This window comes from Peromyscus eremicus, chromosome 5 (genome assembly GCF_949786415.1).
Source record: "Peromyscus eremicus chromosome 5, PerEre_H2_v1, whole genome shotgun sequence".
Classification (NCBI taxonomy): domain Eukaryota; kingdom Metazoa; phylum Chordata; class Mammalia; order Rodentia; family Cricetidae; genus Peromyscus; species Peromyscus eremicus.
In genome coordinates, this window is record NC_081420.1 from 47,906,707 (window position 1) to 48,026,616 (window position 119,910).

At 44.9% G+C, this 119,910-nt stretch overlaps 2 protein-coding genes and 1 long non-coding RNA gene across 5 annotated transcripts; 1 reads left to right on the forward strand and 2 right to left on the reverse strand.

The window, feature by feature from the left end:
* Positions 1-42,230: 42,230 nt before the first annotated feature.
* Positions 42,231-46,113, reverse strand: LOC131911407 (uncharacterized). Its single transcript, XR_009379362.1, has 3 exons — positions 45,967-46,113; positions 43,808-43,877; positions 42,231-42,266 (listed from the first exon to the last, which is right to left on the reverse strand). It is a non-coding gene; the product is annotated as an uncharacterized LOC131911407 (long non-coding RNA).
* A 56-nt stretch (positions 46,114-46,169) lies between these two features.
* On the forward strand, positions 46,170-68,298 carry Lgals8 (galectin 8). Of its 3 annotated transcripts, none has more exons than XM_059263408.1 (10): positions 46,170-46,242; positions 53,057-53,203; positions 56,039-56,127; positions 57,483-57,693; positions 59,401-59,520; positions 60,089-60,145; positions 61,476-61,502; positions 62,332-62,420; positions 63,942-64,107; positions 68,103-68,298. In XM_059263408.1, the coding sequence occupies exons 2-10, from the start codon at positions 53,162-53,164 to the stop codon at positions 68,250-68,252; spliced, it is 951 nt and encodes a 316-aa protein (XP_059119391.1). In that variant the 5' UTR covers positions 46,170-46,242; positions 53,057-53,161; the 3' UTR covers positions 68,253-68,298. The 3 variants fall into 3 exon arrangements, with proteins under 3 accessions (XP_059119391.1, XP_059119393.1, XP_059119392.1); XM_059263410.1 differs by lacking the exon at positions 46,170-46,242 and adding an exon at positions 46,258-46,638; XM_059263409.1 differs by lacking the exon at positions 46,170-46,242 and adding an exon at positions 49,614-49,716.
* Positions 68,299-70,284: 1,986 nt separating this feature from the next.
* Heatr1 (HEAT repeat containing 1) lies at positions 70,285-118,373 on the reverse strand. The gene is made up of 45 exons (XM_059263411.1): positions 118,262-118,373; positions 117,818-117,991; positions 117,103-117,319; positions 114,027-114,168; positions 112,168-112,269; positions 111,684-111,824; positions 110,187-110,398; positions 109,929-110,062; positions 108,407-108,509; positions 107,439-107,549; positions 106,977-107,094; positions 105,811-105,918; positions 104,645-104,740; positions 104,131-104,219; positions 102,888-103,099; positions 102,492-102,613; positions 101,388-101,579; positions 100,012-100,195; positions 99,736-99,872; positions 98,846-99,038; positions 94,630-94,799; positions 94,079-94,237; positions 92,701-92,943; positions 92,235-92,366; positions 88,420-88,523; positions 88,127-88,270; positions 87,392-87,510; positions 87,176-87,297; positions 86,315-86,443; positions 84,801-85,031; positions 84,028-84,154; positions 83,339-83,499; positions 79,945-79,991; positions 79,523-79,646; positions 78,736-78,876; positions 77,758-78,050; positions 76,947-77,097; positions 75,912-76,070; positions 75,626-75,760; positions 75,383-75,487; positions 75,130-75,298; positions 74,446-74,600; positions 73,587-73,745; positions 71,390-71,498; positions 70,285-70,587 (listed from the first exon to the last, which is right to left on the reverse strand). Exons 2-45 carry the CDS (start codon positions 117,957-117,959, stop codon positions 70,499-70,501), a joined length of 6,432 nt encoding a protein of 2,143 aa, XP_059119394.1. The 5' UTR covers positions 117,960-117,991; positions 118,262-118,373; the 3' UTR covers positions 70,285-70,498.
* Positions 118,374-119,910: the final 1,537 nt, after the last annotated feature.

The window sequence follows — 119,910 nt, forward strand, 5'->3', positions numbered from 1 at the left end:
TCTCTTCCCTGATCAGTTTGATTCTTGTCACTGGGTCAGTAGGGAAGGCTGTTCTCCAAGGACCTCACAGGAACACCCTTGTCTGACACAGGCCCCTTCTCTAGCTAGTTCAGCACCGTGACAGGAGAGAAAGGAGCCGTCAATGCCAACGGCAGCCTTTCTGCGGCTTTGAGTGTCTGTGATCCTGAATTTTTACAAGCAGGAACGAAAACAGCTGTGGGTGAGAGAAAGTTAGGGGTGGGGGAGGAATAAAAAGAAAGAAAGAAAAGAAGAAGAAAAAAAACTCTGAAATCCCAAGTTCAAAGAGTCCAGAACACACAAAGGGCCCCGCTCTTGCCTGGGGAACTGGGAGCCAAACACGATTCCCCTCTTTATTTTCTCTGAACAGACATCTTCGGGCATATTTAAACTTTCTGGGGCAAACTGCTGCTTAGGACCAGGATGTACTAGGTAAAGGGAGATGTCACTTTGTTCATGGTTGAGACACTGCAGCTGGTCCCTCCTGCAGGGGCTCTGGGGTTCTCCCCCTTCAAGCTGACTCTGGAGGTGAGGTTAGACCTCCCCCTTCAAGCTGACTCTGGAGGTGAGGTTAGACCTCCCCCTTCAAGCTGACTCTGGAGGTGAGAAGGTTAGACCTCCCCTTTCAAGCTGACTCTGGAGGTGAGAAGGTTAGACCTCCCCCTTCAAGCTGACTCTGGAGGTGAGAAGATTAGATCTTGGGGTTGAGGCTGAATAGATGAGGTTTTGTATTTAGATTCAATGTTATCATGATTAAGGCTTGGGGGAGAGTGAGTATTCTGCTAATGGGAAGGATAGGAATGGGGAATGGACGTGGATGGACTGTGTCCCTAAGTTCTAACCCCTAACACCTCAGAAAAAGTTATGTTGAAGTCTTACCACCCAGTATTTCAGAATGCGACCTTTTTTGAAAACAGGGTTTTTAGTAAGATAATCTAGATAAATTGAGGTCATAAGAGCAGGTTGCTAACCCATATGAGGTGTCTTTATATAAAGAGGAAACAGGGCCATTGACAGGGCTCAGGGGGTGAAGGCGCTTGCTGCCCAAGCCTGACAACCCGAGTTTGATCCCCAAACCTACATAAAAATGGAAGGACAGCTCCTCAAAGTTGTCCTCTGACCTTCACATGTACACGAGCACACACACACACACACACACACACACACACACACACACACACACACACACAATCATATACTAAATAAACGAAATTTTAAAAATGAAAAGCATTATTGAAAGTAAACAAATAGGACAAGCCTGGACATGATGACATCCACAGTTGAGACTGTCTGGTGAACTAGGCCTGAGCCACTTCTAAAAGCCTCTGATGCTAGAAGACCAGCCAAGCTTGAGGTCTCGGACTCAAAGCCGGCTTTTCCTGTGTGTCCATGAGCTTGAGCACACACTGTGGAGGTGGGGGGTGGTCCTCATAGCTTTCTCAGGATGGCTACAAGGCTTCCTTGAGGTTCTGTCACACGAGTCACTTACGTGACCAAGAGAGGTCCCTTCCTCGGCAAGCGGGTCTGCTGTGGGCACCAGCCGGGGTTCTTCTCATCCAGCTTCATTCTGATACTACAAGGAGGTGGTGGAAGACCTCACAGGTTGAGGGCTTGTCCCCAAGACTGCCACCTCCCCTAAGACTGCACGTCTGTGTTGGAGAGCCTGTGCTTCTGACAATTTCCATGAAGCTTGGCGAATCGGCTTAGAAAAAATGTTTACTAACCTTTCCTAGTTTTTCTGTTTGTTTCTGTGGTGCTGGGGATGGACCCCAGTGCTCTGTCACAGGGTTCTCCATCCCCTTTGGCCCTCGAAGGATTCTACAGAGGACACAGGTACAGAAACAGACACTCAGAGAGAGGCATGGGGAAACTTGAAGGTGCATGGAGCTATGAAGCTTCCTAGCCTCTTGGGATGCCACCACCTAGGTGTTCATGTGCTCGGCTGACCAGAAGCTCCTTGAACATAGTCCTTTTTTTTTTTTTTTTCTTTTAAATTGAGATAGTATCTGAAGTAGCCCAGGTTGTCCTCGAGCTAGCTACATAGAATGACCTTGAACTCCTAATCTTCCTGCTTCCACCTCCTGAGTGTTGTGATTATAGTCATGCACCACTACACAGGATTTATGTAATGCTAGAAATCGAACCCAGGGTTTTCTGAATGCTAGGAAAGTGCTCTACCAGCTAAGCCATCTCCCCCAACCCTTTAAGTTTATATGGAGGCTACATTGCGGGGGCTGGATTAAAGCCTGAACAACCCCGTGTGTAGAAACTAGGACCTGACAAAGAGGCTGTTCTAATGCTGATAACCTGAGAGGGTCCCCAGTGAGGCTCCACCTCATGTCTTCCTGGACCTTCCCCATCCCCTCTCCAATATGGGACCCTTCTCAAACACGAGCTCAGATGGGGTAGCTCCGAGAGTTTTTGATGCACAGCTACCAGATTTCAGATGGCCTGCCTTGGGAAGGGACTTTCAAGCAGGATCTGAGGAGAGAAAGCAACACGTGTGTCAGGATATCACAGAGACCATACGTGTGGTGCAGTGCAGAGTGGGCATGAGGGAAGGAGAGATTCTAGCTGTTACTTCAGGTGTCAGGGCTGGGGACTTTCAGCTTGAAGATGCCGTTCACTGGGGCGCCCATAGTCACTGTCACAGACTGATATGGGAAGGGGACATACGTGTTCTTTTGTTGTCACTGTTTGTTGAGATAGAGGCTTTTTCGATAGCCCAGGGTGGGCTGTAGCTCACTATGTAGTCCAAGTTGGCCTTGAACTCATGAACCTCTGCCTCCATTTCCAGAATGCTGGAAATGTGTGCAATCACACCTGGCTCCTGATAACTCCTAACATTACAGGTTAATGGGGTCCAGAGGTTCTGAATGACGGTCTAGCCTGCTCATTCTGACCTGAATCCGGTGCTGAGAGCCTACTGGTACCCCGTCAGGGACCCCCATGGGTTTACCTGTGAGGGAGGAACCCCAGTTACCACATCAGGCAGCTGCCAGCTGGTGTGGGGTGATCTGAACTTGTTTGGGGTGGTTGAGGGAGCTCTGGGGAGGGAAACTTGGCCAGACAATGGGTAACAGCTGGGGGCAGGGGAATGTCCCCATCACCCCAGAGAAGACTGCTAGCTCTGCCCTCTTTGGGGCTCACATACTCCACCCCCGTCCGTTTCTGTTTCAGACCCCTTGGTGCCCCACATCCCATCTGGCACTGGAGCTTTGCCCGTGGGCTCAACCTGCTGATACCTGGGGCTTGTAAAAACAAACATTTTCAAGCTTTAGATAAATGATTTGATTTTATACTTAATCGTATTGTAAACATTCAACTTCAAGGCCTCCAGGTAAGGCTTTTAGAAAACTTTAGACTTCTAGATCTGTCTCAAAGAAGCAGGAACAGCCCTCCCCCCTACAACCTCCTTGGCACACACACCTCTGAACCTGTGAGAACAAAAGCAGCGGGGCCTGACCTACACCAGCTGCCAGCAGAAGGCACTGGATCAGAGGTGGCATGTGGGGCACCACCATGGACCCGGGTCTATGAACTCATTTGACAGCCAGACAAATAAGAGCTTAATCTAAAGCCCGGTCTACAGCAAAGGCCAGGGCAGTCAAGCGTGTCTGGTGAATGAAAATAAGAAAAGACATGTGGAGTCTGAGGGTGTAGCTCAGCCGGGAGAGTGTGTGCCGGACACACACGAGGCCCCGAGTGTCATCCTCAGCGCCTCAAAAACCAGGAGTAATGACAAACACATGTCATCCCAGCACCGGGGAGGCTGGGGCCACAGGATCAGAAGGTCAAGGGCATTCTCCCTTACACTGAAAGTTCAAGGCCAGCTTGGACTCTATGGGGGCCTGTCTCAAAAACAAAACAAAAAATTTAATAACAACAAAAGACTTGAGCATGTCTCTTGTACCCAGTTCTCAACATGCCTTTCCTGAGTTTTCTGGGACTTTGTTGTGCTTCAGAAAGCAAACCAGCAAAGGCCCTGCTGGCCTTCTGATGTCACAGATGGCAGCGAGGTTCTGAGGAGCAGGTCAGCTGCCCAGGTGACCTCCATGTCTAGCCTAACCAGTGATCATCCGCCATGTGGCGTCCAGAGGCCAGAGGACCTGAATTTGATCTCATGTCCCAGAGGACGTTCCAAGGCACAGGCAGCTTAAAGCCCATCTGATGGCAACATCTCACCTCAGGACTCATCTGAGGGCAGTAGAGGCTCCCCCAAGTTCATACCTCAAGGTTTTCCCAAGTTCAATGTTTACCCAAGGTTACATGAGGCCCCAGCCTCTGCCACAACTGACTGCTGTTCTCTTCTTCTGACATTCCTGTTTGCTCCTCACTGACGCTGTGGGAGACATTGCGCCTTTCCCAGCCGTCACGGCCATTCCCCCCTCATACGTCTTTTTTCTCATACTTTTTTTTTTTTCACTATGTAGCTCAGACTGGGTTCAAACTCATATCCTCCTTTCTCAGTTCCCAAGTGTTGGAATCGTAGGCACATACCACCAATCCCAGAAGTTGTTTCTTTTCCCTCATACAATTTTATTTATTTATTTATTTTTTTAATGATTGGAGAATCCTTTTGCAGGTGTGAATGCATGCTTCTTCTAGACCATTTCTGTCTGTCTCGGGAGCAAGCTATTTTCCCCCATGTGTATGTGGTATGTTTGTGTGGATACATGTTTTTTTCATGTGTGGGCACAGGTACATGTGCACATGTATGCATGTGGAGACTCAAGGCTGATGTTGAGAACCATCCTCCACTGTTCTTCAACCGTATTCACTGAGGGAGGGTCTCCCCCATGTTCACTGGGGGAGGGTCTCCCCCATATTCACTGGGGAGGGTCTCCCCCATGTTCACTGGGGGAGGGTCTCCCCATATTCACTGGGGGAGGGTCTCTCCCATATTCACTGGGGAGGGTCTCCCCCATGTTCACTGGGGGAGGGTCTCCCCCATGTCCACTGGGGGAGGGTCTTCCCTTTATTCACTGGGGGAGGGTCTCCCCATATTCACTGGGGGAGGGTCTCCCCATGTTCACTGAGGGAGGGTCTCCTCATATTCACTGGGGGAGGGTCTCCCCATATTCACTGGGGAGGGTCTCCCCCATGTTCACTGAGGGAGGGTCTTCCCTTTATTCACTGGGGGAGGGTCTTCCCTTTATTCACTGGGGGAGGGTCTTCCCTTTATTCACTGGGGGAGGGGCTCCCTATATTCACTGGGGGAGAGTCTTCCCTTTATTCACTGGGGGAGGGTCTCCCCATATTCACTGGGGGGAGCCCTTCCCTTTATTCACTGGGGAATAGTCTCTTGCTGAGCCTGCGACTTGCCAGTTCCAGTTAGTCTAGTCAGCCAGCTCGCCCAGTCTCTGCCTCTCCGGGGCTGGGATTGCAGACAGCAGCTATACCTGATTGGCTCATTGGGTTATGGGGATTCAAACTCTGCTCCTCATGCTTGCATGGCAAATGACTTATCTCCTGGGCCACCTCCCCAGCCCAAGAATCTTAATAGTTTAAAGTGATTTTTTTTTAATTTTTAGATTTTTTTTTTTAAATTTTATGTGTATGAGTGTTTTTAAGGCATGTGTGTATGTTCACCCTTTGCGTGCCTGGTGCCTGCAGAAGTCAGAAGAGGGTGTCAGGAGTTACAAATGGTTATGAACCTCCAAGTGGGTGCTGGGAACCAAACTGCAAGAGCCTCAAGTGCTCCTAAGTACTGAGCCATCTCTCCAGCCTCCTAAAATTATATATGTGTGTGTGTGTATATATATATATATATATACAAGTTATATGTATATGTATATTTATGCAAGTTACAGAGACTAGGAGACTAGGAACATACTCACAAATAACCTGTAGTGTTTGTTGGTTGGTTGGTTGGTTGTTTTGAGTCCTGAGCATCATGGTTTTGTTTTTCTGTTTCTCTTCCTTGCTGTCTTCCTTGAAGTAACATGTACAGGTCTCTTCAGCTTGCAGGAATAGGTGACAGCGCATTTATATTGCTGGGAAAGGATAGCTCATTCAGATGTGAAAATGACAGGGAAGGCCTCATTTGTGCTTTGGTCTCAAAGACAATCCTGTCCCTTTGTCTCTCCCCAGATCACATAAAGGAGCCAGTGGAGGACACAGACCCCAGCACTTTATCCTTTGCTATGGTAGGTGGCAACTTTGACTTTCCATGCCTCGTTACATCACACTACAGTCACCAAGTATTTCCAGGAAATCTCAAAAACCCCAAAGTCATGTTTTCCAAAGATACACTTCTTTCTCATGGTATCCTCTGTAGCATCATCATCTCCAGGCTAAAAACAGAGTTAGACCCTGTGCTCAGGATGTGGCTCAGTGGGTAGAGTGCCTGCCCAGCACACATGAAGCCCTGGGTTTGATCCCCAGTACTCCATCAACTGACTAAGGTGGTGCACACTTGTAATCATAGCACTCTGTAGGTGAGGGAGGAGAATCAGGAATTTAAAGTCATCTTCAGCTACACAGCAAGCTTGAAGCCAGCCTGGGCTACATGAGACCTTTTCTGAAACACAGGAATTTAAAGTCATCTTCAGGTACACAGCAAGCTTGAAACCAGCCTGGGCTACATGCGACCTTCTCTGAAACAGCAACAAAGTAGTGTTAGAGCCTCTTCTTGCTTCATGTATACTAGCAGTGAACTTCTTAGATGTTCCTAGGTCTTTGCTGGTCTCAACCTTTAACACTATCTATTTTTAGTTAACCTTCTTTCAACATTCAAAATATCTAACAAGGAGTCCTGTCCCAGGATTCAAACCCAGGACAGAGTCCTACAGCAGTGAATATTGCCCAGAACACATATGTGTTGACCCCAACGGCTGTCACAGAAATGGAGAGAAGAAACATGCCCTCCCAGAATGCACAAAGACAAAAATCTGAGCACGAGGCTGCAGGAAGTTGAAAGGAAGAGGAGCCCAGCCCAGAAGGGAGGAAGTGTGGTTTAGCGGTCAGAGCCCAGGAAGTTAAGAGGGGGGTTACTCTGTTTCATGTTCCGACATGAACCTGTCGACTCTGACTTCATTCCTATCAGTTCAGAAGAGAAACAGCGAGTCAGGCCTGCCGATAAGCCTGAGGCTAAAGACCTGGAGGGTTTCATTTGCTTCCTATTGCAATGCTGGGGATGGAACCTGGGGCCTTCTGCATGCCAGGCAAGCACTCTGCTGATGAGCTAGCTACACCCCAGCCTTCTTCCGAGGTTTCAAACTGAAACCCAACACAAAGCTCTCTTTTCACTTTGATCTCAGAACTGACATTTAAAAATAACTCTCCGCTTTTGTCCGTTTCTGCAGTCAGACAAGTATCCCATTCAAGACACCGGCCTCCCTAAAGGTAAGAACAGTTAACGTAAGGACTTCAGCCTGTGAGTAATTGAGTATCTGGAACAAAGCACTACTCAAAATACAGTTTGCCTCATTGAAGGTGGTAAAACAGAAACAGACCAGCAACTTAGCTCGAAACTGCCACAATTGTCCTCAGAAATGAATTTTCTTATTAAAATGTGTCAATCATTTGATACCAGATTATAAATTGCATTTCACCAGGGATGAAAGAAAGCCAGCTAGGTTCTGTGTTCAAGGAACAGAACTGACTCAAATTTGTTTAAGAAGGAGGGGAAGAGCTGGGTGTGGTGGCTCATGCTTATAATCCTAGCGTTTGGAAGGCCGAGACAGGAAGATTGCTGGGAGTTTAAGGCTAGCCTGGGCTACACAGTAAGTTCTAGGCCAGCCTGAGCTATAGAGCGAGACTCTGTTTCAAAAAACCAAAAGACAGAGAGAGAGAAGACAAGAAGGAAGGAAAAGACTGTTAGCTCGGGGTCTCAAGGGGCTTCGCATCCACACATTTAAGGGTGCTCTTGCCTCAGCTCAGAACCTTGTGGCTCTGCTGTCCTCTGTGCTGCTCTTGCTCTTGGGTGACACTTCCTGTTGAGGAAGGAAAGAGGGGCTGAGAACCACCAGCACCCCACCATGCTGTTCAAGATGGTGACAGGCAGGGAGCCTACCCAGAGCCATGATGCATACAGTATGGGTCACATGCCCATCCCTGAGCCAATGGTTATCATCAAGAAGAAGGGGGAATGTGAGTGAGCCCTGAGCTCTGGCTGGGGAAGGCTTGGAGTAGATTTCATTGACACCCAGCAGTGTTTTTCCGGCCAGACAAACAGCAAGGGATTCTTGTCAGGCCCCAGAGTTATCTTTTATGACCCACAGCCTCAAGTTCAAACAAGGTAAGGATCGAAAATAGTCAGATCCTAGCTGTCCATGGCCCTGTGGGGTGTCTGCAAAGCCATCATGCTACTTGTTATATCACAACATTGACCTTGTACCCTGTGGACAACCCAGAGATGAGGAGAAGGGACAATCAGATCATCCCAGCTCTAGAGATGGCAGGGCACCTGGCTGTCTGGTCCCTGTGGCCTGTAGAGCCCCTGCCCAGATGGGTTTCCTGATATGTCCCCTGATATGTGGTGGGAATGGGGGAGAGAGTCCCACCAAGGCCATCAGTGGATAAATCCAGGTTTCAGCCAAGGCACTGCTCTGTCCCCTCCCTGGCCCCAGACACCCCTGTCCCTTAGAGTGACGTCATTAATGTGTCAGTCTTCTTCTATACTGTGCGTGTTCCTGGAGTGACCGTGGGATCCGGGAACCCTGGCTTGAGTGTAAACCATGGCTGTGCTTGGGAGATTTCCAGCAAGCTCCCTTCCCCTGCACCTTCTCCACAGTTAAACGGACCCTCATCTAGAGCTCCTCTTTTCTAGCTTACTTGATTCAATTTTAAACTTAGCCTACAGAGTGAGGAGGTTCATCATGGCGTTGCCTTACATATGTGTCATTATATTTTAATTTCCCCTCCCTTGCAGTCACACCTCCTGCTCCCTCGGGCTGAGTCACTTTCTTCCCCCACATATTCCCTCCCAATTTCATGTCACAGTATTCCATTAACCTTTTTTCCCTTACACACACACACACACACACACACACACACACACACACACCTCCCCCGTGAACACTCATTCATATACTCTCTTTCTGTCTGTCTCCCCCTCCCTCTCTGTCTCTCTGTCTCTGTCTCTGTCTGTCTCTGTCTCTTTCTCTCTCTCTCTCACACACACACACACATACACACACACACACACACACACACACACGAGAATTCAACAAAGGAGATCCAAGTTTTAGACCATGTTTTAATGAGCATGAGCACTCAGAGGGATGGAGGGAAGGCTGGTCCAAACTCCACAGAAATCAGTTTGGGGACTGTCAAAAGCTTCTAAGTAGGCTGGCCAAGGGGGAACACTTGGATACATGTCATAACGATCTTTTCTTTTTTGCCCCTGAATGTGATTTCCTGTTTTGAAAGGAAAAGGTCACGGCTTAGCAATCTGATCCTGCACTAGAAATATGGTCAGGTTCTCCGAGAATCTGATTTCTACAACTTTGGTTCAAGTCCTCGTACCTTTACAAGAGGCATGACTTTGAATCCGTGCAGCAGACCTTTGTCCTATGTCACAGGGAATAATATAAATGCATACTTTTTAAATCTCCAAATAAATGTACCATTTTGTACGTAAATGAATCTTGGTTAGAAGTTTTTAAATTTGAATTCAATAATAAGGCGATTTAATGTCTGTAGTGTTTTCCTTTGTCTTCCCGAATGAGGACAAATCCACCATTAGACGTTTCCGATAGTTTTCTCATGGGATTTGTTCTTTAAGAGAGGGGAGAGGAGGAGGGCAGCCCAAGGGGGATAACAGCACAGTATAATGATGCTATGTATGAAAATGTGCCACAGTGAAGTCTGCTCCTTTATATGTGACTAAGAGTTAATGAAGGGCTTGCAGAGATGGTTCAGCCCACAAAGTGCCTGCTGCCCAAGTGTGAGGACCAGAGTTCAGATCCCCAGCTCTGCATAGAAGACAGGCACTGGGATTTGAGTCTGCAAATCTCGCACTAGGGGGCGGAGCGAGGTGGAGCCCTGGAGCTCCATGGTCAGCCAGCCTCGTTGAAACGTTGAGCTCTAGGTTTAGTGAGAGACCCCGTCTCAAAAGCAATGAGGTGGAAAGAAGATACCTCACATTGACCTTGGGTCTCCATAGACATATAAATAAGTACATAAATAAATAAATTTTTAGAAAGTTATTTTTAGGAATATAAAATTCATATAAAATAATTTAAGAGACTAATTCGTGGACCTAAAAATAAACTGCAGTCTAATTAAGTATCAGCTAGAATTCCAGCATCCCAGTGAATTGGGGGTGTCTAGTTTACTTAATATAGTAGTCATGGGTAATTAGCTCTAACAATTTCCCTATGGTGGAAACGGCCTCCAGACTCATTTTCTTAAATAGGTTAGGCAAGCTTCCGAGCATCTGTTCTTCTGTCACTAGAGTCCTACATTATTGGTGCGCAGCTTAGAGCTGTTCTTTAATGCGGGCCAAGCTCGAGTGCTTTTGAATGATGTGGTTTTGCTGCAAGTCATGTGGAAATCTAGGGTAATTTCAGTGATCAGCCTATGATTTATCACACCTACTTTCTCATCATGGGCAAAGGCCTAGCTTCTTCCAAGTCAGTCCCTGTCCCTAGGTGCGGGGGTTTCTGGGGACATTCTGCTGGGATTCTTCTCCAGAACTCCTCTATGATCCATGGATTAGTTACTTTCCTTGTTACTGAGACCAAATCCTTGACACCCCCCCCCCAAAAAAAAAAAACAGCTTAAGGAAGGACATATTTTGTTTAAAGTTTCAGGATCCAATCCTCCACAGGGACATGAGGCAGATGGTCACATTACATCTGCAGTCAGGAAGCAGAGAGAGAGAAATTCTGGCACTGAACCTGCTCCCTTTCTCCTTTCTTTTTGGTCCAGGACCCCAGCGCATGGGGTGGTGCTGCCCACATTCAGGGCTGTTCTTCCCTCCTCAGACTTTTCTAGACAAATTCTCATCAACACACTTAGAGGTGTGTTTCCATGGTGATTATAATTCAGTCAAGTTGATGATGAAGCTGTTCAGCTTCATTACAGGGACTTACTACATTTCCATCACACATCTCCTGACTTCTCCCAGAAACTGCTAACTTGAACATCCTGAAGAGGATGTGTATTCCTGTGACATTTGCAAACGTGTTTGGGAAAAAACAGTCCCGGTTTTTCAGTGAGTATTCACAGCAGAAGACAACCGTACACAGACAAGCCCTCATGTATATCAAGGAAACGATTCATCTTTGGCTGGCCTGGTGGTACAGGCCTGTTACTGGGAGGAAGGCTGAGGCAGGAGGATGGGGAGTTCAGGGCCTGCCTGGGCTACAGAATGAGGCTATCCTAGGCAACTTGTAAGACCCTGTCACCAAACAGAGTAAAAACGGAGCCCAGAGACAAGCTCAATGGTAGAATATCTGCTAAGTATGTGTGAGGACCTTAGTTCAACCCGCAGTCCTGAAAAATCCAATATACAAAAACCTTACCATTTTCTTTGGAGTGCCTCTCTTCTACTGTTCAAAAATGTCAGAGTAAATTGAAGATGCTCAGTGCTTAGGAATACTTACTGCTCTTCCAGAGGACCTGAGTTTGGCTCCTGGGACCCACATACTACCTGTAACTCCTGGGAATCCAACGCCCTCTTCTGGCCTGTGAGGGCAACCACACATACACACAGAGGCACATACACATAAATCTAAATGAAGTAAAATAGTTTAAAAAATTTAAAATGCAAAGAAAAGTGATATAGATTGATTTTGTTGATTTTTTTTTATGAATCTGAGCATTCATGTATGCTAGGGAAGTGCTTTAATGTTGAGATACATCCCCAGCCCAGGAAATTTGAACTTAGCTGTTATTTTAAGCACCCAGAATATACACGTCATTTGATTATTTTTTTTATTGTGGTGCTGGAGATCAAACCCAGACCCTTGTGCATGCTAGGCAAACACTCTGCTGCTGAGCCACTTCCTCCCAGCCTCTGGAATGTTCATTTTACAACTTCAGCATCACGCACGTAGCCTGCTGTCAGGAATGCTCAAATTAAACAAGTCCTTGACGGTCTTTCCTCCAGACTAGTCATGGATCTCTTGGGGGTCTGGACTCCATCCAGTTGAGTGCTCTTGTTTGCAGCCTGGGTGGGGCCATCCAACTCCCTGATGGCAAGATTTGCTCTTTGGGTATGGGAAGCAGCCATGACGAGCAAAGTCAGGTTCACTGGCTGGGAGAGCAGTAGTGCCCAGTGCTTGCCTCCTCTCTGTTCTGAACAGCACCGGGGCATCAGCCTGCCCTGCCTGCCACTTCAATGCCCTTAGAGGTCAAGGGAAAGATAGACAGTGGTAAGGGGAACAGCAGTGGAGGGGCAGGCAGGTCACTACCCTGAATCACATCAACCAAGGTGCCAAACAGGATTCTCCCTGGGTGGAGAGTCCCTTCTCTTCTGTAAGCCCCATAAAAACCACACTTCATCTGTGCTGCTGCCATACATTCACAGATCATGTTTAGAACAGACCCAAGCACAGGTGGCCCATGTAGTCACCATGCACACGAAGCACCAAAGGATCCACTTGGCCGGTGGAACCCAAGGGGCACTCAGCCAGGGTACAATGCTCTCACTGCTAGGACAAGTGGGTGTCCAGAGACTAACCTGCCAGCCACCCTCCTCTCTAGCCACCTAACAATAGTTTTCATTCTGGGACAAGAGATGGCCTCATTGAGCCACACAGGATAAGTTCAAGTCCACCCCAGGCAGCCATCACCAATGAAGGTCATTAACCAAGGACATATAATTTATTCTCACCAAATGTCATTGACCATGGCCTGGCCACTCTATTGATCAGGAAGTAGTTTTGTTCACCTTCTCTATATCCTGTTGATGCTCCCCTAAAGGTGATTGGGCTGGCCAAACACATGGTGCCTGGCCCTGGCCAGATGAAATGGGGTGCAGCTATGGAGTCACAATATCTATAGCCTGGGAAACAAGGACACCTCACAGTGTACAGAGCCACACCAGGTTGCACTTAGGAACATGGGACAACTGAGGGAGTACATACAGGCTGTGAGGGGCAAGTTCTGTGGGATCTACAGGGTCGGGTGTCTGGTTCCCCTGGAAAGACTATTGCCTTGTTTGAATAATTCTATTTGTTGGCAGTGAAAGGAATCCTGCTTCTTCAAAAATCAGCAAAGTCATGCTTAATCCCCTCCCCCTAAGAAGAACATTGTGTAGCTGGAGAGAAGAGTTGGAACCTGAACTTGTCCTCTTGCAGATCCATCCCAATTTTTACCAGATGTCAAGGCAGCATTTAATTCTGAGTTTTAATTTTAGGTCTTAGACTGGAGTGTGTGCTTTCTTTATCAAGCTGTATATTGTTCTTTTTGCCCCCCAGCCAAGGAGTGTGATACAGTCAGTTCCAGCTGCCCACCAAATTCTGATGATCAACATCAGGTAAGAATAATATTAACTGTTTGTTAAACTGCAAATACCCAGATCTTTTATAAGAATGATCTGAAAGAGCTTTAAAAATAAAAATGAGGGTGTGTGTAGCAGCGCATGCCTGTAAGCCCTCCATTTAGAAGGCAGAGACGCAAGGATCATGGCTTCGAGACCAGACTGTGCTATGTGAGACCCTTCTCTAAAGACAAAACTTGATCTGGGAAGATGCCAGCTGTGCAAGCACAAGGACCTGAGTTCAGATCCCAGCACCCATATAAACGCAGGCCAGGCGGGTGTGGCGGCCTGCCTATAATCCCAGCTGGAGGGAGGCAGGAACAGGAGGTCCCAGGAGTAAGCTGGCTAGATGGACTAGTGGAAGCCCTGAGCGCACATGAGGTCTTTGTTATATATGGTGGAGGGTGACGGTGGGGAGACACTGAATTTCAGGCTCTGACCTCCACACACACTCAGTAAAGCTCCGCGAGGGTGAGTGTGTAAAAATGAAGAGTGGAATTGTAGCAGTTCTCAGCCATTTCTTTGTTCTCCTTGTTTGGTTCATACGATCTAAGCTTTGAAATCTTAAACCTTTTATCAACAAAAAACAGGGGCTGGGGAGATGACTTGGTCAGGAAAGTGCTTGTCAGGCATGAGGACCTGAGTTCAGATCCCAGCACCCATGTAGAAAGCCAAGCACAGAAGTGTGTGCCCACAGTCCGGGTTCTGGGGGGCAGAAGCAATGTGGATCGGGAAGCTCCAGGTTCAGTGAGAGACCCTGTCTCAAAAAATAAGCTGGGGAGTGCCTGGCCCTATCAGATTCACATCTGCTCATTTCTCAATGCTCACCGGCAATGTTGCTTACAGTTCAATCTGCTAAGCTACAGTGAGAGCATTAAGTGTCTCAGAAAGCATACCTTTAAGACAGGCTGATTCATGCCGTGCCGTCACACACCAAATTGAGTCCTAGCAAGTTTTGTTTAGCAATGCTTTAAAAGCAAAACCACGTTTGGAGGAAGAGATGAGATGGAAAAGGACCTGTCAGGTGAGGGACTAAAGGTTGAGTTAAGGTGGGCTGAAGATGTGTGTTAGAGTTTGGGCGCCAGCGGGGCCACCGTTCATAGGGAAGTGGCAGTGGGACAAGGGAGTGTTACAGGAACTGATGACTTTGAGACCTCCTACACTCTGAGAACAGAGGGTCTAATTGGTGGATTAGCTAACTGACATTTTTTCCATTCCCTAGGGAAAAAAAAAACATGATCAATTCTTTTTCTAGAATTGAATCATTTATTTACCAGAGTGATTTTAGGTCCACAGGAGAATCGGGGTGGAGCTATGGAGATTTCCCACCTAGCACCTCCCCCCCCCCAGCCTCCCACGTTGCCAACATCCTCTACCACGGTGGCACAGTTGTTTCTGCCGGTGTGCCCACATTGAGACACTCTCCACCGCAGGCCAGTGTGTTTGTTAAGTCTCATTGTGGGTGGTGTGCATTCTGTGGCTTTGGCCAAACAGTTAATGCCGTGCACCTGCTATGACGGAATCACCCAGGGTCGTTTCACTGCGCTAAAAATCCTCTGTGCTCAGCTGCTCACCCCTTCCTCTCTCCCCCAGCCCCTGACAATTTCTGATCTTTTCACCATTTCTATAGTTTTGCTGTTTCCAGAATGTCACAGAGTTGGGATCACACCATAGGGCTTCTTGCATTTAATAATAGGCATTTAAACTTCTGTGTCTCTTAATGGTTGGTATCTCATTGCTTTTCTGTGCTGTGCAATATTTCAATTCACTATCTGGATATACCACTGATTCTCTTTTTACCTACTGAGGGATACCATGGTTGTAAGAAATAAATCATTTTGATCCGTTTTCAATATGGGCTGTGTTTGGAGCTCATTAAACAATCACAGATAAGTAGGAAGCATTGGGCCCTTGTTTCCCCCTAGCTGGCCACTGGTGCCAGCTTGTCCAGATGTTGGCAGTTTATCCTGGGTTGAAAAGTTACAGGGAGCCTGCTATATAATAAAAAATAATAAAAAAGGGAGGAATTTTAAACCTCTGTATATACATTAAAGCTTTGCCTCCTGAACCACAAGGGTGGAAAATTTAGTGAGGAGTATGCTAAATGAGCAGGGAGATTGTAGCTCCCTAGTGTACCAGACCAGGGGACAAAAGAGGAGGGATGCTTTGGCGGTCAGGGACTTTAAACACCATTGCGTGCCCTGAGTCAGTGGTGCTAACCATTTTTGCCTTTCCTCTAGGCCAATGTCAGTTTCTACAGAACTGGAAAATAAAAACGGCTTCATGGTCTCCAGTGTCTTGAATTTGTCATTGCAGAGTGAGGGTCTTATGATGTCTCACGATGGTTGCCTCAACGTTCTGGCACTTAGCTAAAAAAAACAGCTCTAAGCAGCCGTGTGCAGGTTTGGGCATGCCTAAGTGTCCAGGAGCATGCCTGAGGCTCGCACAGTGAGAAAGTTCAGTTTTGTCAGAAGCCAGTGCCACAGTGTGGCTTCATGAGTGACGGCTCCATTCTGAGTTCTCACCAGAAGCCGATAAAGTCCGGTTGTACCACATTCTCTCCAGCATTCAGTGCTCTCTGTGGTTTGATTGTTTTGGCTATTCTAATAGGTGTATAGTGGCTGTTTCAATTTGCATTTCTGTGATGGCAGGTGATGTGGATGGCGTGTCTTTTAATATGCTAATTTTCTATCTGTATATTTTATTTATAAGGAGTGCTTGGGGATTTTGTTTCTAGTTTAAAGATGTATTGACATATTTTTATTTCATGTGTGTGCTGCCTACGTGTATGTAAGGGTACCACAAACATACCTGGTCCCTACAGAGGCCAGAAGACAGCGGAGGATTCCCTGGGTCTGGAGTTACAGTTCTGAACTGCTCCACGTGGTTCACTGCCAGAGCAGCTGGGGCTTTTAACCAGTGAGCCGTTTGTCTAGCCTGGTTTTGCCTGGTTTTAAATTGGTCCTTTGTGTCCCTTTGGTTGGTTTTAAGGGTTCTCTGCATATTTTAGGTAGTTCATTATTCAAAGTATCTTTTGCAAATAATTCTCCCCTAGTGTGTGGGTTATCTTCTCCCCCTTTTCGACAGGGCCTTTAGCAGAACAGACATTATGTTTAATGAAGTCTGCAGGGACCACTGAATAGGAAAATGTTCTTACAGTGTGACAGAGAACATGGCCAGGGAGACCACTGTGCTAACCTACATGTTGAGGTAGACATTATGATCTTACTTAAAAACCTCTAGAACATACAGCTTTCCTAGAGGGCATCTACCTGTCTAGGTGTTTGGCAGGCCATTTGGATTAATACTTTGTTTCCTTTCTTAGTTAATATTCAAAATGATAGGATTAGGAAGGCATTTTAAGACATGATTTGTTTTTCTTGATATTCCTTCCTTCTCCCCAACACCCTGCACCTCCGCACCCCCAATCTTCCCTTACTTCCTTCACAACACGTGTGTCCTGTTACCTGCCTCTCTTCCTTAAGGAAGAGGACAGTGGCACCTCTTTGCTCTTTACCTGAAATCCTCCAAGACAATAATCTTGGCCTGGGGATGGGATTCCATTGGTAAAGCACTTGCCTGCCATGAAGAAATCCCTGGGTGCTGTCCCCAGAACCACATGAAAACCAGCACAGTGGCAGATAGCTGCAATCCCAGCACTTGGGAGATGGAGGCAGGAGGACCAGGAAGCTCAAGATTGCTCTCAGCTGCAAAGTGAGTTTGAGGACAACCTGAACTACATGAGATCTTGTCTCCTTCAGGAGGTCAGGGCACAGCTCCTATAATTCTCTTGACATTTTAGAACATCAAGTCTTTACTCAGGTCCAGAGTTAGTATTCAAATCCTATTCTTCTGGCTAATAATCTGAGTCCTGCAGTTTCCTGGTACAAGTTACTGACTACAACTTTGAAACCTGGCGATATCTGACTAGATTCCTAGCCATACCACACTGTCTTGATAACTGTAGCTTTATAGTGTGTTTTAAAGTTAGGCAATTAGAGCCCACTGCTTTCCTCCAACTGACTATTCTAGATTGGAGGGAATCTACTTTCTGTATCAATTTTAGAATCTATTTGTCAATATTCAAAAATAGTTTGCTGGGACTTTGCCTGGGATCGAGTTGACTCTGTAGGTCAGCTTGGGGAGAGCTGGCAGCCTGTATCAGTCATTATTATTCCTCAGTTTTTCACAGATGGCAGGCACCATGCACTGAGGCATCCCTTTAGGCATCCCCTCTACACCCTGTGAGTGGCCTGATTTCTTAAAGACCTGGCTATATAGCCCAGTATGTTTTGCAAATTCTACATGATGACCTATGTTTGAAGGCCCTATGGATTTATCAGATCTTTACCAGCTTTTCTACTAATCATGAAAATACAGTTAACAGAATAGAAAAATAGACTATCCAGCAAATCATTCCACTGATATCTATGTAGTAAATAATTTCTAATAAATGAGAATTTAATTTTGTTTAGATTGTTTAGATTGTACATTATTTTTAGACACATATACATATATAAGAAAGCATCACCTGTTTTTTTGTAGATTTGTAGATTTGACCAAAAAAGTTAGCAATGCCCTGTGATTGACCTGAGCTCTTTAGAGAGATGGCCGTCCTGCTTGTCTTGGCCATTCCCATGCTTCCCCCAGAGGGACTGTTGGGAGCAGTTGGTGTACCAGTCCAATAAACCTAGAGAGACTGTAGGCTTTTCCTCCGGGTCTGAAGGGCACTGGGCTGAAAGAACGGCCTGGGTAGATGCTACCAGAACTCACCTGGTAAATGCAGGGTGTATGAGTTTCCTTTCTTGTTGTGACTAAAAACCCAACAGAAACATCTTAAGAGAGGAAGAATTTGTTTGGACTCACAGTTTCAGAGATACAGTCCCTCATGGTGGGGAGGGCACGGGGGGACATCCTTGTGGTGGGAGCATATGGTGGCTGCTCCGCACACCGTGGTGGATCAGAAAGCAGAGAGCTAGCAGCAGAGGTGGGTGTACAAAGGCCCGCCCTGAGTGACCTAAGTCCTCCAAGTGAGGCCTCACATCCCAGAGATTTCATGACCTCCCCAAACAGTACCAGCTTCTGGGGACCAAGTGTTCAAATACGTGAGCGTGGAGGCGACATTTCAGACCGGAACCCTCCCTCAGGGGCTGCTCCTTTCTTTGCACTGGACTGGGAGGCCCTGGGTAGAATTCTAACCAGCAGCCTAGCTGTCTTGGCAGGCAATGGGCTCACCAGGAGCTATGCAGATCCGAAGCCATTAAGTGCATGGTAATAACAGGGCATGGCGGGGACCAGCAAGGCTGCAGATGCTATCTGTCGTTCGTCAGCCCGGCAGGCCCCTGCCTGCAGTTCTGGACACGCAACAATCCTTTCAAGCTCCAACAAGATCTGTTTCATAGATTGGCGGATCCTTGAGCTTTTTTCTCTGAGGGAAAAATCAGATCGCTCTGGTTTACTTGGCAATTTCTTACTTTACCCCTGGTGTGAAGTTTATAGGACAAGGAACCAGCGCTACCAGCTAAGACTGCAGATTTCCTTAGAATACATACGTGGTATTTTTAAACTCTAAAAGAGAAACTTCTGCTGTAGCCTGCCACTCCAAATAGACCACCCGTTTCCTTAAGCCAGGCCAAAAAGGTCTCTTGACACACAGTTGTCTGGGCATCTTGGAAGAGAGAATGAATTTCAGGGGGGTGGGAATCACCTGCTTGGTGTTCTGTACGTGTCTCGCCATCCCCCTGCCTCAGTTGTTTATGGCCGACAAACAGTTCATGTCAGATTGAAGATGCTACCTTTGAATAGACATCTGATGTTAAAAATACTTGAGCTGGGATGGCAGGATGGCTCAGTAGGTCAGACATTTGCTGCCAAGCCTGATGACCTGAGATCAATCCCTGGGACCCACATGGTAGAAGGAGAGGACCCAGACATTGTCCTCTGACCTCCACACTCATACAATGACATGTATGTACATACAAACACACACAGGTACACATAGACACATACACAAATAGATATATTATTAAAACTTTTAAAAAACAAATAAATAAAACTACTCAAGCCTGATGTAATGGTTTACATCTGAAATCCTAGCACTTGGGAGGTAAAGGCAGGATATTCAGTTCAAGGTCATCCTCAGCTACATAGTCACTTCAAGGCTAGCCTAAGCTACATGAGACCTTGTCTTTAAAAAAACAAGAAAAGATATAGAGGCTAAAGAGATGGCCCAGTGGTTAAGAGCACTGGCTGCTCTTCCAGAGGACCTGAGTTCAGTTCTCAGCACTTACATGGCAGTTCACAACTGTCTGTAACTCCAATTACAGGGGATCCTATGATCTCTTCTGGTTTCTGTGGGCATACACATGAGACATACATTCACAGACACACATGCACATACATGTAAATAAAAAAAATGAAAATAAATCTTTGTTTAAAAAAATCAACTAAAAGTGAATAACAGGCCAGGAGGTAGTGGGGCACACCTTTAAATCCCAGCACTTGGGAGGCAGAGGCAGGCAGGTCTCTGTGAGTTTCAGGCCAGCCTAGTTTACAAAGTGAGTTCCAGGACAGCCAGGGCTACACAGAGAAACCCTGTCTCAGAAAAAAAAAAAAAAAAAAAAAAAGAATAATAGAATTTCTCTTTCCATCTTTTGATAAGCAGAGACAATCCTGTCCCAAACCGATAGCCATCTGATTCTATCTCCCTCTGGCATTTAACTCCCTCAGAACACCAGCTTACTTTTTCTAGACCACAGTTGTGTGTCCCAGATCCTGCCCTTGCAATGATTTCCCGTCTCTGTGAACTGGTCCTGGATCATGGCCTTACTGGGAACAAACCCTGCAGCCCATACTCTGAGGTTTTCCTCTGCCCCAGCTCCGCCCCTCTCTACCCCAGCTCCGCCCCTCTCTGCCCCAGCTTCGCCCCTCTGGGCAGGCTCTGTTGCCTTTTGGCACTCCCCACACCTCCCCTGTTCACCCTTCTGGACTTGCTCACCACTGTTAGAAAGATGCTCTTGTCATTCCTGGCCCTCACAGCCCTCCAATAGCCGGACGCTGATCCAGATTAATGCCCTGGTCAAGCATTTTGGTGATAATCTCACTGGCATTTCTGTGGGATCTACCTTGTCATTCTGAGGCTTACTGCCCCTGTTTTTGATGACTGGGAATAATGGAATGTCAACCTTGGTTCACATTGGTGCCACAGCAAACCCAGGCTCCCCAATGTCACTCTGTGATGAAGCTCCCCAGAAATAAACATCTAAAAGAAAATTGTAGTATTTTGCAAGAGTTTCCGTTCCCAGCACCTATGCTGGGCAGGTCATAACCACCCATAATTCCAACTCCAGGGATCCAATGCCCTCTTCTGGCCTCCTCAGGTACCTACACACACACACACACACACACACACACACACACACACACACACACACACCAAAAATAGAGCTGGAAAGATGGCTCAGTGGTTAAAGTGTATATTCTCTTGAGTTCAATTTCCAACACCCATTTTGAGTGGCTCACAATTGCCTATAACTCAAGCTCTGGGGGATCTGATGCCTTTGGCCTCCAAGAGCACTACACTCAAGTGCGTATACACACATACACACACACACACACACACACACACACACACACACACACATACGTATGAATGAAAATAAAAATAAATCCAAAAATATTTTTGGGATTTTTTTTTTGAGACAGAGTTTCTCTTTGTAGCTTTGGTGCCTATCCTGAATCTCACTCTGTAGACCAGGCTGGCCTCGAATTCACAGAGATCAGCCTGGCTCTGCCTCCTGAGTGCTGGGATTAAAGGTGTGTGCACCACCACCACCCGGCCCAAAAATATTTTTAAAATTATAATAAAAAATTTTAAAATATAAGAAGTGTTCTAAATATTAAATAAAATATTTAAAATGCATTGAAATAATCACCCAAATGTAAACTTTTTTCCACATGTGAAATGAAATGGTCTTTCTTGGGCTCACACACTATTACACAGCTCAGGAAAATCACAGACCAACCAGTGTATGATGCTCCTCCCTTCACTACATGGCTGTTCCCAACATCACTGGTACTACAAGCCTGGGTTTTGTGAATGAAAGGGATCTAAGGAGAAGCTCCCACCACCCTGGAACTTCCATGTCCTGTGGTCTACCTGTGTTTGCAGGAACCAACCATAATCGCCTGTAAAGCATTTTGTGATATTTCTGAACATTAACTAGCTCTATTCCATATACAAAGGGAAAACCCAAGATCTTTTAATCTCTGTACCTGTAGCGTGAGTTTGGAATTACACTCGGAAATACACTCAGCACCCTGGCCTCCCTCTAGCAACAGCTAAGGGTTTTGACCCACACTTCAACTCCAGCTGTGGAAGGCCTATGTCATCGCAGAGAAAAACCACTGAGGAGAAGAAAGAGCTAAGTGTACACAAATCTTTAGTTGGTTCTCATCTTTCAAATTTGTGTTCTTCTGTATTTAGTTTTTCATCCACAGTGAAGAGATCCCTGCGCCTGGCCTCAGTTTAATCCCTGCCCACCTTTGTGCCATCTTTGATCTGTCTGGGATTTGAACACATAGCTCCTGAGATGTTGGTCTTTACATATACAGACAACATTATAGTAAATGGAGACAAACTAAGAGCATTTCCTTTAAAACCAGGACCAAGACGTCCACTCTCCCAACTCTTATTTAATATAGTACTCAACATCTTAGCTATAGCAACTACACAAGAGAGAGGTATAAAGAGAATAAAAATGGGAAATGAAGAAGTCAAACTATCCCTACCTACAGGTGGCATGACATCACTTCAATGACCCTATAAAATCTACTAGAGCCAGTAAAGTTGCAAGATACAAAATCAATATAAAAAGTAAAAGCAATATCCTTCATATATAGCAACAATATGCCACAAAGAAAGAAATTAGGAAAAAAAAATCCCACTCAGATTAGCAAAAAAAAAAAAAAAAGTACCCAGGAATACACCCAACTAAAGAAAAAGACCTCTACAATGAAAGTGTCAAGACACTGAAAGAAGAAATCAACGAAGATACTAGATGGTGGGAAGGTAGACTTTCCATGCTCATGGATTGTCAGAATTAATATTGTGAAAATGACTATCCTACTAAAATTAGCCTACAGATTTAATTCAATACCTATCAAATTTCTGATGTGACATTTGACAGATCTAGGAAAAACAACACAAGAATTCGTGTGGAACCACAGAAGACTACAGATACCCAAAGCAATCCCAAGGAGTGAGAATACAGCAGGAGGAATCACAATACCTGACTTCAAATTATACGGTAGAGCCAGAGTGACAAATCAGCCTGGGATTGGCCCAAGAAGAGACAGACAAATGGAACGGAATAGAGAGCCCAGAAATAAACCAGCAAAGCTATGCCCACCTAATTCTTGACAGGCAAAAATACACAGTGGTGAGGGAGATAGCCTATTTAATAAACAGTATTGGTAAAACAGAACCTCCACCAGCAGAAGAATGAAATTAGATACATATTGTTACTTAATTTTTAAATATGTCTATTTAATTCTTTTCTTGAACGCATCATTTTGTCTTTCTAGTTGTCTGAACCCAGCTAGGCTCCTTTCTTGGGTGCCCACTCTCCTCTTTCGTGCTTTATTTGGTGACATTTCCCTCTAGGCCTTTCCACTCTGCTGAGGACCTCTTCCACGTATGTGCCTCTTACCTTCCAATGCCTCTGCTCTTAGTTAGCTGACTTTTTTTTATTTTTGTTTTATTTTATTTTGAGACATATTCTGTCTTGCCTGGGATTCACTGTGTAACCTGGGCTAGCCTCAAACTTTTGACTCTCCTCCTTCCACTTTCTGAGTGCTGGGCTTTCAGACATGTGTTATTAATTTTATTTATATTTTATTCGGGGATGGGGATCAAACCCTGGGCCTTGTGCGTGCTAGGCAAGCACTCTACCACCTGAATTACAGCCTCAGCACGTAGTTAAACCTACTTTGAACACAGCCTTTGTGCTCAGCACTAGTGATCTAGCGATATAAAGATGAGTGAGACATAGTTGTCGCCCTTCATGGTAGAGCTGTAACAGAAGTGTGCACAAAATTCATAACCCAAGAAGCAAGGGAAGTTTTTGGAGACAATGACACCATCTCTCTAGAGGTTGACGTGAAGAAGACAATGACTTAAGGCAATGTCTTAAGACTCCTGAGGGTGGGAGGAATCCACCAACTCAGGCTGCACCTTATAAAGCAGGGGGAGAGAAGGGGACAGGGACCCAGTGGTGAGTGGAGGGTCTGCATCAGGACCCAATACAACTCAGGATAGTTGGCAGGTGTATTAGTTAGGGTTCTCTGGAGGAACAGAACTGGCAGAGTGAATACATAGCAAAGGGGGGCGGGGTTTAGTAGATTGGTTTACAGGAAGTGGTCCAGGTAGTTCAGCAATAGCTAGAGGCCTCAGCAGTCCCAGTCTGGACCTGAAGGCCTGAAGGGTTCCTGGAGAGGCCCAGGGCTTCATGCAGAAAAGGTGGCAGCAGAGGCAGCATGCACAGTTGCAGCAAGAACACAGTAGATGAACTTGCCAATGAGATGTGAAGCCAGCAGGCAAAAAGCAAAAGTAGTTCCCTTAATTCTCCTTCCATCTGGACCACAGGTGGAGGGTCCTGCCCACCGTAGGGAGAACCCAATCAAGAAAATCCCTTATAGATGTGCCCAGAGGCGTGCCTTATGAGTGGTCTAGATCCTATCAAGCCCACAGCATTAACCATCATGTTATGTTAATGTGGACCTGCGGATGAGCAGGGAACAGTGAGGTCAGATAACATGAATGTGTGAGGTTTGTAGCTTTCTTTTCTCCAGCAAAGCATAGCAGGTTAGAGCAAGATGGATTTAGAGGGTAGGAGACTCCAGGGATTGGCCAGGGGCCCACAGTTATCAGACAAACCGGCACACAACCAGGAGTGATGGGGTGGTGTGAACTTGTCCTGGGGAGACATGGACGCACATCTGCTCACCCCAGAGAGGGCTCCTGCAACTGACCAAAGCTATGACTCTGTCTGAGAGGCGTTTGGTAAAGTGAGGTGATTGGATCTACCTATGGGAGCATGGATGAGGGGTTGCTTGCAGGAGTGTGGGTGACCCCAAAGCTTCTGATCACCAAAAAGTCTCACCCCATCATAAATGACAGCATCCTCATAGCTACACAGACGGAGCCCCCCTCTGTTAGGCTCCCACACTCTAGATGATCCAGCATGTCCTGGGGCAGAAGTACATACAGCTGTTCGGGCCATGCAGGGTGGAGCAGCTGGATCTCAGGTGAGAGGCTAATGACTCTCCCATTACCTCCAGCTATGGGGAAGATCAATAGGCCTGGTCTCGAGGGTCACAAGAGAAAGTGTCACAAGAGAAAGCACAGCACTCAGGTGCTCAGCAATGACTAAGTGGATAGGAATGGAGGTGAGACCCAAGGGGGCTTACGGGGTCGAGGCCCCAGAGCAGGCAGGAATGGAGGAGAAGTAAGGAGACTCCTGTTGAAAGGCAACCTGTGGAATGGTCTTGAAGACATGGGCTGCATTCTGTGTCCACGGTTACCTCCCTCCACAGACACTTGATGCCCCAGTGATCCCCTGCTCTATAACACACACAGTGTCCTTGCCATGCAGCCTGGGGTGTAGTGCTGAAGACAGACTCCAAACCCAATGCCCCAGGCACTGTGGGTGAGACTACAGGATACTGTGGGAGGACCCAGGTCACAGAACCCACATGGGGCATTTGGAGAAGGCCCCCAAGAGGAAGTGACGTGTCAGCTGAGGCCTGATGGGGTCAGGGTGGGAATCTTTCAGAGCTAGGTATATTGGAACATTCCAGAGAGACCCAGCCATGATTTCTAGCCACATCTGTGGCAGCACTACCCACCCAGGAGATATTTTCACTTCCGCTGCTTAGGGCGGGGGATTCCTGCAACCCATGAGGGTCCCCTCCCTTCTCTCTGGCCCAGACTCTGCCATCACAGTGTAGGATTTGGGTACTGCAGGAGGCTGAGACCTCCCAGCTTGCTCTCCACTTCTCATCTCTCCTTCCAGAATCTGCTCAGCATCTCTAGTTCCAACACTTGCTTTGGTCTCTTCCAGGAACCAGTCTTTCCTGTTGCTCTCGGCTTCTAGGGGCTATTGCACGTGAACCTGACCTCTTCTTGCCCGTAACCTCTTCAGAGCCTGCTCTACCTTCTGCTCACCTCCTTTGCTCATCTCCTAGTGACTTCTTCACCTCTAGTTTTCTTCCCTCCCTCCCAGACGCAGAGTCTGTATCCCAGCCTCAGCCCCTGCCTTCCGTGTGTCCTGTACCTGCAGCTAGTCAGGTGTTTCCCCTGCTAATTTTACACTGTATTGGACATGTCCTGCTTCCAGTGAGAGCCCGCAGTGAGCCCTACTGTCTATAGATAAAGTCCAGCACTTACGAGGGCGGCAGCCATTCCCGTCTTCCCGATATCTTGCTCCTCTTCTCGCCTCTGTCAAAGACCCAGTGACGCTGAGCGATTTCCTGCTTTTCTGTGTTCTTGTCAACTGCTGTAGGCTCTAGGCAAATGCCCTGTTCTGCAACTGTCCACTTTCCAGACCCTCAGCGGGACCAGTCTCAACCATCTTTGTGTTTGGGAAATGACCTCTGATGTATTTTATCTTATTCATAGTTTTTTGTGGTATTATTACTTGTGTTTTTGTTGTTTGGTTTGTCTTTCAGAGACAGGTTGGCCTTGAACTTCTGCTCCTCCAGCGTTCACTTCTCAGGTGCCGTGATTACAAGCATGTGCCCATGCTCCTGGGTTTATGTGTGCTGGGGATGGAACCCAGAGCTTCACACATGCTAGACAAGCACTCTGCCAACTAGGCTACATTCCCCCACCCTCCACTTCCTTGCCTTGCTCCCTCTAGAACCCTCTCAAACAAGGTCTCCTGTAGCCTAGGCTGGCTTTGCGCTCCTGACCCTCCTGCCTCCAGCTCCCAAGTGCTGGGGTTCTAGAGGTATGCACCACCTCACCCAGTTTGTGTTTGTGTGTGTTAAGTTTTCACTGTAGACTAGACAGATGTCTACAATCAGCAAATCTTCCTGCCTCTGCTCCCCAAGTACTGGGATTACAGCTGTGAACCACCAATGCCAGTTTTGGGTTTTGTTTAACTTTTTTGTGATGCTGGGGATTGAACCCAGGGCCTGAACATACTAGGCAAGCATTCCCTCACTGAGCTGTATCCCCAGTCCCCTCTGGTATTTTCAGTCTATGGAGACCTCTTCCTGGGGGACTCCATCGGTATCTCCCTGAGTGCTCGAAATCTTTGGGCTGGCCTTTTGGTCACGCCTGTGATTCTTCTCCTTCTGCACCTTACTCAGGTCAAGGGCCCAGGTCCTTGGACCTGTGGATATGAGTTCCTTCATGCAGCTCCTCCACATTAACAGCTCAGTAAACAACTGTGGAATACAGGCAGGAGCATTGTTTCAACAAGACCAAAATAAACAGATAAGGTACAAATCAAGTCTTTTCTGATTTCACTGTTGGGAATTTCACGTTAAAGTGGCACAGTTATCAGGACTGGAAACAAAGGTCCTGGCTTACCTTTTGTTTCATTTTATTCTTTGAGGCAAAGTCTTGCTGTGTAGCCGGTGCTAGCCTGGAACTCTCTTAGAAGTCCTCACAGTGGTGGGACTGTGGGCATGGGCCACTCACTATACCCGGCCACCCTGGCCACTCTGTTTTCAACCATTTCACAGTGATTCTGAGTCGTGCACCCTGCCCACATCCTGAGGGTGACTCTGACCAGCTGATATTGGCCTGTTATTCTCTAGATGATGATAAATCAAACAGAATGAGCCAGGCAACACAGTTTTGACTTCTGGGAAACACTGTGTTTTATCAGAGACCTCTATACCACAAAATCTACAAACTTTAATATTCCTGTCTGTCTCTGCGACTCGGAGTTTCTGTTCTGTCCTTGTGGCCCACGCTTCCGATTCAGTGAGCAGAGTTGACAGTGTTGGTGTAAGAGTGAGCAGGCCTGCCCAGGCCTGTGGAAACTCTGCAGATAGGAAAGGGCAGGTCTCCACCAGGCCTTCAAGGCAGAGAGTGTAGTCTTGTGGGGGTGGGGCTATCGGGGCTCCACCTTGTGACTGTGGGAGGCTGTGCTGAGACATTCAGGCCCCTTCAGGGGCTTCCTATAGTACACACACACACACACACACACACACACACACACACACACACACACAAAGAGAAGGGAGAAGAAAGCATTGCAGAAATCCCACGGCTTCCAAGCACGCTGGCTTTGTTGCTGTCCTGGAGAGTCAGGGAAGGCAGGAAAGCAGAAAAACCAAAGCAAGAATTGTCTCAATTCCTGGGGGAAAGTCTGGCTGGTAAGGATAGGAATGCTCCTGTGGTGGGTGGAAAGCTAGTCTCGGGATTAGTGGACATATATACACTGCAGAGAACTGGGGTTGGCGAGTTCAGGGCAAGGAGAAAGGCTTTTTAGAGGATTAAGAGAAAAGTAGCAAATGCTTAAAGTGTACTAAACACAATGACAGCAGGGGTTAGCGCGTTTTGTTGTTCCTAAGACAGTGTGTTGTTGTAAGGGCCACTTTGGCCTTGAACTTGTAATCCTTCTGCCTCTGCCTCCTGAGTGCTAGGATTATGGGTGTGTGCTACCGTGCCTGGCCAAGTTAGTGCTTCTTTACAAACAAAGTTCAGACACCTGGTAATTAAAAGCCCCGTGGAGCTGTGTGAATCCAACAGAACCTTCATGTACATCGGAGGCCAGTGTAGGTAATGTCTGTCTGGAGCGACAAAGTCAGAACTTCAGATCCCACTCCCATGATGGATGGAGGGGCAACTGTGGATGATGGGAGAGGCTGCAGGTGTACAAAGACGCAGCTCCCAAAGGCAAAGTGGGCTGGGACTGGTCCTCCCTGGCAGCCTTGTGGACAGCACATGGTCCTCCCTCCAAGAAGACCATAGAGAAGACCACTGTCATCCTAAAACAGCATGACCCTGGAGGTAGAGACAGAAGCCCAGTCAGACAGGCAGGGCCTGTCTGCTCATCCAGGGCTTGCCATTGCTCTTTCACAGTTGGTTTTAGCTGCTCTGCAATAAAACTTGAAAGAAATCCATAGAGAGGCTTCAGAGATGAGAGGCTCAGGGGTTGAGTACTGGCTGCACTTGCAGAAAACTTGGGTTTAATTCCCTGTACCTACATGGTGGCTCATAACTATCTGTCACCCCATTTCTGTGGGATTCGATGCCCTCTTCCGGCTTTGCAGGCACCAGGCGCCCATGTGGTGCACAGTCATACATGCACACAAAATACACATAAAAATGAATTTAAAAAAATACACAGGTAAGGTAAAGAATTGTGGCCTGGAGTGGGTGCTGGGGAAACGGATCCTTGATTAGGTCAAATGCCCGCTGAGCAAACACTGAACCTGAGTTCAGATCCCTACACCCACGTGAAAGCTGGATGTGGTTGATACAACTGTAACCTTGACACTGACTGGGGACAGAGTAGAGAGACAGGCAGACTCTGAAGTTCACTGACCAGCCAGTCTAGCTAGAGGTAAGAGACACTGTTCAAAAGATAAGAAAGATGTAGAGGGGTGGTGGGAGACACTAACATCAACCCCTGGTGTCCACATGCGTGTGCAAACACATCACACACACACACACACACACACACACACACACACACACACACACACAAAGAATTTTAGCCTAGACTGGCAGGTCTAATCCAAGGCAGAATGAAAACAAAACAAAGAGTTTGTGATAAGGATAAAATGAAACAATGTTTGCATGCTCCCATGGTTACATGCATGCTCCCATGGTTACATGCATGCTCCCATGGTTGCATGCATGCTCCCATGGTTACGTACATGCTCCCATGGTTACATGCCTTCAGATGTTTGAAATGGGACCCTGGTCTGCTTCACCTCTGTCCAGTGTCTCCTGGAGCAGCTGCGTCCTGGGCTTGTTCCACATTCTAGGTCAGTTCTCAAAGCTCACCACCCCTGAGGAACTACCCATGAGCTTCAGTCAGGCCCTCCCACTTAGCTGGTAGAAATTTAACTAAGGTGGAAAACTTGACATTTACCTGTGGCCATGACTTTGATGAGGGTCGATTTTTGTTTTATAGGGAGAAGAAAACGACTTTGTAGACAGCACTGGAGATCCCCTTTCAGGTAAAGGATTGACTAAGGTACCGGCATCGGCGAGCACTGGGCAGACGCGTGAAAGTTAGTCAGCGAATGTGTGCATCATTAACGTGTGTTATGCATGTGGCTTTATAGCTATTTGACGATCAGCAGTTAATTTTCATCCTGTTGATTATAATTGTGTGTTATGCATATGGCTTTATAACTATTTGACGATCAGCAGTTAATTTTCATCCTGTTGATTATAATTATGTGTGTGTGCATGTGTGTGTATGTGTGTGTGCACCTCAGTTTTTGAGACAAACTCTCACCAGGACCTGGAGGTCTCTAATAAGGCTAAGCTTGCTGGCCAGGGATCTCCTCCCTCTGCCTTCCCAGCACTGGGACCACAGATGCATGTTACCACACCTGGCTTTTTTTTTTTTTTCTTTTGGTTTTTTGAGACAGGGTTTCTCTGTGTAGCTTTGTGCCTTTCCTGGAACTCACTCTGTAGACCAGGGTGACCTTCAACTCACAGACAGCCGCCTGGCTCTGCCTCCTGAGTGCTCGGATTAAAGGCGTGTGCCACCAGCACCTGGCACACGTGGCTTTCTTTTGTAGGTGCTGAGGCCCACATTTGGAGGCCTGGGCTTGCAGAGTGAGTGCTTTACTGATTGAGCTATCTCTCCAGCCCCAACTGTACTTCATTTTCAAACAATAGCCTATGCTTGGGGAACCAAAGCATAGAGCTTGCCCAGTGACTCTTCATCCTTGTTATATTTTCTGGGCACAGCAGAGGATATTCCTTATTCCTGTGACCCAAACACCTCTGTGGAGCCTGGTGTCAGTACATACATTTGGGACACCATCTTTCATGAGCATGTCCCAGTCTCTTTGAGTGCCTGAGGGGTTCACCTATTGCATGAGTTTTGATGGTGAATTCTCGGTTGCTTCCATTCTCCTTATGATCCCTTCTGAAAGGCCCAAGTTACACAGAAGAGGGCAAGGGATTGTGGGAGGGGAAAACCTATCAGAACTGTTTACAGCCTTCATGTAGATAAAGTGAATTTCCATCCTAACTTGGCACAACCAACTACATAGCAAGGTGTGTTTTCATCCAAGTCTCCACCCACCCACCCAAATGCAGTACTAGGGATGGGACCCAGGGCCTTCTCATGTTACACGAGTGCTCTGTCACTGGGCTACATCCCTAGTCCTCCTGAAAATGTTTAGAGAGGTTTTCTCTGATCTGGCCCTCCTTTGTCTGTGAAGGGTAGATTGGCAAGTTTAGTGTTTGGGCCACCATCAGGACCCTACCCAGTTCTTGTGCTGACAGCCACTGACCTGAGGCTACTCCTTGAGACCATGGTTTCCACCACAGCTGTGCATCTGAAGTCTCCGAGAGAGCTGTGAAAACTCCCATGTCCTGCTACCACTCCACACTAACTACAGTCAGACTTGGGTGGCTGGCCCAGATGTGAGGAGGATTTCCCTCAGGGGTTCGAGGGGATCAGTGGGCTCCACCCCAAATGAAGTTGAGGAACAGTTGCTTCTCGAGAGCCATTGTCCCACACCCACAGCTGTCCCCTGGGCCACGCTAACTGTGTGTTAGAAGGAGGCTTTAATGGATGATGTCTTTAATCCTCGAAGCCACTTTTGAGACCAATGTCCTTCATTACCTGTGTTCGCAGAGGGAGACGAGAGCTTAGCACACATCTGTGCAACAGACAATCTGCCTGGCCACAGGGGGCCTTCTCCCTAGCAATGCTAGCTCCCTTTTTTTTTTCTTTCTGGGTCTCCGTGGTGCGAGCCGGTCTGGAGCAAGCTGTGTGGCTGAGAATACCATACCCATCTCCGGTCCACCTATCTCTACCTCCTGAGTGCTGGGGTTGACAGGCGTGCACCAGTTTATGCGATGCCAGGAACTGAATCCAGGCCTTCAAGCCTGATGCACAAGCTCAGTACCACGGGCTCTACCCTCTGAGCTACACCTCCATCCCCTTGTTTAGAAGTGACAAATAGGATAAGAGTTATTAAAGCATCTAAGTGAATTTTTAGGGAGGACTGAATATTTTTTCAATCATCTCCTCTCTTTCCAAATCTAGAATTGACCCACAATTTTTTTTTAGTTGGAGACCAAGTCTGTACTGTTTTCTCACAACATGTTCTTCCTGGCTTCCTCCTTCCTCCCTGAATCCTCCCTGCTGCGTCTGAAATGCAGCTGAAAGTGACACATGCTTGGACCTCCTTCCCGGGGAAACAGAATCCTCATTTCTGCACCTATTTGGCAAATACATACTTAATTTCTTTTTTAAAATATTATTTATTTTTTATCTTTAATTATGTGTATGTGTGTGGCATGTGAATGCAAGCGCCCACGGAGACAGAAAAGGGCATGAGCGCCCCAGGAGCTAGAGTTCCAGGAGGCTGTGAATACTCGTAACTGCTGAGCCATGTTGCCAGCCTCTAGTTTTTTAATTTCCAGAGAGAACGTGTCATTGGAGGAAGGGCTAGTTCCTTGTCATTACAATAACTGTCATTCATCCAGTGCCTACTGTGTACCCAGGGCTTATCTGTCACTTGATAGGTATCAGGTCATGATCAATGATCTAGTCCTCCCCCATGCCTGATGATTTCTTGGTTCTCAAGTTTCTCTCTTTCTTCCTCAAGACATTTCAAAGTTTGTCCTTCCAGGTAGAATATCACATGAGATGTGAGAAGTAGTTAAGGTATTGGGGGGCGGGGGCTAAATATGTTTCATAGAAAATAACCCTGGTACCTAAAGTTTATCATTTTCTTTTCAATTTCTTAGACAGGGTCTTTCTATGTAGTCCTGGCAGTCCTGGAATTCACTCTGTAGACCAAGATGGCCTGGAACTCACAGAGATCCACCTGCCTCTGCCTCCTGGGTGCTGGGATTAAAGATGTGTGCCACCATGCCTGCCATAGCTTGTGATTTTAACAGGCAGTTTGAAATCTTCTCATATATCAATGCATACGGATTCCAGTGTTGCGTTCCCACCTTATTCACTGAGCTGGGTGATCTGTCCAGGAAGCTTGCTCTGTGAATCCTGTCTCTACCTTCTGCGGCTGGAATAGCAGTTGGGCTATCACATTCACACAGCATTTACAGAGGGTTTGGATGGAGAGTCTGAACTTAAGTCCTCACACTTGTTTGGCAAATGCTTTAGCCACAGAGCCATCCCCCTGGGCCTCTATTTTATTTATATTTAAGCAGAGTCATGCTATGTAGCCCTGGCTGACCTGGTACGTAGGCTAACATGGCGAGTACTTTATCAGCTGAGACATCTCCCCACCCCGCCTCTGTTCAAATTTCTTACTTTCCTACAGTCACTGCTCAGTGACATCATGTGTAGTAATGTGTCATCTTACAGCAAAGGTCACATCCCCACAACTTTCCAAGCCTATGATCTTTAAACCCAAATTCAGACTCTGGAGATGGTGTTGTGTAGTTGACGCTGCCCAGTGGCCGTGTCCACAGAGTGGCACCACCAAGGGCTTTAGTGAGTGACTTCCTGAGACCTCTCTCCTACTCACTTCACCTCCCACTCATGTTTTTACCTCCTGGTAATAAAGGATGCTGAGAGGACTGAAGCGGGGAAGGCCATCCTTCTGGGGTGGGAACCAGTTTTTTGGGTGAGGCCCAGGCTAGAACCTGATGTGCTCCTCGGCCTGCCTCCAGCTCCCTGCACACCCCCAGGCTGCTGGCCACACTTCAGACAGAGCCTCTGTGAGTGAAGAAAACAGATAAAGCAGAGGAATGATAAGGAGGCTATAAATTCCGAAAGTAAGCTTTCTGTCACTAGCCATGACAGATATACTTTTTGTTTTCAGATGTGCTCATGGAGCAGGCAGACCAGTTTTCTTTCTTTTCAAGAACTTTCGAGGGGTTGCGCAATCACCATAACATCTTCACATGCTAGGTTTGATGTTAGAAGCTGTCAGGGAAGCCAGTGAAATGGCTTAGTAGGGAAAGGTGCTTGCTGTCAAGCCTAGCAACCCGAGTTCAATCCCGGGGCCCCACATGATGGAAGAGAAAACTAAGTCCTGCAATTTATTCTCTAACCTTCACAGGAAGTGGCACACAAGCACCTGTGCACACACAGGACAATAACAATAATTTTTTTTAAAAAAACTGTCAGGAGCAGAGGGGTGTGCTCAAGCATGAGTTGGTCCTGGAACCCTCAACCTGGTCAATGGCCCTCCAAATGCATGCTGGAACAGGGAAAAGCATGCATGGAAAGGGAGGTTGGCTTTATCAACTCTTGCTACTGCTACCAGCTGACCAGCCTTTCTTCTCCTGTAAAGAGTAACACTGTAGGGGCTTCCAAGATGTTCCAGTCAGTAAAGCGCTTGCTTGCCTTGCAGAATGAGGACCTGAGCTCCGTTGCCAGCAGCCATGTGGTCATGGTGCATATGTCTGTGACTCCGGTGCTAAGGAGGAAGAGATGCCTGGGGGTTTGCTGGCCAGCCTACCCTACTTAAGCTCCAGGCCAGAGACAGATACTGTCTTTAAAGAAAAATAGGCTCAGTGGTGTATAAAGTTCTTGCTGTGTACCTATCTAAAAGTAAAAGCCAGGTGCCTCAGAGGCAGTGCCCATCAGTAACCTGAACAGTGGGTCCAGATCCAGGTAGATCCCTGAGGCTTCCTGACCAGCCAGTCTAGCCTAATCTGTCGGTTCCAGGCCAGTGAGAGATCCTGCACTAAAGAGGGCAGGGGTGGCCCAAGGATTGACACCCAAGGTTGTCCTCTGGTCTCCACACACATACTGTACATCTGTGCACACTTGCACACACACATAAGAATAACATTATGTGAGCAATAAGAAGTGACTGTTCTGGACTATTCGAAGGAAGGCTGTGTGTGAGAGAGACACCTAGATGATGTCACCAATATGGTAGGAAAATAAAGAGGACATTGCTTGTGTAAGTCAGGCCCCTGGCTAACCTGTGGCCTCTCTGTCATCCCGCAGGTGTCAGTAAAAACCAGCCATGTAAGGAAGGCTGCTCTTGCTCCTCCTGTTCACCCCGGGTCCCCACCATCAGCGACTTGCTCAATGATCAGGACTTGCTAGATGTGATCAGGATAAAGCTGGATCCGTGTCACCCGACCGTGAAGAACTGGAGGAATTTTGCCAGCAAATGGGGCATGCCCTATGACGAACTGTGCTTCCTGGAACAGAGGCCTCAGAGCCCCACACTGGCGTTCTTATTCCGAAACAGCCAGAGGACTGTGGTCCAACTGATGGAGCTCTGCCGACTTTACCACAGGGTTGATGTGGAGAAGATCCTGCGCAGGTGGGTGGATGAGGAGTGGCCTCACCGGGGACACTCGGACAGTTCCATGCACTTCTAGAATCCCCTTCTGGCATTGGCCTTTCTGCTTGCTGGACCAGCACTCGTCACGGGGGATATGTACCTGCTCTCGAGATTTTCAGATGAGGATGTGGAGTGGGCAGTGGCTCTCCCTGAAGCTGGTGGCTTGTGGAAGGATGGGTTCTGTTTCGGTGGCAGGTATTTGTTTCTTTTTGCACATCTGTTTTAATTTAATATTTGAACCTGGAATTGGGGAAGAATATTTTGTAGGTCGCATAGAGCCAACGCCTATGGTTGGGACAGAACCGTGCCAGCATGAAAAGAAAATGACCCTCTCCTTAGGTACTGCTAAAGATTACAGCGGGATCCCAAACTGTTGATGTCTCTGGACATGTCCATGTCATCCTATGCAGAACCCTTGCATTCCCAGCCTCGCAGAAGATGGCATGGAGAAGTCACCCTGGCCTGTTCACTGTTACTGTTTCTGTCACAAAAGGTTTAGAAGATCAAGAGGATACTGTATGATGTGGCCCGGATACAAGGGCCATCTTTTTTATTCAAACACTTTTGTAATCTATGGGCTATTAGTACTGTCACTGGGTTTAGTATTTTTAAAAGAAATACAAAATTTCTGGTTTGTAGAGCAGCAGAATGGTTTGGTGTCATGGGAATGGCACTGACAAAGAATAGTACTTAATATTCCCTCTTGGGGGTTGGGGAGATGCTCAGTGGTTAAAGTTCTCACTGCACAAGCATGAGGACCAGGGTTCAGGCCCCCAGAACCTATAGGAATGAGGGGATGTTGTGGCACCTGGGATTTCAGTGCTCAGAAGGGAGAGACAGGGATCCTCAGACGGAGCAAGCTGCCTAGCTAGGGCTAGTCAAATGGGTAAGCTCTGGGATCAACTGAGAGACTCTTTTTCCACGCACAATGTAGAGATCAAGTGAAGAAAAACGTCAGCATCAGCTTTGGGACTCTGTATGCACACATGCACATGTGCATCTGCGTACACATGCAACAACACACAAATCACACATGTGCATGTGCATCTGCATATACATGCAACAACAACAACACACACACACACACAAATCTTTCTAAATGCCATTTGGGGAGGCTGAGGACATGGATCAATGAGTAAAGTGCTTGGCTTATCAGTATGAGGACCTGAGTTCAGTCACCAGCACCCCTGTAAAAGCCAGACATGGCAGCATGTGCCTGTAACCCCAGCACTAGAGAACCAGATCCAGGAACTCACTGGGCAGCCAACACAGCCAGACTGGGAAAGCCACTGTCTCAAAAAGGAAGGTCAATGTGAAGAGTGATTGAGGAAGATGCCTAAGGTCAACCTCTGACCTGCACGCACGCGCACGCGTGCACACACACACACACACACACACACACACACACGCATGCCTGTTTGTTATCCATTTATCCATGCCTCTTTTTTTGGTGCTAGGGATGGAACTGAGGACCTTGAACATGTTCAGCCTGCACTCTACCACTGAGCTACACCTGCACTCCCGTTGTTCATGATTTTTTTATTCTTCTCTCATACACTACACCCCAATTGCAGTTTCACCTACCTCCGCTCCTCCCAGTTCCCCTCCCCGTATATCTCCTCTCCCCCTAGATCCACTCCTCCTCTATTTCCCTTCAGAAAGAGCAGGCCTCCCAGGGATATCAACCAAACACAGCATAACGAGATACAATAAGACTAGGCACAAACCCTCATATCAAGGCTGGTTTTTATTTTTATGTGAGCTCACCAAAATCCCAGTGCTGGAAAAGTAGAGACAAGCTGATCCCTGAGGCTCACCTGCCAACCAGCCTAGCTTATGTGGTGAACTACAAGCTGGTGAGAAATCCTGTTGCAAAAAAACAAGGTAAACAGTGTCCCAGGAGCAACATCAGAGGTTGTCCTCTGGCTTCTACATACACACGTACACACAAGCTCACAGACCCATACACATATACCCTAATTAAAATAAACAAAAAGGAAGGATAACATTGACTGCATAGGACAGAGATACTAAGATGAACTTAAAAGAAGATGATTTTCTAAGCCACCATTTTTTTTTCTCATAGCAATTATGTTTTTCCTCAGGTTGTTGGTAAGTAAAGTCAGCTTCTCACCCAGTGTGACCTCTAAGCAGCCCATGAGGCTTGTCCATCACTTCTGCTTCACTAGTAATCACATCCTACACCTTCCCTACTCAGATTTATCACAGTTATGGCCACCTTATTGCCCGATGTATTTAAAGTCACAGCTAATGATCAAATGTGGACGTTGTGTTTTTCAGATTTATTTTATTTGTATGAATGTTTTGCTTGCATGTTTGTGCACAGGCATGCATGGTGCCTGCCGAGGTCAGAAGAGGGTACCCTAGGTACCCCAGACCTGGAATTACGGAAGCTTTTCAGCCTCCACGTGGGTGCTGGGAACTCGACTTCTGCAAGAGCCACTTTTAACTGCTGAGCCCATCTCCCCAACCCCTAAATGCAGATGTTTTAAAAAATAGCCTCTCGGGAAAATCAGATGTTATGTGCATCATGGGCAGAACTTGCTAGGGGATGCTCTGTCCTTTCACAGATGTGATTGGTTGCCTAGCTTTCTCATTAAGCTGTCCATGATGTGCTCTGGCTAGTCTCGCAGAGTCTCCTAGCCAAAGCTACTCTCAAACTCACTGTGTAGCAGAGGATGACCTCACATTTCTGGTTTGCCTGCCTCTGTCTTTCAAGTGCTGGGCCACCACATCTGGTTTTGCTCTCATTTCTTAGAGCAGAAGTAACCGTAGGGAATGAGAGGGGCTTTGGAAATCACTTCGCAGGAAATGTAACTCATCAGGTGAGGCTCAGAGGTAGAGGATGCTGGAACATTAGGAGATGTCAGCCCTAGCTTCCCGATGTATCTTAGAACCCCCAAAGGATGAAAGGAGTAGCTCCCAGGCTGACATATGTCTTGTTGACACTGTCTAGCCAGATGTTCCCAGAAAGCCCCTTCCTTCCCATCTCCACCAAGCAGACTTGTCACTTTGGCCCGATTTGTGACCATCCCAGAGGCATTGGTGGAGGGGGATTCCCCCATTCTGTTCCATGTCGTCAGCCTGCTCCCCCGTACCCCTCGTCCGAGCCTGCCTTTCCCACACACAGAGAAAAGAAGGGAGAGGAGGAACTCCGGGTGGATGAGCGGTGCCGAGGCAGAAGGCCCAGGGAGGAAGGGCATGAGCTAGCTCCCATCTCTCTGTTCATGTCCTCTGCTCCGTAGAACTCCCGCTCCACCTAGAGCCTCAGGCCAATCTCTACGACTTGGAACACAGCAGCTGAAATGATGGCTTCCAACTCTCTCCCATGGGCCACAGTGGCAAAAATGATTAAAACTTAAAAATCTTCCTAATGGTACTGATTTTTAAACCAAAAAAACTGAGATGAAAAATCCTGCCCATTAAAATCCCCACAAGTTGATTCATGATGATTGTTAGAGTTTCAGATAGCCCAGATTCTCCTCAAACTTGATATGTAGCTGAGGCTGGCCTTGAAGTTATGATCCTATGAAGTTATGAAGAATTCACCTCCTGAGTGTTAGGGTTGTGGGGATGTGTCACCATGGTCAGCCAAACTTGAGTCCCTACCACAAACTCCCAGAGTGAATATTTTTTCATGACCGACCTGGGACAGCCGATCCTCTGGACCATCATTTCACAGGAAGTGTCCCCAGCACTTCAGCCTCCAGGGACTTGTCAGGCTGCATCTCTAGAACACAGATGTGCTTGCAAGTGTCCACTGAACTTGCCTTTCTACAGTTGGATCAAAATTATCAGGCAGGGCTGGAGAGATAGTTCAGCAGTTAGGAGTGCTTGCTGCTCTTCCGGAGGACCTGGGTTCAATTCCCAGCACCCACATGGGGTGGCTCACAGCTGCCTATGACACCAGCTCCTGGGGAATCTGACACCCTCTTTTAGCCTCCAAGGGCACCCACACACATGGCACCCCTCCCCCACACACACACAAAGTAAATCTCTAAGAGACAATGTCAAGCTATAGCTGGGAATGCAGCTCTGTTGGGAGAGTGCTTACCTCGCTTGCCCAAAGCTCTGGGTTTGATCTTCAGCACTGCATAAACCAGTGTGTGGTGCTGCATGCCTGCATTTCCAACTGCTGGAAGTGGAAGCAGAGGATCAGAAGTTCATAGTCATCCTTAGCTACAAAATTAGTTCGGGGCCAGCCTTGACTATATGAGACCCTGCTTCATAAACAAAACAAAGTGTCATGTAAGCCACATGTGGTGGGGTTCATGACTGTCACCCCAGCATTTATCTTGTGAGAATTTTTAATTATTAGGAGCATGGTATCAGCAAAGAGAAATTTACTGAACGGTTTCTTCAAGTTCACTCTGACTCTAAATGTAAAATGACTTTGATCTGTGTTGCATAAAGAAAGCCAGGAAGTATTCTCAGCTGACGTATTCTCAGCTTATTTAAAGTTAACTTATGGCCAATGAGCTCTACAGAAGCATAAATACCCTGGTACTTCACAGAGGTGAGAGCAGAGAGGAAGGAGGTCATTTTATGACCGACCAATTAAACGATTATTGAAAGCTTAGTCGTCACTTTTTAAATATTTACTTTTTTGTTATTTTTGGTTACATGTCTGGATGTGAGTATGTGCACATGAGTACAGGGGTTCGTGGAGACCAGAGGTGTCCTCTGGAGCTGGGGTTACAGGTGCTTGTGAGTTACCAGATGTGGGTGTTGGGAACTGAAGTGAAGTCCTCTAACGAGCAGTAGGAGCTCTTAACTGATGAGCCATTTCTCCACCCCATCACCATTAACCCAGAAGACCTTTCCATCCTGGGAACCTGTGTTAAGGTGAACCTGATAGAAGCTGCATGGGATAAGGTTGTTTTCCTATTATAATGCTGAAATCCCTTTAGCTATGTTTCCAAAAATATGTTTCTTTAAGCAAAATTTCCGTCTGTAGTGGTCTGTGATGAGGCCATATATAATGTACATTTTATGTGGTTGCAATAGTGAAGAGTCACATGAAAGGGAAGGACTCAGAGCCACATGGACAGCTGTACACCCCGGGACAGATTACATACTTCTGGGGACTCACACCGGTGGAGGCAGACAAAAACAGGGCATGCAATATTAGCATGGTGGGGTTTTAACTAGTTCTGGCCTGCAGATGTGCTGAGATGTCCCACTTGTGCCTCTGAAAGACCCTGTACAGTCACCTACTTCTGTAGCCCTGAATAGTAAAACTCAGTAACACAGGAAATCTGGCCAAAGACCCTGTGGTTCATCCTGAACAGTAGTTTTTTAATATCGTGCTGCCCCCTGCTGGAGGATACACTCTAAATCGGTTTCCTTTCAGAGTCTGGCTTGGTTAGGCACCTTCCCAGCAGCCCCACTAAGACAGAAAGAGAAAGGGTACGATTGCTCTGTGACTTGGCACACATAGACACTCCAAGGGTGATATGGCTGAGATGGAGGCTCCTGGATCCAGGATGTGCCCAGCACAGTGGCTGCCGAAGAGTCCCGTGGCCGGGTAATCACTATCGGCACTTAGGTGGACTGGTCTCCCCAGGGACTAAAGAAGGTACAGCTGTGTCTCTTAGCTCCCTTTCTCTCCCAGTTTAGTGCCCGAGGATGCCATGATGCGGCGGTCTCCCGCTCACCTGCCTTCAACCATCTACATTACAAAAAGACGTGCTTCTAAAGACAGGATTAATAACAAGGCGGAACAGACTTTTCTCTTCCATCCTCTCCTTTTTAGGCGATTAAACAGATCTCATTTGGTCTTGAGCAAAGAATTTCTTTTCTCCAGTCTTTTTTTAATCAATCCTGTTGTTCCTGCTTTAAAAGTTCCCTCCCATTTGAGGCTATGATGCTGTTGTCTGTGCCACGTGGTCAGCGCCGCTCACACATGCGTATCTCAAATCACCTTCCCCCGCTGGCCAGCGGTGTTCGCCCTCTGAGCTGGCAGCAGACATCTGCTCCATGTTCTCATGTGTACACGCAGAAACAACAGTGCTGTGGGCCTAGCAACGCCAAACCACTCTCTACTCTGGGTTCTACAAAACCAAAGACTGAGGCAGTTCTCACAACAAAAGGCACACACCTTCAGAGGGCACACACTTACATACGCCCAAGGTGGTGACCGGGAAACATTGGCCATCTCATTGCTGTCTGGGACTCAGACCCCACCCTGGGACTCCTGGGTACTTGGTTATCAATGCACAAGGAAGGGTGAGTCTTGTCTCTATGGTATTTAGAGAGAATCAAAGCCAAGATGCTGGGCCAGGTGCCGGGGCTACTGAAGTCTCAGCACTGGTGGATGGAGCTCCTGTGGGTACCCAAGACCTAGACTTGAAGGACCCTGGTGGAGCAAGGCCTGCTGTCTTCCTTCCTGTGGCTCTGGAGGGGAGTGTCTCTGGGAATTCTGTCTGGCAGGGGATCCCCAGGTGATCAGGTGTTCTGAAGGGACTAAAGTAGTCACTGATGCAGTTGGAAATGAAATGATAAAATCAGTCAGCTCTCTTGGGGATATAAGGAGGAAGCACCTCAACACTTCCTGGGTGCTCCATGCTCTGCCATTCGGTGTGACAGTCCAGTGACCACTGTCTTCTGCAGCACCCCCTTGGGAGCTTATACAAGACATTTCAGCCTGAGGAGGTCAAGCTTCCGAGATCCCTGTGTCCCTGGACACCATCTGTATACCTTGGTACTAGCCTTTTGACTCTGTCTAGATTTTCATCTTCTGTATGATTCTGTTTTTCTTATGAATAAGGAAAGATTTTTATAACTGTAATAATGGGTGCTACAAAATTAAAGACTGGTGTCAACTGCTGTTCCAGTGGATGCCTCATTTTTTAATGTGTATGTGTTTCTGGGAAGGGAGTGTTTTGCACGTGTGTGTTTGCATGTAGAGAGGCTGGAGGACAACCTTGGGTGTCAGCCTCACAAATGCACACCATCACCTCCTTTGAGACAGGGTCTCTCCTTGGCCTGGAACTCACAAATTAGGCCAGGCTAGCTGGCCAGTAAGCCCAAGAGATCTTCCTGTCTCTGCCCCACCAGCGTGAGAATAACAAGTGTATGCCACAATGCCCACCATTTCTACATGGGTGATGGGGATCAAACTCAGGTCCTCATGGTCAGACAAGAAGCACTTTACTGACTGAGCCATCCCTTAAGATCTACTTTGTGCAGATTCCAGTGTGGTCGTCGGCTTATGTCTTGTTAGACCCATCATCCATTACTTGAACTTTTCTGTAATGTGCTTTTCTGAAATGTGTCCCAGATGCTGGAGATGCTAAGATAAACAACACAGCCCTGGCACACCTTGGTTTTTTGTTTTTTGTTTTGTTGAGACAGGAGAGAGAGAGAGAGAGAGAGAGAGAGAGAGAGAGAGAGAGAGAGAGAGAGAGAGAGATCCCTGTGTCTGCCTGGCAATCACTAGGATTACCACATCTCACCATGTAGCTTATCTAGGTACTCCATATTAGACCAGTGGTTTTCTACCTTCCTAATGCTGTGACCCTTTAATACAGTTCCTCATGTTGTGGTGACTCCCAACCATAAAATTATTTCATGCTGCTTCATAACTGTAATTTGGCTACTGTTATGAATCATAATGTAAATATGGGAACCCAAAGAGGCCACAACCACAGGCTGAGAACCACTGCCTTAGACTCTCTCCCCGCTGCATCTCATCTTTCATGTGTCTGCTAGAGCGACGCAGCATCAAAAACAAACAAGTTGTTACCTGCTTGAATTCCTTGTTCTCCTCATTCTCTCATGACATCCAGACAAAATGATCTCTGTCAGTTTAAATGAGGAAGACTCTTTGTGGCTCTCTCCAGGGACCTACCTAAGATACGTCTGTTTTGAAACTATCACAGCTTGACTTAATAAACCATTAGCAATTACCATGGATGCCTAATTGCAGTTCAAAAACTCAATGTAAAATGCAATTTCAAAACAAAGAAAAAAAATTTAAGGAAAAAAAAATGCAGTCTAAGTAAAACACACCCTTGGTACCACACAGCAGAAGTCTGTTCAGGTCCATGACAGATTCACTTTTAGTATTATTCATGAAAACAGGGATTTCTTTTACCCACCACTTGACAGAAACACATAATGGACATTGTTTTGCCTGTTTCTGGCAAGCGCCCTGAACTGGGAACAAGCAAGGTAACCAAGGAGATGATGAATTAATACTTAAATATTAGATTGGGAAGATTTCAGAGGAGATGGGGCCAGATTCCTCCAGGCTTCATTAGAGCAGCTGTCAATACTAGACAGCCAGCTCCTTGCTGGTCTCTGAGGAGCTGGTCCAGGGAGGTCTCTGCCCAGGGCTGCCCCACTAGGCCTGCAATCTCTCAGGTCTTGTCATCTCTCCCCAGAAGTATCAAGTCACAGTTTGTTTACTGAGCCAGGTTCCCCCCATTGCCACGAGTAAAGAGACACTTTGCAAAATGCATGCTGGTATGTTAACTCAGGACAGCAAGACGGCTCAGTGAGTGGAGGTACTTACTGTCAAGATGACAGACTGAGTTCAATCCCCGAGACCCACATGGTGGGAAAAGAGAACCAACTCCCACAACTTGTTCTCTGACCTCCACATATGTACTGTGGCATACACATGTCAAATCAATAAGTAAAAGGCATTAAAAATATCAACTCTCTGCTGAATGTTTTAAAACGTCAGGAACTTCTTAAAGGGAATCTTCAAAGCTGTCCCTACAAGTATCAAAGTGGTGTGTGCGTGTGTGCAGGCAGGTGCACAGGGTAAAGATATAACCCTCAAGGACCCCCTCCCCCAGCAACCCGCTTCCTCTAGAGAGGCCCTACCTTCCAAAGGCTCCACAATCTCCCCCCAGCAGTGCCACCAGCTGGAGACCAAGAGTCCTAAGGCATGATCCTGTAGGGGACATGTCATAGTCAAACCATAGCAAACTGACAATTTTCACCTATGATCTTAATTAATCAAATGTGCCTCCACTTCAAGCTGCCTGCCCCCTCCCCTGGCCCGGAGGCACACATACTTGAAGCCTGAACAAGGAGAGAGTCCTTTTTGAAGCTGCATGACTTCCTCACAGGGTGGTGGGAAGCTAGGCTGGCTGGCCAATGAGCATCAGGGCCACCTGCGTCCCATCTCCCAGGCACTGGGATCATGGGTGCAGACCATTGTGCCTGGCTTTTGTGTGGGTGCTGCAGGGCCTCATGCTCTGTGACAAGCGCTTCACTGAGGGAGTCCAACTCTAGATGCTGGAGCCCTGTGCAGTAATTCCCTCTCTCAAACCTTTGAGTACATTCCGGAAGAACTCCTGAGAGATGAGTCTGGATCCCCCAACGGATGCTATCATGTACATGTGATCTAAAATCATTCAGCCATTATGAAGAACTGCTAAGATTACCACATATATTAACTTCCTGAAGTGGTAAAGGTCAACTTGGGCTTGAACTTTAATCCCAAATGCTACTCCAACAAATGGCCCTGTTTTCAGAAACACAGCCTCTTCCACCTTCAGTCAGGGCCCCTACCCCCGGAAGGTCCACAGTCAGTGGTAGGGAATCCCTACAGCAGGCGCAGCTCTGGGGGCTAGCCTATGGCAGGCAGAGTTTGATGAGACAAGCATGTGGATGTGGCTTCTGATTCTAGGTGATGGTTATGTCTGCACACACCTCAGCCCTGAGTATCTAGAAAGGTAGATGTGTTAGTAAAGTTGGCTTGGGTTTTCAATAAAAGATAAGGAGGGATATGAAGAGAGGGGATCTGATTGTCTCAATGCCAAACTCAAAGCTGGAGAGATGGCTCAGTGGTTAGGAGCACTTGCTGCACTCATGAGTAGGGCAGAGACTGGGGAATCACTGGGGCTTGCTGAATTTCAGCCCAGCTGAGAAAACACAAGCCCTGGCTGGGTTCAAGGGAAAGCCCTGCCTCAAAGGAACAGACAGAGAGCAGGAAAGAAAGACACTGTTGCTGTGATAAAAACACCGACCCAAACCAACCTGGGGGAAGACAGGGTTTTTGGGCTTGTGGTTTAGAATCTTATCAGGGATCCATGGCAGGGACTCAAGGCAGGAACTGAAGCAGAGGCCACAGAAGAGCCCTGCTTACTGACTTGTTACCCAGGGCTTGCTCAGCCTGCCCTGGTCCCTAGGACCACCAGCCTAGGAAAGGCATCACCCACAGTGGGCTGGACCCTCCCATATCAATCATTAGTCAAGAGAATGCTCCACAGGCATGGCAACAGGCCAACGCAATGGAGGCAATTCCTCAGCTGATACTTCCTCTTCCCTGTGACTAGCTTATGTCAAGATAACAACAACAGCAAAGCCAACACCCAGTGACTCCTGGCCTCTGAATAAAACTATGTACACACGAGTGCATGTGTGTGCACAGGAGAGAGAGAATGAACAGGGCGGTGAATAAGCCTGACAATCTGAGTTTGCCCAATGGAACCCCAGCAAAGGTGGGAGGAGAGAAATGACTCCCCAAAGCTTTCCTCTGATCCCTCTCTACATGTGCACCACAGCAGGTGTATGTACGCGCACACACACACACACACACACACACATACACACACACACACACACACACACACACACGATAAATATAAAATAAAAAATACTTTTGTGTTTGAAAAATCACCTTGAGTTCTGATCTGCGTCAGCCTAGCACTGAATTTATTATTAGTGTCTCACTCATCATCATAATGAGCTGTATAAACACAAGCTAGAAGTAGACTGGCTGAACCAGAAGGTGTGATTCAGCACCGAGGCTGGGTTACTGAGGGAATCCTCTTGATGAATCTCAGTGACGTGACAGGAACAGGGAAACGTATGTGTAACGACAGCCTGACGCCCAGGGCCTTTAAGCTCCAGAAAAGTCCATTTTGTTTTGTACCAGTCTACGTCTAGTGGGTACACATCTTGGGTCTCCCTTTATATACATTCATAAATACTACTATATAGAACATAGAAATCTTTATATCCTTTTATAGTACCTTGTTGTTCAGTCTTTAAGTTTACACAATTTCAGATACATTTTCTCATATCAAATACTTCAATATTTTCTAGTACTAGCATGTCGTAGTCTTGAAGATAGTCAGGGGAAACTATTTTAAGGAATAGGACAATATGTCATCCTTCAATTTACACTCCTCATAAGATCTCTCCCATCATTAAGATTCTATTATTTTGTGATGTAACCAGATCTAGAAGCTTGCTTCTCTCAGCTGAAATCCTAAGGCGTGGGACATGAAACCCGTAGAACATAGGAGGTAAGCTTTGTGGATCTGAGCAGAGGCCTGGCTGGAGGGAGGAGAGGTTCAGTGCTCCTGGGGGACACTTCTCAAGCGTGGGTGGAGACATTAGGTCAAAACGAAAGGATTCCGGGCCAGGGAGACAGGTGTCAGTAAAGTGCTTATCACACGTGAAGACCTGCGTTGGATCTTAATATCCTTGTAAAAAGCCAGGTGTGGTGGTGTGCACTCGTAATCCCAGCATTGGCAGAGACAGGAGGATCTCTGGGGATTGCAGACCAGCCAGTCCAGCCAAATCCAAAAGCTCCTGGTCCCAGTGAGACACGCTGTCTCAAAAAGGAAGGTGGCTGGCTCTGGAGGAACGACACCCAAGGTTAACCTCTGGACTCTACAGGCATCTGGAGTCACATGACGGTAAAGGTTTCACATCTGGCTCTCAAGAGAGGAAAGTCCTAAGAGGGAGTACTTGCTTATTTTCTTAGTAAAGAGTCGTGTCCTGGCCCAGGTGTCAACACAAGTGGAAAAACACAGGTTGGCTCTCAAAGCTGGTATGAGCAGACTTTAATCTTCACTAAGTATTCTTGGACTTCTGGCTACAACTCACTAGTCACTAGTGGGTCTTGCCAACATTTTAGTGGATTATAAATGGCATTTTTAACCTTTTGGGGTTTTGTTTGTGTTTGTTTGTTTGTTTGTTTTTTGAGACAGGGTTTCTCTGTGTAGCCCTGGGTGTCCTGGAACTCACTCTGTAGAGCAGGCTGGCCTCAGACTCAGAGATCTGTCTGCCTCTGCCTCCTGAGTGCTAGGATTAAAGGTGTGTGCCACCACTGCCTGGCTACATTTTTAACTTTAAAAATATCTTTATTTTATATGTTTGCCTACACATATGTCTATGCACCATGTGTGTACACAAATAGCATTTTTAAAATGGACATATCAATCCCACAGTGAGTTTTGTGAGAACTTGTTTCTTCGTGTAACATTTGAAATCACAGTGGAAACAGTTCTCATTGTGGCTCCTGGTTACAAAGTCTAAAGGCCACCACTGTTATATTGTCTCTTAAAATAAAAAACAAAGCAGAAGGCACACATAACCTTAGTACTTGGGAGAATGGAGCAGGAGAAATGAGAGAGTTCAAAGCTAGCTTGGGCTGTGTAAGACCACAGCATTTCAAAAAATACCCACCCTGCAAAAATGAAAATCTTTTAAAAAAGATTTAATTGTGTGTATGATTGTGTGTGTGTGTGTGTGTGTGTGTGTGTGTGTGTGTGCAGGAACATGAGTGGAGGAGGCTGCAGAGGTACCCAGGAGAGGGTACCATCCTCTGGACCTAGAGTTGCAAGTGACTGTGAACTTCAGTTGTAGGTACTAGGACCTGGATTCAGGTCTTCTGCAAGCGTCATGTGCATTCTAAACTTTGAGACATCTCTCCAGCCCTCCCCCCCCCAAAAAAAAAAAACATTCTTTACCCTTCCATTCCCTTGCTGTGGTACTGGTTCCCTATTCTTCCCAGCAAAATGTTTTTTAGTGTTTAAGGCTACTATTTCCACCATTTCTTAACCTCTCATTTCTTCATTACTTCAAAATCAGTCCCCAGTGACCTCTGCTGCTATGCTCACTGATCCTGTTGGTATCATTTGACCCCTCAGAGAATGTGGCACACCTGGGTGCTCTCTTTTGGTACCTCTAGCCATTTCCAGCAGGTCTCCAAAGCTGCTCTTTCTCTCTTCCTGGATTTTTCTCCTCAGGGCTCTGGTCAAGGCTCTTTTCTCTTATCTGCTCTCTTGGGGACCTCATTCCCATGACCTCATCTCACCTTCCTGACACCTGCCAGCCTCAGCATGCCAATGATTTTTGTTTTCAGAGCATGCAGTAGCGCTCAAGAGCCCCAGGACTTTGCCCTAGCTGTTTCCACAACTTGGAATGCATCCAGCACTGAGATGAATTTATCTTAACTTATTTTAGCCTTGTAAAGAAGTGGTAGACTCAAGTGAAGCTGGATACTCAATTTGCTCCTCACTTACCCCATGTAGCATTCAGTCCAATTTTTAGGGACTATTTCTTTAGAGGATTTACACAAGGTATTGGGAAAGTGTACGGCAAATTCCCTTTCTCAACTTAAAACTCAGAAAGTATAGTTAGAAGCCCACCCCACCTAACAATAACTACAACGCTAAGGCAGTGCACACCAAGGGTTAAATCCAACTATTCAAGTAGAATCTTGAATGAATCAAATTTAGAAAACCGACAAGAGGAAGAAAGAGGAAAAAGTAATAATGAATCAGAACATGAGGTTGCTGCTAAGAGGCTTGTCATGAATTCAAGTTCAAAACAAAACACACAACCAGAGGGGGAAAAATAGGCCATGTGAAACATGTCTTTCAAAAACAAACACGGGCAAAAGTCAAGAAGAGAACATAACTTTGAGCCCTTTAGCACATCAAAACTAGCAGTGGTGGCACACGCCTTTAATCCCAGCACTCGGGAGGCAGAGCCAGGTTGATCTCTGTGAGTTCAAGGCCAGCCTGGACTACCAAGTGAGTTCCAGGAAAGGCACAAAGCTACACAGAGAAACCCTGTCTCGAAAAACCAAAAAAAAAAAAAAAAAAAAAAAAAAAAAAAAAAAAAAAAGCTAGGCAGCCGCTCAAAGTACACCTACATTTTTATTTGTATTTCTGTTTGTACGAAACAGGCCAAACTGTCAGCAGTGCAGGCCCCTGACTGTGCAGTTGAGTGTTTATTGACCACCTACTCTGCTCAGAATCGAGCACCCCACTGTCTAAACTGTTCCCCAAGGAAGCGTCCCACTTAGCAAAACCCAACGCAGAATAACTGGTGAATCCTAGTGTTGGCACCACCAGGCTACTGCTCACAGGATGGGGGTTTCCTGCTGGAGCAACACTGAACTGATTTCCTCCACATCTACAGCGGCTGCTAAATCAGATTGGCTCACAGCATTGCTCGGCTCTGACCCAAGGCTGCTAGGAGGTATATCGGGAGGGCCCTGGCCCCAACCACATCCGCCCACAATTACTCTTTAAATGCATTTTTATCAGCCTTGAGATACAGTGTCTGTCCCCGAGTGACCCAGAACTCCTTAAGTTCTCCGTTAAGTTCTCCAGGACGACCTTGAATGTATGATCCTCCTGCCTCCACCTGGCAAGGGCTAGGATTACAGGCATGCACCACGACCAGTTTGTGTAGAGCTGGTTGGAGATCAACCTGGGGGCTTCCAGCACGATAGGTAAGCCACACCCCAGCCCTGAACGAACTCAGAAGCCCCACTCCCGCATCCAGCCAGTGGTCTGCAGGGGTGACAGGAAGAACCCATAGCCCTGGCTCGCAGCACTCGGACGCCCCGCCCCCGCTGTCGTGTGCGCGGAAACGGCGGCAGACTAACCCCGCCTTCAGCCTGCAGTCGCGCGGGGGAACCCGGAAGGTGTCCTGCAGGGGACACGTCAGAGTGCAGCACCTACTAGCACCGGACTTGGGTGAGTCCCGGCGACGCCAGGCTCAGGGGCATTGGGTTGTCAGGGCTCAGGGGCATTGAGTTGTCACTGTCCCCGGATAGGAATCCAAAGGGTGTTCTAGTGTGGACACGCCGTCCCGCCGTCCCCATCATGACGCGCGCACTGGGCTCTGGACACCAGGCACTGGGCTGCGGGAGGTAGTCGTGGTGGGTTGAGGCTTGTCCTCCTATGGAAGTGTCGGGACAGCGCCGCCCACCCCGAGTGAGGCTTCTTCAACCGGCAGCTCCCGACTGTGGTCTCCATCCCCAGCTGGGGGTGGGGTGGGGGGTGAGTGTGTCACCTTGATCTCCAAGAATGACAGGCCCCGGGACAGTTGACTGATAGCCCTGCCACACTCTGTGATCCCAGATGCGCACTTTTGGATGCTGAGTCATTCGACCCCAATGTTGAACGTGGGGAGAACACAAGTTCTCTGGGTTTGGGGATCATCCTAAAACCTAAGCTACGACTTCTTGTGGCTGGGATGGTGAGACTCGCCTGGAGACTTCGAGAACTAGTTATCTAATGCCAGCCTAGGCGATCTGGATCTCTCTGTGGGCAAAGTATCAATTATGGATGTGGTGATGGCAATTCTTGTCTCCTTTTTCCTCTGGTTCGTGCTTCCTGAATTGCACGCAGCAGAGCTAAAGGTTCAGAGGTTTTGAATAAAGCGATAGTTAATGACAAATACTAGATAGGGGTCTAGGTTTGAAAGACTCAATTTTCTTTTCCCCAGTAAAAACTAACAGATTTGGTGAGTGCCTGTTGTTGTACAGCCCGACAGAATTGTAGGAAGTAAACTGCAGGAAACGCTAGTTTCATTTTCTGGCTTGGTTCTGGTTTGAGTCATCAGTCCTAGAGGTAGTAAAATGTATCACAGGCAGAGTGGAGCAGGCAATTTTATCTATAAAAATTAAAAACTGCGCTGATTCGGAACATCGTATCTAGTATTCAGAGGAGTGGCTAGACCTCCCCACCCCACCTCGAATTTATTTAATTTGTCTGGCTGAAGAGCAATCTTTTCTAGTAATACTATCGAACACATACTGAGCTGTTTTCCGTTATTTAAACTTGTTTAATCCCCAGGGCAGTGTTGTGGAATATTATTTTAAGGTGTGTTACATTTGTTTGTACTGTGGAACATTTGCTTAATGATGCAAAGATGTGTTGCATTCTTTTATGTCGCATTTGTTTAACTCTGTGAATCTGTGCAACTCTGCCTGTCCTAAAACACATAATTGGTTTAATAAAGAGCTGATCGGCCAATAGCAAGGCAGGAGAAAGGATAGGCGGGGTAGGCAGACAGAGAATAAATAGAAGGAGAAAAAGAGGAATTGGGAAGCAAGTGCGGATCAAGAATTGAGAAAAGAAGGGGCCAGCCACACAGTCACACAGCCACACAGCCACACAGCCACACAGCCACACAGCCAGACATGGAATAAGAAGGAAAGAAAAGATATACAGAAATAGAGAAAGGTAAAAGCCCAGAGCCAAGAGGTAGACGAGATAATTTAAGAAAAGCTGGCAAGAAACAAGCCAAGCTAAGGTCGGGCATTCATAAGAAATAATAAGCCTCTGTGTGTTTTATTTGGGAGCTGGGTGGTGGATCCCCCAAAAGAGTGAAGAGTAAAGTAAAAACCAACTACAGGGCAGTCCTACAATGTGATTCCTACTTGTTCAACAAACAGGAAAAGTTAAATGAATATTCTCATAGTTTCATAGGACTGGTTGAATGGTATTTGCCATTGTTTCGGTTTAGGGTTTCGCGATTTGTTTTTGTGTTAAGAACTGAACCCAGGACCTTGAGCATGTTAGACAAGCTCTATCACAGAACCACACCCTCAAACCCTTTCCTCACCTTTTTTTTTTTTTTTTTTTTGTGCTGAGGATTGAACCCAAGGCTTCAGTCATACAAAGCACAATGTAAATGACCACTGATCTCCTAGCTCTCTACTCAGTTATACCTTAGCCCTTAAAAAATTATTTTGAGACAGGATGTCTTAGTCACTATTCTATTGCTGTGAAGAGACACCATGACCATGGCAATACTCATAAAGGAAAACATTTAACTGGAGCCTGCTTATAGCTTCAGAGGTTTAAGTCCATTGTCATCATGACTGGGAGCATGCAGCAGCATGCAGGCAGACTTGGTGCTGGAGAGGTAGCTGAAAATTCTACATCTGGATCCACAGGCAGCAGGAAGGGAGAGACACTGGCCTGGCTTAGACTTCTGATACCTCAAAGCCACCTCCTACCCTCACCCCCACCCCCACATACTTTCTCAGACAAGGCTACTCCTCCTAATCCTTTCAAATAGTGCTAAATATATGAGCCTATAGGGGCCATTCTTACTCCACCTGCCACACAGGGTCTTGCCAAATTGCCTAGGCGAGCATCCAGTTTGTAGCCTTCCTACTTCAGCCTCCCAAGTGGTTGGGATCACAGGTATGTTCCACCACACTTGCGATTTTAGTATTTTTAATAGTAAACTCCATGGAATTTTCTGCTTATGTATTTTTAAGATACTTCCTACACTGTGGTGATATATGTGTGTACCCCAGTAAAGCTTACCTGGGGATCAGAGGACAGAGGACCCACTAGATTAGACATTGAGGTCAGGCAGTGGTGGCACACACCTTTAATCCTATCACTCAGGAGGCAGAGATCCATCTGGATCTCTTGTGAATTCAAGGCCACCCTGAGCTACACGAGAGAAACAGAACCAGGCAGTGGTGGCACACACCTTTAATCCCAGGAAGTAATATGGCAGGACACAGAAGGGTATATAAGGCATGAGGAAACAGGAACTTGCTCTCTTGAGGCTGAGGATTTCCGCAGAGGTAAGCTAATGGCTGGCTGTTCTGCTTCTCTGATCTTTCAGCTTTCACCCCAATATCTGGCTCTGAGTTTTTTATTATAAGACCTTTTAAGATTCGTGTTACACTACACTGATAATTTAAAATTATTTCATGTATAAATACATTGCTAAGAATGTAGGAGCTGGGCGGTGGTGGTGCATGACTTTAATCCCAGCACTTGAGAGGCACAGGCAGGTGGATCTCAGTGAGTATGAGGCCAGCCTGGTCTACAGAGAGAGTTCCAGGACAGCTAGGGCTAGACAAAGAAACCCTGTCTCGAAAAACCAAAAGAAAAAAAAAAAGTAAAGAAAAGAAGAGAAAAAAGAAAAAAAAGAATGTAGGGTAAGTCTTTGGTTATACTAACATTCTGTTACTTGGCAGCTATCATTAAAATAATATAATTTGCATACTAAAGTTTAAAGAAAAATTATGCATGCTTACCTTTCCATTTTGCTTTTACACAGGACAAGTTTTCAATTTGAGTATTCTTTAAATGAAACATCGGTAAAGCGTTGTATAAAGAAGAGAGACTCCAATCAACGATATCAATTATAAGTTGGAAAAGAATCATGTTGTCCTTAAACAACCTGCAAAATATCATCTACAACCCGGTAACAGATTTTTAGCAAATCATTTTTTTGCCTATAGTAAGATTGACCGAAAATGCACTCAAGTTACAATTATCCGTTGCGGGCCAGACATGAACACAATTCAGTTAGCATAGTAGCCGTTTCCCTGGGAGGTTGACACTGTGAGGGGTACTGGCTGAAAAGTAGATGGGGTTCTTGTTCTCAGGTCAGGGGAGGAACAATGACAGCTCAAGGTGATGAGAACCGTGACACAGAGAATTTAGGGCCTTGGGGGGTGGTATGTCTCAGATCTTAAAAGCATGACTTTTAAAGGAAAATGAATTTCTTATTCTACATAGTTTTCCCCTCCTGCTTCTTTTTTAGATTTTTATTTATTGTGTATGTGTCGTATGTGCATGTATATACCTTGATGCCACAACACACACATGAAGGGAAGTTCTTTCCTACTATTGGGGTTCCAAAGCTGAACTCAGGTATTCAGATTTGGCAGCAGGCACCTTTAACTGCTGAGCTAGCTTACTGGCTTGCTTGCTCCTTCCTTCTCTCCCCTATCTCTATCTATTTATCTATCTATCTGTCTGTCTGTCTGTCTGTCTGTCTGTCTGTCTGTCTGACAGAGGATAGAACCTATGGCTTCATGATTTGGGTGTATTCTACAACTAAGCCACATCTCCACCCCTTCACTGTTCATTCATTTGTTAGGTGTTTTTGTTTTTGTTTTGAGATAAAGCATTGCTGTTCAGCCTGACCTCAAACTTGAAATCCTCCTGTCTCAGCCCCAGTACTGGGAGTATACACTGGTGTGTTCTACCATACCTGGCTTTTTGTAGTCTTTTTGAAATGAGAACTGCCCACAAGAAGTTAATGTCTCAGGCTTCCCCTGTCTTTTTCCAACACTCCTTGGTAGTGTAGAAACGTCAAGAGCCAGTGGTGAGAGGCCCATGCAAAGCTTGTTGTCCAGTTCAGGCCGATGCTATGAGTCCCTGACTAATTGCTGGGAAATGCACTTGACATCCTGGCCCTTCTGGAAGCCCGTGAAGAGCCTGCTCTGCTTTTCTGTGCTTGTGAAACTCTCTAGATAATCCTGATTTCCTCTTACCACTGCATGTGAATAGAGGCCTGACATAGGGCCACCGGCTTGTGGTGACCCTTAAGGAGACTCTTGGGTAGGAGAAGTGGCAAAAGTCACTGAAGTAAGGTGCTAAGTCGGTTGTGTGTTTGTGTTGAGGACATGATAGCTGTCATTTTTCTCCTAACCTTCATAGTGTCAAAGTGAAAGGTTTAACACCATGTCAAACAAACTGAGTTTTGGGGAGAAATAGCCTTATTCGGCAAAGCGTTTAAAAGGTAACGTTTACAAAATTGGACACCAGTGAAGACATTTAAAGTGACTTTATGTACGTTGTAGTTAAAAACACCCCAAGGTTATGGACTGGAAAGAAACACGATCAGGCTTCTGTGTGTGTATTAGTGTGTGCATGTGTGTGTGCATGTGTGAGCATGTGTATACATGTGTATGGGAGAGTGCATGTGTGTATATGTGTATGTGGTGAGTGTGTTTGTGAATGTATGTGCATGTGATTTTTTTTTTCTCTACTTGGTGTGATGAAGACAGGAACTGTTACCTTTTTATTTTGACCTCGTGAAGGCTTTAGTGTTTTTCGTCCAGACTGATGCAAGCTCTGTCCCGGTTAAAACACTTCTTGGAAAAGACAAAGTAAACTTTGTAACTGGTGGTGTTGTTTTTCCTACTTGGCGTATGTCTTCCATTAGTTTCGCTGAAAGAATTTGAAGAAATAAAAGCGGGACTCACTCTTCTCCATTCAGATTGAGTGAGTCCTTTGGAAGATGCTGTCTTCACTGTAGACCAGAAACGCTGTCACGGGGACACCGTGGGCACGTCATCATCCCCCAGAGAGTTTGTAGTTGCTGTTCTGGGCACTCTTGCTTTTGTTTTGTGAGGCGAGAGCAGGCATCCTACTTTGTAGCCCAGGCTGTCTGCAACATCCATCCATCTTTTTGCCTCAGTTTCCCAAGTGCTGAGACTGCAAGTTGAGCCCCACACCTGACTTGTAAAGAGCTGAGGGCACTCTTCCTTGATTTCCAGCTGGCCAAGAAGTTAGTAGACTGAGTCTGGCTCGGCCGCTACGCCTCCTTCATCAACCACTCATCAACATTAACCCCAGCTGGAGCTGAGGAATGGCTCCTTCCGAACCCAGGTCCCTGAGGCTACAATACACCCACTGTCCCGAGTCACCAGCACAGGTTTATGATCACAGCTGTTGAGTTGTTGGCAGGCAAAGGGCAGGGAGCAACTTCTCCAGACAAAGAGGCTCAGGGGCAGAGTCGGCACGTGCTCCGGGGCCTCTCAGATCCTCCATTGCGTAACACCCACGTGGAGTTGTCTGCCGGGGAGACTCTGAAGACTCGGGGCTTTTATCTGGTGCCGGTCACATAGGCACTGTGTGCCTCCCACACAGGAGTACTCCAGACACCTAGGTGAAAAGCTGCAGGTGTCGCCCTGTTGTTTAGGGCAATAAGTGTCTTCTTGGAAACCCAAGTGTAAGCCGCAGTCAGGGAGGGGCCAGCGTTTCCAGGGCCGACTCTGCCTCACTCTCACTGGCTTAATCTGCTGTGGTATCTTACTCATCATCTCTGTTCAACTTTTAAAATGTAAGTTGGGAGCTGGGCCTGGTGACTGCCTGTAGTCAGTACTTGGGAGGCAGAGAGGCAGGAGAGTTAGAAGTCCAAGGTCATCATCTGTTACTAGCCTCCCGTAGTCCCCGAGTTTGGTTATAATTGCCTTGCAGCTGAATCTGTTTATGAAAATGCATTTGTAACGTTTCTTTCCCTTAGACAATCCCCTATGTTGGCACCATTTCTGAGCAGTTGAAGCCTGGCTCTTTGATTGTAATCCGTGGACATATTCCTAATGATGTGGACAGGTAAGCTCCTTGTGTCCTGTGGAAGTCTCCCAGTGACCGTGGAGAGGCCACTTTGACGTTATGAGGGCTGCTGCATCACTAGTAGCTCTGCCGAGGGGTGAGGAGGATGAGTAATGGGGCGAAGGTTACTGGGGTGTTTTATTTTGAGACAGGGTTTCTACATAGCCCTGGCTGTCCTGAAGACCAGGCTATTCTGAAACTCACAGAGATCTGCCTGCCTCTGCCTCCTGTGTTCTGGGATTAAAGGCCTGCACCACCATGCCCAACTGGTTACTGGAATTTTTTATATCATTGCTATAAGTCTGGTTTCAATATAAACTGATACATTTATAGAAAAGGGGGTTATTGGATAGCAGGATGTCTCAGTACAGTCTCAACACTGTCACAGTATCTCTCAAGACAGTGTTGGTGACTTTGCTGAGTGTCTGCTTTGGGTATAAACTCGGGATGTGTTGGTTCCTTTTCTTGTTACTGAGAAAAGCAACAAGAGGAAGAAAGCTTTATTTCAAGCTCGTGATTTGAGGGTACAGTCCATCCTGATGGGGAGTAAGAGCAACTCTACTGTGGTGGCAGGATCTTGAGGCAGCTGATCACATTGTGTCCCTAGTCAGGAAGGTGAGAGAGACGAATGGCCGGGGCTCAGCTCACTGTCTCCATTTGTCTTTTGTATTCAGTCAGGGACACTAGTCTGTGGGTGGTGCTGTCCACATTTCAGAATGCGTCTTCCCTCCTCAGTCACACCTCTCTGAAAAATGCTCTCACAGACACACCACAAGGTGTGTCTCCTAGGTGATCCAAAATGCAGTCAAGTTGACAAGGAAGAACAAATCATGTCAGTCAGAGTTGAGTTCAGTTCTGAGTGGCTGACATTGATTTAGATGTGTGGAAATTATCTCACAAGAGACCTCTGAGCTTTGCAGCCAGTCCTACCCATCAACTTGTGACTTATGTACCCCTGGGGGCAGGCCTCATAATCAGAATCCTCAGCTGAAAATGCACCTCACTTTCATGCTTTGAAAGGCTGGAGGTGTATGTGGAACAGGGGGTGGGGCCGTGGAACAGGGGTGGGGCCGTGGAGCAGGGGGTGGGGCCGTGGAGCAGGGGGTGGGGCCGTGGAGCAGGGGGTGGGGCCGTGGAGCAGGGGGTGGGGCCGTGGAGCAGGAGTGGATGAAGATCAGGTGCAGCTCACTCTCAACCCAGCTAGACTGTGTGCTCTGTTACTTGAGGAGGGAGGAGGGGAAGATGGGCAGGCTGCCCCGTAGGTGCTGTGGATGAAGGAAGGGGTGCTGGGGTGCTACACTTTTCCCATGGCTCACCTTCACGGGCTCACGTGGTTCCACTCTGCCCTTGCTCAGGTTCCAGGTGGACCTACAGCATGGCAACAGCCTGAAGCCGAGGGCGGACGTGGCCTTCCACTTCAACCCTCGCTTCAAAAGGTCCAACTGCATCGTTTGTAACACGATGACGAATGAGAAATGGGGCTGGGAGGAGATCACCTATGACATGCCCTTCAAAAAAGAAAAGTCCTTTGAGATCGTGATCATGGTGCTCAAGAACAAATTCCAGGTAGGTGCTGAGAGGAAAAGGGAGAGTGTGAGCCGGCTTAGGGGCATCTCAGGCTACTGAAGGCATCAGATTCGTCATTCTCTGTCCAGAAGGAAACACAGGCCCAGAACAGATACTCTTCTTAGGTCTTATTTCTTTTAGGAGGGCTAAGTTCCGGATCGACACAGCATCATGTCACTGTTAGGGGAGTGGATAATAAACCCCCCCACCTAACGTGTGGGAAAATCTGCATGAGCAGACTGTTGGTGGCCAGCATGCACTCCAAAGGGGCAGGTCTAGTCTCACAGCCAGATGGGGGGGGGGGGGGCGGGGGGGGGGCTTGTGAACACAGCCACTGACTTCCTGGGCTACAGTTGGCTGCAGGGGTTCCTTTGAGTACCAGCCCCCAACCCCACAGAGGGCTTGTAAACCAGAGATCCTCCAGCTCCAAGAGTGTGTGCACATCTTGGTCTAGGTCCCGTGGGACCTTGCTTTCTGGAAGCCCCCTCACTCCTCAGTTTACTGTTCTCTCCTTCAGTCTTGGTCAGCATAGCTGTACCCGGCCATGTTGCCCTGGGCTTACTGTATGTGGGGATTTTTTAAGTTCCTTGAGAGGCCCTACTGTGGACCCTACTGTGGGCTGCTTATGTCTCCCTCCTGAATTCTGACTCACCACCTGGCATTGGAGGCACTGTGCAGAGAACTCACAGATGGCACTTTATCATCCCATACAACTCTAGCCCATTGAGTAAGGTTTTTACAACTTAGAGACAAGAAATCTCAGATAAGTCAGAAAGCTCACTGTGTGCTTTTTTGGGGGGTGAGGGGTTTCAAGACAGGGTTTCCCTGTGTAACAGCTCTGGCTGTCCTGGAACTTACTTTGTAGACCAGGCTGGCCTTGAACTCACAGAGATCTGCCTGTCTCTGCCTCCCAAATGCTGGGATTAAAGGTGTGTGCTACCATGCCCGGCATTTTTTTGTTTGTTTGTTTGAGGTTTTTTTGGTTCTTGTTTTTGTTTTTTTTTTTAATTTTTTTTTTTAATTTTTTTATTTTTTTTGAGACAGGGTTTCTCTGTAGCCCTGGCTGTCCTGGATCTCAGAGATCCACTTGCCTGTGGCTCCCCAGTGCTGGGATCGAAGGTGTGCACCTCCACCACCACTCAGCTGCTGTGTGTTTTCACTTCGTGAAGTCAGCACGTACTTGTGCCTCCCATATGGGTGCGCCTGTCAGAGTGTGGCCCTTACAGAGGGTTGGGGCAGCAATTAGGCAGAGCTAACCTGCCTCCTAGGCTTTCAGACCTCATGTGTGACCCTTGGGGCCCTGAGCATAGCTATCTCCTGGGCACACACAATAGACACATGTGGAGCCCACATATTTCCAAATGTATATGCCTGGAGAGATGACCAGGCGCTTAATCAGACAAGGCTCAAAAAGTTCAGGATTTCTGATAGTGTGGTGGCTGTTTTCAGCCACAATGTAAGCAGAGATCTGTGGGAAAATAAACCTAAGAAGACCTTTCTTTCTTTCTTTCTTTCTTTTCTTTCTTTCTTTCTTTCTTTCTCTCTCTCATTCATTCATTCACTCACTCATTTTTGTGGTGTTGGAGATGGAACCTGGGGCAAGTGTGTTGTACCACAGCTCCACTCCCACCCTGTAAGGAGACATTTCTATTTGGATAAGGAGTTGATTACCATGCTCTGAGAGCACTGCCATCTGTGTCTGCCCAGGTGGCTGTGAATGGGAAGCACACTCTGCTGTATGCCCACAGGATTGGCCCAGAGAAGATAGACACACTAGGTGTCTATGGCAAAGTGAACGTTCACTCTATTGGGTTCAGCTTCAGCTCGGTAAGTGACCTTCCACACATACCTGGGGGGCTTTGGGGACAGTGTTTTTCACAGTCAGTCGGACCAAAGAGTAGGAATTTTCTTTAATTTACATCTTCCATTTAGATAAAAGAAGTGTAAATCTTTCAGACTAGTTGGGTCCTGCTCACTAACCAGGCTTTTGTTGTTTGTGGGACCTCAAACCTAGAGTGAGCCTGCAAAGGGAATACCTTTTTATCTGGTTAGTGTGGATTTCCTGTCCGTGGGAGTGAACAAATGCTTCTGTAAGGCAGTTTTCTACGTACTGGAGTGTAAGTTTCTTGGACACTGGTAGCTTGTTCCCCAGGATATGAACAGTTCATACTCCCAGCAGCTGTGTCCAGCTGCTCATGTGCTTATGATCTTATTAATATTATTAACATCTTGTTCTCACAAACTTGCCAGTTTGCGGTAGACCCCAGTGTTCAGCTGCATTTTTTATCATAATTCTCAGTAATTTTCCATGCACGGTATCACTGATGTTTTTATTATGTTCAATATTTTTAAAAGATCCTGATGGACGTTAAAGTTAATCCATATCTTTCTGCAGGGTTTACAGAGTATGGAAACATCTACCCTGGGACTGACGCAGATAAGTAGAGAAAATGTAAATATTCTCTCTATAAACCAGTTTTAAAATGTTCTTAGTTACCATCAGTGGAAGGAAGGCTTTATTTTTTTTTAAATTATAGAATTTTCTGTATTTGCTCATGTGTGTGCAGGCGCATGTGTATATATGGGTGTGCATATATGTGGAGACCAGAGGTCAATTCTGGAAGTCTATAGCAATTGCTCTACATATTTTTTATTATTATTTTTGCATGTATATGTGTACAGTATGTGCATGTGTATACATGATCACATGTGTGTTGGCACGTGTGTATGAAAGTCAGAAATAGATATTTGATGTCTTCCTTGATGGCTCTCAGCCTTTTGAAGCAGAGTCTCTTGGTTGAACCCAGAGCTTGCCAATTCAGCTGTCTAGAGAGGCTATCATGTGCTAGCATTACAGGCAGCCCTCCATGCTGGCCCAGCATTTACATGGGTCCTGAGGATTTGAACCCCAGTCCCTCATGCTTGCCCTGCCTGAATTGCCTTAGCCTCTGGACCATCTCCCCTACTCTTCCACCTTATTTTTGTGAGACAGGGTCTCTCACTGAGCCTGGGACTCAGCTCTCGGCTAGACTGGCTGGTCAGCTTGGCCTGGGGATCCTCCTTTCTCTGCCTCTCCAGCACTGGGGTTACAAATGTGCCTGGCTTTGACATGGGTGCATAGCAAGCACCTTACCAAGCGAGCTGTCTCCTCAGCTTCCCAAATTAAGCTTTTCATGGGAGGCCAGGCCAGGAGCAGCCGTTTGAGAACCAAGGGGCACACTGTGTTATGGTCTTGGATGCTGTATTTTCAGTTGCCCTGTAACCTGTCTGTTCAAATGGCCACCGCTCCGTGGTCATGTAAACAGCACTTTGTCACCCTGACTTCTTAAGGGGTATTGGAATGAAGCATTTGTAAATACTGAACACCAGGTACACTGCAGACGAACTCTCTGCCCCTTTGTGGCAACAGAGCAGTTTTAAAATGGACACTTTAGTGTTCTTAAAAGAGCAAGGCCTTACCCCTCTGCACATGATGCTTACAGGTGGAACAACATTCGGAGGGTTCTTGGGGAGGATAGGGAAGATATGTTTGAAGTTCACATGTAAACCTTTGAACAACTAGTAATTTATGGATGATAAAGTATCCACATGGAGAGGGATGCCAGACTCCCCTCCAGGCCATGTTGCTCCTCATAAGCTCCACGGCGCCTGTCCTGAAGCACGGGGCCTGTGTCACCCCCAGGCAGACGAGGTGCTGACACACGAAGCCACAGCAGGCTGCTCATTGCAAACCTGTCAGCCTGCCCACTAGGCTGTTCTCACTCTTCTTTCTCCTCCACCAGGTACATACGTCTGGCAAGGCACAGTTGGTGAGTACTTTTGCTTGGTTATTCCATGTGGGACATTTTATAAACAACCTAGAACATGAACAGCTGAACCCTGAAGGCAGCTGTATTCTTTCCACACTTTGCTGTAGAACTGTTTCCTGTAACCTGGTAATAGAGGAGACATTTCTAAAATCATACCCAGAACTGGCCACCAAGAGCATAGACTCAGCTGTCACTCACACTAAAACCCTACCTCCCAGCTGTTTGTCTAAGGTTTGACGAGCCAACAATTTAACTCTGTATAGAAATTAAGTTCTGGGTTGGAGAGATGGCTCAGCGGTTAAGAGCACTGGCTGCTCTTCCTGAGGTCCTGAGTTCAATTCCCAGCAACCACATGGTGGCTCACAACCATCTGTAATGAGATCTGGTGCCCTCTTCTGGCCTGCAGACAGAACACTCTATACATAATAAATCTTAAAAAAAAAAAAAAAAGTGTACTCTTTAAAAATAAATAAATAAATTAAGTTCTAATTAACTGCTACATGTAACCTCCACTCCTAGCAGAAGCCCAAGGCAGCCTTTTCCTGGACAGACATGTCATCAGGCATGTGTCTGAACCGCTCGTGTGGGTGGCTGGTCCCATTAGACAGAATGACCTTAGGCCCATAGCTCTGTGGCCATGTCTCATGCAAAAGGTGTCAGGTGCCACCCAGGCCTCAATGCTGTTTTGTAGTGTAAAACAATCACTGAGTGTGTCCTGTGAGCCAGGACCTGGCACCCAGCTGAGATAAAACCCTGCCTGCATACGGTTGGGAACTCCTGAACAAGGTCCCTGTCTGAAGCCGCCTCACTCTGACTGTGCCCCTTTCAGAGCCTGCCGTTCGAAGCAAGGTTGAACGCCTCCATGGGCCCTGGACGGACGGTTGTCATTAAGGGAGAAGTGAACACAGTTGCTAAAGGGTCAGTACTGCCGCTTCACGGTGCCGTGGACTCGGGGTGTGTTGGTGGAGCTGGTGGGCTCTCCTGAAAGGAGGAAACACGGCAGTGTGAGGTCCCCCCAAAGAGCCAGCCGTTGGCAGAGTCTGGACTAAGGACAGGTTCTGCCTGGGCCCTCTTCTGCCCAGGTAGGTGAAATTTCTGTCCAGGCTCCTCTTGCCTAGGATAGCCTCAGTGTACCAAACTTGGGGTCACAGCCCATACCCTCAGAAGCCAAGTTCAGCTATCCACCCTCAAGGAGCCAATGAAACAGCCAAACGAATAGCAGAAAGCAAAACAAGGATTTATTCAGCGTGGCCGCGTGGGGAAGAGACGAAGAGATCCAGAGACCCCTCGGGTGCAGGGTCCTGTGGCAAGATTCAAGGTTAAATAGAGGGCCAAGGGTCTGTACCTCTCAGCAGTCCCAGTCAGGGTGTGGTCCCAGCACCACTGGCCCATTATTGTTTGGGCTTCATTTGGTCTTACAAGTTGCAAATATTTTCCCAGGCAACCAGTTCCCACTCTGATTGGTGCGATTTCCTTCTCCTAGCATGAGATTCCTGGGAAATCCCCATTTCTTGGGGTCCATTGTTTCAACAGTCTAATAGATGAGAGACACAAGTCCCTCTTTACAATACCTTCATCTCTGCCAGTCATACCAGGTCAAACCCAGATGAGGTTCCCATTCTGTGATACAGAATCTTTCCTGGGTTGGGCAGGGTAGTGCAAGTCTAATCCCAGCATGTGGTAGGCAGAGGCAGGTGAATCTCTGTGAGGCCAGCCAGAATACACAGTGAGACTGTCTCAAAAAAAAAAAAAAAAAAAAAAGAAAGAAAGAAAGAAAGAAAGGTAGAAGGGCAGAGAGAAGGCTGTAATTAAAAATGTGTGCTGCTTTTGTGGGGGTCAGTTTCCAGCACCAATGTCAAGCATCTCACAATCTCCACTGACTCCAGGGCATCTGGTGCCCTCTTCTGGCCTCCACAGGCACCTACACTCACATAGCTATGCATGTATGCATAATTAAAAATAATAAAATGAATCTTTAAAAATGAGTGAGTTAGAAAGCAGTATTGGAAGATACCTAATGTCAACCTCTGGCTTCTGTGTGCACACCCACCCCCATGTATCTCACACACACACACACACACACAAACCCTTTTTTCAAGATGTCTATATTCTTGAATGCTTTTGAAGGAGATCTGTTTCCTAGGTAGTAGGGTATTTTCAAAAGGGAACATGTGGAACTGATTGGAGAATGCTTGCATTGAGGGTCCCTGAGTCCTGCAGCCTGAAGTACTCATGGGGTTTACTTGTTCTGAATATCCAGTTGTTGCTCAGCCAAACCACAGCCTCAGCACTGATCCTCGGTCTCATGTTGCAATTGAGTCAGTAGCATGTAAATTCAGAGTTGGAAGTCCCTCCCCCCATGTTCCACGTGCATGTTCATGATTTGTAGTTAGAACTGTAGTTCAAGTCTAAGGTTTTTTTTTTTTCTTTCTCTTACAGTTTTAACGTTGACTTAATGGCAGGAAAATCAAGGGATATCGCTCTACACTTGAACCCACGCCTGCACATGAAAGCATTTGTAAGAAATTCCTTTCTTCAGGATGCCTGGGGAGAAGAGGAGAGAAATATTACCAGCTTCCCATTTAGTCTTGGAATGTACTTTGAGGTAAGATTATGGTTTTTGTTTTGTTTTATTTTGAAATGGGACAGGGAAAAAAGAATCCTGAGAACACAGTAAAATAACTTTTATTTAAATCAAACCCAACCTCCTATGTAGGGATTGTGTGCTGTTGTTCGCTGGCTGTGGAGGTTGTAATTTAACACAGGCCATTGGTGTAAACAACAGGGCAGTATACTTGACATACCAGACTACTTGACATTTGTCATATTGACAATATCTGTGTAACCCCAAGGAATTCTGGCAGGAACTTTGTCTCAGGACTGGAACTACAGATACTCTCTTTTTTGGCATGAGTGCATGTGTGTGTGTGTGTGTGTGTGTGTGTGTGTGTGTGTGTGTAGTTGCTGTCAGGTTGATATTAGGTGTCTTTCTGTAGCTCTCCCCATTTTTTGATACACATCTCTTACTGAGCTTGGCGCTCACCAATTGGCTAGGTTAGCCAAAAGTCTTAGGCTCTACCTGTCTCTGCATCCCAGCACTGGGAATAGAGGTACAGGCCACCACACCCAGAGTTTTACTTAATTCAGGTCCTGTGCAAAGCACTTTATGTACTGAATCACCTCCCCAGCCCCACATACATACTTGTACGTAGATACATGGGAACCCTCGAATTGTGTGTTTGCGCCGTCCACGGCCTCCATAGTTCCAGATGGCAGTATTTCTTTCTAAGAGCTGGTCCTGTTGGTAGGTAGTTAAGGACTAGTACACAAGACCCTGGGAACCAGAGGGCATGCAGTTTCTATAGTCCCTGGTATGCATCATGTTTTCTGGTGTTCTTTTTTTTTTTTAAATAATTTATTTATTTTTATTTTATGTGCATTGAGTGTTTTGCCTGCGTGTATGTCTGTGTGAGGGTGTCAGGTCCCCTGGAACTGGAGTTACAGACAGCTGTGAGCTGCCATGTGGGTGCTGGGAATTGAACCCAGGTCCTCTGGAAGAACAGTCAATGCTCTTAACCACTGAGCCATCTCGCCAGCCCCCTTCTGGGATGCTTTCTGATTGGAGAGTGATGTCTCCTTAGGATGTAGATGCTAGGTGGCTGGCTAGACTTTCTCACAGCTTAGGTGACTGCCTCTCATGGTCTCTCAGGATTAGTTTAGGTTATGCTTTCCATTTAAACTCACATGCTTAAACTATTGAGTTCTCAGGGACTCACTCAACTGGTTGTTAAAGCATGAAGGCCAAGCTGACCAGAATATGGCAACTTGACAGTCACATTATTTCCAAGTTCCTGGATAAGGAAGCAACCTAGTGCTTGGAGGGCAGGCAGATGTGGACTAGACATGGCAGGTTCCTTGAAGGTGTGGGTGTTGGTTGTGAATTCAGAAGGCTGAGCAAGATCTGGAAGGCCATGTTTAGGGCACTTTGAACAAGTCATTAGAAGTGCGAGGTGTGGCTCAGGGTTTGTGGCTGGCAGGGGCCAGGGTATATGGGGTGATCTGGGGTACACAGGAGGGAGACAGGTGGGCACCTCTAGAAGGAAGCTGGTCCTTGTGGTTGAGAGGAAAACAGTGGTATAACTTGGTACCAATCTATGATGCTGAAATAAAAAGGTAACAAAACTCAAATAATGCTGAAAAACAGAAAAAGGAAAATAAGTATTTACCTCCAATTTGACTCCTAATTTATTTAGATAATGCTATTAAGACTAGTTGAAGCAGGGGCTGGAGATGGCTTTGTGGTTAAGAGTGTGTACTGCTCTTGCAGAGGACCTAAATTCAGTTTCCACTCAGCACCCACATTGGGTGGCTCACAATTACCTGTAACTCCAGCTCTATGGGATCCAAAACCTCTGGCCACAGTGGGTACCTGCCCTCTGTGCACACACTCCACATACAAATAATTAAAAAATTAGCATGAACCTTAAAAAAGAAGATTAGATGGAGCCCATTCCAGACATTCTTCTGTGGGCATAGAGCTGAATGCTGGCTCAGCCAAGGGGACGGGAGACAGGTGGGTACACTGTACATCTGTACTCTGCAGTACTTGGACTCCCTTCCCTTGTGAGCTCCGGTGCAGCAACAATGATTCCGTCACGCTGCTGTTAGCCTCCCACGGTGAGAGACTTGGTGTCAAACTCGGGACCTCTCAGTATGCTCTCCTGAGGTTCTTGCCATCTTCCCCTGTGCCAATCCTTTCAGTTAAACAGGGTATTGCACTTCAGTTTCACTTACCCTGATTCTCTGTGTGTGAGAGACCTTTGTGTGCACAGGCTTGCTCTACCATTCAATGCTTTGTTCTCTGAGACAGGGTTTCTCACTGAACCTGGAAGCACCAGAGATCCTGTAAGTATCCTGTATGTAATTCAGCCATAGGATACAGGTGCTTGGGTGGCCCAGCTTTTTACTTGGGTGCTAGGATCCAAACTCGGGTCCTCACACTCGCTTGAACAGCAATTGCTCTTATCCATTTAACCATCTCTCCAGCCCCACTCTTTTTTAAAAAGTCATGCCGGGCCTCACAGGCAAGCACACCGACTCACTAAGCTACCACCCCTAGCTCTTGTCTTAAAATCTCACTCAACACTGTATTGCACTGGAATGCTGTTCAAATACAAAATGGCTTATGTGACACTGGCTGTCACAGTACCTCCCTGTCACTGCAAAGCATCAACTTTACTATACTGGATGCTGTTAGGCCTAGTCACACAGTGTGGCCACCTCCAGCTCCGAAGGCGGAAGTCCAGGGCAGTCAGAATTAGAGCCAGAAAACTGTATTTTCCCAGCTGTTCTGAGGTCACGTGGCGAGTGGTATCTCTGCTGTTTCACTTCCTCTTTAGGCAGATGCACTCTGCAGGTCATGAGCCTTCCTGTTTTGTTTTGCTGTAGTGTTTTCACTTGTTGCATTTATTTGATACAGCAGAGGGAACTTGCAAGGGTTGTATCTGGTTTCTTGCCTGCCTCTCCGCTTTTTCCCGTTGAGCCACACATCAGGAGACTATATATTATGATTTGAGATTTGTTAACTATACGTCACCCAGGATCCCTTCCAGCTAGTTGAACTTGGGATTTCCCCCATTCTTGGGGAGATATCTCAATAGATAATCCCCCAATTCCCTGTGTAGCACTACTTTGGTTTCAGTCAATTACATTACATGCTCACTTCCTCCTTGTTCTGACTTCCTGTGATAGCTTTTCCATCCTACCGTCTAAAAAATAGAACCTTAACGAGGTTGTTTGCAGATTCAAATTTGATGCTCTAGTCTGATCTCTGAGAATGGGGTGGGTCCAAAGTCAGGCTGTGCTGTCTTCTGAAGTCTTCACCGTGGCAAGGAGCACACTGGCATTTTCAGTGAGTGGCCCCTTGGTATGGTCCGTGGCCTCCTGGCCTTAAGTGTGTGGCAGCGAAGTGCGGGGTTAGGTGTTTAGGCAGTGTTGCAGGATGCTGGCTGGCTTCAGACGTTAGGAAAGTGCTCTGAAGGGTGGGCAGCAGTGACGCATCTGCCAGGCTGCGAGTTCCTGCACAGAGCCTGGGAACTCGGCCCTGAAAAGCTTTCTGGAAACAGGTAGAAAGGCCACTATGTTCTGAGCGAGGACAGGGCTAGGATTACTGAGTAACTGCTCTCCTTACCAAGTGTCCCAAGCTGTTGGAACCTCATCAGTTGACATGGCCAAGACTCTAGCATAGAAGCAGGATAGTTAGGTTCCAAGGCTCAGCTTCACAGAGAAGGGGAGGGGGGCAGCGATCAGCAGCTTTCTCTTAATTCCCAAATATCATGAGGAGAGACACTTCCCAGCTTTCTATGAACCAGGAGCAGAACGGGAGAGGGACTCCTGAAGGAAGGACCTGGTGAGACACGGTGGGTTGATGCAGATGCCACATGGTGCATTGGGGATTTGGGTCGCCTTTGAAATCACTCAGAAGGGGAGTCAATGGTAGAAGGCTGGGGAAACATCTCCAAGCTCAAAGCAAGCCAAATGGTTTTCCTTTTGACCCTCTATTAATATAGAAGAAACATAAAATTTCTCCTTTCTTTTCAGATGATAATTTACTGTGATGTCCGAGAATTCAAAGTTGCAGTAAATGGTGTGCACAGCCTGGAGTACAAACACAGATTTAAAGACCTAAGCAGTATTGACACACTAGCAGTTGATGGTGATATCCGTTTGCTGGATGTAAGGAGCTGGTAGCTACCATGACTGCCAAAACTACTGAAATACAAAATGGCTTATGTGATCCTGGCCATGTCAAATGCATCTCACTTTCACCACATTGTTTATGTTGTTAAATTGAGCTCATACAACATCAAGTTCTACTGGTGTTCTCAGGCCTGGCCATGCAGTGTGGCTACCTCTACGTTCAGAGGACCAAATCTGGGGCAATCCCAGCTTACCTTAGCCAGTGAGGCTCTGCATACAGGGCCCCTTCCTATAAAACCACACTCAGCACATATTTAAGTGCCTATTCTAATATACTAGTTAATAGGGATGGAAGGCATATTTACTGTGTATATTCTCTGAGCTGGGCATAGACATGGCAGTGCCCAGAACCCGTGTGGTCCCTGTTTTCTGGCACTCATGTGCTCATGATCTCCCACTGTAGGGCCTTCCTGCTGACATTGCATTAACCCCATTAGGGGGCGTTTGTCATTCACTTATTTAGCTCTTATTGCTTTAAGCTTTATAAAATAATAAATATGATGCTGAACATGGCAGAAAAACTGAGGCAACAAAACCTGAATTAGAACAAGTATTCTGCTCCAAGCAGATTTGTGCTTTCTGGCACTCAAGTCTGTGTGTGTGTGTGCGCGCGCCCAAGGCAAACTGTGGTAGAGAATGAATAAATGCAGTTTGTAAAACCTTGGGTAACCAACATCAAGATGAGACTTAGTGAATGTATAGAACAGGCACTATCAGAGCAAAACCTACACAGGAGGGTAACTGAGAAAGGTGAGTTGGTGTGTGAACCAGCCCTTGGCCTTTGGGTCTGAAGACATGTCTGTCTACAGCAGCATTGAGGTCAGATGCTGCTCTAAGTCAACTTGCATCAGCAAGGTCAGCTGCAGCACTCCTGTAACTTCCATTGTTTGATTGGAGCTGGGAGAAGCTCTAGGTGAAGTCTTTCTTTACAGTCCCGACCTTGTTACAGATTTCAAAGGTTTGGTATGCGGAGGGGAAATGCTAAAAGTTAATCAGATCATTTTATTATTTAACCACAGGATAGAATTCCACCAGGGTTTAGAAGTATTCACAGCCAATTCACCCAGATACATGTATTCATACATGGGAAATAATACCATCACCATTTCTTACTTTTTGGGAAGTACCAATGCAGCAAATGCTAGTCCCTCATTCTTTTCATGTAAATTTATTATGCTGACTCTTGAAAAACTCAAGCTACGGAGGCGGTGGGTGGAACTGGGCAATCTGTAGGGAGGTCAGGAGGCCCCAGAACCCCTCAGCGATGCCTCTTCATAAAGAACACATGACTGAGCTGTTGGGAGGCTGAAAGGCACTCAGGGAAACAAAAGCCCATTCATATGAAAGCTTATTTTCATTTCTATTTTACACAAAGCTATCAAGACTGATTTTGAATAGAATCAGTCTTAATTCTTAGATTCTGGTCTTTAAAAAAAAGCTGCTGGAATTTAAGTTGTGAGATGTTTCATTGTATATTTCCAAGTTTTATCTCTAAAATGCAAAGAGGCCTTTTTGTTTGTCATAGTTCTGCATTAAAATTTTGTATTAAATTAGAATGACTACTCTGTGGAATAGTTCTTCCATGCTGTAGAATGAAGGCAAACTGGTTTAATTCGATTTGAACTCCCATTTCCAGCCTCACTGTGACAGTACCAGATAGAGAACTTACAACAGTCATGGCTAGCACTGCTCTCTTCCCTGTGAGCTGTCAGTCAGGCGTGGGCTGTTTCCTCACAAACAGAAAAGATGAGCAATGGAGACATGCACAGCCCTGAGTCAACTGTCAGTCCACCCCAAATGGCTGTCACCAGAAACCTTCTTGTTCAAAGTTGCCGCATGTGCCGTTTTCTTGACCCAGAGCTCTACTGTGGGTGTAGTACTCACAATATGTATACCACACACGAGGTGCTGCAAGGAACAGCAGGACCTCGTGTTTCAGAGGAGCACTAGGCCTCAGGTACTGAAATTAAACACACCGGTCTCATCCAGAACACCAGCCAGGACAAAGACAAACACCAGACAGTTTGTATAAAACACCGTCCCATTTACTCCTTAGCAACTCTGTACAAAGGGCAGGAGAGGCCGCTGTGGGAGCCCAGACAGGCAGGGATTCTGTAAACATTAAATATCGGCAGATGTGAAAGTACCAAAAGTAATATGGCACCACACCCCCATATAAACCACGAGAATAAATCTGAACTCTTAGCAGAGCACAGGCAGTGGGTATGCTTTTGGCTTTAGAAGTAGCTCTGCAGCGGCTCCCCCAGCACAGCCTCCAGTTGCTGGATGGTCTTCTGGCACTGATGCTCCACTTCTTCACATTCATCTAACAACAAAAACCAGGATTAGAAGAGGGCCTGCCAGCAGTCCTGCCTAATTGCCACTGTTCCATCAGGGCACAGGAAGCACCCAGCAGGCTGTGACCTGAGGTGCTCCCCCACTGACCCCCACTCCTCACAGGCATGTTCTTGTTCTTGTTCTTGGCTGCTGAAGAGGCCCAAGAAACAAAGGGGCACACATTCAAATCCAAGCTCCAGAGGGACCTCTCTTCCAGGAATCTCTCCCTGGTTAGACACCAGACATCAAAGGGTGTGCTTCTGGCCAGACGCACAGCCAGTAGATACAGAAGTACCTCTCCTTCCTCACCATCCCCAATTAATATGAAGGACATTGGGTAGTATGATATAAAGGCATGTCAATGAAGAGGTGTATTGTTTAAACCAGCCCCACCCTGCCACTTAGTGCTATTATCAATGTCTTTAAGCTTTCTGAGTTTCTAGTTTCTTAGATTCTTTTAAAAGAGGGACAGTGTGACCCACTGTAAGCTTATGTCAACTTAACACTGAGTACCAAAAGTATAGCTCATCATTCCAGTGGACAACTGATTATGTCCTTCATGGCACAGACAATGACTCCTGTGAATATCTGAAGTTATTTCATAAACAATACTGTGGCCATATGAGCAGCACAAACACAGGGTAGATAATACCAGTAAGACACTGCAGGCTGCTCTCAGTGACAGTGAGGTGACAGCTTCCTGACCTGTGCCCCAGGCACAGTAGAGAGGACAAAACAAACAAGCCTGTGGCCACGGGATCTGCATCATTGTTTACTAGCTTCAGACTTACCTTCCATCAATTCTGCTAGAAAAGGAATGGACTCTGGAAGCAGAACAATGTAATTCTCTCTCAGCTTTTCAGCCACTGCTAAGACAGTAATCAAGGCTGCAAACCGCACCTGGAAGGAACAGGCATCAAGAATGAGAATGTCTCATCTGTCCCTCGCTGCTGTTGGAGACGGAGCTCTTTATACTGCGTGTATTCACATCCTCACTGTGATCACTCAGTGTAGACCATCGAGCCAATGGGAGCTACTCAGAATAAGGGTAATCTACTTATCAGTGGTTTTCCAACTGTGTTTTAGCACCGCAGCACTTTAAAATGTGAAAAAAATTATTGTTTTTTTCTTTACAACCACAACAAAAAAGCAAGAGCTGGTAAGATGGCTCAGTGGGTAAAGGGGACTGCCACCAAGGCTGGTGGTGGCTTGGGTTCATTCCTCAGGACCACATACAGGGAAGGAGAGAACTGACTCTTGCAAGTTGGCCTCTGACCTCCACACACGCATGATGGCATAATGTAAAACATAAACATAAAACAAAGCAAAAAAAACCCAAAACAAAACAACAACAACAAAAAAGCCACATGCAAACTTAAGGGAGTCATAAACTGTAACTAAACTGGAGCTTGTTTGTTGGGTTGCCAGAGATGGTACCCACCTGGTGTGGAGACCCTCGGCCATCTCTGACAGCCCCTGTATGGTCAAGACACCCATGGCTAGTCTCATTTCAGCACTGAATAAAAGCTTGGATGTTTCTCTCCACATACCTTGCCTTTCATGAGCAATGCAAGCAGCTATACAGTATTGACAGCAAGCCACTGAAACCAAACAGTTCCCTTTCTAATGTGGAATAATTTTCGTAATTAATTATATTATATTTAATCAAGATTTCCTTAATATGCAATCCAAATAAAATACTAAAATAAATTTGTTTCTGCAACTATGTAAGAACTTAGAGGCGTTCAGTCATAATCCCACAGATGGTAGCTTCGCCCCATTGGCTCCTCAGATAGCTTTACTGTTTTCAACTCCTAATAAATGTAATCAGTTTGAATAAATCCTACTAAAAGTCTGCTTTGGGCTGTTTATCCAGTGAGATTCTCACAAGACAGTTTGTGAGATGGTGATTTATTAATAAAACTGCTAAGAAATTCTAAGGAAGGAATGTTAACTTCACTTAACGTACCATGGCACTTATTTCTGCTCTACCAGAAGGAGTGTTCTGTGCACACACCACAATCACTTAACTCAGGGCACAACGACATTAAAAAATAAGAATGACTTGGAGTTTTTACTACTTGAGACTCAGAGGTATTTAGAAAGTATTTTAATGCTTATGCCTACTATGCCCAGGGGGTTGGGAAATAGAGCTATTTATAAAGAACCTGCAGAAGAAATAAGGAGTTCTTTACTGGATATGTGCGTGTGGTGGGTGCCATGTACACTGTATGCACATGGATCCGAAGGCCAGGGGCCAACTTCAAGTATTGTTCCTTAGGGGCCACCACCTTAATTTTTCAGCAAGTCTCTCATTTTTACATGGAGACACACCAGATACTCCCAGATACACACCAGCATGCTGGCTTTTTATGTGGGTTCTGGAGATCAAACTTCATCAACTGGGCTATCTTTCCCAGCCCAAGAATTCTATTATACTGCTGTGGGATGTTCTGTATGCTCTGAATGTGTTGCTCTGATTGGTTAATAAATAAAGTACTGATTGGCCAGTAGCTAGGCAGGAAGTACAGGCAGGACAAAGAGAATTCTGAGAAGTGGAAGGCTGAGTCAGCAGACACTGCCAGCCGCCGCCATGAGAAACAAGATGCAAGATACCGGTAAGCCATGAGCTATGTGGCAAGGTATAGATTTATAGAAATGGGTTAATTTAAGATATAAGAACTAGACAGCAAGAAGTCTGCCACGGCCATACAGTATAAGTAATATAAGTCTCTGTGTTTACTTGGATGCAGGACTGGTGGGTGAGAGAGATTTGTCCTGACCATGGGCCAGGCCTGACCAGGAAAACTTCAGCTATATTATATAGTAGATCAGACCTCTAGGAATGAGGCCTAGGGCCAGGCTCTCCCTACCAGTGCCCAGGGACTAGTGTCCATGACTATAAGTAGGCATTTAGACCATGCCCAAGGGGGGTGGGGTGGGGTGGGGATGCAGCTTTAGCTTCAGAGACTGACCCACAGCACTCACCTTAGGGGAGGAGTCTCTTGTCTTCAGCAGAATCTGGTAGTTTAGGGGTTTCCACATGGAGTCGTCTGCCATGGCCACAGAGAACTGTGCGATGCAGGGTACTAGGTGCTTTGTCACCCGTTCCTGGAACCGCTCTTCTCCTCCAAGCCTGTTTTCCAGCTGGGAAGAGACCCGTTGGGTGTCAGCAACAGGTCATTTTCCTTATGCCTGAACCCAGCCACAGTGTGTTTTACCACCTTTCATAACATTAGCAGGCTCAAAAAGTAGGCTCCCCCACCCTAATCTTGTCTCTAGGGCCGCTTTCTTCCCCCGGAGCTCTAATAGCTGCAAAGGTCCTTCACTAAGCGCTCCCTCCAGAAGACTCGGGAGGGGTACTTTCTTGTGGGGGCTGCTATGCCCAGTGAGGCTCAGTTGACAGTCAACATACCTTTTCAATGGGTAAACTGACAATGAGATTGTATTTCATTCCTTTTCAAAAGCTCTCAAGTAAAACTCAATGAACACCACAATGAAGACAAGTTACACTGTGAAAAATCTGTTTTTGAATAACATTTTCATAAAGGATCCCTCCTCTAAAAACACCTTATAAAAAAGTCCTGCGCCAGGCGGTGGTGGCGCACGCCTTTAATCCCAGCACTCGGGAGGCAGAGCCAGGCGGATCTCTGTGAGTTCGAGGCCAGCCTGGGCTACCAAGTGAGTCCCAGGAAAGGCGCAAAGCTACACAGAGAAACCCTGTCTCGAAAAACCAAAAAAAAAAAAAAAAAAAAAAAAAAAGTTCTGCAAGCTACCACACAGTACACATACAACCGCAAAGCCGATCCAGGCAGCCTCAGTGACCAAAGACTGTCCAGTGGGTTACCTGATCCACCAGCGGCATCATCAAGGCTTCTGCTCTCTCTTTACTCATGAAATTCTGGGTGTCAAAAAGGAAGATCTTGTATAAGCAGTTCAAGATAAACTCCAACAACAAGCAGCACTTTTCCGGGTCCTGTTCAGAGTCAAAAAATGCTTCATCTGTATGTAGGGAAAGAGTACAAGTGGCAAACTGTTCAGTTCCTGGTGTCTACAGACACTACCACACTTACAACCAGAAGAGACTGTGGGGATGACCTACAAGCTGTGAAAGGGGGAACTCCAAACAATGGCCTTTCAGAGGCGGGGCTCCCCTTCGGAGTGAAGGCTGTGGTGCTTAGTTGGGCAAGTTCAGTCACTTCAGCTGCTTATCAACAGAGGATAAACCAATCCAACCCAGGGATGGACCCCACGATCTCACCTGTATCAGGGAAGCACTCTACCAATGGACTGTCTCCAGCCTCTAATGTACTATTACAAAGTTATTGCCAATAATGAGTAATTATGCCCATTTTATACTTTCTCTGTGTCAACTGATTATTGTTTGTTCTAACATAACAGAAAATATAGTAAAGTAAAAATTCACCATCCTTAGCAGAAAAGCCAAGGAACATGAGAGTCTTTTATGGGCTCCAGGTCTCGTGCTAACTGCTGTGTTAGACAGGTAGACTGGCCTAAAGGAGCTACCAACCTGTTTTGGAGATGTTTACTTGGTTCAAGGTGTCTGCAAAAGGTTTCACCAAGTGGCCAGCAAACAGAGTGAAAAGGCCTTTCAACTTCTCAGCAATGCAGTTGGCCAGGTTGTAAAATGTCAGCAGCCTGTCCCTCGGGGCATCTTCTGTCTTGGCCCAGTCATACAGCTACAACCAGGAGAGAACAGTGAGAGAACATGTACTCAGCCTGCCGCTTACAGTAAGCAGGAGATGCAGAGAAGAAGACCTCACCTTGAAGAAGAGAGGCCTGAATGTGACCTCAGAGAGCTTCACCACCATGGCCACCAGACAGTCAATGATCCAGCTTTCCGTTTTCCCAACTTCCTCCAGATCATCCTGAAAGTGAAGGAACTAATTAGACAGCATGGACTCAGTGCTCTGGCGAGGACAAATGCTGCACGGCTAATTTGGATCTGGCTCTTGCACAGACAGGGAGATGAGAGTTTTGGGGCATGGGGGTGGGGACCAGCTCACCTCTGAGTGCTGTGCCCGGAAGTCCAGGGCTCCCAGGAAAAAGGTGGTCAGCTCAGATTGGTGAGACAAGAGCTCTTCCTTCTTCATCACCCCAATGTGCTCTTGCAAGATGCTCATAAATGGGCCCATGTGATTCTACCATGAATGCAGCAGAGAATGTAAGTTTGATTTGTCTTAGAGCTCAATGCATCCTCACAGGAAGTGAATACTATGCTCCCAGAAGAGAACATTCTACATTCCAGTACCACCTTCCCTCTCCAAAATCTAACAGTCAACATGACCTCACCTTCCAGTTCTTCCGGATCTGCTTGAAAGTCTTGCTAATGGCTGGCAGCAGGACTCGAGGTGAGAGCCTAGTGGCTAGGGTCTTTTTAAGAGCTGTCAGGCGGATGTTAGCCTGTGAGGCAGAACCCATTTCGCTAGTGATTTTCTCTAGGTGAATCACCTATAGGAACATGAAAAACAGTGACTGAGGGCACTGGACTGTGCTGACAACCACACTCACAGAAAGGCTTGGTGATGGCATACAGCCAGCTCCAATGCCAGAGCAGAGAATTCTTTTAAAGTAAACTGACTATGTGTAGAGAAAACTAGGTAGATGCTTCTCCTAACTGGAAGGTAAACAAGCATAGAAGAACAAAGGCCCTCAGCCTGATGGTTTTCCTACAACTCAGGTTCTTCCTCACTAAAAACAGCCGAGGATGATTCCAGCGGCCTAGCTCCCTTGCGAGAGACAGCGACTTTGAGCTCCAAGTGTAGTCACGTCACTAGCGCAATGACAGTCAAGACTCCGATTCACAAATGGCAACTGATCACACACCAGAACACTAATAACCCTGTCAATGAATGGCTGACACTCATGGGTATTTTCAATCAAAATGCCAACCTGCCTACAGTGTGCTGACAGGCAACCAAGCACTCCACCTATAGAGGAGGAGTCCACTATATGAAACACCTCACAGTTAAGAGAGCTTGCTCATCAAAACCACAGCATACTGGTTAACAACAGGAACAGTAGGCAACTCTACCTGCCCATTCCCAAAGATCTGAGGTAAATGAGGCAATACATTTTATACTACTGAAAAACAGAGCCACCTACTAAAAAGTGATCCTTGCCTGTTAGTCCATGATGAAGCAGAAGAGACAATGGAAGAAAAAAAAAAGATACATGTCAACAAAGAGAAACACCTCTGTTGGGAAACAAGAATCCTGTCTGTCAAACAGTAATGAATAAAGAGCCTATAATAAAAGGATTGAATGGGTAACACTGTTTCCCTTGCCACCCTGGGTAGCTAGCATAGTATAGCTGGCCAAAGCCTACCTGGGTCAGAAGCCCTTCTAGGTAGGGGCTGATGAAGTGTGGGAGGGTCTCAACAACTCTGTGCAGGGCAGCCAGGGCACTGAGCAGGCAGACCTCACTGTGGACCAACTCACTGGTGCTCTTCACAGCTGTCAGCAGCGATGGCATCAGGCTGGCAAGAAGGGACAAGTGCATTAGAGCAGCGTTAACCTCAGACACACAGTGAAGAAGGGAACTGGGGATATGGAGGAAAGCCCTCAGCCTGCTGTGCTTGCTACAACACTAACCCACAACGTGCAGAATACTGCTTACACACTTTACACTACTTGGTACAAGAAATTCTGGGTGCCAACAGTGCTGACACATTGGTAACTATTGGAGAATGTTCCTTAATCCTGGAACATGTGCTGGGTGTCAAGACTGTACACAAAGCATGGCAAGGCCTATAAAGGGAACCTTGAGGGGTGGGTAGGGATGCCCCTGCCTTACAGATGGCAGAGCTTTAAGATAAGCAACCTGCCACAGCTGCACAGCTGGCTATGGTCGGAACCAAAAGCAGAGTCAGGAGCATCGAGCTTCCCTCTGTGGCAGCAAAAGGCTGCTCTGGCCATGCTTCTCAACAGGGAATTACACCACTGCGCCCTAAGCACATTGATTCCACAAAGGAAGAACATCACCAAGTAATGTGTCTGAAGGTCACAGCACTGTCCAGTGAGAAGAGGAGATCAATTCTTTCACAAGTTTCCTTTCATGTACTTTCTATTCAAGAAGCCAAAGAGTCCGCAAGGTATTTCCCCCCCTTTTTGCTGTAGTGGTTCCTGTTCCAAGGTACCTGGGAAGCTGAGGGATGGCCAGCGCTTCCAAAGTGGAGGTCACCTCTGCTATGCATAGCAGGGCGCTTCCCAGGACGTTTTTCTCCTCTTTTTTCTCTGGTGCTATGAGCCTTACTGCAGCACTCAGAACTGGTATGAAAGTCTCTCGGTTCCCTGCTCCAAAGTTCTTGCATAGGAGCTTTAGAGTGTATAGTGCTGTCTGTCTGTTAATTGCTTGTTCGTCTTCTGCCTCCTTTTTCTTATGCTGCACAATGGCCAGAAGGACCGGAACCAGTTTTAGAAAGCGGTGAACCTGAAGAGGCAGCCAAAATGACCAACAATCAGAGCCACAAGGAGGGCCAGTCTCCTCTCCCATCTTCCCTGCCTGGGTCTGTGTGATCTGGTCGAAATCCACAGACCCAAGTCCCAAGCCACACAACCACAATCAAGCAACTCTTCCTCCCTAATCCCCAGTGTAGTGAGTGACGTTAGCTAGGACCCTGATCATGTTAAACAGGTGTTCTACCACGGAGCTACATCCCCAGCCCTCTTTTTGTTTGACTTCTGAGACAGGGTCTCCCTAAGCTGCCCAGACTGACCTGAACTCGCTATGCAGTCTGGACAGGGGCTCTTGTCTTGGTCTCCAAGTGTCACTCGCATCTACCTTCCTTACTGCTAAGCAAATGAATATGCTGTCTGACCTATTTCTGCTCCATACACAGCATCCCAGTGAGAAAAGATCAAAATATACTAATGGCTGCATGGTCCACAGCAAGCAGAAGTGCATTCAGCTGAATTCCACTCCCTGACCTTAACACAGCTACAGCATGAGAAGGAACAACACATGTCTCTCTCACACATACACACACAGTAATGCTAACCCAGATAGTAATATCCTTCCATGTTAAGTGGTGTACTTGAGAACTGTTGGGGAGCTAAACGCAGCTCTGTAACAAGCAGGGGGAGGGATATGGGTTTGCAAAAGGGTCTTCACTTACCATTTTCTTCTTCCAGAATGTGTTGTGCTGTAGCTTGTTATTCAAAAGATCCAGAGCTTTCCTACGAACAGATGGCAGGGGGTTGCCCACCAGCCCCCTAATCACAGAGATGAATGTTTCTGTAGGCAGCAAAGCATTGACCTACAGAGAAAGGAACATTTAACACAAAAGGGGGAAAAAGAGAAAATCAACTCTGTAATAATGAGTTTTTATTATTTAGACAGAAAGTATACCTATGTAGCCCAGGCTGGCCTTGAACTCAGATTTGACTGCTGGGATGTTAGGCATATACCACAAATCACAATGTCCAACTCAGACTCTTGTTTATTATAAGCCCTGTGGTACAGACATTTTCATACATGCTTTCTTACATAATTCTTACAACAGCTTTCAGGTAGTTATTAGTCACAAAACCAAAAACCCAACACTAAAAGGAAGTACTCTACTCCAGGTAGAGTACTTCAAGGCCAGTCATTTATCTATTACACCTAAGTGGCCTTTTTATATTATCCCACTTCAGTGAAGCAGAGCATTATATATACATAATCAACTCTTCATCAGATATATTTAGGCACAGCTTCCTATCATTGCTAGGGAAACACTGTTTTTCACACAAGTTTGTTTCTAGACATTAAGAGATTCCAATGAGAAAAACTTGAGCTTTCTCACATCAAGGAAAGATACCGCTCTAAGTGTACTGTTAAAGTGGAAGTTTAAGCTAAATAATTCTACAATGACATGAAACTAGTAACTAACGTGGTAACTACAAGGAAAAGTGAAAGCCTACCTTATCCAGCATGTCGTAAGCTTTGCTGAGCAGAGCTCGCCAAAACTTCACAGTCAGTTTGTCTGCATTCTTCTCCACGGACTGTGCTACTGTGTTGATGTAGCCGAGGACTGTTTCTAGCAACCTAAAACAGAGGTACACTCAGAAAAGGCAACTTAGTATTTCAGAATTACTTCAGGAGGAAAAGGAGAAGCAAGATTATCACTCTACTTGTGGGTTATCTAGAGGATAACCAGTCCAGGGAATCGTCACTCTGGCTTGGAGCAAAGTATTCAGGGCAAAGAATGTCTTAAGCAAGAATGAGAAAGCCCAGGTGCAAATTGACAGTAAACGTGGCCAGACTGTGTGTGTATCTGTTATGTTCTTCCAGTTTCTCTGCAAGTTTAATTATTCCCAAAAAAGTCAAAAAGGAACCGACATACCTCTCTTCAAGGCCGTGCAGGACCTTAGGACCACCACTTTCAACCACCTACGGATGAAAGAAGCTCATGAGGACAGTATGGATGCTGATGCTGAAGTCATTTGATGTAGGTTAAAGAAACAGACTATTCCCCCAATCCTGCCCCGGAAACTCCTCTCATATTACAGGTTAATCAGGTTCAGACCACCCTCACTGGCTGCAGCCACTTAACTAGGCTTGCAGTACCTGTAAAGCACAGCGAGATTCAGAAAAGGACAGCAGTGAGCAATGCTTCTGTTGTGAAAGTCTGACCCTGGGGGCTCAGTCACGGAAACAGCTGTGGTCCACCATGTAACTGCTTCCTGGTCTACCCTTCCTGTATCCCAGACCACCAAAGACAGCCTAAATCTGCCATTAAGTTTCTAAACTGGCCGGGCAGCGGCAGCTCACGCCTTTAATCCCAGCATTCTCCAGGCCAGCCTCGTTTACACCACAAGTTCCAGGACAGCCAAGGCTATACAGAGAAACTCTGTCTCAAATAAACAAACAAAAACAACAACAAAAACAAAACCAACCAACCAACCCACTAAACAAACAAAACCCAACCCTCCCCCTCAAAAAAAAACCCAAACCAAACCAAAAGTTTCTCAACAGCACATACATCAGATTATTAAGACCAGTGCATGGAAACCTATCTTGTACATATTGTTCCTCTATAAATATACTTGACCACTTCCCTTGATTGCTAGACAGTTAATTCATGTCCATTTTTTGTTTTTCCTCTCATAGACTGAGTATCACTCCTTACCTAAAATGCTTGAGATGAGACCTGTTTCAATTTCAGATTGTTTTCATTTCGGAAAATTTGCATACAAATGATACTGAGGAAGAGACACATGTCTAAACATGAAATTATCTTATTGTCTGAGGGTAATTTCATGCTGTATTTTTCATGTGCTTCTGTTTGGATGGTGACCTGACATATGAAGTCAGGTGTGTAATTTTCTATTTACGGTGTCAAGTAAGTGGTTTCAAAACTCTTGAATTTTGAAGCATTTCTACCAAGCTCAGATTAGGGATCATCTCCCGCACTAATAAAGCTTGAGAACATTTTTATAAATCTCCTTTTTGTTGTTGTTGTTTTTCAAGACAGGGTTTCTCTGTGTAGCTTTGAGAGCCTTTCCTGGAACTCACTCTGAGCCCAGGCTGGCCTCGAACTCACAGAGATCTGCCTGCCTCTGTCTCCCGAGTGCTGGGATTAAAGGTGTGCGCCACCACCGCCCGGCTTTTTATAAATCTCTTAAGCATCTACCTGGGCAGGCTTACCTCCCCTCTGAGCCCACCGCAATCTGCCAAGCGGTTTCTAAAGTGGCTGTCTGTGCACATCACACTACCTACCGCTGCACGTCTGGTCCCGTATCCTTGCATCTCTTGCTATGAACAGCTTTGCCATTTCTGCCACTTCGATAGGCAGCAGGCAGCTTCTTATTTAGTCTCCATTTCTTGCTTTCCTCTCTAGGGCACTTGAGTTGTAGCAAGTACTAACTACCATTTGTGGTTCCTCTTCATCAAAACTATTCTTTGCCAGGGTTGTGATGGAAACAGATGTTGTTATCCACAAATGCACTAAGTCTGCAGCTTTCCTTCTACTTTGCTAATGGTGGTATTTTGTTGAACCAAAGTTGGAAAGAAAAATTATTTCTGCTTTGATCACAATATTGTTCTCCTTGATTTTCTTTTAAAAGTTCTAGGTGTTGTTTCTCACATCAAAGTTTTTACCATACCTAAAATTATTTGATGTACATGGTGTGAAAGCAGACTCATTTTCCCCACAAATAGAGACAAACCATGCCAGCATTAGTACTTGAACAGCTCTTTCTTTGTGGATTTGTAAACCTTTTGCTACTTTTCCTATTCACCTCCATGTAGGTGGCGTTTCTCTTCTCAGCTTGGTGGTCAGTTGCACTGACTCATCTGATTACTCTTTCTCTAACATTGTGCTAACATGTCCTCTGCACATCAAGATCATTTTTTCAGAAGTTAACTAGGGAAGTGCATTGAGCTTAGGTTAATCTAGAGAACTAAAATCTTTGAACAGTGGGTTTTTAAAAAATCAATCTATTTAATGTACATGTGCATATATTTACTCTCATGTATGCTACAGTGCATGTGTGGAGTCAGAGGACAGCTGGCAGGAATGGGTTCTCACCACTATGTGGGTTCCCAGGATCAAACTCAGGTCATCAGGCTTGGCAGGAGGGGTCTAACCACTGACCCATCTAGCCAGCTCAACAGTGGGTTGTGTCTTCATATGCATGAACACTGTCTCTGTTTTTCAAGTATTCTTTTGTGCCCTTTAAGATTCTGGAAATTAGCTGGGTGGTAATGGCACAAGCACTCAGGAGGCAGAGACAAGCAGAGACAGGGAAGTTCTAGGACAGCCAGGGCTACACAGAAAAACCCTGTCTCAAAGAGAAAAAAAAAAAAATCCTGGAAATTCTCTCAGAATTTTTTTTTTTTTTTTTTTTTTTTTTTTGGTTTTTCGAGACAGGGTTTCTCTGTGTAGCTTTGCGCCTTTCCTGGAACTCACTTGGTAGCCCAAGCTGGCCTCGAACTCACAGAGATCCGCCCGCCTCTGCCTCCCGAGTGCTGGGATTAAAGGCGTGCGACACCACCACCTGGCTCTCAGAATATTTTTGTCAACATTTCATTAGGTTGAATTTTCAGTACTTTATTTATGTTGTATTGCTTATCAAGTTTCTCCCTGCAATTTAAAAACAATGGGAACATTCTACGGCAGGGAGATAGCTGGCTGTTGTTATGGAGATACCCTACCACACCATCTCTATCAGGAAGCTGCAGAACTCAGGGACAGGGCTAGGAGACTGCTGGTCCTCCTTCTTCCCTATTCTCACGCTCCATTTCTTTTCTTGCATAAAAGGGATGACAGAAGGCACCTGAGTTCCTGAATTTGGAGAGGCACCAACACTTTATCCATGACCATGTTATAAACTATAGTTTCCTGAGAAAGGGTCATGAGACGGCTGTGTTGTTCACCATCTCCCCTCAGAACCAGGCAGTTTATTCACTGGACCAGCAGACACTTGGTTTGTTAGCAGTTTGGGGCTGGCATGAATAATGCTATCCCCCATTTGCCTGGAAATACCTGGTGGTGTGCATCCTCACATGCTTCTGCTGAGTCTATACTGCTGAGAATGAAGTTACTGGGTCTCAACTCTGGTGGATAGTGCCCAACAGGTCTACATGGTGAAGTATACTGTCTTTTCATTATCTTTCTAGGCATGCCTCATATTTCACAAGACATTTGCCAAGCTATTTTTTGCGAGTCTAAAATACTGTTCTTTGGCAAAAGCAAGATCACGTTTTAGCATAAACATACTTAAAGAACACATCACCTTTTTAAGGAAATGATTGGAAGCCAGGAGCTGGGCCATGAAGGACACTGACAGATATTTAAAATGCCGAAGTTGCTTGCTTGTGTGAGTGTCCACCTTAAAGATTGGTAACACTTCGTCTTGTACTTCACTCTTACTAGATACTGTCTTGGGAGTGGCTTCTGAAAAACAGCAACAAAACAGATAACTTTATTCACCTACAACTCATCTGTCCACTGAGCTTTCAGGTGTAGCATGGTGAGCGGGACGCCATCTCAGACACAACTGTGCTCAGCTAGGACACCAGACTCTTCCTCTGGCACAGCAGTGAGCCATGGGAGCATATTTACCAAGGAAGCAGCCGCCCCACAGGCCTGAGAAGAGTGGGTCAAAGCAGAAAATACAACAGAATGGGAAACGGAGACAATCAGACGACACTCTAGCTCTGGGTGAGTTCCTGAGGGCTGAGGCCCTGAGGCTGAAGGAGGACACCTCCACATGAAACACTGGTCTGAAGATGTGTATCTCAGAACTTCAAATAGAGCTAATAGGGCGTTAGAGGTACAGTGGTCAGGGGCCTCTGGTAGACCACTTAAAACCCATAGTTCTTGATCTTCTACGGACACACTCGGGTTCCAAGGACTGCCGCCTTCCTTCTGTTCCTCCTCAGCTCTCAGTCAGATGGTACCCAACACCTGACCCGTGATTACCTTCTTTTTCCTCTGGCAGCTTTTCTAGGTACTGGAGGAGATGCATCAAGCTCTGGACTTGATGCTGGACACTAAACTCACAACAGACTGAAATCCAGAACTCAGTATCTGCCTCTAAAATAGCATCCTGTTTGGAAAGAAAGGGAAAAGGTCACAAAAACTGCCTAACAAGTACATTAGTAAGCATACATTAAGGACACACCCAGAACACATCCTTCAGCAGTATGTGCTTTTCCCTCCAAGTCGTCACCAGACGAGAAAGGTATGAATTCCTTCAGTAAAACAGCTATTCAAAGACCTGTGCAGGAACCCAGGACACCAGGAAGGTATCAGAGGAAGATATCAGAGGATGACTGATGTACAAGAGCCGTTTGCCTCTTCCCAGGCCCGTCAGTTTGGATCTATAAGCTCTGGCTCTTCTATATGGCTGGCCAGGCCCTCCCTTCACACAGTACCCCCACAGGCAGTTTCCAGAGGCCCTGTTTCAACACCCCACTCTGCAGGGCTTAAAACAGAACCAGAGCTGAGGCTCCAGACCCATTGCTTAGAAAAAGTCAAGGGCCCTTAGAAGACGTTCTGTTGTTATTTAAAGATGTTCTGGGTCTACACATTCTGAAAGCTTAAAGAAAACCAGAAACTATCTTGAAAAAGCTTCTGGGCAAGCGCCATCAAACAATGCACATTGGGCAGTGCAAGTTCCATACTGGACAATATCCCAAGGCCCACGTGACATCACCGCACTCCTTCTTTACCATCCCACCCAATATTCTGACCTTTTCTCCATAAGCAGCCGCCAGCACCGTTTTAGTGACATACTGTTCAAAGAGCAGGGCGAGGAGAATCCACAGGTATTTTTCTGCACCTATCGTGTCGACAAGCTGGACGAGGATGGGCAGGCGCCTGTGCTCCGGCACGTGTGGAAGTGCATCCACAAATACGCCAATGATTTTCACCACAATCTCTTCAACGTTTCTAGTGACCTCTATAGAGTCTCCAGTATCAGACTGCAAAAGACCAAGGAGGGACTTGAGTAAGCACAAATAACCTTCTTCAAAACCAGCTTGCAGAAGGACTAGGCCTCTCAATGAAAATTTAGTGAGTGTCTATCTCATCGCAGGTACTACTTGGTTCTGACGGAAATATAGCATAGGGTGCTGGCTTTGCCTCCCTGGAGTTATCATCTACCTGTACAAAACAAGATGCACACACAAAGGAGAGCAACAGGAGGCAGGAAATGACAGACAGCTGCACAAGCATCCTCATACGGGCAGAATCTAAGCAGCACAGCACAGAGAAGGCCAACAGCTCCCCACTGCTTCCAGAGCCAAGTTCAATTCCTTTGACTCTGGTACCCACAATCAAAACAAAGGGACTGAATGGGAGAATGAATTACAGAACTGAAAGACTAACCCCAACGCCCTCTAATTCTATCAACAAGTCCCTGCTAACTGCATTGCCCCTCTTCACTCACACAGAGCACATGCTCTTTCCCATGCTACAGATGGCTCCGTCATATTTCTATACAAACTGTGCCCTCCCTTTTATTGGTTCAAATCCTGTTTCTTATGAATTTTTCTGGTTATCTTAGACCATGTAGACATTTCCTTATTCTCAACTCTTTAGCCATTTACTTATTCCTTTGGTAACTAATGTACGTATACACACAGAAACACATTAGGCCCCGCACATACCAATGTATTGAACAAAGGAAACACCAACCTAACACTAAGAATTAAAAGGAGACGGTGTGAATATATTTATCCCCAGAAGTCAAAAGCATGACAAATGATATTAAGAAGTGAGAACAGATAACCACCTTTCTTTGCTTGAAGCTACTTTTCACTTCCCATATTGGTTTCCCACTGGTAAAGACAATGTTCTCTCTGAGTCTTGGCTCAGACCATGCTTAGAAAACCTGTGTTAAATTGCATGCTAATAAATTTGACATTGTAAAAAAAAAAGCTGTAAAAGTTCCTTTCTCTTGTTTTTTCTTTATTGTATTCTTGATCTAAAAAGTTCATTATCAAATTATGAAACAGTCAATATAAATGTACTCATCATGATATCAAAACGCTCTCATGGCTACACTAGTGTTATTTAGTGGAACCAGATTTAACATATTTGATGGCAGTACCAGAAAATGTGGTTAATTTGTAAGCTCATTTACCAGCTTCACTACTGTAAAATTCAGGACACAGAAGAATCTGAGTGCTTCCAAATTGGCATTTACAAGAAAAGTGTAAAAATTAAAAACAGTAACAATGATGGTGGCATCCAAACAGCTTACCTGAATAAGTGCTGGAATGACCATTTTCACGGTCTTGCTAATAACTTGAAAACTGTAAGCATCATCCAGGCGCATGACATTGGCTCCCATGAACGTAAAAATAGACATGATATTGTGAAGAACTTTATCCTGAAATAAAGTACAATTTTCTATTTTAAATACTAAAGATTTGTTTTAAAAAATCACTAATAAAAATAGAGCTATCTTTCCTCAAAAACAGGCAAGGGGGCGGGGCCAGGGCTAGAGCTCAACAGCAGAGCGCCTGCCTGGCATGCACAAGGTTAATGCTCTAGACTACCAGAAATAAAACCACACAAAAATGGGGAGATCTTAAGTTTCCAAACAGACAAATGGTCAAAGTACGTAAGAACGCCGGGAAAGCGGATGAACACGAAGAGATATGCAGCACTATCCATGACTGGGGGACAGTGACATCAAAATGACAAAACACACTCTGCATCCACTACAGTAGCCAGGAGTTCTACTAGCGCGACGGCTGTCACTTCTTCAGGAAGTTCATGATCATCAAACTCATGTTTTAGGATCTTCTGGGAATTGGCAGGCTAACCTTCCTGGATGGTTACCGTGTGTCAGATACTATATAAGAACTAACCACACACCGTCCAGCTGAAGCCCCACCACATCCCAGTGAGAAAGTCATTTTTACTTTACTAACAGAAGCTGCTGCTTACTCTTTGGCAACACTGGGAACCAAATCCAGGGTCTTCCATTTGCCAGACAAAAGCTCTACCACTGAGCCCCCAATCCTCTGCCTAATGAATTTAAATCACTACACACCAGTGCATTTCCATGGAAGAAAAGACTCAGAACAGCCCCTCAAGTCTTACACCGCTCACTTACCGGAAATATGCCAGCAACAGTACCCAGAAGGAGAAGGGCATGGTGGTGAGTCTGCGGCATCTCCGAGAGGCGGATACACTGCACTATCAATTCTACATTGAACTTCTCCTCATCTACAACCTCTACAGTGGAGGGAAAGGAAAAGGTCTGAGTGGTTGGTACACTCATGGGCAAAGCAGATGGTTTCTCTGCCCTTCCCTTCCACCAAATACATACCTTTAGGGATTCTGCCACCATCTGGGGAGAGTTTTTGGCAGATGTTAAGCAAACAACTCAGAATTAATTGCTTAGTGTATTCCACGTTCCCCTGCTCCGATGACAAAGGTTCTAAACACCTTCAGGAACCCCAAAAGAGAAACGATTCAGAAGGTAAAAATTAATCCAGTCACATTAATGACTACTGTTCAGAGCTTATTCAATAAGGAGTAAAGAAAATACTATCAGTAAACAGTCTAACATGTAAGATTTCAAACTCTAGTTTTTTCCTCCTACAACCAAGTAGCACATCAGATTATTTCTCCTCTCTATGTACTTTGCACTAACCTACTTGCAATCTTCTAGCAATGTGGAGAATTACTTGACTTTTCTAATGAGAGCACTCCTCAACTCAGTGGCAAACTCTACAGCTATGCTTTCTAAGAATTTACAACTAAAACACAGCAGGTGTCTGTCACACAGCACCCTTAAAATACAAGTGACGGATATGGCACTGGAAGCTGAGTAGGAGAGCAGGCAGAAAGATGAGGTCAGGTACTACACAGCACAGGAGGAGGTCCGCTATAGAAATTGGCAACGGGTAACTAAAACCATTTCTCAGTATTTCAACCAAAGTATTTCACCTTCCTTTAACGGACAATCGAAACAAGAAGAGTATCCCAAAAGAGAAAGACTGATCAACATGGGCAAATTTTTACCACCCTAGTGTCTCACAGACCAAAGCCATGCCATTACCTTGAGAGCAAGTTAAAGAGAGTTGGAATCAGGATCTGCGGGCCTTTGAGCTTCTTTTTGTGCTGCAGTAACTCCAGGATGAGGGTGACTCTCTGCCAGTAAGGACCCTCAACTTCTTGGACAGATTCTACATCTTGTGATTTTCTGGTCAACAGAGGAGACAAAAAGTTGAAAATGCAAACACCATGATGCCTATTTATGCAAAACTGACAAGTATCTAGAAATCACAGTCACAACGGGCAGTCAGAGCCTAAAGAACAAGAGCAGGCCCTTGGTGTAGTCATAGCTCTTACTTCTGCTGCATTTTCTGCCTTCTCGTTTGCTGAATTGTGCCCAAAGATTTAGCTTTATCTCGTGGCTCCAGTTCTATTCTGACTTGTTCAGCATCAACAGAAATCTGAAATATTGAAAGGATGGCTAGTGATTTAATTCATTGGAACAAGATTACAGCAATAGTTGTAATGTAATTAAATTATCAATTTAAATATTTAAATTTAAATATTTAAAATAAGATCAAAACATTACTGCAATAAACAGTAGTACACAGGTCAATGAAAGTATTTCCGTCCACTTCTATGTCATTATGCCATTTGAGGCCTGCCCAATCCCCAAATACAAACATTACTAATGACTTCTTATGCATTCCTTAGGATGTTTTCAAATACTCAGTTGAATAAATGACTCTGGTATCTAGGAATTCTACCCATCTCAGTATGTACTTATTTCATCATACGATATTTACTGACTGCCACTAAGTACAAAGATGTGTACAATAAAGTATTTTTGGTAATCACACTTGCCTTACAGCCAAGGCTGAGCTTTTATCTTTAGCCGATATGGTGTACTTGAAAATATATTTGTCTTCTTTGGTTTGTCTGGTTTTGGATTTTTGGAGATAGGGTCTCAGTATGGAACCCAGGCTGGCCTTGAACTTGTGATCCTCCTGCTTCACCTTTCCAAGTGGTAGGATTAAGGTGTGCATCAACCTCTGGCTTGCAAATATTTCATGTGCACACTAGTCTACTGTTCACTGAGATGGAAGATGGAGTAATTACAGTACCATGTTCCCTTTCCAACCTCTTAAATGTCTTATAATAGTCCCATTTCGGTTGGATCTCATTTTAAAAGAATTTATTATTATTATATTATATTGAAAGTCTGCTAAAATGCTACCTCTGTGATTCTAATCATCCCCATTTCTTTAAAAATAAAAATTAGAAGCAGAAGTTGTCCTATAAAAAGGGTTTCTGTAACTGAGGGCTGGAACACCATCCTAGATCTTTAGCTGTCCTGCCTCTCACTGTCTGATGCTGTTACTTGAAGAAAAAGCAGGAGGGAGGATGGTTCCAACCAAAGCCAACACCACACTCGCCAACAAGAATTTAACTTGGAGGTTCACTTTAGCTGAGCCCTCTTGCTAGCACACACTTGCTTCTAGGGGGTTCTGGGTCTCTGTTATAGGCATCTCACACTTTCACATTCATCCCTCAGTGTGGAAAACACCCTGGTTCCACATGGGAAAACAGATATATCCTCACTAACTGGGAAAGAATAACAGATTCACGCTCCAAGAGACTCTTTAGATATGGGGCAGAATTAAGAATCTTTTTTCCCCAAAGTTCTGACACAGCAAGTAAATATTTGATTTCAATATGAAGAAAATAACTGTCAAAAATATTTGTGAGACATTCATTAAAATATGACTATGCACTAGGTATTAAATGATATCAAAGAAGTAATGCCATTTTTTCAGGTATGTTGTAGTTACGGCAAGAAAATGGCTGTTTTTAAAAGGTGAAAACAGACACGCATAAGGATAGAAATTAAATGCCTCAGACTTACTTTAAAATACTTCTGCAAAGTATTTTAACAAAATACTTTTTAACAAACTCTGTTAAAAGATTTGAGAGCTAAATCTGGATACTCTAATTTATCATTTTTAAAATTATTTTATGTGTATGGGTAGTTGCTTGCATGTACATCTGTGTACCACCTACATGCGTGGTGTTTTTGCAAGCCAGAAGAGGGTGTCAGATGGCCTGGAACCAGAGTTACAAACTATTGTGAGCAGAAATGTGGGTTCTGGGAATCGAACCCAGGATTTCTGGAAGAGCAACAAGTGCTCTTAATTATTAAAACCCTCTCTCCAGCCCTGAATTTCTTTACTCTTATTGTTGTATGCATACTGTGTCTGAGGTGTGTGTGTGTATGTGTGTGTGTGTGTGTGTGTGTGTGTGTGTGTGTGTGTGTGTCATTTACTCTCAGTATTTTGAATGATTAGGATTCTCTTGCAATACTACTGCCCACTGTATAGGAAGCTTCTTTGAACAAGATTAAGAGCAGCACAAGTGGTTCTCTTGATTGCTCTTCACCTTATTGAGGCAGGGTCTCTTATCTGAACCCAGAGCTCAACCACACAGATAATCCACCGAGCCAGTGTGCTCTGAAGATCCTGTTTTTGTCCTTTAAGTGTGGGACTACAAGTTGGCTACAATGTACACCCAGAATTTATGCAGGGTATGAACACCAGTCCTCACACTTGTATGGCAGTTCCTTTATTCACTGCCTGTACCATTCTCCATTTTAGTCAATTCAAGAAATGGAATAACCCACTCCAATGATGGTTAGGTTTCTATATACATATAAAAGTAACAAGCAGAACTCCAATTCCATCTTATACATCACATGTCTATTTAAGTCAAATAAGGTCACCCTGCTCAACATCAAGCCCCTCACAATTCCCTATTCCTTTCAAGAAACAAGCAGCTGTACCTAGTATGAATAAGAACCAAAATAAGATAACCATATGCCTTAACTCATTGAAAATAGATACTCCATACAAAAAAAAAGGTAACTAGCCTCGTTCTATTTTCAGTCTGTCCTGCTTCCTGCACGTGGATGGAGATGTGTGGTCTCTCGACTTCTTTTTGTTTTTTGTTTTTTGGAGACAGGGTTTCTCTGTGTAGCTTTGTGCCTTTCCTGGAACTCACTTTGTAGACCAGGCTGGCCTCGAACTCACAGAGATCCACCTGCCTCTGCCTCCCAAGTGCTGGGATTAAAGGCGTGCACCACCACTGACGGCGATCTCTCGGCCTCTTGCTCTAGTTTCCTGCTGCCATGCCTCCCTCCCCATTACAGACTCTCCCTTTGGAACCACTTGTGCTGCTCTTAATCTTGTTCAAAGAAGCTTCCTATACAGTGGGCAGTAGTATTGCAAGAGAATCCTAACCATTCAAAATACTGAGAGTAAATGACTACGAATGTTCAGCCACAGATGGGACATTCATACTGACCTGCTCCAAACCAAACAAGTCCCAGGGAACATTGTGGTAGTGGGCAGAAATAATCTAAGACCAGAAAGATGGAGAAGGCTGTGAAACGCTGTCCTCTCTAGGTGAACTCGCAGCAGCTGTGGTAACCTGCACAGTATCATGCCTGTTAAAAATTTCAGCATGAAGGCCAGGCAGTGGTGGTACATGCCTTTTAATCTCAGCACTCTGGAGGCAGAGGCAGGTGGATCTCTATGAGTCTGAGGCCAGCCTGGTCTACAGAGCCAGCCAGGACAGCCAAGGCTACACAAAGAAACCCTGCCTCAAAAAACCAGAAAGAAAAGAAAAAAATGTTTCAGCATGAACGGGAAGGGGCTCCTGAGGTTCCATGCCTGGTTGAGGAGCTGTGACAGCTGATGGCTTCTGAGAGAGGGTTGCCACCGGTGGGTTGCCTATGCCCCAAAGTATGACCCCACACCCATGTATTTACATAAGGACAGAACTGATCGAAATTAGTGAATTGTTTCTTTTTAAAAAGAGGCCTTGAAGCTGGAAAGAAGATACACTGGCAGGGGCGGGGAGCAAAAGAAGCAGGATATGGATATGATTAAGATGCACTGTCTAATCTATGAAAAATTTAAAGAATTCAAAAAAAAAAAAAAACAAAAAAAGTGGTGAGGACAGAAGATCTGGGTTTTATACTTCTTGAGTACATACTTTTCTATGGATCTTGTTAATAGTGAAATCCGACCCCAAAGGAACACTGTAAAAATGCAGGCTATACACTTTATCAACTGGAAAAGACTAAACATTTACAAATTACAAAATTTGTGACTTACCCCTTTAAAAACACTGCCAACCGTCTGAACACAATGTGAGTTTTTGCAGTTCACCAATAAGTCAAACAGCATACACAGAAGCTTCTGCTGCACCTTCCCATCTGATAGAGCTGCAAAAAATGGCTTTGTAATCTAGGAGCAGGAAAAAAAAGCAAACCCAGGAGTCAGCAAACAAGCTTCAACCCAAAGATTTCTCCTTACTATAAAGCAACTCTGCTTTACTTTTCCATTTAAAATCTGATCAATCTGATCTGAGGATCAAACTCAAGTTGTCTGTCTGTGTGGCAAGCTCCTTTACCTGAGGAGCCATCTCACCAGCTTTTAAATGCAATTATTTTAATGACCTGCAAGCAACTTTGTACAGTAGGTAAACGATATATATCTCATGCCTTTAAAAGCATGTTCAACCCATTAATAACTCTCTAAATGCATGATCAAGCTTGGGTTTCTGAAGGAAGCCACTGACCTTTTCAAGAGCAGTAATCTGGATGGTTGGCATTCCTGGGTGAAGCTCCTTTGTTGTGTGCACAGCCTTTATAAACAGGTCTAGACTCTTCGGGTCTTTATGTAAAAGTGAAGCTGAATACTCATTGTATTTTCCCAGAATGAGACGCAAAACAATGGCCTCATCTTTCAAGACAGCTGTAGGCTCCTTCTCCACCTTCTCTAGGAGTTGCTCCACCTTAGGCAACAGCTGTGCAAGCACCATCTAAAGACAGAGAAGGTTAGTAGTAGTAACCGAGACTCATGTTTTGCTCAGGTCTGCTCTGACAGCTCACCTGACAGTTCTCTACATTTACAGGAGCTGAAGACATTCTGAGAACAGAAAATACAAACTAAAATATGAGTGTAGCAATAGTTTAGCAATTTGCTAAAGTACTGCATTTTCCTCAACCACCATTTCCAATTTGGTATAATTAGCATTAACTCAAATGAGGTATGTAAAGGCTTTAACAATCAAACCTTAAGCCAGCAAATCATGGCTTGTCTGACAAATCCAGTGGATGTCTTGTCCTTTTAAACTTGTTCACTGACAATGGCCATAATCATCTGATTACATACCCTGTGTGGTTGCTCTCCTCACAGTGACAGATCTGAGCAACTGCAAAGAAAGATGGTCCACAGAGCCCAAGAGTTGTTACTTGATATCTGCAGAGTACCTACCGTCCATAAGCCACTCCTTAAACAAAACCCTGGATACTCACGCCCCTCATATAACATGGCATAATGTGCACATATACTCTAGTCACAGCTTTCTAAAAGCTTTTAATCACCTCTAGATTAATTATAATAATAACAATGCTGTATTTTTTAGGAAACGAGGAGAAGAAAAAAACCTTGCCTGTTTACTATAGACATAGTTTTTCTCCCAAACATTTCCAATCTGAGCCTGGTTGAACCAGAAGACATGAACCTCACAGATAGGAGTATGGACCATATTCACTATCTATTCCTTCATAGAAGAAGTCTGTCAACTTGTAAATGACATCAATGACAACTCAGGGCTGATAATTGTAAAACAAATAATCAAATAATTTTTATTCCATTTTACTCCTTCTCAATTCTCTGAATTTGCAGTTGGTCAAGAGCCACGGGCATTCAAGGCAGAGGAAAGAAGGCAGTTAAAACTCTGCTAGTCAGAGCAGACATTTCCTTCACATCACAGGCTTCCTTGAGCACCTAAAGGAGGCTGTGCTTTTCCCTCCAAAAAATACATTCTTTCCAAATTGTGAAGAACTTCTTCCCCTGAGAGCACACAGTTACTTCCTCATACATGACAGTTACTTATCAGGAAAGTCATACGGAACACATAATCCACTGCATTCTGTGTAAAACACTCATACCTCACTGTTCACATCTTGAAATACTTTCATCAAGTCTTTTGCAATGTAAGATGGGCAGCCATAAATGCAGTGCAGAAGGCTTTTCAGAGTTTCAGACAACTTCTGATGTGATTTCTGTTTCTCTTCTCTCTGTAGTTCATCAAATAACGTAGCCAAATCCTAGGATACCAGAAAGAAAGAAAACTGAATTAAAAAGGGAAAAGGAACTTTAAGGACTAAATGTTCTAATTATGGAAGAGTCTTTTCCAAATGACATGACATTGCTTACATCTTTTAATTTCTCTTCAAATACAGTCCCAACTGGAAAGAGTATCAGTATCCACAGCTAGCTCACTATGGAAGGCTGAACATTAGTCTTTCATGAAAGGAAAGGACAACAGAATTGAAATACAATATGTGACCTTTTAAAAAATGGCACAAAGACCGCAGTTGCTGACACACATTTTTAAGTTAGTGGATTAGTCCATACAAATCCCTACAAGGTACAGGAAGGGAGCAGACTGTTCCTGTTCGACAGGCCCTCATCACAACTGTCTTTGACAGTAGTCTACCTGAATCACGTAGGTAGCGTCTGAAGTGATCTCCTCTGCCTTGGGAAGCAGGTGCTCTATCACCGGCTGAAACTTCGAAGCTACTCCGCCGAGGGCCTGGAGACACTGAACAGCAGCTCTGCGCACTTCTTTTACAGGGCTTCCCAGACTGAGGAGTAGAGACGGCACCACTAAACCAAAGGGGAAAGGAGACAGTGTCAGGGTACATGGTGACAGGTCTCCTTCTGGGGCTGGGAGCACAGCTCAGTCGCATAGCATGCATCTGGCCTGTGGGACACCCTGGTTACTATCCTTAGCACTACCCCCACCCTGGCCATCATACACACACAGGCTCCCTTTCAGACTCCTTCCTCTGAAGACTGTTCACTGTTCTATTATTTCAGAAAAATGGCTATGTTTTCTCAAAACATGCAAATGAGCCCAATAAATTGATTCTTTGTCAACTGTCATCTCATCTCAAGGTGTATGTTCCCTAATAGGTACACGTGTATCTAAATTGTTATCTTTACTTTTAAGTTGCCAAGTGCTAGTGAAGGTAAGGTGATTTCAGAACAGTGTTGCAACAGCTCCCAAATCCATTCCTGCCTTAGGAGCAGCAGGAAGTTACCCATGTGTTTACTATGGGTGCTTTGCAAATATTTAAATTACTGCTAATTTTGTTGTTGCTTTGAGACAAAGGCTTGCTATGTAGTCCAGGCTAGCCCAAAACTTCAGATCCTCCTGCCTCTGCTTCCTAAGTGCTGGGATTACAGGCATTAGCCAATCAAAGCTGGCTCCCTAACTGATGCTTGAGTTTTTTTTTAGTGTGGAAATCTTACAATCTATATTTTTTTCCGTCTAGGGTTATTATATTATATATATTTTTCCTTCTAGGGTATTGTTTGATTGGCTAGGTTTGTATTGCTTTCTTTTTTGAGATAAGGTTGTGATATAGCCCATATAGCCCAGGTTGGTCTATAAAAACTTTTCTACTTTTATCTTTGGCTTGGAAAGTTACTGCCCACCCTGAAAATTCAATCAAAAAGTATCAATCTCTGTGTTTAGAGAGTGATCATACACATTCTGTCTTCTTCTAATACCAGCTAAGTTTTATGTTACACCTTCATTTTAGGGGGAATTTTTATACAAGGAGTAAGAATGGTATTAGATTTTCTAATAATTTAGTCTACTACCCTACTTAGCATCCACAAAAACATTCCAGGCCCAGGAAGGTATCAGTCCCATCCACTCATTTCATACACATCTAAAATGTCACCTATTCCTGACAGCAAATTCACAGTAGTGAGTGTAACAAGAGTGGTTCCTCGCCTCAACTGTAACTGCAGTGAAACTGCTACCGTCTGATGTGAGGATTATTATTATTTTTTAACTTAATTAATTATTTCTTTTTCATTTTTTGAGACAGGGTTTCTGCTGTGGGATGGTCTGTATGTCAAGTGTGTTGCTGATTGGTCAATAAATAAATCACTGATTGGCCAGTGGCCAGGCAGGAAGTATAGGTGGGACAAGGAGGAGAATAAAGCTGGGAGGTGAAAGGCTGAGTCAGAGACACTGCCAGCCGCCATGATGAGAAACAGCATGTGAAGATGCCGGTAAGCCACGAGCCACGTGGCAAGGTATAGATTTATAGAAATGGATTAATTTAAGCTGTAAGAACAGTTAGCAAGAAGCCTGCCATGGCCATACAGTTTGTAACCAATATAAGTCTCTGTGTTTACTTGGTCGGGTCTGAGGCTGTGGGACTGGCAGAAGAGAGAGATTTGTCCTGACTGTGGGCCAGGCAGGAAAACTCAAGCTACAGGTTTCTATGTGTTGCCCTGGCTGTCCTGGAGTGTATAGACCAGGCTGGCCTCGAACTCACATAGATCCACCTACTTCTGCCTCCCAAGTGCTCGGAATAAAGGTGTTCGCTACTACACATGGTAAGGAATATTTTTCTGTTATTTTTATTTTGCTGTTCCTTGAACATGAAGAATTTATTTCTTTTGCCTAATACCTTTTCAGATTTTTGGACATTATATGAGGTTTCCCTTTCAACACAGAGTTCTTTTTATTAAACCAATGTTGTATTTCTTATATAAATGCTATCTGGCAGATGTTTCCTATTTAAAACCTTGTGTAGGACTCTTATAGAGCATCATTCACAAACTGTAAGGACCTGTGGTTGTGTTGTTCTACACGTAAACTTTGTGAACTTTCAATGCTATGCTGGTTTTCCAGAACAACTCTGGAAACTACTCATTTTACACCCTACTCTATTCAACAACCCTGACAAGATAGCTTTAGAAGTGTAGTAGATGATCTCTTTTTGAGATCAACCATACTGGTTTTTCAAAGATGTATTAGTCAGGCATCAGCCCATACTTGTAATCCTAACATTTTCATGGTGAAGGCAGAAAGACTGCTGTCAATTTCAAGGCCAGCTTGCTCTATCACATCAAGTACGAGGTCAGCCAGGGCTGTCAAGTGGAACCCTGTTTCAATAAACAAACATGTACTCAGGATAAAAAGCTACAAAAATCCCTTTCATGTTACATGTATGGAAATGATTGATGTGAATATTCCACTTCTAGACTGCAAGAAAGAATTCAACAAGTTCCAGACTTTTCTGTAAATCTCTTACACTATGAAAGCTATAAATCCTTCTCGGTTGCCCCAAGGTTAATTCACAAAGCAAAGCCAGAAGCAAATAGCTGAAAAGTTAAAATTCTTTCAAGGGGCAGATTCGAGCCAAAAGATCAGTTTTCCTGTATCGTGAAGCAGAACTTTTAAAACATTCAAATCTTAAGACATTCACAGTGCTATGACAAAGGGCACCATATCTAAGTCAAGTCCTAGAACCCAAAATATGTTAGCTCTACACCATTTAAGAAAGCAGTTTCTTGCAATGTCTTTCCATTTAAACAATGCACATGAAACAATTCTTCCAATTAATTTTATTTGCGTTCAAAGCATAGTTCATTGACTTTTCTAGTTTCTTACTTATTTTTATGTGTTTTTGTATGTGCAGCATGTGCATGCCTGGTACTCAAAGGTTATAAGAGGGTCTTAAGGGATCTACTGAAATGGGAATTACAGAGAGTTGTAAGCCACCATGTAGGCACTGAGAAGTGAACCTGGGTCCTCCCTAAGAGCAGCAAGTTCTCTTAACAACTGAGTCACCTCTCCATCCCTTACAGTACTTTTTCTTTTGAATACTGTAACACTTTTGGAAACACACGCTAAAACAAGGCTGGCTGTCGTGGCTCACAACCTATCGTCTCAGCTCCTGGAGGCCGAGACAACAGAGGCACTGCTGTAGGCGTGAGACAAGCCTGAACTACATAGTGAGTTCTATGACAGCCTGAATGATAAGGACAGGCTGAAAGATCCTGTTCAAATACAGAACAAAGCAGAAAGAAAGATGCCAAGTAGTATTTCCCGGACTCCTCACAGACAGAAATGTCTAGAAGCACACTGCACTCACAGTGAGGACTGGTGCTAGTCTAAGAAGCCTCTTCCTGAGGCCCTTTGAGACTCTCCTGTCAGGATTGAAGCTTTCAAATGGACCAAGTACATTTCCCCACTATTCTGGGAAATTCTGGGACAGGTTTAGACAGCACAAGCTCAGAAGTACTTATGCAGGGGAAGAGACAGAGCACGAGAGAGGAAGAGCAGCAAGAAGCCAGTCTTACACTAACACTAGTGAAAAAGGATGGGAAATATGTAATACCAAGCTGAAAAGTTCAAATGCTGATTTCTAAACAAAGTATATGGCTTCTTCTTGTAGCCCTGGCTGTTCTGGAACTTGTTCTGTAGGCCAGGCTAGCCTTGAACTCAGAGATTCATCTGCCTCTGCTTCCCGAGTGCTGAGATTAAAGGCGTGTGCTACCACACCTGGCTTTTTTTGTAATCTTTTTTAATGAATAAAAATAAAGATATTTCTGTATACGTATGTGGTGGGGTGTGGTCACCACTATGCTGAGTACAGAGGTCAGAGGACAACTTTTAGGGGCCAGTTCTCTCCTTCCACATGTGGGCCCAGGATTAAACTCAAGTCATTATGAGGCTTGATGGCAAGTGCCTTTATCCTCAGCACCATCTCCCCCACACAGTCATTTACTTTAATAAATTATGTTATCTCTATACAATCAAACACAAGAGTATATGCTATACTTCCTCATATACTATGTATCTATAATGTACTCACTTAAATATTAAATGTGACTTGCCATACCTGGAGATGCAGTAGACGCCAGCTTTTGCTTATACTGTGTGTTCTGAGAAGAAAGCATCACAGAGCCTATGTAAAGAGCCTGAGTCTGCAGCTCTGACTTCACAGTGCAGTTAAGTGGATTGGAAAGGCTAGAACCATAGGTCCACAAAACACAGAAGAACTGGAACAACTGAAGAACATCTTGTAGATGTACCTAACCAAAAGAAAGCAAGACAAAGTGAAGTCTAGTTCTCACTCAGATAAACTGCCCCCGCTCTTTTCATTAATGTACAAGAATAAGACATGAGTGATTTAATGACATGTGCCTTGTTGAATCACTTATTCAATATCTGGAATTTTAACCAGTTAGAAGGATGTCACTGAAGAATGACATTCAAGAAGCCTCACTATAACCTTGCACTTGAAAACACTAAACAAAAAAAGACAGGGACACTAACTAAAAACCAAGAGCGGGATCTGGGAAACTTCACTAAGAGAGCACTCTGCAGGAGTGAACAAGGCTGGCAATGCTCAACGCCTTGGAGAGTGAGTCAGACAAGGACAAGAACACACACACTGCTTGCAGCATGGAGGTAACAAAGCCCAGGGTAAGTTTCCTGAATATCATCTTTGAACACTCGGCCAGTTTTTCATCCATAAATGACATTTAAAACGAAAAGCTGGGCTTGCTCTGATTCTTAAACACACTAGCCCACCAATAGGAAGGCTGCAATGTTACTCTCTACTCAGTGTGCTGCCTGGCTGTGATTACTACACTGCTTTGGAGGGCATGTTTGTCAGCACACACTCGTCTTTGCTGCAAAATATCCTCCCATTAGTATTAGAACCGTGGCAATAAAATAACCTACACTACCTACAGCAGAAATGCCTATGAGGAGTGAGCCAAGTACCTTCATTATCAGCCTCATCAGAACCCTGAAATGCATGGCGTCAGAAGCCTCGAGCAGCATTTCAAAGACACCAATGAGCAAGTGCAGGTAGTGTCTGCTGTCGTCATCTAGCTGCTCAGGATTCCACCACGTAGCACCTGCAGGGAATGGGGACAGACAAGCAATGGGTAGACCTACACCAGCATGCTGGGGGAGCTTTTCATTCAAGTGAAGGTGAACTACGGAGTTAAAAAGTCAGTGTTGTATCACATTTCAAGAGTCATGACCATGCCTTACCCGAAGGAAAAGATTTTGGAGTTTTCAGTGCAAAAATAAAACACTTCAGGGAAAATACAAGTAAAATGGAGTCCTCCACAGCAACCCTCTGGGCCTTGTGGAGCTGCTGTACATAATGCTCCCACAGCTCCTCTGGCAATCCTCTGTTCAGCATCAGTTCCAGGTGCCACTCGGAGGGGATTTCCTGAAACATTCATGGAAACAGAAACCAGCACATCCTGAAAGTAGTTCCAGACATGAGCTCTATGCATAGACTACAGAGGATGTGCATATCCTAGTAGGGAGTGGATCAACAATTGCATAAGGATTGCGTTCGCAAATGGACGGATATGCTGCTCCAGCTGAAAAGATGCTCAGTCCTCAGAAAGAGCACTAACAGAGCAATGTGAAACGATCCATTCAGTGTGACACTGAAGGAACCACAACTGCTCTACACTGCTAACACCAAGGACCACTACAGTTCCAGTTACTGCACCTCACAAAAGACAGACACCTGGGCCACTTTCTACAGTATGAAGAAGCACGCTAAATTTACATAATTTTAGCTAACAATGACTACAATTAGAATTTATAAAAACCCCAAGAGTATACATAAATATGAAGAAAGTGTAATTCACTTAGCAAATCCTGTAATGGGCAGCCCTTTGAAGATCTGAAGATAAATTAAAAAAAAAAAAACTGCTGCAGACAGCAGATACTAAAACAATCTTGTTACCTCAAAATGGGCACTCTGTACAAATGGAAACATGACCTTTAATAACACTATCAGAGACAACAGCAGGCCAGAGACAGCCAGACCTACCAGAACACTCAACCATTTTAAATATACAGGATATTCTTTCAATAAACACTGTAACAAGTTTTGTTCAAGCACCAACTCTGGTGAGTTGGTGAATTTGTCATTACCAGAGTAGTTCATGAGTGAAACTTGGATAGTGACCTGATAAAAACAGTGAGGAGGCTCAGTTATGACATGAAACCTTTCAACTTTGAAATTCTATAATCTGAATAAATTTCCTGCAAAAGCATGGGAGTCCCTTGTCTGAAAACCACTGTTCCCACTGCTTCCCCCTCCCCCAGCTAGTGCTCCCACTGCTTTCCCCTCCCCCAGCTAGTGCTCCCACTGCTTCCTCCTCCCCCAGCTAGTGCTCCCACTGCTTTCCCCTCCCCCAGCTAGTGCTCCCACTGCTTCCTCCTCCCCCAGCTAGTGCTCCCACTGCTTCCTCCTCCTCCAGCTAGTGCTCCTACTGCTCCCCACTCCTCCAATTAGATCCAGACACAGCAGCTCAGCTTCTGGACTTCAGCTTTGCTGGGATCAACAGGTCATGCTGTACTTTACTCAGTAGTCAACTTTCTGCAGACACTGCACTCCTTACCACAGCAGTAATGATGCTTTTGAGCTTCCTCACTTTTTTCTGCAGCAAACTGAACACGCGTATAGCAAACGGAAAGCAGGTTTCTCTGAAGGATGAACAGCAAGAGATAAGCACAGACACAATCACGTGGAATGTCACTTTCTGCTTCAGGTTGTAGGACTCCTTTTCCCCGGCACTTATTAAATCCTCCACCTTGGGAAATAAGCATACTCCATTACTGGTTAGTCATGATCTTCCAGGACAAAGTTTTCTATCTATCTCAGGCCTATCTATGTATTGTGTATAGCATGAGTGACAAACAAAAAGCCTTTCAAAAACAGTAAACACTGATTAAAGGTAAATGTACACTTAAAATTATAAAGTACATAAATACACTTGACAATGCATATAAACCACATACCTAAAAATACAAAAAGCAACAAAAAAAATCAATAAATCAGACACCTAACACCTTTAAAAGGTTTACAAAAGTATTTTCTTTTAGTTTCATTTTGCTATGTTAACAATGAAAAGACTAATATTTTAAATATAAATTAGGAAAAATAAAGATTAAAAAGAACAAAGTATGGGCTGGGCAGTGGTAGTGCATGCCTTTAATCCCAGCACTTAGGAGGCAGAGGCAGGCGGATCTCTGTGAGTTTGAGGCCAGCCTGGGCTACAGAGTGAGTTCCAGGAAAGGTTCCAAAGCTACACAGAGAAATCCTGTCTCAAAAAATAAATAAATACAAAAATACATAAATAAAAAGAACAAAGTATTTTTACTAGTCCAAAAATGATATAAATAGTTAAGGACTTAAACAATCAGTAGAGTATGCTAAGTTAGTGGTTGTAAAAGCTTATAATCCTAGTTCTTGAGAAGCTGAGGCAGATAATCAGGAGTTCAAGGTCAGCCTGGGTACACAGCGAGTTCTAGATCAGCTTGAGCTGTAACTCTTGGCCATGGCCCCCAAAGGGAATACCCAAAACTACCTTTGTGTTTGTTCAAAGTAAAACGGTTGTTTAAGAATGGAACAACAATAAAAAGACAGAAAAACTGTCCGGGAGGGCAGAGCTGGGTGCCTAATGAACAGGAGAGGAACACACAGAGATGGACGGCACACCTACCAGCTTCAGCACTGAAGAGCGGTCTCCTGAGCTTAAATTGCCGGCCAGCAACTGCACCATCTTCTGATTTCCGATACCAATTATTTCTCTTGACTTTTTGCTTCTAATAACATTTTCAAGAGCTGTAAAAAATTTTGAATACATACAGTGGCATTCACATAAAGAATTAGGTAAAGTAACATATGCAGATAAAATTTTTACTATTCTCTTCAAAAGCTTGCCTTTTACTTTTCTTTTTACTCCAAGTCTGAATTTGTCTATAAGCCACTTAGTAAAAATAAAAAATATGATGTTGACATATAACAAATACAATGGCAAACAGCAAAGACAGACAATTTTAACTGATTTATCTTCCTAATAAAATAGATGCCTGTTTTATCTAACTGGCTTTCTTACCTTCTTTCCAGCCTCTGAACAGAGGATGCAGAGAGCAAATTCCTGATTTTGACAAATGTATAGCAATTTTCATATCAGGAGACTCTATATCATCATTAGTAATGACCATAAAAGGCAACAACTGGACAGCCACCTGATTTGACAACTGATCGTTTTTACTCAGGATCTCCTCTTTAATTAGGATGTTTGCTGCTAGCTCAAGCACCCTGTACCTGGAAGACATGAAAGCCCATTTGGTTCAGAGACACGTTAGAGACTTCAAGTCAACACAACTCATTATTACACTGTCCTGGCTCAGTTGGCAATAGCTTGCCTGGTCTCTTAACCAAAAATACTGCTCAGAGAGCACTAGGACACAATCTCAAATCCATGCCAATAAAGGAGTCACCTAGTCAATAATTTTGTCCTGTCAGATATCTTAAAAAAACCAAAAAACAAAAAAACAAAAGCCTCTAACTGTAACAAATTATATTACATCAGCTATCTCAGCTCCACTAAACAGTAGAGATTCAGATTCACTCATGCATTTAAAAAAAATGTATATCCTGAGCTGGAGAGATGGCTCAGAAGTTAAGAACACTGGCTGCTCTTCCAGAGGACTTGGTTTGTGTTCCCGGCACCCACACAGCAATTTAACAACCAGTGGTAACACTTCTGGGGACTCTGACACCCTCTTCTGGCCCCCACAGGCACAAGGTACTTATGAGGTGTACAGAAATACATGGAGGCAAGACACCCCTACACATCACATCAAATCAATGACATGAAAAGCATATCCTTTCTGGGAAAAGGAGAGCCAGTTTTCATCAAGGGTGTGGCCCCTGCTAGATCAACCATGCTCCACTGGATGGCCCCACACTCATGCACGTACGGGCATCACAAACTGGACTTGGAGGGTTATAAAGGAAGAGGTAAAGCCACAACACTGAGAGTATGTGAGGTAAAGGGTGGGTCTAGAAGGAGTAGGGTGAATATGATCAAAGTACATTGCACCCACACATGAAATTCTCAAACTATAAAAGCATCACACACACACACACACACACACACACACACACACACAAAAAAAAAAAAAAAAAAAAAAAACAACAACAAAAAAAACTTCTTTAAAGCTCTGTTCTACAATCCTGAGCAAAAGGTCAATCACTAAGTTATTAAATCCTTAGTGAAAAGGAAGAGAAGCAGGGTGAACTTGAGAGCTCCGCTACGCACAGAGCATGGACGGAGGAGAGCAAACACATACCACCCCTTATTCTTTGACAGTTCTGCTCTCTGGAAGAGATTCAGAAGATGTGAAACGGTCTCCTCTCCACTGAAGTGTTGCTGGCAAATCTAGACGGGGGAAGAAAACATGAGTAAATATTTACTTGTCAAATATGTAAAGTGTTTCTAAAATAAAACTGAAAAGATGATCAATTGTAAAGATTTTCTCCAAAGAATCCCAGTATCTCTTTTGTGAGAACTTTTCTCTTATAGAGGTTTCCTTTTTACTCACGAGAACAATTTCTCAAGCAGCATTCATGATCCAATTTGCCATAGTCTTGGGACACTGGCTGCTGTCACAAAGCCTGTCTCTTTTCTGTAGTACTTCCTTATCCAGCAAACTGTGCAGTCTGGCTACTTCTTTGAGACTTATCACCAGACTACACTCAATGAACTGATTTCCAAACATATTCCCGCCTAGAGTCAAGCACCATGTGAGAAAAACAAAGTATTTACAAACAAAATTTGCACATCCACAGAACACATTTACTCACCTCAAAAGCACTCAGAGCCGACAAAATGACATCTACGTTATCATCACCTAATCGGGTTAGAATAGCTTCCTTAATGAAAATCTCATCAATGCCCTCCTGAGCAAAAGAAAAGCAAATTAACTATTGCAACAAAGCTCACAAGCTTTCCACTGGAAAAGACACCTCAGAACACCAGTGTGGAGGCCAGGCTCAGCTCTGAGAGCACAACAAATGAGAACCAAGTCGTCTCCAGCAGGTCTTCTGAGATTGGTAACTGTCTGCTACAGTCCTCTTCCAGTCTCACTGAACGTCATATATACAATCTAAATGCCATCTTTTAATTAAGGAGTTGTCCTTGATAAGTCAGAGAGCCCAGAGGGACATGACAGGCCAGTGAGATGGCTGTGAGGGAAAGTCCCTGACACCACACTTGACAACTTGAGTCCAATCTCCCATACCCACATGGTGGTCCTCCAACCCACAAATGTTTCTCTCACCTCTGTGCAGACACTTGTGTATACATGCATAGGCACAAAATACATACATACATACACAAATAAGTAAACGTAATTTTATTTCCTTTTTTTTTTTTTTTTTTTTTTTTTTTTTTTTTTTTTTTTTTTTTGGTTTTTCGAGACAGGGTTTCTCTGTGTAGCTTTGCGCCTTTCCTGGAACTCACTTGGTAGTCCAGGCTGGCCTCGAACTCACAGAGATCCGCCTGCCTCTGCCTCCCGAGTGCTGGGATTAAAGGCGTGCGCCACCACCGCCCGGCTTTTTTTTTTTTGTTTTGTTTTGTTTTTCGAGACAGGGTTTCTCTGTGTAGCTTTGCGCCTTTCCTGGAACTCGCTTTGGAGACCAGGCTGGCCTTGAACTCACAGAGATCCGCCTGGCTCTGCCTCCCGAGTGCTGGGATTAAAGGCGTGCGCCACCACCGCCCGGCTAACGTAATTTTAAAATTTAACTATAATCCTTAAAAAATAGCAATACAAAAAAAACATAAATGAACAAAAAAACCCTCAAAAACTTAACAAGTCAGATATTTTGAAAGAACTAAAAAGCAATAAAATTTGAGTTATCTGTAATTATACAATATGAATTCTTGATGGAAACTCCAATCTCTTACTCTAGAATTAGACTGGTCGTTTTAAGGGGGAAAAGATCAAAAGTAAAAGCTATCTGACACAAACCTTTGATGTTTTCATGATAGTCTTCAGGTGGTTAACAGCCAGTAGTCTAACAGGAGCCAGTGGATGATTCAAACTGAGCATCAAAGACGTGTCAGAATCCTCTAAAAACTGTAAGTCCAACATAATAATGAAATTATTTCACTTAATCTGAGTAACAAATAAACAAAAAATGAAAACAGGAAACACCTTACACTGCCCAATATACCGTGCAATAACCATCTAAATGTAGAAACAGAAAAGTAAATTCATCTCTAGAATACGGTTTGAGTTACACCACATGAAAACATAAATGTTATACATGGTGTGTTCTGTGTACTTGTGTGGATGAATGTGTGGGTTCAGTTTAGTGAAACAGCATTATAACGTAACTCAGCACTTTTTATGATATATAATTCCAAGTGACAGTACTAAGTTGGCACCTCACTGAAGACAGAATACAACCCAGAAAATAACAAAAAGATGCTCAAACTGGTGACAGCTTAGGTGACGCATAAAATCAAACTACAAAGGATATCTACCTATCTACCTGATTTGAAATGCACTACTGATGACGCACGCCTTTAATCCCAGCACTCAGGAGGCAGAAGCAGGTGGATCTCTGTGAGTTTGAGGCCAGCCTGGGCTACAGAGTGAGTTCCAGGATAACGAGGACTGTTACAGAGAAACCCTGTCTAGAAAAACCAAAAAAAAAAAAAAAAAAAAGAGGAAATATACCACTGAAACTAATAGCCCAATTTCAGGAAAAAAGTGCATTTATTTTTATAATATTCATTTTCAAGGCTAATTATAAGAACTTATCCAATTTCTTAGTATTTAGGCTTGAATTCCCCAGAAAATTTCTTAAGATTTATCATGGCCATGATCACGTGACTGCACTCTTGCTCTGGCAGATGTACACCTAGAGTAACAAGGCATGCTGGAAGCCTGTGAAGCCACCCATTAGTGACAACCGCCATATGAAATTCTCAATGTTTTCTGAATGTTACATTTTTCTTCAGTTATGATTCCTGCCCCAGAGCCGTTTCTAGTAACTATACACACTGTATAAATCCTCAGCTCTCTGACATTTTTCAAAGATGGAAGAAAGCAGGAAATGACTGCCTGTGCTCTTCAAATAGTCACAACACCAATTCCTGTTGTAACTGTGCTGGGGAAGGACAACCTACCTGATACTTTCCTCCACTTGTAGAGAGAGAAATAAATTGATGGAAAAGCTCCTGCTTTTTAAGGCCTGAAATTTCTTTCAGGTGTTCCTCTAACACAACATCTAATGTTCTGGGGTATCTAGGAAGGAATTATAGTTCATTCAATATTCTTGATAAAGCTATAACCACATTCCCCTACATGTACAGAACACATACTATACATAAAGCCTTGAGTAAGTCTGTCACTATGAAGACAACAACAAAAGTCTCTGGTGTAAAAAAAAATTATACTGTCCACAGACCCACCACAACCCCTATTTCCTTTTGTCTTTCAATATATCTCATTCTAAATATACTGTCCCTTTCTGAAAAAGAAAAAGTAGAAAAAGTATCTACGATCATCACTTTAAGACACAACTTGCAAGTTATTCTTTGTAGAACAGATCAGCATTGAAGATGAACGCCTACACCCACTCAACTTACTTGCTTTCTAAAAGTCTGATAAGTGGAAGAAACTGCTCGTTAAGCAAAGCTATTTTATTAACATGGGTTTCCTCCTGGGAGCTGTATGAGATGTATTCTTCAAAAAGAAGGCTGCAAAAGAAAGCAGAACACCAGTAGATATGGGTTATCATTCATGAGCTCTCTGCTATGTACTAAGTGCTTTACAAATCAAAAGAAATATTGATTTTGCTGATGAAAAAACAAGGCATAGAACAGCTTCCAATTTGCCTGAGGTCAAATGAAACAGCAACAAACAGAAGTCAAATGTGTAGTAACTCTTTCTATGTCAGAAAGAGCGGAGGAGGGCTATAAATTGTAAAGGCTGTTCTGATTCCAGAGTGTAAACTAAGCCTCCACGCATACAAATGAGCACACCTGCAGGCAGTTCTCTTCTCACCTAGCATAATGGCAAAATCAGATCCAGGAGGACTGGCTTCTGAAACTACTATTCTAGCTGAAGTGGCATTAAGCCAGATTCCAACCTATGTCTAACTACAACACCTAAACATTCTACTCATTACATCAGACTGTCAATCAAACAGGGAATGAAAAGGGGAGACAGAAATGCCTTTCAGAGAATAGGAGGAAATAATTTTCATGGCATAACTACTCTCAATATTAAGATTCTAAGCAACATTTACTGAGTATCAGCTTTGAGGTGCTATTTCAGGCACTACATCCATTTATTAACAGAAAAATTTAAACACCCGTAAACACAACTCAGATTTAGCTGGACTATTACATTTTCATTTTCTTCTATAAGCATTAACTACAATCAAGAAAATTTTACTTTTGCATTTTATGCTGTCAGTTGTTAGATTCAACACCCATAATTAGTGAAATGATATAGACAGTGCAAGCAAAAGACATCAGAAAGCTAATGATGAATCCTGAAATGAACTCAGTCAAAAATATGCAAGCCAGAAGCATGTTATAAACAACCTTACCTAGCAAGTAGGTGATCTAAATTGTTCGTCAGTGGTATTTTTGTAAGAATCGCTTCTAAGTGTTTCTTGTAGATCTGACCATCAATCCCTTCGGTTTCTTCTCCTTAATATGTAAACAGATGAAAACTGAGTTAGGGATATTCTTTTTGGCATGCTGATGATTAAATTTACTTATAGTAGAAAAATTTTCTAGTAATAACTTAAAAACATATATACTAATAGCTCTAGCTTTTTAACAATTATCTTCGAAAAAAATTATTTGTTTATTTATGTCTATGACTGTGTGCCTGCTTTGAGCTTATGTGTACCAGATACATGCAGGTGCCTGTTGAGGCCAGAGGGAATCATCAGATCCCTGGAACTGGAGTCACAGACAGCTATGAACTGTCCAGTGTGGGTGCTGGGTACTTAATCTGCGTCCTATGCAAGGGCAGTATGCACTCTTAATGCTGAGTCAGCTCCCCAGCCTCTTTTTACCGATATTCAAATGCATATTTTATCTACTGAGTAACTTACAGTTTTCACACCATTTTTGTGTACAAGTACTCTCCCTTCACTGGAAATCCTCCATGCTTTCAATAAGCTTAATCACAATACAGATATCAAGAGTAAAACAGAAGTGCAAAAAACATATTGTTTCCCCAGATGACACTAAAAGTTAGTGAAGCTGGCTATAACCTAGATCTCTGAAAGCAGCCTAAGCTTTCACGTCAGTGCCTCCTGACTAAACCGAGGCTGCCGCCACCTTCTAGACTCTACTGAAATGAAAGATTTAAGTCAAGATTTGGCTGTGCAAACCTTTTTTACATCAGACTCAACATAATTTTAGAGATGCTTTTCTTTCTTTCTTTTTTTTTTTTTCCTTTTTGGTTTTTCGAAATAGGGTTTCTCTGTGTAGCTTTGGAGCCTGTCCTGGAACTCACTCTGTAGCCCAGGCTAGCCTTGAACTCACAGAGATCCGCCTGCCTCTGCCTCCCGAGTGCTGGGATTAAAGGCGTGTGCCACCACCACCCAGCGAGATGCTTTTCTTAATATTCATCAGACTTAACATAATTTAGAGGTGTTTTTGTTAGTGTTCTCTAAGAAGCCATAGAACCAAATATTTACTTTCTTTTCTGTTTATTGAGGCAAAGAGAAATAATGCAAATTATCATTTTCTTTCATAATTTGGATTTTTATGTGTGAAATGTTCTTGGCTTACTTTCTGGCAGCTAGATACTTACTGTAAATGAAACACTGGAGATCATTAAGTAGCTAGATGGAAAGCAAAGGTCTACTTGGCCAAATCCTTTCGCTACTCCAGAGCCTATTTAAATAACAGAATCCTGAGAAATTTCCCAGGATGACAGCCTCCCTTCTGTGGACCTGCCCAACCCTAAAGATTTTCACCTAACAGGCCAGTTACATAGAAACAACTGGACAGAAGACATTTTCAATAGTTTAAAGCCATCAACCAGTGTCTGTCCTATCTGAAGATAGCTGGAACTGAGGAGGTTTTGGGGTCCAAACAGAAGCCACATACCTGCAATGTGCTGAACCACAGAGGCGACCAGATGGGGAAGCATGTAGCGCAGAAGAGGACTGACATCATAGCTTTCGGAGATCCCATGAAGCAGTGCTATAAGGTCTGGAACAGTACACAAGTGAGGAAATGGCCTGGACAGAAACAAACGTTCATGATATCGACAAATTAGACAAGCAGCAATTTAAAAAGCAGTGCAGCTTACCAAAAATTATTCAAAACAACTTCCCTGGCCTCCAACTATAAAACAGTACATACTTTTTCCCAAGGGCTTCTGGCTTCTGTCGCTGTAAGAGAATTATCAGGCAACCTAATCCATCCTTGACTTGAGAAGGAACCTTGGTCAATGTTCTGACGAGCTGGGATGCCAGTGAGTTCACAAAGGTATCTTCCATCGTTACTTTCACAGAAATCTGACAGATTATCATGTATGTGGCAGCTCTATAATCTGGTAAGGATGATTTCAACCCCTAAATATTTTTGAAATATAAGGAAAATGACAAAATATAGAATTATGTTCTTCTATTTAACATGCTACTTAAGTACAACAAATTAGAAATGTCAATGTTTGCCTGATTTAAATGTTAAACATAGTAAATACACATACCAAAACATCACATGGTACACCACGGTTATGTACAATTCTTATGTTTCCATGTATAAGACAAAAAACAAATTAAGCCAGCTGTCACAGCACTCAAAAGGCTGAGCCAGGATGAACATGAGTTCAAAACTAGTGTGGTCCACACAGCAAAAGGCTCTCTCTCAAAACAAAACAAAACAAAAATCCCCCAAGGTCGGCAAGATGGCTCATTGGGTTTAGGTACTTGGTATCACGCCTGACGACCTGATCTTCAGGGCACACATGGTAGGAGAAAAAACAGGCTCACATAGCTGTCCTCTTACACATAAGCAAAATGTAATTTTAAAACTACCTAATGAATAAATAAATACCATTGTAAGTTAAAAAAGACCAATAAAAGCTAATGTACACTGACAGCCAATGACTCTTAAGAATTAGAATCAAGGTGTTCTCTTCCTTTCCTATGTGGACACAGAGATGAGAAACATGTATATATAGAATGAGAAGGGACGACCTTCAGGAAAGCCTCCTAACTCAGACATCCACTACACATCCCAACAAGAGGCAACAAGCTCTGCCTGACCTGTAAACTCATGTCTCTGGAAGGGAGACATCCATCTCATCACTCTTGGGAGTAAAACTGTATTGTACTGCAGAAGTACAAGCAGAACTTGTACTTCTAGGGTCTAGGAGATGGCAGGTGGGAAAGACACCAGGGCTAAGAGGACAGGAAAGAGAGCCTGTGCTCCAAGGGCAGGCTCTTCTTTTCTCTTTCCCCTAAGACAAAAATATGACTAAGAAAATAGTCCTAGGACACAGAAAGAAAGCCAACATTTATTATTAGATACCCATTTAATAACTGAAAAGTCTTTAACTTTCTTTGAATCTTATCAACCATTCAAAATAAACTACCAATTTAAAAACACATATTTCTCCATGAAATTTTCAAAAGCAAGCAAATTCCTTTATGTATAAAATCATTTACTTGGCCAGGCAGTGGTGGCACATGCCTTTAATCCCAGCACTCGGGAGGCAAGAGGCAGGTAGATCTCTGTGAGTTCGAGGCCAGCCTGGTCTCCAAAGTGAGTTCTAGGAAAGGCAAAAAGCTACACAGAGAAACCCTGTCTTGAAAAACCAAAAAGGAAAAAAAAAAAAAGATTTACTTGACTAACCTTTTGGATGTATGGAAACAGTTTGGCAACAACGTTGTCTGATAGGTTCTCAGCAGCCACTAGAGCAGACACAATGGTGGAAGCGTAGAAGGCCAGGAGCACTCTCAACTGAGCTGAGCTTCCCGGATACTCAGCGAACGCCTGAAACAGCGAACACAGCACACATGCAGGCTCTTTTGAAGCACTCTGGCTCTTTAAGTATCATAATATGCAATGCTAAGTAAGGATGATGTCCCTGACAGGCTTGTTCACATTCTTAGTTTCTATTTAATAGTCACTGTGGCTGGAATTTGACAAGCAACAGACTAATTTATTTTTACAGAAAATGTCTTTTGGTGAAAACACTGATTTTCCACCTGCTCATGCACCCAAAGAGCAGACCAAATGTAGGAAAGTCTTCCAAGTTCCACTGAATATGTTTCCTCTCTCAGAGCAAGCAATCATTTTATGAGTCCATACATTCAACAACACACTCATGGCTCACCTTCACAGATTTGGTCACCAGACTGCAAATAAAATCCATGAATCCAAGGTCTTTGTAGCAATGGGTGACCAAAGTTCCTCTAGCTAAGGGCACTCCAGATTGCTGTTATTGACAACAAGAACAAGTTATGAGAAATAACTGCCAACTGACCACGACCCCAAGTCCCTATCTAGTAACATCTGTGTTGTGGCAAATCATCAACACAGACACAATCTCTCCTTATAAGTGGTGCTGATGAGATTAACACATAAACTCTTAGAAACTCTAGAGGCTCCAAAGAACAGGTAACAGTAAATGGAGAAGAATTCAGTACAAAACACTCATAATATGCCACTTAAGTGTATATTTAATCTCAATTCTCTAGATCTTAATCATTCTACTAGTAGGATTTGGTTTTTGAGTCAACATGACATTGTTCTGTCTGCCTCACAATATCCTAATAGCAGAAACAGATCCAGACCCTGGCCAACCTCTACTGCTATTCCCACTAACTGCTACTGTACATGGTCTGTAACTAAACAATAACAAAACAATTCAATGAAGACTGCAAGTAACCCTTGATGGGAGAGTGAGGTTTGGATACCTGGAAAGAGTTTCTAGATTGTGGTGAGATCTGTGCAAGACCAGGAGGAGAAATGGTCTTCATGTTTTCAGCAGCATGAATGCTGGGAAAGGCAGCTTGAGCAGCAGCTTTAGCACAGGCTAGACTTTTTGAACTCCACTTAGCCTGACTAATTTACATCCAGATTCTGAAATTTTCTTTTGACTTCTAAACTGGGGGGTCCTTTCTTCTAGGCTCTTCTGATTGCTAACTTCACTACCACCTGTTGTTAGCTCCTGGCACAGGCCCATGGTCTGCTGGTCTACTTCCATCCTCATCAGCTTTTCTCCCAGCCCTACCAGCACACTCACATGCAGTAAGGTTCCTGCCTATGACATACGTCTACTTCCTTCTAGTCTCTATTGCGGGCAGACCTTACTAGGTCCTTCTTCTAGGGTAACTATCCTTTCGTTCCAAATATCTTATTCAATTTTAACAATTTCCTGATGCTCTTCAAGTTATCCTTATCCTTTTAATTTGTGTAAGTATTTTAAGAGTTCCATACCCTCCATCTTTTAAAAAATTTCTTTGGTACCAAAATTACAAATGCAAAGTAGCATTGTACAGTGCAAAGAATAGGGTTCACATAGCTACTGTGCCCACTTTAGTTATAGGAACTCTAGCAAGTAGCTTCAATTTTCCGAGTCTGTCCTCACCTCTATAAAGAATTTGAGACTCTAAGACAGTGTGATGTAAAATATCTAGTCTAACGTCAGGTACTAAATAAATACTAGATGTCATTAATTAGAGTTTCAATAGAAAGCTAGGAAACAAATGGTATAGATAATAGTAGACTATTCCCAGAATCATTAAGGGCTTTACTTTTCCCAAATTAAATTAAACTGAATTGAATCCAAAACTCCCCATTCTTTCCCTCTTGTTCCTTCTGATTGCTAGCTTTACCCCCATCTGTCATTAGCTCTTGGTGCAGGCAGATCTGTGACTCTGAGGTCAGTCTGATCTACATGGTGAGTTTCAGGCCAGGCAGGACTACACAGAGAGAACTTTTCTCAAAATGAGAAAGTTCAAAACCAGCTTGGACTATACGGTGAGACTCTACCCCCAAAACAAAACTAGCCAAGTAACTACGGAGGAAGAGGGTAGATCTCTGTGAGTTAAGGCCAGCCAGGGCTTTACAGTGAGACCTTGTCTCAAAACAAAACAAACAACAACAAAAAAGCAAAAACAAAACAAAAAACCTTAATCATGATTTATAATAATTATATACATGAATGAATATGGTATTTAACAATCTTACCTTAACAGGAGATAGCCAAAACCATTTGTGTTTTGGATTACTAATTTTTAGAAGCTGTATCACCCTCACAAATACCCGTGTCTCATGGTATGGCAGAACACAAGCAATGAGACTATCGGGATTGTAAAGATGGATGTGGAACCTAGGAAAAATATGAAACAATTAAAATCAACACAAAATACAAAGTTCACAAGTACTTGTTTTTGTTCTTTCTTTTTTCTTTTGACAGTCTCACTGTGTAGCCCTGCCTGGCATGAAACTTGCTATGTAGACAAGACCAGGATGGCCTTGTCTCACAGAGAAACTCACAGAGATCCACCTGCCTGTGCTTCCCAAGAGTGTATCACCATGCCTGGCAGGCACATGCTTCTAAAAGGTCCAGATCCTGTCTCAATGAAGTACAAAGACCTAGAATGAGTATCAATCTCAACAAGATAAATACTACTTAGATAATAAACCCTCTATTTTGCATTCAAGTTTGATTCAACATGGTTCAATCAATTCTGAGGCAATAACATTTTAAATATTTAGTATCAAAATTTATACCCTATTCACTTTCAATTCAATGAAACTGTGTGATGATCATCATCATCAAACCACAGAAAACTAACTGGCTAACAAGACAACAATTGTTAGGTTTATGTGTGTTCCAGTCACCTTCTACAACTTTCCTAACCACCATACTTCAAATAATAATAATAATAATAATAATAATAATAATAATAATAATTTTGATTGTTTTTTCGAGACAAGGTTTCTCTGTGTAGTCCTGGTTGTTCCTCACTTTGTAGACCAGGATGGCTTTGAACTCAAGAGATCTGCCTGTCTCTGCCTCCCAAGTGCTGGGAATAAAGACATGTGTCACCACGTCCCATGAAAACCAAAAGATAATAAAATCATATTAATTTCTTCAGATAGAAAAAAAAATGACAACCACACATAATTTGAAAAAGCTGTTTGTCAGTCCTTGTATGCTAAGAATGTTAAGAAGCATTCATTTTTTTCTGTCAGGTTCATTGAACCCTTCCCAACCTATATACTCCAGCTCTCCTCTAGTGCTTTGCCTGATTCTCTCCAAGTGAGACTGCTCATATCTAAGCTGTTCTGTTCTTTCACATGTACTTAAAAAAAAAAGATGCATTATATGTAGTGCCCACATGAGCCTGTGCACCACATGCATACACTTGCCCACAAAGGTCAGAGGGCACTGGATCCCCTGGAACTGGAGTTACAGGTAGCTGTAAGTTGTTGTTTTACCTCTGGCACAGTGGCTGCACCTTAATCTACTATTTCAGTAATTGCAGCTCCAAAGTTACCGGCCTGCTTCTCTAGCAGCGGCCTGGCCACTCAGGCAGCAGCCTGGTGGGAATCCTGTTCCTGAAGGCACTGGCTCTGTAGCTGTTGCTAAAGGTAGCTTTAACTAAATCTCTATCATTCTATTTATAAATAAGACTCAGAATTCGGAGGCTGGGGTGAAAACCTGCTAGCTCAGAGAGGCTGGGTCACAATTAGCTAGCCTTCCTTCCTTGCTGGGGTCTCTGAAAGAGCCATGCTTCCACTTCACCAAACCAGAAAAGCTGTGCCACTCCAAACCCCACCCTACTATTTCCTGTGTCTCTCTCCTGGATGCCTTCTGAGGTTCTATGATTGCTTTCTGTCAACTAGTTGCTTATGCAGCCTTCTGAACCAAAGTTAATTTTATTTAATTAATGCAATGCAAACTCGGGGTTCATGGTGTGATCGAATATCCCCCAACAATAAGTGGCCCCTGATATGAGTGCTGAGAATCCAACCTTAAGCCCTCTTTGATAGCAGTGAACACTCTTCACCACTGAGCCCTTTCCTTAGCTCCTATAAGTACTCTTAATAGTGCCAGACCTTGCTTCCTATTAATTTTATACAGGCTTTATTTAATATTAACCAAGACACTACTTGCATGAAACTTTCTCAACAAATCCTGGCATAGCTAACTCTCTAAATCTTGTGTAAACTTTTATTAAGGTATTTATTTAAAGACCGTCACCAAGGACAACTTACGGGTATTTTTATCACACTTAACATTTGCTGAATTAAAGTTACGTGAAAAGAGGCTGGAGCGAAGGCTCAGCCATTTAGAGGACTTGCTGCTCTTGCAGACGTCAAAAGTTTGGTTCCTAGCATCCACACAGTACAGTACAGGATCTGGTTATGTACATGCTTACTACACATCACTAATACTACTTGATTTGGATTGATATTTTAAAGGATAGTCTTAACCTCCAGTGTGGTAAGAAAGAATTTAATAGTTTTGTCCTTGTGAATGAATCTGCAATGGCAAAGTACATTGCTCCTTAGAACTAATGAAGTTAAGTCTGGTCTGATAGCACACGCCTATAACCACAGTACGGAGGTAGGAGCAAGAGTTCAAAGCCTTGCCAGGCAGTGGTGGCACATGCCTTTAATCCCAGGGATCTCTGTGAGTCTGAGGTCAGCCTGGTCTACAGAGCGAGATCCAGGACAGGCACAAAACTACACAGAGAAACCCTGTCAAGAGAGAGAGAGAGAGAGAGAGACAAAGAGAGAGAGTTCAAAGCCTTAATCTCAGGACTTGGGAGGCAAAAGCAGGCAGATTCATGGGTTTGAAGTCAATCTGATTTACATAGTGAGTTCCAGGCCAGACAGGACCACATAGAAAAACACATTCTGAAAAAAGAAAGAAGTAAGGAAGTAATTTAGTTAAAAAGCAGCTCAAGCTGTATAATGAGACCCTACCCCAAAACAAAACAAGATAAGAGTGAGGACATATGCCTTTAATCCCAGCATTGGGGAGGAAAGGGCAGATGTCTGTGAGTTTAATGTCAACCAGAGATACACAGTGAGACCCTGTCTCAAAAAAAAAAAACACCACAAAACCCAAAAAAACTAAACATACTAAATAGGCCATTTGACTCAAGATCTGCATGTTTAACTAAGAGTATGCTCACTTCACATTCTAGACATCATATATTAATCTTCTAAGTCAGCTACAGCTAACAACACAGCTTTAGCAGGTGTTCGCAACTATTTAAGTCTGTAAAGGACTAACATGGTTAGCTACCTGTGAATCAACCATTCCAGACACTTCTGGGCTGGCTTAAGCAGGAAATAAGGAGACAGGTGAATGAGGAACAACGAAATGTTTTCATCCAGCTGTTTGTTCACTGCTTTGGTCTGAACGCTGCGCTCCAAGGTTTTTGCTAGCTGGCTGAACAACGGTGCTTCAAACTGTTCAAAGGCAGGGTCAATTCCAAGAAGTTCCTCCAGGCCAGTGCATCCTAGAAGAGGAGTCACCTGTAACTTCTTTGTAAGCAAACTCAACAGATATTCTTCTACAGTTTTCCTTACCCCTAAGTCCAAAAACTCTGTTAGAATGTGTAATACACTCACAAACGTTGCTTTTAGGTTTTATGTACAGGATAAATTGATCTCACTCACTAAAAGAGAAAGTACTTCATGCCAAGAACTACATCCCAACCCCTCTTTTCAATCCTTAGTATAACTACACTCAGTTCTGGAACTCCTCCCACACCTGTCACTGTCTCAGTCTCCTTACTTTTCTTCCTTTTTACATATTAGTTGCTTTGTGAAATTTAAGATACCACTATTTATAAATACATTCAAGCATCTAGCAAGATTGCTTTTTTCCCCCTTAACAAGACAAAGTTAGAAACTGCTCGGGAAGCGAACAGCGTAGAAGACAAGAAAACACAGAAAAAGCACCCCCTCCCCCATACCATTGCTCCAGGAGCTTTGCTAAATGAAAGGGGGCTCACCGATGGCAAAGGCGGTGTCCCTGTCGATGGTGGCCGCTTCCTTGGGGTCAAACAACAGAGAGGCAACTTCATGTCTAGATAGGAGGCTGGGATCAGTTTGAGGGAGGGCGAGTCGCTGGAGTTGCTGGGCTAAGGACGTCATCTTGCAAGGGAGCGGATGTCTCAAAACACGGGCTAAGAACAAACATCGTGGAAAGTTTTTTTCGAAACTTCAAGCGGCTTAACTTAGCAGCACAGGCAACACCGCGCTCAGTACGCTCGAGGACACAGAAACCCGCCGCTCAGGCACTCCAGAACCCGCGAAACTCAATCACCACGGTAACAGCATTAACTATACCTCGGCAACACATGCTTTCCCCAACCCGGGGACCACGGCTGCAAGGCCCACCCTGGCAACCCGTCCCAAGCCGCGGCTGCTCATGGCCGCACCGTGCTCCTCCTCACCCTGAACTCGGAATAACAGCAGGATTCGACAACCAACACTCTTCAGAACAGCTCCCACATGGTGCCGGCTCTATCCCGGAACTTTAAGGCATTCTTCATAGGAACTTCCGGTTTCGCCCTACGGCAAGAGAAGAGGGACATGTTTGTAGAAAATGCGATACGGTAGCCCCGCCTCCCCGACCCTAAGCCAGCCTCGTGCGGGTCATTAAATTCCCCACCTACTTCCCCCTCCAAAAGCCTGATCCTCGAAGCCCCTCCCTCACCCTCCGCACCTCTTTCCAAGACCCCACTTTTATTTCACGCCCCTCGCTGTCTTTTACTAAGCCACGCCCACAATCCCTACCTTTCAAGGCCTTTCTTTTCCCGAAGACCACGCCTATAAGGCCCGCCCCTTTCGGAGCCCCGCCCCCCGCAAACTATAGTTTGCGGCTCTGGGTTCCTGCTGTCTCTCCAAGTGTTGTGTGCCCTTCGGCTAAGGTCTGGGATTCAGTCTCTGCTCCACCTTTTGGAGCTTTTACCTGTATGTAGCAGGGATGGGCCTTTCACGAGATACTTTTTTTTTTTTTTTTTTTTTTTTTCAAGACAGGGTTTCTCTGTGTAGCTTTGCGCCTTTCCTGGAACTCACTTGGTAGCCCAGGCTGGCCTCGAACTCACAGAGATCCGCCTGCCTCTGCCTCCCGAGTGCTGGGATTAAAGGCGTGCGCCACCACCGCCCGGCTTTTTCACGAGATACTTAACCAGCCAGCTAGGAGCTGAGGTTGAAAGCCGCGTTGAGGAGTGCAGATGTCTGCACCACGCCTCCTCCTCCTCCTCTGTAGGAACCTCCTCTAATTCTTCATCTGACTGAGTTTGTCACACGCTATGCAAGACAGGGACAAACCTGGGATGAGCGGCTGACCCCAGTGCAATCTGGTTGATTTGTAAGTACTCAGCTAGTGACAACTTTATCACTTTTGCTTTGCATTCCTAGGGGGTGGTATTTTTTCTTATTCCTTTTTACTATTTAAAATATGACTTTTGTGGGGGAGGGGTGTGTGTTCGAGACAGGGTTTCTCGGTGTAGCCCTGACTGTCCTGGAACTCGCTCTGTAGAACAGGCCAGTCTCGAACTCAGAGATCTGCCTGCCTCTGCCTCCTGAGTGCTGGGATTAAAGGCATGCGCTGCTATCGCCCAGCTTGAAAAAAAAAATATTTTCAGTTAAAAACTAAAATGTCATCGGGCAATGTGAAGGGAGAGTTCAATGGGGGAATAGCTTCTGGGTTGTGTGTGTATGCGTGTGTGTGTGGGGGGGTGTCCTTCCTTTCTCAATGCTGGGAGCCATCTGGCCCAGACCTGTGCCTCCATTCACTCTGGCTTTTAGTATCTTTTCACCTCCTTTTCTCAGGGTTCCCTGAGGGAGGGATTAGATGGAGACATCCCATTTAGTACTGAGTCCTTGAGATCTCTCACTCTCTACACATTGTCCAGCTATGGGTCTCTGTATTTGTTCTCTTCCTCAGGAGGCAGTTTCTCTGATGATGGCTGAGCAAGAACACTGACCTATGAATATAGCAGAATGCCTTTAGGAGTCATTTTATTGATCTAGCTATATCTATGTATTTATGTGTATATGTATAATATATATTATATATTAAGATGTAATATGAATA

Coding starts and splice junctions, on each gene's coding strand:
- Lgals8 (XM_059263408.1), top strand. CDS start 53,162: ATGTTGTCCTTAAACAACCTGCAAAATATCATCTACAACCCG. Junction 53,204..56,038: donor AAAATATCATCTACAACCCG/GTAACAGATTTT, acceptor TCTTTCCCTTAG/ACAATCCCCTATGTTGGCAC. Junction 62,421..63,941: donor GTGAACACAGTTGCTAAAGG/GTCAGTACTGCC, acceptor TTTCTCTTACAG/TTTTAACGTTGACTTAATGG.
- Heatr1 (XM_059263411.1), bottom strand. CDS start 117,959: ATGACGTCCTTAGCCCAGCAACTCCAGCGACTCGCCCTCCCTCAAACT. Junction 110,399..111,683: donor TGTTTCCATACATCCAAAAG/GTTAGTCAAGTA, acceptor AAAAATATTTAG/GGGTTGAAATCATCCTTACC. Junction 110,063..110,186: donor CCAGAAGCCCTTGGGAAAAA/GTATGTACTGTT, acceptor GTTTCTGTCCAG/GCCATTTCCTCACTTGTGTA.